This window comes from Mobula hypostoma, chromosome 2, assembly GCF_963921235.1.
Source record: "Mobula hypostoma chromosome 2, sMobHyp1.1, whole genome shotgun sequence".
Lineage (NCBI taxonomy): Eukaryota > Metazoa > Chordata > Chondrichthyes > Myliobatiformes > Myliobatidae > Mobula > Mobula hypostoma.
Genome location: NC_086098.1, coordinates 132,377,508 through 132,521,686, shown reverse-complemented (window position 1 = coordinate 132,521,686; position 144,179 = coordinate 132,377,508). Strand labels below are relative to the sequence as shown.

The 144,179-nt window shown below is 43.7% G+C and overlaps 1 protein-coding gene across 4 annotated transcripts; it reads left to right on the top strand.

Annotated features, from left to right (window-relative positions):
- The first annotated feature begins 52,562 nt into the window (after positions 1-52,562).
- On the top strand, positions 52,563-126,410 carry cdc42ep3 (CDC42 effector protein (Rho GTPase binding) 3). 4 transcript variants are annotated; one of them, XM_063072732.1, is made up of 4 exons: positions 118,503-119,035; positions 119,731-119,881; positions 123,485-123,576; positions 124,789-126,410. In XM_063072732.1, the coding sequence occupies exon 4, from the start codon at positions 125,104-125,106 to the stop codon at positions 125,881-125,883; it is 780 nt and encodes a 259-aa protein (XP_062928802.1). In that variant the 5' UTR covers positions 118,503-119,035; positions 119,731-119,881; positions 123,485-123,576; positions 124,789-125,103; the 3' UTR covers positions 125,884-126,410. The 4 variants fall into 4 exon arrangements, with proteins under 4 accessions (XP_062928811.1, XP_062928802.1, XP_062928793.1 ...); XM_063072741.1 differs by lacking the exons at positions 118,503-119,035; positions 119,731-119,881 and adding an exon at positions 52,563-53,023; XM_063072723.1 differs by lacking the exon at positions 119,731-119,881.
- The last annotated feature ends 17,769 nt before the right edge of the window (positions 126,411-144,179 follow it).

The following is a 144,179-nucleotide window of genomic DNA, read 5'->3' as shown; positions in this document are numbered from 1 at the left end:
AAATATGTCTTTTTCATTCTAAGCCCATTGTTATTTCTGAAGCAGGCAATCAAACACACAGTAACCTCGAAGACAGGCCTTCCGCTTGTAATACCAGCTCACTATTTCAATGCCTGGGAAAAGTCTAATTGCATTGTCATTGGCATTACCCCATCACAAACGGATCCATTGGATCAAAGGAGCAAACATTTCTGAGCAGCCATCAATGGTGCTCCACAAAATACATTATGTCTTTTGCGAAGCTCCACAACTTTGAAATGGTATGTTCACAAGATCTAGCTATCTTGCAGTGATTTCTGTTTTGGCACACAAGGAATGTGCAAAGGAATTTGCTTTTTAAAAATTCATTTGTGTGTTGCTGGCAAAGTCAGTGTTAAGTGCTCATCCCTGATTACTCTCAGTGGTGCTTGGTATTATGTTTTGTAACTTCAAAACATTAAACTAATTCAAAGGAAGACATGGGAGTCCGGGAATGTGGGTCTAACTTCATCTTTACTTTAAGAGAGGCATACACTCTAACATGGTAGTGTGATAACATATACAATTCACTAATTTATACACATAACCCAGAATGAATTATTGAAATGAACAAGAATGCTTAATCAAACAATAAATATACACAAAAACACAAGAATACTCAAATATTACTCAAATATTGAATACACAACAGTGGGCTATCTTCCTGAACTGATGCAGTTCTTCTCCTGAAGGAACTTCCTTGGGTAGGGTGTTCCCTTATTTAAATGATGAAGAAAAAGTGTATATTTCAAAGTACTGTATGCTAATGGGTTAGTATGTTAATCAGTTACATGGCTATAATTAGGCAGTGCAGGTTTGTTCAGCTGGAAGGGTCTGTTAATGTGCTGTATCTCTAAATACATAAATAAATAAAAGCTAGCATAGATTTCAACTTTTAGTTATTAACGCTGACTGAAGAGCCAGCTTCTGTGCTGAACAACTTTTTGAATTTAAGACCCAGGAGCAGTAGCTATAAAGGCAACCAGCTAATGGCACAATCTGCAGAATTATATAGGTTATGATGAATTCATTCTTACAGTAATTTTGAGTTCTTAAAAAGTACAATAAAATATGAAATGTTGGTATTTCCTTTAAAACTATGAGAGAAAAAGCTTTTTTTAATTCAAAGAAGATCTTGTTTCTCTTCTTTTTGAACATTGTAAAGCCATTTTATGTAGATTGCAAATATTTTCCCTTGGGATGCAAAATGCCTCCAATCTGATGGCATGAATATTTATTTCTCCTTCCAGTATAAAAATTCCACCCCTTCCTATAGTCTCCACTCTGACCTTTCACCTTTTCTCACTTGCCTATCTCTTCCCTTGGGTCCTCTCCTCCTTCCCTTTCTCCTATGGTCTGCTCTCCTCTCCTATCAGATTCCTTCTTCTTCAGCCTTGGACCTTTCCTACCCAGCTGGCTTCACCTATCACCTTCCAGCTAGTCTCTTTCTCCTCCCCTGCCTTTTATTCTGGTATCTTCCCCCTTCCTTCTCAGTTCTGAAGAAGAGTCTCAGCCCAAAATGTCGACTGTTCATTTCCACGGATGCTGACTGACCTGCTGAGTTCCTCCCGCACCTTGTGTGTGTTGCTTTGGATTTCCAGCATCTGCAGACTTTCTTGTGTTTATTATTTCTTATTTTAAGTTGTACTTTTCTTTACTGCAGATCCTTCTGTTGACCACAAGGTGAGGCACATAGATGTGGTGATCCAGAGGGCTATGACATTTATGTGCATCTGAATTAAAGAGACAGAATTAGATTAGGCATTAGGCTCCTCCCTGTGATCATTATGTACTATATTATCTGGAGAGAGTTACTCTCCCCTCCTGCCTTAAAGTAGTCTGCAGGGAATTCCTGTCAAAGCTTCCTCATCAGGAATGTATATTCTCTTGACAATGCATCTGATGGATCCCTTGTGTCCAACAAACAAGGCATGCCTCAGGAGAGGACAAAGAACTAGGTTAACAGACAAAAATGCACAAATGAGGTAAATTAATATGTCGATCTATGTTTAATGCATAGTATGTTGAGTGAACTTGGCCTTTTCTCCTTGGAGCGACAGAGGATGAGAGGTGACCTGATAGATGTGTATAAGATGATGAGAAGTATTGATCGTGTGGATAGCCAGAGGCCTTTTCCCAGGGCTGAAATGGCTAGTACGAGAGGGCACAGTTTTAAGGTGCTTGGAAGTAGGTACAGAGATGTCAAGGGTAAGTTTTTTACGTAGAGAGTGATAAGTGTGTGTAATGTGCTTCCGGCGACAGTGGTGGAGGCGGAAACGATAGGGTCTTTTAAGAGACTCCTGGATAGGTACATGGAGCTTAGAAAAACAGAGGGCTATGGGTAACCCTGAGTAATTTCTAAAGTAAGTACATTTTCGGCACAGTATTGTGGGCGGAAGGGCCTGTATTGTGCTGTAGGTTTTCTATGTTTCTGTGTTTCTTTGTTTTTAATGCTGCCCACATTCAGTGTATGCATTGCTGAGATCATTTACAGAACAAACTTCATGGTAATCACATCCGAGGAAATGTAAATAATCATGGGTCTACGTGCTTCACCATCCATTGGGAGAGGCTATTTATAAGAATTTATAAGATGTCCAATATTTGAATCTTATTCATTCTATGAAGTGCAAATGGAATATTAGAACATCTCTGTTGATGACTGAAAAGTGTAATCAACTAATCAGCTGAATTTGCTAATGAGTATGTATTTTATTGGAGTTAGGGTTGTAGGTATGAACTTAATAATGCACTGTGATACGTCTCTTTTATTTTATAACCGCCTCAACATCCTATGCGTTATGACATTTGTTAATATAGTAACTTCACTTGAAAAGTTTTCCTAAGTATCATATCAGTGTATCCAAACTATACACTCCTGCCAAGCTTTTATGCCTTGATCTTATTACCAAACTGAATTAAACCAAATTTCTGTTTACCGGCAAGTACTCAGTTTTAAGTCCCCCTATAGGTTTTTCTTCCACTACCTTTTTGCTGATGAGTCTGTCGGTGCTGGATGGGACCTATCTGATGAATGCAGAAGCAAGGCAGAGTCAGGTCTGGTTAGTTCATGGGTACAAGACACAAGAGACCCGCTGATGCTGGAATCTGGAGCAACAAACAATCTGTTGGAGAAACTAAGCAGATCAAACAGCACCTGTGAGGAAGAAGGAGTTGTCGATATTTCAGGTTGAAAACTTGGTAACCCAAAGTATCGTTCATCTTGCTGAACACCTGTCTCCAATGGCCATCCTGAACTTCTGGTTATAGAGTCATAAAGCACTGCACACAGAAACAGGCCCTATGGCCCATCTAGCCCATGCTAGCCTGGTCTTCTGCCTAGTCCTATCTACCTGCATGTAGACCATAGCCCTCCAACCACTCTTATCCATGTACCTGTTGTTGTGCAAACAAATTCACCAGAGAAAAGTACCAGTGGATATGAAGTAGGCTCTTTATTCAACAAAATGAGATACAGCAGGCATCAGATGGAGACCCTTTTGGAAGAAGAAGGTCTGCCTAAACTAACAGTACAAGGCATTTTATATGCTAAAGATCAAAGAAAAATAAATCCATATTTGCAATGCTTCCTTTGAACTACATGCAACAGTTTCAAATGCCTGGATCTTCCCATCATCACATTCAAAGTAAGAGTTAATTATTGTCGTATCCTTACAATGGAATGTTGATTGGGTTTGTGCATGTGTAGACAATTAGTTACATGCCTGTTTCCTGGTCTATCTGACCTGTATTTTATTGTTCTGAGCTGCATTTTAAATTTGATCTTCAACGCATATTCAAATCTGAAGGCTGGTCACTGAAGTCAATATTCGCTATATTTCTTAACTCCAAAAAGCCCTGACATACCTATCCAAACTTCTCTTACATGTTACATTTGACCTTTTATCTGCTGACAGCTCGTTCCACACTTGCATAATCCTCTGAGTGAAGAAGTTTCCCCTTCAGATTTCTATTAACTATTTCACCTTTAAACCCTAAACCTATGATCTCTAGATCCGGTCTTACCCAACCCGAAAGAGAAATGTCTGAAAGGATTCACTAGATCTATACCCCTCACAATTTTGTATACCTCTATAAGATCTCCCCTCATTCTCCTATGGTCCGGAGAATAAAGTCCAAATCTATTCAACCTTTCCCTATAAGTCAGGTCTATTTAAGTCCTGGCAATCCTTGTAAATTTTCTCTGTACTTTTTCAAGGTTATTGATAGCTTTCCTGTAGGTAGGTGAGTCGAACTGCACACATACTCCAGTTTTGGCCTCACCAACATCTTATAACACTTAAGTGTAAGATTCCAACTCCATGACTCTGAGACTCTAAGCAATCATTAATCCCATCCCTCAGAGTTTTCTCCAATAACTTCCCAACTGCTGATGTTAGGATCACACATCTTTAATTTGCAGGCTTTTCCCTGTTGACCTTTATTAGTCAGGGGACTGAGTTCAAGAGCCATGAGATAATGTTGCAGCTCTATAAAACTCTGGCTGGACCACACTTTGCCCAGTTCTGGTCACCTCATTATAGGAATGATGTGGAAGCTTTATCTATTGTATTTATTTATTGAGATACAGTGTGGAATAAGCCCTTTCAGCCCTTTGAGCTGCGCCACTCAGCAATCCCCAAATTTAATCCTAGCCTAATCACAGGACAATTTACAATGACCAATTAACCTACCAACTGATACAGCTTTGGACTGTGAGAGGAAACCAGAGCATCCGGAGGAAACCCACACAATCATGGGAAGAACATAAAATTCCTTATAGACAGCAGTGGGACTTGAACCTCAGGTCACTGGTAATGTAAAGCGTTGTGCTAACCAGCGCCTTTTCCTAGGACAGCAAACACTAATATGTGCTGGCATACTTCTAAGGTGATTCAAGGAAAGTATAGGAGGATGTCAGAGATGGGCTTTTTACACTGAGAGTGGTAAGTGCATGGACCGAACTGCCAGGGGTGGTGCTAGAGTCATTTATATTAGGGACATTTAAGAGATACTTAGAGAAGCACATGGATGAAAAATGAGGAGCTGTGTGAGAGAGAAGGGCTAGATTGACCTCAAAGAAAGTTAAAAGATTGGTACAACATTGTGGGCCAAAGGGTCTGTATTGTGAGGTACCATTCTATGTTCTATGCACTGCGGTCAAAATGTTCTAGAACACATCTCAAAATTCAAACTCCTCTGAGCCTTTAGTGTTAAAGTAATCCCATTTAATATTTGCAAAGTTAAAATCCTTTGTCTAAAAACTGTCTTTTGTACACCTCTGTGAAATTTTCCTACATACCTTCCTACCTCCTATTTATTGGTGGGATGTCCATAATGCATCCCCAGCAAAGTGACAACCCACTTTTTGTTCTTTATCTCTACCCATGTGGCCTCATTTGAAAAGCCTTCTAGGACATTGTTTACAGGTTGACAATCTTCCAAAGTGAAGAAGGTAACAACTACCTATATTTACATCACATATCCACTGCCTTCGATCCAATTCACGGCAAATAAAGTACCTTTGAAATGGCAGCGTTGTTGTAACATAGGTAATGTATCAGCCAATTTTCACTCTGCAAGTTCCCAGAAAATGCTATCATGGTTCAAGAACTTTGACTGTTTTCATGATGTTGATAAAGAGGTAGATATTAGCCAGAAGCCAAGGGAGAAGTTATGTGCTGGAAAACAAACTGCAGTGGAATCTCTCACATCCAGTGGGGTGGGAAACTAAGCATTTAGAAGGGAATGGTAGAGGTTTTCAGGAAGAAGTGACTTGCTTGGCTTTGGGAAAAAGGAAGAAGATGGGGCAAAGGCAGTTGCTGCATTGGGAACTGGCACAGATTCAATGCTGCTGCACACGAATGGCTTTATGACTGACTAAATCTGGTGAGTTTATTATCGTCTTTGTTTAAAGACGAGAGCACAAGTCCGCAGTGATCATGTGTTGGTCTTTGGAATCTTTGACATTTTTGGGTAGGTTTGGACCAGGACTGCTTCAGTACAGTTTATCCTTGTGACCTCAGGCTAAATACTGTAGTTGGTATTGTTGTCACTGAGAATATTGCACATCAGAATCGGAATCAGGTTTGTTATCACCGGCATGTGATGTGAAATTTGTTAGCTTAGCAGCAGCAGTTCAATGCCATACATAATCAAGCAGAAGAGAAAATAATAATAATAACAAATAAAAATTTAAAATAATAAGTAAGTCAATTATTGTATATGTATATTGAATAGATTTTAAAAACGTGCAAAAACAGAAATACCATTTATTAAAAACAAGTGAGATAGTGTCCAAAGATCCAATGTCCATTTAGGAATCGGATGGGTGATGGGACGAAGCTGTTCCTGAATCACTGGTGCTCCCATTCTTGGCAGCTTCCTTCTATCACAGAAAATTTTATATTTTCCTACTTCAGAATTGTCTTCAGTACAGCACTGTTTTATTTTTGTGATGTCTGCTTTGCTGCAGTTCCATAATTCACCACTATTTGACATTTCATCACAGCCCTTCTACATACTTTGTCTTTAGCCCGACAGTGCTACTTTACTTATACGCTAGTCCAGAGGCAAAATTCATTGGTTTCATAAAATAGTGTGGTGCATGAATGATTGCATTCTCATTTGCTTGCATTGTCAACACCAGAAAGGATAAGCTGTTACGGATTTTCTTGTGGAACCATATCTTCAGAATGGAAATAGATCACTCATTTTGTCACCCTGCTCAGTCTGCAAGCTATTGCTACTGATATGGGTTAGGGTGCTTCACAAAGGCCTAAGGTGATCTTCCCTGTGCCACAGTGATACAAAGGCCCATAGAGTTTCCCAGCATAGGTCCTTGCCTGAACTCTCTATACAGTTCCAGATCACGACCAGATAGACTAATTAGTTGCAGAAATTGGGGCAGCCTGTTTGCTTTAAGCAAACCATATAGTTGACTGAACAGCTAATTCAACAATTGGTCAATGTCCTCGGGAGATTGTTTGCTAGTGCTGTTGGTAAATGCGAGATCATCCACTTTGGAAGGAATAATAAAAGAGCGGATTATTATTTAAGTGGTGAAAGCATGCTATTGTTTAGAGGGACTTGGGAGTGCTTGTTCATGAATCGCAAAAAGTCGGCTTGCAGGTGCAACAGGTTATTAAGAAGGCAAACGGAATGTTGGCCTTCATTGCTAGAGGGATTGAATTCAAGAGCAGGGAGGTTATGCTGCAACTATACAGGGTACTGGTGAGGCCGCACCTGGAATACTGTGTGCAGTTCTGGTCTCCATACTTGAGGAAGGCTATACTGGCTTTGGAGGCAGTGCAGAGGAGGTTCACCAGTTTGATTCCAGGGATGAAGGGATTAACCCATGAGGAGAGATTGAGTCACCTGGGACTATACTCTCTGGAATTCAGAAGAATGAGAGGGGATCTTATAGAAACATACAAAATTTTGAAAGAGATAGATAAGATAGAAGTAGGAAAGTTGTTTCCATTAGTAGGTGAGACTAGAACTAGGGAACACTGCCTCAAGATTCAGGGGAGAAGATTTAGGATGGAGATGAGGAGAAACTGTTTTTCCCAGAGAGTGGTGAATCTGTGGAATTCTCTGCCCAGGGAAGCAGTTGAGGCTTCCTCACTAAATATATTTTAGATACAGTTAGATAGGTTTTACATAGTAAGGGAATTAAGGGTTACGGGGAAAAGGCAAGTAGATGGAGCTGAGTTTACTGACAGATCAGCCATGATCTTATTGAATGGTGGGGCAGGCTCGATGGGCCGGATGGCCTACTCCTGCTCCTATTTCTTATGTTAATAAAACAGAAAAAAAGGATAAATTCTGCCAATGAGCCAGAAAAGCAGAAAGTAGGAAAATCTGGCCAAGAGCTTTTGGCAGGACATTGCTTTTGAGAAGGTGGTGGTGAGCCCCCTTCTTGAACCACTGTAGTTCTTTTGCTGAAGTTTCTCCTACATTGTGATTAGGGAGGATCTAGTGCAGGATTCAAACAATGATCAAGGCCTACTGACACATTTGCAAATCAGGGTGATATGCAACTTGGAAAGAAACTTGCAAGTGATGGTGTGTGGTGGAGCTCATGGGTTTGGGAGGTCCTGTCAGAGTACTCTGAGCAAGTACTGTAACTGCAGTACATTTTATAAATAGTGCACTCTACCGCCATTGGGCATCAATTTATTGGCTACTATATATATTTATATGTATGGCTAGCCCAGGTAAGTTTCCAAACAATGGTGACCTCCAGGGTTGTGGTAGTGGGGAAAATTGGTAAGGTAGTGTTATTGGTTGGCAGGGTGGAGATACTGTATGCCTCTACCAAAGGAGGTGGAAGGTGCTCTTTCCCTCTGCTAGCCTGCAGATTACCCTTTAGCAAGGTGTAGCACCTGCTTGGCCCCCTGATCAGGGCCACGTGAAGCAATTGGAGCAGGTGGTGGATGGTTGCACGAAAAGGTGTTGCATATCACAAGTCCTGGTTATGTGATCACAGACACCAGGCAGACAATCCCTGAAGAGTACTGACAATGGCCGGGGTCACCCATCTGGTAAAGGCACTGCCCGGAAGAAGACAATGGCAAACCACTTCTGTAGAAACATTTGCCAGAACAATCATGGTCATGGAAAGACCATGATCATCCATGCCATATGACATGGCACATAATGAACGAATAAACTTCATTGAACGTAAATGGTTCTGGTTGAAGATAATCAGTAGCAAATTGGTAACTCATCACTTACCAGCCTGTGCCTGGATGCTGTCTCGGGCTTGCTTCATCTGCTGACGAGATGCAAATGGAATTGGATATGATACACAGATCGGCAAACATCTCCATTTCTGATCTAAAGATGGAAGGCAGGTCATTGATGATGCAACTGAGGATGGTTAGAACTGATGAATGTCTGCAGTGATGTTCTTGGGTTGGGGGGGGGGGTGGTGGTGACTGATGGCCAACAACCAAACTTTGAATGACCTCTGACTCTAACCATTGGAGTACTTTTCCCCCAACACCCACTGATCTCAGTGTTAACCAGGGCACCTTGCTGTCATAGTCAGCCAGATGATGTCCGGGGCTGTTATTCTCCCCTCCTCCGTAATCCGGCTCTTTGGTTCACATTTGCCCCACGGCTGCGATAAGGTGGTCCAAGTAAAACCCAAACAGGACGTCAGTGGGTAGGTTATCAGTGAGCATGTGCCACTTGTCAGCTCTGTGACCAACACCTTCTTATCACTTTATTGATGATTGAGATTATAATGGCTGGGCAATGCTGAGCTTTGTGTTAACAAGACATAGAAAGGCAAATGTTCACGTTGTCAGGTAGATTACTATGTTATTACTGCTTTGACAGCTCTTCCATGCATCTGGTGCTTCACTTTCACAGCGAGGATACAGTTGGTCCCATAGCCCTTGCAGCATGCAGTACTCTGCAATACCAAACATGAATCAATCAGCAGGGGTAAAGTGACCATCAACGTTTCAGGGTTCAAACCTTGTATCAGGATTGGTATAAGTGAAAGTTAATGGTTGATATTCATGGTATAAAAAAGGTTGAGAACCCCGGTACAGGGTATCGACCTGAATCATTGGCAATTCCTTTCTTGCCACAGATGCTGCTTAACCCACTGAGCTGCCTCTGCAGACTGTTGCTGCACCTCCCAGCATTTGCAGTCTTGTGTTCCCAGTATGAACAGCTGGCCATTTCCCTGAGTAAAAGGCAGACACAAAGTGACTGATTCTTAAATGTTATTGCAGCTGAAAGTGTTGGATATAAGACTGTTGGATGCAGGAACACCGGCTGAGAACGGAACTGGGGTGCCCAGGTTCCCTTGGTCAGTATTTCCTCAGCCATCGTGGAATGAGAAGTCTACTGCCTAACCATTTGCCCCATCCCCGCCCTTTCTTCCTGCTGTCAGAAATTCTGATGAATGACTCAGAAACACTCATTATCCATTCAAAGTTTTAATCTGACACGTCTCTTAATAGCTGCTTGCTGGCCTGAGAAACGGATATCTTACTCTGAACGGCACTTACGCACTAAATCACCTATAATAATAAAATAGTCTGTTTGTGTTAGACTGCAGAATTTATCACGGCCTTGGTACAATTCAGGGATGAGGTGAGAGGGACTGCCCTTGACAACAAGGCAGCATTTGATTGATTGTGACACCAAAGAACACTGGGGGAAATTAAGCCAATGGGCAATGAAAGCAAAAACTCTTAACTGGTGGAGGCATGCCTTGTTGTGATTGTTGGGTATCAATCATCTCTGCCCCAGGATCTTGCTGCAGGTATTTCTCAGAGCAGAGCATCTTCAGCCACTGCTGCATCGATCATCGTACTTCCACCATTCAACAGGTAGTGAGGACGTGTGCTGATGACTGTGTATTGCTAATTCCATTAACTTCCATTGAGCCACCAAAAAAGACGACTCATGCGAGCAGCTTCGACGTAAACCATCAAATACTCCCGTTTCAGTCTGCAGCAGCTGAGAACCACAACCACATCTGAGGCCTGTATACTTCGGAACATGGTTTTAAAGCAACTAAAATAAATCTATTGTACTTAAAATCAATAGAACTCGAATAGACTCTGGTTGCCGGTGCTGGTGTGCTTCCCCTTTAAAACGGCGGAACAGGGGTTGCCAAACTGGACTATTAGTTCACTCAAAGAAGCGTGGATTTCGGCTCCCAATACCGACCATCTTGCTGGCAAACTTTACAGTCTCTGGTAAATAAAATTGAAGATCTCAGAGCTAAGTTGCTGCACCAGAGGGACATGAAGACCACTTGCGCCTTTTGTTTCAGGGAATCTTGGTTAACCCTTTCCGTTCCAGTGCAGCATTTCAAATTGGTGCGTTCACACTGCTCCACCAAGATAGGGCTGCTGAGTCTTTCAAAAGTAGAGGAGGAAAAGCGTGCCTCATGATCAACTCCTCGTGGTGTACCGACATGATGGTGTTGTCCCAGTCCTGTTCACCTACCTGGAACACCTCATGATCAGGTGTCATCTACTTTACCTACCACAGGAGATTTCACCAATCATTTTGTTAGTGGTATACATTCCACATATGGCTAGTGAAAAACAAGCTCTAGACAAACTGAGCGATGTAATCAACGGGCATGAAGCAACACATCGTAATGCCTTCCCCATCATTTTGGGGGATTTTAACCAGGCCAGCTTGAAAAATTACATAAATAATTATTACTAACAAATCTGTTGTAGTACCAGAGGAAACAACACACTGGACCATTGTTACACCACCATCAAGAGCATTTACCGTACTAGCCCACACTTACACTTTGGAAAGTCTAATCACCTGGCTGTACTTCCACGCCCTGAGTATAGGCAGAGACTGAAGACTGCAGCACCAGTAGAGAGGACCAAGAAGGTATGGACAAGGGAGGCAGAGGAGTACTTACTTTGAGTCAGTGGACTGGACCGTATTCAGGGATTCATCTTTGTGACTGAATGAGTACGCCCACAACTGTCACTGACTTCATTGAAACCTGTGTGGATGAGTGCGTACCTACAAAAACTTACTGTACATACCCAAATCAAAAGCAGTGGATGAACCTGGAGATTTCGTCATCTGCTGAGGGCTAGATCTGTGGCATTTGTCTGGTGACCCAGGTCTGTACAGGAAAACCAGGTATGTCTTTCAAGAGCAAAGAGACAATTCCAAGCAAGGTTGGAGGTGACATCGGATGCACGTCAGCTCTGGCAGGGTTTGCAGGCCATTAAATCCTTTAAAGTGAAACCCAACATCATGAATGGCAGCGTTACTTCACTCCCAGATGAGAACAATGCCTTTCACGCTCACCTTGAAAGGGAGGATAAAACCATGGCTATGAGGATCCCCTCCCCACAGCACCCTGTGACCCTGTGATCTCTGTCTAGGCTGTCCATCAAGAGGGTGAACCCTTGCAAAGCGACAGACCCTGATGGAGTACCTGGTGGGCTCTGAAAACCTGTGCCAGCCCACTGGCGGGGGTGTTCAAAGACATTCTCAATCTCTCATTGCTACCGTTGGAAGTTCCTATCTGCTTCGAAAGGACAACAATTATACCAGTGCCCAAGAAGAGCAGGGTGAGCTGCCTCAATGACTATCGTCCAGTAGCACTCACATCTATGGTGATGAAGTGCTTTGAGAGGTTGGTTATGACTAGAAACAGCTTCCGCCTCAGCAAAGACCTAGACCTACTGCAATTTACCTATTGCCACAATGGTGATCGTGATCTCATTGGCTCTTTACGTGGCCTTGGTTCACCTGGACAATACAAATACCTATGTCAGGATGCTGTTTACTCAGCGTTTAACACAATCATTCTACAGTTCTGAACCTGGTCCTCTGTACCTCCCTCTGCAACTGGATTCTCGACATCCTAACCGGAAGATCACAATCTGTGTGGATTGGAAATAACACCTCTACCTCGCTGACAATCAACACCGGAACACCTCAGGGGTGTGTGCTTAGCTCATTGCTCTACTCTCTCTATACCCATGACTTATATACCCATATGACATATATACCCATAATGGTTTCTATTGCAGGTCAGTGGGACTAGGCAGAAAATGGTTCGGCACAGCCAAGAAGGGCCAAAAGGCCTGTTTCTGTGCTGTAGTTTCTATGGTTTCTATGGACTGTGTGGCTAGGCACAGCTCAAGTGCCATCCATAAATTTGCTGATGATGCAACCGTTGTTGGCAGAATCTCAGATGGTGATGCGAAGGCATGCAGGAGTGAGATATACCAAGTAGTTGAGTGGTGTCGCAGCAACAACCTTACACTCAGTGTCAGTAAGACCAAAGAACTGATTGTGGACTTCAGGAAGGGTAAGATGATGGAACACACACCAGTCCTCATAGAGAGATCAGAAATGGAAGGAGTGAGCAGTTTCATGTTCCTGGGTGTCAAGATCTCTGAGGATCTATCCTGGACCCAACAGATCAATGCAGCTACAAAGAAGCCACTGCAACGACTATCAGGAGCTTGAGGAAATCTGATATGTCACCAGAGACACTTGCAAACTTCTACAGATGTACCATGGAGACCATTCTAACTGCCTGCATCACTGTCTGGTTTGGGGGGGCGGGGGTGGTCTGGCACACAGGATTGAAGTAAGCTGCAGAAAGTTGTAAACTTAGTCAACTCCATCAGGGGCACTAGCTTCCATAGTATCCACATCTTCAAGGAGCAATGCCTCAAAAATGTGGCGTCCATCAGTAAGGACACTCATCAACCAGGCCATGCCTTGTTGCTACCATCAGAGAAGCCTGAGGGCACACACTCAACGATTCAAGAACAGCTTCTTCCCCTCTGCCGCCTGATTTCTGAATGGACATTGAACACATGAACACTACCTCACTACTTTTATTTCTGTTTTTGCACAGCTTATTTAATTTAACAATTTTATATTTATTTATTTACGGTAATTCATATTTAAAAAATTATTTTGTATTGCATTGTACTGCTGCTGAAAAGACAACAAATTTCATGATATATGCCAGCAGTATTAAAACTGATTCTGATTCTGATATATTACCTGTAGAAATATGCAGTCATATTGTGGAAATAATGATTTTTTGAAATATAGAGAAAGAAAATGAATGAATTACAGTAGGTATATATATGTTTATTAAATAGTTAAATTACAACTAGCATTTCAAAAACAGGAATAATAAAAAAAACATGAGGTCGTGTTCTTGGGTTCAGTGTCCATTTAGGAATCGGATGGCAGAGGGGAAGAAGCTGTTCCTGAATCACTGAGAGTGTGCCTTCAGGCTTCTGTACCTCCTACCTGATGGTAACAGTGAAAAGAGGGCATGTCCTCGGTGATGGGTGTCCTTAATGGAGGACACCGCTGCTCCTTGAAGATGTCTCGGGTACTACGGCGGCTACTACCCACGATGGAGCTGACTAAATTTACAACTTTCTGTGGCTTCCTTCCAACTTATGCAGTTGTGCCCCCCACCCCATAACAGATGGTGATGCAGCCTGTCAGAATCTTCACCATGGTACATTAGTACAAGTTTTTGAGTGTGCCAACTATAATGCCAAATTAAACTAAAAGCTATCTGCTTACATGTAAGCCGTATCCCTTCATCCCCTCCAGGTTCAGGCGCCTGTCGGAATGCCTTTTAAACACCACTATCAGGTCTACTGATCTCTAGGTACGGGTACATTGGACAATGAAGATAGTTGGTGAAAGGAATCAAAGAAGCCACTGCTGTGGAGACACAAATGACAGCAGATGCTGAAATCTGGAGCACAAACAAATTACTGTAATTGGTCAGGCAGCATGTGTGGGAGTAAAGAAATTGTTGAAGCTTTCAGTTGAAATCCTGCAACAGGTCTGAGAGTGGAGGGATGAGATGGCCAGACTAAAGGAGAAAAGATCTACTGTGAGGGTAGGGTAAAGTCAGGGAGGGGAGGGTAGTGGGTAGTGACAGATAAATGGCCCAGGGAGTTATGGATCTATTCATCCCTGCGGAAGAAGCAAGGGTGGTGGTTGGCAAAAATGATGAAGGATGATAAGCTGAAGGACATGACAAGGATAACATGTTACTACTAACCACTAGTCTGCTTGCAGAACTTCAAAATTTATTTATTTGGTGGCATGTTTCCTTTGAGAGAGTTTGTCCATTTGTTCACCAGATTTTTAGCACTTAATTGACTAACTGTTCTAATCTTGTTAATATTATCATTGATCTTTGATGCAAGCAATTATTGATAAATATATTAATGCAATAACATTTCAAAATGCGGGAAAGTATCATGATTGGTTGCTATGTAATCATTCATCATGTGACCAATTTTCCAGGAATACATCAAGTCACAGCTGGCAAGCTTATCCTGCATGAATTGACAGCGTCTGGTTTTCAAGGTCTCATTAAGAGAACTAAATGTTTCCCTCTGAATTTGTCTTGAATGTGATTTTCCACATTCCGGTACGCTAGATTAGCAATAGCCAAGTTACTGATAGAGAAATGTATCACATGTAGAGTACAACAATGTCATTCAGTTGAAGATTATTCCCTCGGAACTCTGTTGAAGGCTAAAATTGTTTTTTAAAGACCACATTTGTTTGGTTTATGAGTGCTCTGTTCATGAATCATTCTATTTTGGAAAGTACCTCTGTTACTTTACACTGTTATTTTGATTTTTCTCTCTCTAAGCCAAGAGAGGTTAGCAGAAAGAATTATTAATATTTATAGTACTTGTTCAGAAGTGATTCTTTTAAAAGTCATGCTAAGTCTGCCTACGCCAACATAAATGTTTCTTGGTTCATATTGCTGCATGTTTTCCGAGGAGTGGATGGAGGCTGAGGCTGTTGGTCAGTGGTGTGGAAAGAAGAGTATTAAGAACAAATTCCTGGTCATGGAAAGCAGTCACATAGATCCATGGTAGTTTCTGTGATCAAGTCTGACAGAGCAAAGATTGGCTTAATACGTGTGACCACTAGACAGCCTATCTTGCCTTGCAAATAGCCACACCACATAGCAACAAGACAACAAAGAGACTTCTCTTTTGCAGTGCTTATTCCCTTGTGGTATCTCATATCCTCTCCACTTCCCCCTTGCTCTTGACATCTGTACTCACTGGTGATGCGACCCAAATTCAACAAGCTTGGAGACTTTTTCCATAAGGGTATAATTTTGGAACATGCAGCTAGAATGATGAGGAGGAAAGGTAGTTTAACAAAGGAGTACACATTAATTTTAGTGACGAAGAGCACCCGGTCACTGCAATCCGTGTACACACACACACACACTGCCTTGTCATTCTGCTGTTGCTGCACTGAGCGTGGGCACTTCAATATCTTCCCCCAGTATATTCTACCAAGGGGTTCTACAGTGTTTGGCTTTATAATGCCTTTCCTGTCATAAATGGTAGAATATTCCATTTCTTTAGTAATGGGCATGTGTAAATGATGTGTATATATTGTTTGTATACTGTATTTAAGGTAGATTCTTCTGTTTATTTTGAATTTGAATGTAACTATATTGCGGGGGGTGCATCATATTCTGATTCATTAACTTTGTGGCTAATTAAAAATGGTACCATGTCCCACTCCCTAAAAAATGGGACAGATCGTTCTCAGAGAGAGAGATCGAATCTGCCAGAAGTTCACACTGGACAAGATAGTATGTAGCTATAATGGTGTTCTCTAGTAGGTATCTTTTTGTAAATATTGGCAGTTTTCTTTTTGTTATTTTTGCTCATTTTTGACTTACTTAATAAACATGCTTGCACTATAGTGATAAACGACTCCAGCCATTCTTTTCTTTGGTTATAGCCCACGTTTCATAGCAATTTTGAATCAAAAACATCTGAGAAGTAGAATGTAATGAATGATAATTATAAGATGGTACTGGTGTACTTACTGATACATTATTGTCACATTGTGATGATAATGTATCAATAATATTATTGGGTAAGGTATTAGGTTTGCTGACCACCAAGTTCTAAATTCAAATGAAGACCTAAAGCTCTATCTGATAGAGACAACTATGGGTACCCTCAATAAATGGAGGTTATACTGCAACTACTCAATCTTCAAAGACAAATTCACTTCCCTGTTTATCCTCCATGGCGTGTTTGGCTGCATTACCCACTATAAAATGCTGTTTAAAAGCGCAGTTCTGTCAGGGCGCTGGAGCAGGGGCCCAATTGCAGACCGAGTACTGTGCACACTGTGATATTTATTAAGTTACAAATCCAGAGGGGCAACAAAGTCGGCATCAAAGTTCAGGCGGAGATCAAAAAATCCAGAGAAATCCAAAAATCAGAATCAGGAAACAGGAAGAGTCAAAAACCAGAATAATCAAGATAAACAGGCATTGTCGATACTCAGAAGGACAGAGTTTAGATATGAATGCTGGAAAGGCTCAGGAAAACTCACTGGCAAGACAGGTGAAAACACAGGACTAAAATACCCTGGGCAATAAACAGAGAGGCAGATGATAGGTGGAGCACAATGAGACACAGGTGGCAGCAATACAGGTAACAATGGAAAACAGGTGAGGGCCAGAGTAATCGGTGATACGGGGGTTGGAGTAGAGCAAGGGTGGGGACTGGAGCACATGGGGGATGAAAACAAACAAGAGCATATGGCAATACAAAAACACAGAATGATGGCTAGGGAGAAACACACAAAAAGACAGAGTTCAACTGAAGGTACTGTCAAGTTCATTTATTTTCAGTAATACATGTTTAAATTCAAGCAACATTTTAAAATCACATTTAAAACTCACAGAGGTTTTCTGTCTTATAAAATTTTCCCAAATTGCAAACCATTTCTAAAATGCAAAGGATGTCCAAAACACAGGTGCAACTCCTAGACGCTAACAAGGCACAGCAACGAGTCTCAGATGAGCTAGTCATCTGTTGCAGAAATCAAAGGCAGACGATTGGGTTCTATTTCACCCCAACTTTCTGTCATTCTTCTTGATGTTCCTTAGCCATTCCTAAAAAGCCTGAACTGCTTTCTTGATTTATACAGCTTCTCTGTCACACTGGTGACTTCACACGTGATATTTTATCAGATTTTTTTTAGTACAAATTGCCTAAAAGCTTCTGGAGACAGTGCTGTCTGTTTTGAAACAAGCCAAATTAAATAACCCACAGCCTTGCACTACACCTCTTGAGCAATAAGCCCAGGTGCTGTGGAGCCAGCAAGTCTGTGGCTCTGTGGGCAGTGCCTCTGTCTGCAAAAACACTGTCTTTTTAACAACAAACTGATTAGCACTTTTCATTTATATTAAGACACGAAGACTGGCTCCCATTTACAACACAAATCTAAACTTGTGGGATGGTTAACTTTTAAAGAAACACTTTGATATTTAGAATTGTAGCTGTTATGTTTAGAAAGTTGAGCTTGGTCAAAAAAAAGAAAAGGCCTGCTGAACAGTGAATATCTATCATAATCACATCTTGCTAAGTTTCTAACCCATCCTGTTACAGATATCAGTTTCAGAATCATACTCCTCGGAGAAAACTATCACTCCAACAACCATTCCAGTAAGTTACCAGTGCTAGAAGAGCTCTTCTTGATCCGATGCTCAAAGAATTCCTTCAGTATTTCTCAATGTAGGGGTTTCTGTGTGAATTTCTGTTTAAAATATTCACTTCCTTCATCTCAGCTGCACACACTTCTGAAACCCCAAAGGACTATTACCATTATAACTTTTATAAACACGTGACGTATTAATCCATCTTCAATAATTTCTTTTCACATGCATTCTTTCCTTGATGTAAGTGTGGATCACAGTCTTTGTTGCCATTAGTTTATCAGGTCGCCTGGTAATGTCTTTCACTAAGCTGAAGATAGTTCATTTCGTTCCTAGGGGTGTTTGCAATGCTTTCAACTCAGGTTTTCTGAATGTGAGTATTATAAACAAGTGACTGATTGTACATTGCAATGTTCTTTTGTCTAAAGTTTAGTAATCTGACATTTTGGTTATAGAAAATTCCATCATCATTGATATGATTTCACAATACATAAAAAGTGAAACATTTATAAAGATAAGCTGCCTCTATATATGTAATGAGGTAAGGAATAGTTCAGTTCTCCCGTTCAGGATTCTGAATCATGCCCGGAAAAAGATGTCAGAACATAGGGGTTGGTTATGTTCCTCCCATGGGAGTGAACATAGCTTAGCATGTTGATGCCAACCATAACATCTGCATAAGTTTCTTTCCATTTAAGTGATTCTGGACTCTGTATAGTTGTCCAGGTCTTCTCCCTTTACTTTGTTAAGGATTGGAACTAACTGAGAACTTGACACATCTTCCTGTTGTGTATTTAATATTTCAGTAATATTTGAGTAATATTGTAAATATATTGTTTGATTAAGAATTCTTGTTTGTTTAAATAATTTATGGGTTATATGTAAAAGTACATGAATGGCATACATCACCATGTCACCACATCACATACGCACAGCTCACTAAAGTACAAAATTAAACTAAGGCATACATTCCTGGCTCTGTGTTTCCTTTCAATTAGTTTTATGTTTTGAAGTTACAAAACATAACAATGGCAATGAGAGAGTTTTAAATGAACCTGATACAACTACCTACCTGTTGATGTGCAGCGAAATGTACAAGTTAAAAAAAAGCAGAAAACAGATGAATTCATGGGTTGATGAACAGTGATAATCATAAATAAAAAATAAGCAGAAATGGCTGGCTACATCAGAAAGATAGACGTTTTCGATTGCACAAAATGTAACTGGCTAATGTATACTGAACAAATTGAGCAGTATTTTAAAGCAAATTGAATAGCTGATGAGAAACAAGTGCCAGTTTTGCTAAGTGTAATATCTGGAAGAGCATACAGTTTGATTAGAAGCTTGACTTCTCCAACCAAACCACCCGAAATGAGCTTGCTGATATTGTGAAAGTCCTGCAGAAACGTTTAGATCCAAAACAATTGTTGATTCCAGAATACTTTAGGTTTCATAGTGGAATAAAAAGGAATGGAAGTTTATTTCACCGTCCGTGGCTGAAATGAAGAAGTTGTCTTAGCATGATCAGTTTAATTATGGGCTTAATGATGCACTGAGAGATCATTTAGTTGCAGAACCTTACAGGAAAGCATTCAAAAATAGTTTTTTGCCTGAAGCACAACTCACATTTCAAACAGCAGTTGAAATAGTTATATTGATGGAAACAGCAGACAGAGATGCAATTGAGCTGCAGGCAGAAATGAAAGTGAACCTGAGCAAATTTGCAACATCTACACACCCACCTGTCTGGCAGAACAAATTGTGTTACTGTTGTGGCAGGGGCTCACATACACCAGATCAGCAGGCTTAAAGGCAAAGCTTACAACAAAGTAGGACACATACTAAGAGCATGTCAGGCGGGCAACAATAAATGAACCGCACAGGGAAGAGAAAAAAGATAAAAATTCAAGTTGCGGTTCCTAAAAGGGCACTAATCTGCATGTTTTTGATGAAAAATCTGATAATGATGAGAGTGATAAAGGACTGAGTAGTCTTAAGGTTTACAATATGAAAACTAACATGAAACAAGCCATAATGCTACAAGCATCTGTTGTTTCAGCCATTCCACAAAAGGAGTTTGAGTGGCACATCAAAGATACTGAACTGAAAATATACAACTGAGAGCTCATACTGGAGAAAAGATAATTCCTGTGGGAATGACATTCGTAACAAAGTGAAATACACCAATGAACAAGCCACAGGAATTCTGCAGATGCTGGAAATTCAAGCAACACACATCAAAGTTGCTGGTGAACGCAGCAGGCCAAGCAGCATCTATAGGAAGAGGCGCTGTCGACGTTTCAGGCCGAGACCCTTCGTCATGACGAAGGGTCTCGGCCTGAAACGTCGACTGCGCCTCTTCCTATAGATGCTGCTTGGCCTGCTGCGTTCGCCAGCAACTTTGATGTGTGTTGAATGAACAAGCCACATTGGGCTTGTATATGGTAAAAACAAGAGGGCCAACATTGTGAGGATGAGAGTGACTGAGACAACTGCAATTTGATTGGAGATCCATTCACTATTTGCATACCACATCCCTTGCAACAGAGTCAACTGACAGCGAATTAAAAAAGGAACTAGATGACACTGGAAAATTCAAACATACCAAGGGTAAAATAATGTTAAATGAAAATGCCACACCCAAGTTTTGCAAAGCCTGTCTGGTTCCTCATACCACCTGTGATAAAGTAGCCAGTGAGCTAGATGGCATGGAAGCTGAAGGAATTCAGCTGAAGATTGATTAGCGTACACGGGCAATGCCAGTGGTCCCAATATCCAAGAAGAGTGGGCCTGTCAACATAGGTAGTGATTTTAAGGTCACCATCAACCCATTTCTGAAATTAAATTAATATCCTCTGCCCAGGATAGAGAATACCTTTGCAAACCTTTCTGGAGTGAAACACTTCAGCAAAATGGACTTAGCTAAGGCCTACCTATAGATGGAGATGGAAGAAGATTCCAATGAGTTTCTCACCATAAACACGCACAAATGGCTTTATCACAGGCTTATAGTAGGTTTACATTTGGAGTTGCATCTGCACCTGCACACTGGCAGAGAGCTATGGACCAAGGCTGCCCAGGCATTCAGTGTTACCTGGATGAGATCATTGTTACCAGTGAGATTGTCAAGGAACATCTCCAAAACTTCAAGACAATGTTAAAAGGATTAGAAGATTATGGGCTCAGAGGACGATGGACAGTGTGAATACTTCAAACCATGCATCACCTACTGTGGTCATACTATTGATGCACAAGGATTACACAAGTATGCCGAGAAAATTCAAGCAGTGCTTGATACCCCAAGGCCAAAGATCATATCATAGTTGTGGTCCTTTTTTAGGATTTGTCAATTACTATAACAGGTTCCTGCCAAACACGGTAAATATACTTCACCCCTTGAACCCATTGCTACAGATTGGGAAGAAATGGCAATGGACAAAGCAATATGAGGTGGTTTTCCAAAAGGCAAAGGAAGTGGTGACATAGTTCACTGTACTCACTTATTATGATCCATATTATCCATTGAAGCTTGTTGAAGCTTGCCTGTGACCATCTTGCCTTATGGTTTAGATGCAATCGTGTCGTTACGAGTGATGGAAGTGAGTGTCCCATAGCCTTTGCTGCACATTTCCTTACCACTGCAGAGAAAAATTATGCATAGATTGATAGAGAGGACTTGAGTCTGGTTTGGGATGTTAAACGTTTCAACCCGTACTTGTATGGGAGAGAGTTTACCCTTTACTGATCACCAACCACTAGTGTCCATTTTCAATCCACAGAAGGGTGTTCCATTAACAGTAGCAGCACGAATGCAGAGATGGGCTCCGTTTCTTGGAGGACACAATTACAAGAATGAATTGAAGAGGGCATCTAATCATGGAAATGCTGATGGATGGCTCTGTTTACTCCTGGAAAAAAAAATCTGAAAAATTTACTAAAAGAGATACTCTTCTTTATGTATTCTCCCTAATGTAAACTGTAGGTCTCCTTATTACAGCAGAGATGATCCACAGGGAAACCAGAAAAGACCCCACACTGTCTCAGGCCTACAGTGCAATACAAAATGACTGGAGTGTGCGGCAGAAATCCCAGCTTCCATGTTTTTTACCAGCACCGAGATGAACCTGCTCTTGATGGAGGTTGCTTTACGTGGGGATTGACCGTTGTCATACAATCTCTAAAGTGTTGGAAGAGCTACATGCTGGTCTTCTAGGCGTGGTCAAAATGAAAGCATTGGCTCAAAGCTTTGTCTGGTGGCCTGGGATAGATTAACAGATTGAGCCCCTGGCACTGTTTGCGATGCCAATACATCCAGAAGATGCCAGGAGCAGCAGCTCTCCATCCCTAGGAGTGGACTGCATTACCCTGACAGAGGATTCATGCAGATTTTGCCAGACCATTCACAGGCATAAATTTCTTGTTAGTAGTGGATGCAGCTACAAAATGGCCAGAAGTGTTCCCAAATAGCCTCCACTACAGCCTTGCATACTGTTGATGGGTTGAGAAGCCTCTTCTCAAGGACTGGAGTTCTAGAACATTTAGTTAGTGACAATGAACCACAGTCTGTTGTGGAACAGTTTCAGTCATTCCCGAAAATGAATGGAATAAGATATCTGCACCCTACCACCCAGCTATAAATGGATTGAAGGAAAGGTTTGTCCAGAGTCCAAATAACACATTGAGAACAATGTTAAACAACTATATTATTATTGAATCTGAAGCTCACCAATTTCCTCCTTGCAGATGACAAGGCAGCATGTTGAGCCATTATACAAAAATGGAAGTCACCAAACTTCTATCCTTGCAGGCTTTGATGTTTCAACCAAAATGGCACTATTAAAATAATAATTCCAATGGCCAGGGTCCACTGGAAAACTGCAAAAAAAAATCTGTATCCCGTCTGGAGTGCCAGGTAGTGCCAATCCATTTGGAAACTGTATTCACCACTGCAACTCAATTAGCAACAGCTGGAAGGGTCTTAGCTATTGTTTCAGCTCGACTGTTAAAGAGTTAGGGGCTTAGTTTGGGTCTGCAAAAGGAAATGTGAAAGGAGATGCTTCACACATTTGATTGTGTCAGTTGAGTTACTCTAGTAGTGCATTGAGAAATATTCCTTCAAGTTGACTGAGTTTCTTCTAGCCATTGTTGATGAACATCAAGTCCTTCTAGAATATTCTTTGTTGCATCTATCATTCTATCATTCCTTCAAACTGGACTTCGTGTTTCTATCTTGAGATACACTACATAGATTGACTAATCAGGTTACTCCAAGAGTCATTTCCTTTATAAGTATTAAAAGTGGGTGATCTTCTGATGGCAGAATGCCTGAACAACTTTTCTCGTCATCAATATTTACTTTCCAAGCAGACCAAAGGATCACATCAGTACTATCAGGAGAGTGAGCGAGCACTGTCAAGACATGGCTGTACAGGCAGTTTTAGTCGAACATTTTCTAAAGTTATCATGAAAAATTGGGAAAGGCTGAATTGTTTTTTTCACCCATTGATGACAATTCAATCCAACTGAATACACAGCAATCATTGAAGGCTTGTCTACTTAGTGAGTGATGTTATCAGTGCAAGCCCAATTTAGCAATATCAATTGGTCTCCAATAGTAAGTTTTGTCAAAGGCTTGTTTACCCCATTTTCAACTTGTAGATAAAGTAAATATAATTGGATTCTTAATAATTCAGAACTAAGTATTTTTCTAAGGTAGTACTCACACCACAACACGAACTATTCATGACTATTTGATTAAGGGCAAATAAAAATTCTGGGTAGATACAATAGTCTCTAAAAAGCTTATTGCATGCATCAATTTCAGTTGACCAGGGAGGAAAACATTTCAGTTTTATCTTAGCTTCTGCTCCAGTTCATTTTTCTATCTTACCTTCTCATGGAAAAACCAGATCAAGGGTTTCAATGAACCACTTAAAATATAAACCAGTAATGCAGAAAATTGTCATGTTACCTTTGACATTTAACGATGGATTGGAATAGTGGCCATAGTTGGATAAATGGAAACATCTAAAATCCTTGTAGTAAGTACTTGTTGGCCATAAAGGGAAAGTACAATGGGATATCTGACTAATGTAGAATTCTTCATTAAAACATGTTTTTTTTTCCACAATGTTCTAGACTAACAGTTTCAATGTCATATTTCCATGAGTGGGACCATTCAAGACTTAACAGTGTCTATACTTCTCTTTAAGCGTAGAGAGATTTATGTCAAGGAATTTTTCTATTAATTTACCTTCAGAATCTGGGCTGGAATCCTGAAGAAGGGTCCCTGCCCAAGATATCAACTGTTTATTCATTTCCATAGATGCTGCCTGAGCTGCTGAGTTTGTCCAGCATTCTGAAAGTGTTGTTCTGGATTTCCAGCATCTGCAGAATCTCTTGTGCTTATGACTGGGTTGTAATCTCAGTTTTGTTAGGGTGCTGCTAATCATTTCTACAAGTGATTCTTTGCCTTCCCATGTACCTATGTTCATTTTGTCTGCAATGCAGTCAGAGTGAATGTTTAAGTGGACAAGAACGATCACTTTGCCTGAGGCAAGATTTAAGTGTATTGGTCCACATATGTCCAAGGGGTAAGGGTCATTCATTACTTTTAAATGGAATCACCATTAATAAAGGATCTAGTGCTTTCCTGACATATATGATGCATTAGCGTCTCTCGAGCTTCCAGCCGGGTGCAAGTGTCAATGTTAGCCAATGCCTTAATGACAAACTTTGCCATCTTCATCAGGGATGATGCGACGGCACATCAAGTCCAGAGGTATATATACTGAGCTCCTGCCGACCATCCCTCCTGATTGGTTTATCTTTAACCAATCAGGTTTCCGTTGTCCCTCCTTGCTTACAATCATATTCCAGTTCTTACTTAGAGTAAGACCTTCATCTTTGTTAAAATTCTTATTCTCTAGTCTCATTTCACTGGTTACCTTCACCAGGCAGTCCCAATACCCCTTTAACACGGCATAGTAGGTTTATGCTTTTAAAGTCAGCCCTGTAGCCATTGCATATGCAATGTTCTGCTACTATAGATTTCTCGGGGTAACCCAAACAGATACGCCTCCTGTGCTCCTTGATGCAGGTTCTCTGCATTCACAGGGAATCCTGTAAACACCAGCCGTCCTGAATCCCAGGGCATCTTTGACCTGCATAAACTGTGATCTGAGCTTTCTTATAGGTTCGTGAATTGTCTTAATCTGGTATTCCTTCAGGATCCTGGTTATCCTTCCAGAAACCATGGAAATATAGGGGGAACAGGTGGTAGCAAAGGGTTCCTCTTCGTTGTTAGGTTTCCTGGTTTTTCCGTCGGCCCCTTTAAGGGCCCGATTGATTCCCTTTGCCTTGTAGCAATTCTGTAGGAACATCAGTTTTGGAATCATCATTGCTCACAGAGATTCTTAATCTAGTGTTTTCTGAGTCACGAAGTTTAAGGTGTCTGAGTCAGATGAGACCTTTTCCATAGGAAATATGACCTCTGCTAAAAAGCAAACAAGTAAGACAATACTGAATAATATTAGTTATAAGAAATATTAAAAGTAAAATATTGCAAGAGCAACATTACTTCCTGGAGTTTGTGCCTTCCTTACTCTGAAAACATCAACACATTTTGGGTGTGTTATCCTTGAGCAGTGTATCTATGAGATCTTTCTCAAGTGAACAGTAATTTTTATGTTTCTTTTTAGATCTAAACAAATGTTTTATCTTTCCAATACATCTCTCACCCCTCCTTCCGTTGGGGTGTGGCATTTCTATGGTGCATCCATGCACTGGTCTAACATAAGGGTTCCACTTATTCTGCAGGAATAAAACTTGCTGGGTCAGCTTTGATGTTATCTATGGAGACAGTTTTCCTTAAAGTCTTGTTTCCCCTCCTAGTCTCGATTACCACAGCGCCATCATTGATAACCTGGGTAATGAGACAAGGAAGTTTCCATTTAGGGCGGAAACTAGGGTCAGTGTTATTTTTATGATATCTTGGATGCAACACCCTTTTTGTGGAGTTCAAATTTATTGGTCATGTTCTTTTGCTTTCTCTTAATTTCCCACAAATTCTCTCAATCCTTTGACGAAAGTTGTAACCAGTGCAGCGATGTTTGGCTTGAGCTTGTGATCAGTGGTGTATTTAGGTGGACATTATACATTAAGAAATAAGGTGTAACATTCTTGTGAACTCCTATTTTCACAATTGGCACTTTGTTTATAGACAATTATACTTCAAGGACAAGTGTAGACTACGTTGCCTCTAGAGTAGACCATTTTTGCCAGGCCTCTTTAATCTCTTGATTCTTTTGCTCCATCACATTACTCAATTGTGGGTGGAATGGAGTGTTACCCTCCACTTGTATGTCTTTTTGTTCACATATGGCTTGAAGGCCCTTACCAGCAAAGGAAGATCCTTGGTCAGCATGTGGGAATATGGAGTTTTGGAGTGCTGTGACAGTTGTGGCCACACTACAAGAACTCGTAGAGACTAACCTTACGTATCCCAAACAAAGATCAATATCCCATATCACATTATGTTTCTGATAAGGTGGGTTGCCTTGGGATGCTGAAAATGGGTTTATGTAATCAATTTACCACACCTGCACTGGTACAGTTGATTTTGGTTCTCTTATAGGAGGTGGTCTTGTGACTACTCCTTTATTATAGGCCAGACATCCTTTACACTTTTGCAGCAAGTTACTTAGAATCACTCAAATGTAAGACCACCAGTACAACATAGGTAATTTTGCATAAGTGTCCTGTCCATCACCATGACTGTGTCCGAATACTTGGTGTGCTTCTTGAAACAGTGCTTCCTGTTTGTGCGTAGGAAATATTTGCTTCTTATCCTTTTGTTAGGGCTGCATACCCAAACCTTACCTTCACCATCAGCTTCATATTTGTACTGTGTTGCAAATCCTTTGGAATTGGGTTTGGTCGTATCTAGGAGAATTCTTAAAGCATTATCCTGGTTATTTTTTATTTGCTGCTTAGTTACTATCAAAACCCGGGCCTCCCTTATTGTAGTAAGGTCCATCCCGACTGGTTCTGCTGTATTTAGTTGTTTTAAACATAATCCTAGGGTTTATTTATATCTCTTTGTGATCATTGAAATGGTAGCTGCTAGTGTTTAGGATGCAAGCCTAGCAAACTTTGCAAGCTTAGCTTAGATCTCCTGTCTTAGGACAGTGAATACTGGTTAAGAAAACACACAGAAATTTGGCTATAGTGCTTCCAACAAATGCTGCAAGGATTATTCGTATAAATCTTGCACAGATCTGGCCAGTGGCTTCTAGTTACACCCATTTCTTAAAAGTGACAGACAATGGCTCACAATATCAGTGGACCTGACTCCCACAAGGTTCTTGGAACTGTGCACAAGTATTTTGTGCAGTAGTCATTCAGACTCTACAAGGAATACCAAACATTTGAGTGTATGTTGACGTACAGTGCACAACTGATGCCCTGGTGATGAATTAACACATATTGAGACCATCACTAAAAAGTTGACAGTCAGCAGCAACGTTATTAACATTAAAGAATTTCAGCTCTGTTGTACAAAAGTAGGTTTCCTAAGCATGACAATCAGGGATGTGGTTTAGTTCCTGAATTTAGATAGAAAGTCACTTGAGTAAGATATTCAAAGACCCTAAAGGCTTTACAATCAACCCTTGGTCTATAGAATTATGCTAGACCTTTCACACCTAACTGTGCTCAGTTGTCAAAACCACGATACCACAGATGTGAACTGAAAAATGGAAAGCCTTTTGTTTTTACCACAGAAGATTATGAGGCACTAGAGAATTTGATGAATGTAGTTAAGCAAGCAGTAGACCTCTGGACAAGAAACCTAACAAAATCTCTTGTTCTACAAATTCATGTTTCTCTAAAAACCACTGTAGACATCTGCTATAATGAGGGAGAAGAAACACAGGCCCCCAGACACTATGCCACATGTAACTTCACCACAACAGAACATTTACTACCTTAGAAAGATGAATTACTATGTAATGCTATAGACTTATTGCATAAGACCACTGCAAGGAGATGAGCCAATTAATATATAAAGAGTTTTCAACTTTGAGAATGTGTGAGAATCTACGATGGCACTTGACAGCGACTCCTTCAAGCTCATCTGCAGGAACGCCTTAATTTCTACCTTTAATGTCTTTCTTTTTCCTTTTCAAGGTGGATGGGATTCTGTTGGAGACTCTGACCTAGAGTTACACACAGACTTTGGTTCTTTTCAGCAGTGGTTAGAGACCCTGGGGGTCACAGCCGTCTGTTTTTTGACATTCCAAGGACCCAGCCTAGAAGATGAGTGAGTCTTCAAGGTTCTGAGGCTTTGCAACTCTGGGGACGAGCTGATTCTAAGCCAGTGCTGCTGACGGAAGAGTCACAGGAGAAAATGAAACATCAAGAACATTAGATCGACTGCTGGGGGGCTCTGTACTCGGTGAATCGCACGTTCTCTCTCTTTCTCTCACTGGTGAGGGAGATTTTTTGCCAATTCTTGAGTTGGATTCTTGACACCATAGACTTTAACATCGTAAGTCAGCGAGTTGTTTTGCTTATGTCTCCCCTCTCACTGTGAAAGGGTAACATCTCTCTATGCCTTTATTTGGGACAGAGAGAGCCTGTGGTACGTTGAATTGTCAGCTGAATGATTAGGTTTTGTTGTACTGCAGATCGTAGTCTTTACTGGGGCCTTTACACGCTTGGTGGGCGGAGGGTGCTGATGAAGTAAGTGGGGGAGGGAGATGGTTGTTGCTTTACTGCTGCTTGTGTGTGGGAGGGGGAGTAGGGGAGGCTTTGGGTTTCTAAAGTTTCTACTGTTACTCATTCTTCGGGCACTCTTCTGTTTTCGTGGATGTCTGTAAAGAACAAGAATTTCAGGTTGAGTGTTGTATGCATTCTCTGATATTAAAGGGAACTATTAAACTATTGAAAAATGATAGCAAATCACAAACTAATGATATAACTAGATATCTCTAGAGATATAACTAGATATGGCAAATGGCCAACACTTTGACAAGATGACTTCTTAAAATGGGAGTACATTCCTTAGAATTCTTACATGTCATGGAGGATACAGAACCATCTTCTCCACCACCCAATGAAGCAGAAAATCCTTTAGAGTACTTTTTCAAAGATGGCATTATGATGGATTAGCAATAAGAATTCAGAAAGATGGATTCACTCAATTATAATCCCTGCTCCTGCTTATAAAAGGTTTTTTTTCTCAGGAACTGCATTTGAATCACAAGAGTTGCAAACGCATCCTTTAGAGAATCGCACTGCTGAATTGCATGTTGAATGATTATAAGTGATTTGTTGCAAATAGTAAAGAATATTTGGCCTATATCAAGACATGCCAGAAATAGGCCTATATAATCAATTTGCCACAGTTCCATTGCAGTTGGTTTTGTTTGTCTTATAGTAGGTGGCCTTGTGACTGTTCTTTTATTATAGGCCAGGCATTCTTTACTACTTGCAACAAATCATTCAACATGTAAGGCTATGAGTGTAACGTTGGTAATTTCACATGAGTTGCTTGTCCATCACAATGATTGCGTCTGAATCCTTTGTGGGCCTCATGAATCAGTGCTTCCCGTTTTTGGACAGACAAACAAGGCACTTTCTTTCATAGGTTTCCTTTGGCAGATTCATACTAGGCTCTTGACTGGTTAAAACTCTAGCTCAGAGGTTCCCACCCTGGTGCCACCCTGGTGCCCATGGACCCCTTGCTTAATGGCATTTTTCCATGGCATAAAAAAGGTTGCGAATCCTCGCTCTAGCTGAACCACTAACCAAAACCTTTCCAGTTGTTGCAAGTTTCCCTTCTGCAGTAACAAATAAAGTTCCTGGGTGAATTGGCACAACTTTAATTTTTTTAAGCAGTTTTCCAATGGACAATTCCTTTAGCCTTTAGAATTATTGTTCTTATAGTGTGCCTTTTATTGAAATGTTGAATTCTGCAAGGATGTAAGTATGGTGACTTCTGTTTTTTGTATAAAGGTTCCACTCCCAAGACTCCGTTAATTCCAGTGTCTGACCTTCACTTCTACTCCGCTTTGCTATACACTGCCTTGTACTCACTTCTTCACCTATTCCTCTGGTTCATCCTCAACCCTGGAAGAGTGAAGAGCAGGGACTGCCCTGATCATGTGATCCTTGCTCCTCTCCTTTTCCTAGTCCTGATCACTAATATTGTCTTCGGGTTTGCATGTTTCTCACCTCATCTTGGTGGCAGTCAGCCTGTTGCAAATAATTGGTCTAATAACACAATCCTACGGAAAGGTGAGTCGACAAACATTAATTTTCCGGCTGGGTAGCCTCCAACCTGATGGCATATATATCGATATCTCCTTCCAGTAAAAAAAAGCCCCCACCTCCCCTCTTTCTGTATTTCCCATTCTGGCCTCATACCACTTCTCACCTGCCCTTCAACACGCTCCCCCACCCGTGCTCCTCCTCCTTCCCTCTCTACTATGTTCCATTTTCCGCTCCTATCAGCTTCCTTTCTGTCTTGCCCTTTACCTTTCCCACCCACCTGGCTTCACGTATCACCTTCTATCTACCCTCCTTCCCCTCCCCACCCCCACCTTTTTTCTGGCATCTTCTCCCTTCCTCTCCAGTCCTGAAGAAGAATCTCAGCCAGAAACATCAACTGTTCATTCATTACCATAGATGCTGCCTGACCTGCTGAGTTCCTCCAGAATTTTGTGTGTGTTGTTTTGGATTTCCAGCATCTACAGAATTTCTTGTGCTTACTTACCAATTTGGACGTTGCATATTACTTTTTAACATGGCTAATTTTTTATATATATATACACACATATATGGTTCTTCAGGATTTTATATAATGTACTTTGTAAATTTGTTGTTCATTGCTAATGATGGCATTATTCTATCATGGTTTACACCTTTGCCTTTTAAAATACACAGACGGTATGGGTGGTATTAAACACCACCACAGTGGCGTAACAGCGCGACGCTATTACAGCTCGGGCTGTTGGAGGCCAGAGTTTACTTCTGATACCATCTGTAAGGTGTCTGCATATCTACCTGTGGAATGCATGGGTTTCCTCTGGGTGCTCTGGTTTCCTCCCATGGTCCAAAGATGTACCAGTTGGTAGGCTAATTGGTCAATGTAAATTGTCCTGTGACTAGGCTAGGATTGAATAGAGAAATGCTGGGGCTCTGTAACTCAAAGGGTTGCAAGGGCTTACTCAGCACTGTATCCCTAAATAAATCAACAAGTAAATAAATAAATAAAAAGCTAAGTTCTGGGGGCCCAGAATTAAAGGTACAGACAGAATCCTCAACAGGAGAACTTTACAACATTTTTGTAAGTGTTTCATTTTTTAGGTTCAATAGGTCCAATAGGTGCTTTTAATGTCAGAGAAATGTATACCATATACATCCTGAAATATTTTTCTTCACAAATTTCTATGAAAACAAAGTGCCCCAAAGAACGAATGACAGCTAAACGTTAGAACCCCAAAGCCCCCCCCCCCAGCTCCCTCGTCCAACGCACAAGCAGCAGCAAGGCAACAACCCCTCCCCCATCAGCAAAAAAGTATCAGCACCCCCCCACTGAACACTCGGTGCAAAGCATCAATAAAGACACAGACTTGCAGTACCCCAAAGACTACTCGTTCATCCAGAAATTTAATTGAACATACCACAGGCTCTCTCTCTCTCTCTCCCTAATAAGAGAAGAAGAGCTGACCCTGTTTCACAATGAGAGGGGAGACATAACAAGTAACTCACTGATTTATGATATCAGAAGTCTGTTGCAGCACTTTTATGAGCTCTGTGGCCAGAGAGTGGGCCCCAGGGCTCAGGTCTCCAGACACACAACCCCCGGCAGCTAACCTGCTGCTCCTGATGTTCCGTGTTCTCCCGTGACGCCTCAGTCAGGGGCACTGGCCTTGAATCAGCCCGTCTCCAGAGCCAAGAAAATCTGGCACCCTGAAGGCGCGCTAGTCTTCCAAGCCGCGTCCTTGGCATATTAAAAAGCAGGTGGTCGTGAGGCCCTGAGAGCGGGTTCCATTTCCGCAAAGAACAGAAGTCAGAGTCTAACTGCAGGTCAGGGTCTTCAAAAGAACCTTGAATAGGGAAAAAAAGAGATATCAAAGGTAGAAATAGAGCTGTTTCTGAAGATGGAAGCACAGGAGTGGCCGTTTAGTGCCACCTTGACTTTGCTGCGTCCTCTGAGTATATTATATATATATATTAATGTATGCATATATATTTTATGTATATTATTATATTGTGAAATCACTTAACTGATGGATATGATTTTCTACAATTAAAATGTGAGATTACTAATCCTTAGGCAAAAGGAGACACGTTTTCAGGAAACCTGGGTAAAGTCATGCACCGCATCACAAGCAATGTGAATACCCTTGTGAAAGAGATGAGCTGTCTTCAGCTTACTGAGAGTCACCAGCTGACCTGGTGATCTGATGGTGACGGAGACAGTGATTAAAACTGCATCAAAGAAATCGCAAGAACTGGCTGTGGGGAAGAAGGTGTGAAAGATGGACTAATATGGACGTAATATGGACATTGATGTGTCATTGTTGTATGTTTATGGAAAATTATAATGGTGATATATTTTTGAGATTTGAGAAATCGGTGCTGCTGAGATTATCGAGGTGAATATTCTAAAGATAAAATCACACAGAAACCCCTTTATTGGGAGGTATTCAATGAGTGCTTTGAGCATCAGAGCAAGGAGAGCCTTTTCTAGCATCGGTAACCTACTGGATTGATTGGAGGAGAAATAGTCTGTTCCAAAGAAGTGCCTTGGCAGGAGTCTTGGTCCCGAAGCTGGTGTCTGTAGGGGGAATCTGAGTTAAAAATGTTTGCTAAACTTGCTTTCTAAACACAGGCAGCTGCCACTTGAGAGACCACAAACAGATGTAAGTGAACTTCTGGCTAATATATGCACTTTGTTTAATTTCTGGTCATAAATGTCTTTAGTTCTTAAAATGCAAATGGCAAGCAGTAATCAGTTTGAAGTTAAAACAAGTATTGTCTATAGAACAGCTTTGCAAACAAACTCTGCATTTTGATGATGCTCTGCCTCACTACTCCCACTTAATTATTGCTCAAAAGTAGGGTATAAGATAATGTACTTGGGTTGTTTCAAAACAGAAAATCTGACTCTTACGTTGCTTAATTCAAGGAAGCCTGCAGAACAGGTGGATAATATCATTTAGTGTATCAATAATTGATGTGTTTTTAGTTGGAAAGGTTTTATATATTCAGAGAAATTAGCTTCACAGCATTTACAACATTAATAGTGGATAGCTCAGTATTATGTCTCCAAAAATGCTTTTATACTATTTGTGTTAGAAGGAGATCTGAGGAAATACATATGCTTGAGAAGTCAGTCAAGTGGGAGATAAAGGGTATAAATCTAGACAGCAGTTCAGGCTTATTAGGAATCATGTAAAGAACATCAAGAGGAAACACAGGTAAACTAGAATCCACTCCTCCACCTTTGCTTTCTGTGATGGATGACATTTTGTCTGCAATTTGTTGATATGCATTTTTAGTTTATAGGATTGTATCTGTGTTTTGGTAATCCTTTATTCTTGATGCTTTGTACTTTGTGCTTTGGCAATAGTTTGTGTTTTAGAGATGATTTGTAATTAGGAAATATTTAAGATAGATCTCCTCTGAGTTTTAAGTGTGTTTTAAGAGTGTTGTTTGAACTTCAATATGTATCACTAAAATAGCTGAACTGTATTTAAACTATGCTGTTAGCTGAAGTATCTTCTTGGTAGTGTGAGGGGACCCACTCCTTGAATAGTGTGTATTGGCAGCTAGACTTGTCTGGGAGAAAAACAGGGAAATGAGCTAGCTTTTGAAGATTGAGTAGTTACAGTGTAGTCTCCCTTTAGTGAGGGTATTCGTGGCTATCTATATCGGATAGTGCTTAAGGTCTTTGTTTAAGTTTAGAGCCTCATGATCAGCAATCCCAATGCATCACAGTTTATTCAGGATGATGCAGTTAGTGATCAATTGCCATCATCCATCAGGCTTTGCTGTGCTGAACATTGGTAAGATAAATTAAGAAGGTTCTTTTATCAAAACATCTTGTTTATAAAGCAAATCTACAGTTCCCTGTAAGGACTTCTTTCTCTATAGTCAGGAATATGCTGCTGATTCTGACATGGAACAGGATTTGATCCTAATTTAGTCGTTTCAATATCAACCGTACCACAGTGGTTAAGATGTTATTGTAGGTAGTAGTCATAATATTTGTACAAAATATGTTACAGTTTCACTCTAATTGTTTTATCCTGATGATAGTCTTGTTTCAGAATATGTATGCCTTGTTCATCCGGTGCAATTGTATTGGCTGTTGGTTTGATTATAGTACAAATTCAACAGTAAGCATCCAGTGTTCCTATTAGAAGTGCTAGTGTATTACACCCTGGGGCAAGCTGGTGTAAAAACTTATACTAAAACTGCTATTGTTTGTTTCATCCAATGTATCCATATGGGAAACTTTATAAACTGAGCACTCTACCTTATGTCCATGTATGTAATTCCATGTAATTTTAAGTTTCCATGTTGGCTTCCCCAGTTTATTGCCTTGAATAATATCAGATTTTAGCTTTAAACTGCGTGTACCTATACCAAAGTGACAGGGATGTACAGAGGAGTTTGGTCTGTATAATCTTCATCCTACTCCATGTTCTATCTCTTTATTATTCCAGGTCTCTGACTCAAAGAATAAAATATTCATCATGCTCAATTTGAGGAACAATGAGGGTATTATCCCATATTTCTGCTATACTATTAACACATTCGTAATATTGACGGGCATTTACTTGCATAACTGCTGGAAACCAGGATGTTGGCCATTTTATGCTATTTGCTGGAGTGCCATGGCATTTGTTGGTGTGCTCTGAGTGGGATTACTGCTAAATCATAATTCTTTCAGAAATAATACTTTTGGTATAATGTGACCACATCAGGTGCCAACTGTGATATATTAGGTTTGCTGACTGCAAAGTTCTAAACTCAAACAAAAACCTTAAGCCCTATCTGATATAGATAGCTAAGGGTACACTCACTAAAAGGAGGTTATACTGTAACTATCCAATCTTCAAAGACTAATTCACTTTCAAGTTTATCCTCCACAGGCGTGCTCAGCTGGCAATACCCACTATTTGAACAAGGGGGAGTTACTTCCAGCTAACAAAGCAGTCTAAACACCGTTCATTTATTTTCGGTGATATACGTTTGAGGGTGTGAGGACACCCAGCAGGACTAAAAAAAACAAGATCTGACAAAGGGCGGATGAGCTCCTTGTGAGCCAATGGCCATCTTCCGTGGAAGAGATTAAAACCTTATCACGTATCTACGAATCGTATGCTATGCACTTAGTTAGAAGAGGCACGATGAACTTGGGTGCTGCACCGTGTGCCTGGACCTGCCCAAGGCCTCTGCCTAAGGAAAGGCTGAGCTCGAAGAAGCAGCCGCGACTGGAGGCCGACACGGCCTCGGGCTCGAGTTCTGCGGGGGCAGCAGCGGGCAGTGCCAAGGCAGCCAGCGAGAACAAACTGGAGGAGAGGCTGTACTCAGTGCTGTCGCAAGATCGAAGAAGATGGAGGTGCATAGCCGCCAACCCTGGATTCAGGACGGCACCCACTGACTGACTGACTGATATACGTTTAAATTCTAACAGCATTCTTAAATCACATTTAAAGCTCACAGAGGATTTCTATCTTATAAAAGATTTCCAAATTACAAAGGATTTCCAAAGCATAGGTACAATTCCTATAAGCTAACAAGACACACCAATGAGCCGCAGATGAACCAGTCATTTGTTGCAGCAATCAAAGGCAGACGAATGAGTTCTATTTCTCTCTACCTTTCTGTCGTTCTGCATGATGTTCCTTAGTCATTCCTAAAATGCCGGAACTGCTGTCTTGATTTATACTGTTTCTCTGCCACATGGATGACTTCACATGTGATATTTTTTCAGATACCTTCTAACAACAAGTGGTCTAAAAGCTTCTGGAGACAGAGATCCCAGGTCCCCACAATAGTTGTTGTGAAGCTGACTCTATTAACAAAGTAACTACTGTATGTATATGCTAAGTCATAATATCAGTCTGGTCTGCAAGCTTCTTTGTTCTAAGTAACTTAGCCAGCCTTAGGGGGTTGGTTTGAAACAAGCCAAATTAAATAACCCATTGTCTTACACTGCTTCTCTTGAGCAATAAGCCCAGGGACTGTGGGGCCAGAAAGTATGTGGCACTATATAGACAGTGCACCTTTTTACAAAGCTGTCTTTTTATTTTTAAACTGATTGCAGCTTGCCCTTTACATTGAGAACTGAAGCCCGGCTCTGCTTATGACAAGGAGCTAAACCAAGACTATTACAAGCACGAGAAAATCTGCAGATGCTAGAAGTTCAAAGCAACACACGCAGAATGCTGGAGGAACTCAGCAGGCCAGGCAGCATCTATGGAGAAGAATAAACAGTCTACATTTCGGGCCGACACCCTTCATCAGGACTGGGAAGGAAGGAGGAAGAAGTCAGATTAAGAAGGTGGGGGGAAGGGAGGAAGAAGTAGAAGGTGGCAGGTGATAGATGAAACTGGGAGGGGGGGTGAACTAAAGAGCTGGAAAGTTGATTGGTGAAAGAGATAAAGGGCTGGAGAAGGGGAATCTGATACGAGAGGACAGACGACCATGGAAGAAAGGGAAGGGAGGAGAACCAGAAGGAGGTGATGGGCAGGTAAGAAGATAAGGAGAGAGAGGGAACAAGAATGGGGAATGGCAAAGGAGAAGGTGGGGGCAATCAAGGTAGCCTCCAACCTAATGGTATGAACACCAATTTCTTGAACTTCTGGTAATTGCACCCCCCACCTTCACCATTCCCCATTCCTGTTTCCCTCTCTCACCTTATCCATCACAACATGTACTGAGATACCATGACAAGCTTTATTTGCATGTTTTCCAAACAGACTGTTCCATACATAAGTACATCAGGTTGGTAAAAATAAAACAGAATACATAAATTGGTATTGCACTACAGAGGAAGTTAAAAAAAAGTGCAAGGGCCACAATGAGGTAAATTGGAAGAGCAAGAATTCATCTTTAACACATGAGTGGTCTGTTCAAGTGTTTGATAACAGCAAGATAGAAGCTGTCTTTGACTCTGGTAGTATGCACTATCAAGCTTTTGTATCTTATGCCCAACAGGAGAGGGGAGAAGCAAGAATGACCTGTGTGAGAAGGGTCTTTACTGTGTTAGCCTCTTTCCCAAGGCAGTGGGAAGTATGGACAGAGTCAATGGAGGGGAGGCCGGGTTTTTTGATGGACTGAACTGCATTCACAAATCTCTGCAATTTCTTGTGGAAATGCTGCTCCTGAACTAAAATTTTTAACTACTTGATTATTGATGAATCTTCACATCATCATTGTCATTATGTGCCGCGTCATATGATGTGGTCAATCATGGTCTTTGACCATGATTATTCTTGACAAATTCTTCTACAGAAGTGGTTTGCCATTGACTTCTTCTGGGCAGTGTCCTTACAAGATGGGTGAAACCATCCATTATCAATATTCTTCAGAGATTGTCTTCCAGGCATCCATGGTCACATATTCAGGACTTGTGATATGCACCAGCTGCTCATAAGATCATCCACCACATGCTCCGGTGGCTTTATGTGACCTTGATTGGGGGGGCTAAGCAGATGCTACACCTTGCACAAGGGTGACCTGCAGGCTAGCAGAGGGAAAGAGCACCTTACACCTCGTTTGCCAGAGACATATCTCCACCCCACCAACCACACTTCACAGCACCACATATTAGGAAAATAATATATTGATCTTGCTTTCTACTACTCAAAACAAATGAGGTTTTTGTTCAGTACCTCCCGTCAACAGATGAATTACTAAGAGAATAATGCATCGTTTTTCTAAAGCATCTTTCATAACCTCAATGGTCCGATATCACTTTGCAGCCAATGAAGCATTTTTGCCATGTGAACACTGTTGAAATGCAGGAAACATGGCTGCTATTTGCACAGAACAAGCTCTCACAAGATAAAATGGCCTGATAGTGTTTTTAATATAGAAACTGATGCTGTTTGGGGTGTATATTTTCACAAAAATGGAAGGGGAGAACTCCTCCCACAAACTGATGTTGTTTGGGGTGTTTTTTTTTCCACAAGGATGGAGGGGGAGAACTTCTCGCATACTATGAGGGCAGATGGAGCCTCAGCATTGAGGTGGGCTGACAGCTTTGATGTTGTGCTCAAAGCTTTGGAAGCCACAGCTGGATTTACATTGCATCACCTGCACTACATCTCACAGCTCCTCCATCTCCCTAGCTGGGGGCTGAAACTTCAGTCTTTAAGATGCTGCTCCTTTAAGAGCATGGAAGATTTTTCCATCCTCTACAATTTGCCCGACGTTCAGTTTCATGTCAGTCCTGGGCCTCTGGATTTTCAGCACCAGCTCAGGCGTGTGCTGACCTTGTGGGTCTGTAGTCTGGCAAGGACATTTATTTCAATGAAACAAAGCCTTATTTTGCTCTGTGCAAGTGGAATCCTTCCAGTAGTCTGTGGGTTAGTTATAAAAGCAGCTTTTCTTAAGCAGTGCTTGCTCAGTCTTGTTCTGCCCACCGGCATCAGTAGAAGACTCACTCCTCCTTGAGTTGCCCTGCTTTAATTTTCCCTTCAAAGAAACACACCCCACCCACAATTTTGAATGTTCAATAATCATATTCATTTTTCTTCAGCCATAACATACCTTTGGGGCTGCAACTGGAATACAAACAGGGCCATTGAAGCTGCAAACTCAGTTTGGACACGTAGGTTCAGATTTTGTGACTTGATCAAGCCCTCCCTTTCTCTTCAAATTCTTATCCCTTTAATCAGAAGAAATGAATATGTTTAAATAGAGATCTGGTGCCATCCTGAAGGGCTGGCTACACTGTATGTCAGTCTTGCGTCTCAGTTCCTGATTCCAGAGAGTCGCCATGAACCACTCAAACATATATAGTACATGATAAACAATTAGACCATTTGGCCCAACATCTCCTGTCAGCACAAGAGGAACTACAGAGATTAATCACACCCCCAGCTCCTGCTCCTTAATAGTCTTTTAAGCTAAGGCACTTTAGTTGTTCATCTAGGTATTTTTTTAACGTGACGAAGAATCTGCCTCCACTCTCCCTGTTTCAGGACTTCCACATTTGCTTTTTCTTCTCTCCAGTTCTTCTACCCATGACCATGAACCTCTGTTCCCAAATCTTGGCCTTTTGACTATGGAATTTAACATCCGACAGATTGCAGATAATGGAATAATCTCATTTTGGCAACTTCTATTCCAAAAGAAACAAATCCGTCCAGTCTGTATCTACTCAGGTCAAATTATTTTCATTTTAAGTGATGCTCCTGGATATCTTCTGTGCACAGTCTTGAATGTCACCATATACTTCCAATAATGTGGTTATTAGATCTGTATTCTGGCTCTGGCACAACTACCATTTTAAAGTGGTTCACAATAATTTTCCAGCTCATATGCTCTGTCTCTCAGTAAGTCAAGGCAAGTATCCCAAATGCCTTCTTATTCTCTTTATCTACCTGTCCTGAAGCCTTTGTTTATCTACAATTCTCAGTATTGGGCTTTCCTTCACTTTGCAAACCTTCCCAAACGCATTACTTCACTTTTCTCTGAAGCAAACTCCCTTTTCAAAGTTTACATTCACATAACCAGTGTGTAACTAACTTCCTGCCACCTGCAGCCTTCTTCCTCTCTATTATCCACACTCTTACTTTGTTTCACCTTAAAGTTTTTAAACACTAGATTACACTATTGGGTACACTGTGCATGCTACAGGGTTTCTTTGCTTTCTAGTTGCCTGTAAGGAGGTGAATCTCAAAGTTGTATATAGTATGCATTTTTTAATTATAAACAAACATAAAACTTCGAACTAACAATTCCTCATTGATCCAGGATCCATACACTGGCAATCCAGATATAAAAGTAAGAGTCATGATTAGTAAGTTGACAGATGAAATGACAATCACTGGTGTTGTCCAGAGTGAGGAGGGTAATCCTTAGTTTGATGAGTTGGTAAGAAAAATGGCAGATGGAATGTAATGTTGAAAAGTACAAGGTGTTACATTTTGGTGGGAGTAATCTCCCCTCCCCCTCCAGCTTTCAAATCCCTTACTCACTCTTCCTTCAGTTAGTAGTCCTGACGAAGGGTCTCGACCTGAAACGTCGACTGCGCCTCTTCCTATAGATGCTGCTTGGCCTGCTGCGTTCACCAGCAACTTTGATGTATGTTGCTTGAATTTCCAGCATCTGCAGAATTCCTGTTGTATGCTAGGATACACACAGGTTTATCTGATTGACACACATAAAATGCTGGAGGAACTCAACAGGTCGGGCAGCATCTAAAGAAGAAAGTTCTCCTACATAGAAGTTGCCTGATTTGTTGAGTTACTTCAGCATGTTTGTATGTGCTGATCCAGATTTTCAGCATCTGCAGTATCTCTTGTGTCTATCTCAGCTTTATTTTTTTCACAATGAGATCTTTTATGCAGACTTTCTCTCTCTCTCATCACTGTCTTATATAATTTATACTCTATATGCTGTTGGTACCCATGTGTTTCTGCTGCTGCTGCAGGCAAATTTTTCATAGCACCTATACCTGATCGTACTCATGCATGTGACAACAAGCTCGTCACACCTCAGCCATCAGGCTCTTGAACCAAAAAGGATAACTCCACTTGCCCCATCATTGAAATGTTCCCACAACCAGTGGACTCACATTCAAAGACTCTTCATCTCGTATTCTCAATGCTTATTCCTTATGTATTATTATCATTGTTATTCATTCCTTTTGGTATTTGCACAGTTTGTTGTCTTCTGCATTCTGGATGAATACCCTAGTTGAGCGGTCTTTCATTGATTCTGTTATGGTTATTATTCTATAGATTTATTGAGTACGTCCAGAAGAAATGAATCTCAGGGTTGTATATGGTGACATCCATGTACTTTGATAATAAATTTACTTTGAACTTTGGAACTTTGAACTTTTTGACTCGACTTGACTATGAATAGTAGAAACACAAGAAATAATGAGGAACACGATGGCATAGGTCCACGTGTCTGAAGATCCATGAAGGAAGCAGCATGGTTAGATGAGGTGGTTAGGAAGGGCTGGGGACCCGACTTCATTAGCTGGGACACAGAATATAAGAGCAGAGAGGCTATGGTACAACTATATGTGAATAGTGTACTATAGGCAATGCAGGTCATTACAAGGAAGGACGTGATTGCATGTGGGGCTTTAGAGAAGATTCATGGGGTTGTTACCTGGGATGGAGAATTTCAGTTATGAGGCAAACTTAATGGGTTGGGTTTGTTCCATTGAAGTGGAAACATCTAAGAGGTGACCTGATTGAAGTATTCGCCTTTACAGGAGGCACAAATAAGGTAGATCAGCCCTTCTCAACCTTTTTACTCTGTATGAACCCTTAAAATAATTTTCAGGTCTCAGGAAACCCCTGAATAAAAATTATTATATCTACAGCTCATGGTATGTTACTGTAATCAGTAAGTTGTAGATATACTAATTCAACAATAATTGTCAATGCTCTTTTGAGTAGAGAATGAATTTTTAGCCAACCTTTCTTGAAAAAAATAGGTAGTTCAGCTTATTTTACCTTTCATGAAATTAATCTCTTTCTTTCCCTTTCATAAATTTTAAAACATAGAAACATAGAAACATAGAAACATAGAAAATAGGTGCAAGCCAGTCGGCCCTTCGAGCCTGCACCGCCATTTATTATGATCATGGCAGATCATCCAACTCAGAACCCCGCCCCAGCCTTCCCTCCCTACCCCCTGACCCCTGTAGCCACAAGGGCCATATCTAACTCCCTCTTAAATATAGCCAATGAACTGGCCTCAACTGTTTCCTGTGGCAGAGAATTCCACAGATTCACCACTCTCTGTGTGAAGAAGTTTTTCCTAATCTCGGTCCTAAAAGGCATCCCCTTTATCCTCAAACTGTGACCCCTCATTCTGGACTTCCCCAACATCGGGAACAATCTTCCTGCATCTAGCCTGTCCAATCCCTTTAGGATTTTATACGTTTCAATCAGATCCCCCCTCAATCTTCTAAATTCCAACGAGTATAAGCCTAGTTCATCCAGTCTTTCATCATATGAAAGTCTTGCCATCCCAGAAATCAATCTGGTGAACCTTCTTTGTACTCCCTCTATGGCAAGGATGTCTTTCTTCAGATTAGGGGACCAAAACTGCACACAATACTCCAGGTGTGGTCTCACCAAGGCCTTGTACAACCGCAGTAGTACCTCCCTGCTCCTGTACTTGAATCCTCTTGCTATAAATGCCAGCATACCATTTGCCTTTTTCACCGCCTGCTGTACCTGCATGTCCACTTTCAATGACTGGTGTATAATGACACCCAGGTCTCGTTGCACTTCCCCTTTTCCTAATCGGCCACCGTTCAGATAATAATCTGTTTTCCTATTTTTGCCACCAAAGTGGATAACTTCACATTTATCCACATTAAATTGCATCTGCCATGAATTTGCCCACTCACCCAACCTATCCAAGTCACTCTGCATCCTCTTAGCATCCTCCTCACAGCTAACACTGCCACCCAGCTTCGTGTCATCCGCAAACTTGGAGATGCTGCATTTAATTCCCTCATCAAAGTCATTAATATATATTGTAAACAACTGGGGTCCCAGCACTGAGCCTTGCGGTACCCCACTAGTCACTGCCTGCCATTCTGAAAAGGTCTCGTTTATTCCCATTCTTTGCTTCCTGTCTGCTAACCAATTCTCCATCCACATCAATACCTTACCCCCAATACCGTGTGCTTTAAGTTTGCACACTAATCTCCTGTGTGGGACCTTGTCAAAAGCCTTTTGAAAATCCAAATATACCATATCCACTGGTTCTCCCCTATCCACTCTACTAGTTACATCCTCAAAAAATTCTATGAGATTCATCAGACATGATTTTCCTTTCACAAATCCATGCTGACTTTGTCCGATGATTTCACCGCTTTCCAAATGTGCTGTTATCACATCTTTGATAACTGACTCCAGCAGTTTCCCCACCACCGACATTAGGCTAACAGGTCTATAATTCCCCGGTTTCTCTCTCCCCCCTTTTTTAAAAAGTGGGGTTACATTAGCCACCCTCCAATCCTCAGGAACTAGTCCAGAATCTAACGAGTTTTGAAAAATTATCACTAATGCATCCACTATTTCTTGGGCTACTTCCTTAAGCACTCTAGGATGCAGACCATCTGGCCCTGGGGATTTATCTGCCTTCAATCCCTTCAATTTACCTAACACCACTTCCCTACTAACATGTATTTCGCTCAGTTCCTCCATCTCACTGGACCCTCTGTCCCCTACTATTTCTGGAAGATTATTTATGTCCTCCTCCGTGAAGACAGAACCAAAGTAATTATTCAATTGGTCTGCCATGTCCTTGCTCCCCATAATCAATTCACCTGTTTCTGTCTGTAGGGGACCTACATTTGTCTTTACCAGTCTTTTCCTTTTTACATATCTATAAAAGCTTTTACAGTCATTTTTTATGTTCCCTGCCAGTTTTCTCTCATAATCTTTTTCCCCCCCTCCTAATTAAGCCCTTTGTCCTCCTCTGCTGAACTCTGAATTTCTCCCAGTCCTCAGGTGAGACACTTTCTCTGGCTAATTTGTATGCTTCTTCTTTGGAATTGATACTATCCCTAATTTCTCTTGTCAGCCACGGGTGCACTACCTTCCTTGATTTATTCTTTTGCCAAACTGGGATGAACAATTGTTGTAGTTCATCCGTGCAACCTTTAAATGCTTGCCATTGCATATCCACCGTCAATCCTTTAAGTGTCATTTGCCAGTCTATCTTAGCTACTTCACGTCTCATACCTTCAAAGTTACCCCTCTTTAAGTTCAGAACCTTTGTTTCTGAATTAACTATGTCACTCTCCATCTTAATGAAGAATTCCACCATATTATGGTCACTCTTACCCAAGGGGCCTCTCACGACAAGATTGCTAATTAACCCTTCCTCATTGCTCAAAACCCAGTCCAGAATAGCCTGCTCTCTAGTTGGTTCCTCGACATGTTGGTTCAAAAAACCATCCCGCATACATTCCAAGAAATCCTCTTCCTCAGCACCTTTATCAATTTGGTTCACCCAATCTACATGTAGATTGAAGTCACCCATTATAACTGCTGTTCCTTTATTGCACACATTTCTAATTTCCTGTTTAATACCATCTCCGACCTCACTACTACTGTTAGGTGGCCTGTACACAACTCCCACCAGCGTCTACTGCCCCTTAGTGTTACGCAGCTCTACCCATATTGATTCCACATCTTCCCGGCTTATGTCCTTCCTTTCTATTGCGTTAATCTCTTCTTTAACCAGCAACGCCACCCCACCTCCCCTTCCTTCATGTCTATCCCTCCTGAATGTTGAATATCCCTGAACGTTGAGCTCCCATCCTTGGTCACCCTGGAGCCATGTCTCTGTGATCCCAACTATATCATAATCATTAATAACAATCTGCACTTTCAATTCATCCACCTTATTACGAATGCTCCTTGCATTGACACATAAAGCCTTCAGAAGCTCTTTTACAACTCTCTTAGCCCTTATACAATTATGTTGAAAAGCGGCCCTTTTTAATGCTTGCCCTGGATTTGTCGGCCTGCCACTTTTACTTTTCTCCTTTGTACTTTTTGCTTCTACCCTCACTTTACACCCCTCTGTCTCTCTGCACTGGTTCCCATCCCCCTGTTGTGAACTAACCTCCTCACGCCTAGCCTCTTTAATTTGATTCCCACCCCCCAACATTCTAGTTTAAAGTCACCTTCGTAGCCCCCGCTAATCTCCCTGCCAGGATATTGGTCCCCCTAGGATTCAAGTGTAACCCATCCTTTTTGTACAGGTCACGCCTGCGCCAAAAGAGGTCCCAATGATCCAAAAACTTGAATCCCAAAAAACTCATAAGGCAAACATAATAAATTTCTGTTAAATAACTGGCTTAAGCCAAAATGGGATTTAATTTTTCTAAAGGTAGGCTTGGTAGATTTAATTTAAATAAAGGTTGTAAATTGATTTTAATTAATGCTATTTGCAACATGAAACTTTATTGTCAACGTTGAATAACAAAGTTACTAAAAACATAAGCCAAAGCAATATGAATAAAAATATAGACTAAGACACAATTTTATACAAGACTTTGAAAAAACACTTTCTTACTAATGGACACGATCAGGCTCAAATATAGACCCAGCATGTGAAACCTGTGCATGTTTTTTGCTGCACAAATACTCAATTCTGGGTAGAACATGAGATAAGCACACACAGATTTCACCTTCAACTGAAATGAGACAATTTCTATCCTTTCTCTTGATGCTTGTTAAACAAAGAAAAGTTTGATCACACGTGTAAGAAGTTGAAACCTACAGAAAAGTGTTCATTGCTTTCCTATGAATGGTAGGATACTCTTCTCTCACAGAAATCCAGAACTTGTCCAGTGCAGGTCAGTAAATCTTGTCTTGAATGCATGATCAGAGTGCAGCTCACAAAGTTCTTCCTCATCTCTCAAAGTCAAGTTCTCAGAATGAGCAGAAGATTCAGAGAAAGGGTCTCTCATCCAGTCATACACTGGTGTTGAAAGAGAGGAAAAATTCTGTTCAATTTTGTTGTGCAGTTCTTCCAGATGGTTTTCAATAAGACCCAAGATTTTCTGATATCCTTCCTTACTCTCAAGCCCAAGCAGCAGTGGACTCATTTCAAGATTCCCTTTTGCAACATGATTTTTCCAAAGATTCAATTTCCTTTTAAATCCAAGAATCTTGTCACTTAAAGTCAAAACATTTCTCCAGGGCCTTGCAGAGACTTGTTCAACTGGTTCATATGATGAAAAATATCTGCTAAGTTGGCTAGTTTCCACAACCATCCTTGGCTTCAAAGCACTCAGCAAAATCTGGCCTACTATTTTCTTGGAAGTACTTTTCCAATTCACCTTTCAGCTCAAACACCCTGTTGAGAACTCTTTCTCTGCTAAGCCACTGGATTTCTATATGTAACAGGAGACTGGTGTGATCTTTGTCCAGGTTTTCACACAGTTTTTAAAACATATTCGAGTTAACCATTTTTGTAGCATCATCCAGAACTTTCTTTCATTTCATCTCCAAGAGTTTTTGTATCAGCAGCTCTTTGCGAAGAAAGCAATGTGTTGTGACAACTTCAGGATTTTCTTTTTTAACAAGAGAAACAAAACTCTCATGGAGCCAAGCATCGATGGGGCACCATCAATACAGATGCCAACACAGATCCTCCAGGCAGACCTTTTGTTTCCTGATAGGAAGACAAAACATTAAATATATCTTGATATTTGCTTGCTTCCGGCAGCTCTTCACAACAGGAAAAAGGTTTCTTGGATTTCACCATCATGTTACAATTATTGGTGAAATCTGTTAACTCATCAATCTGGATAGAAAAGCTGTTGTTTTTCAGCTAATCACACAAAACCTCGTCAGCATCGTGTGCCTTGTTATCAGTACGTCGACTTATCGTTGTCATGGTCTGGTCTGTGAAGTCCGTATTCCAGTTCACGGTCCGGTCCATAGTTCCTTATTCCAGGGTTTCTGGTTTTCCCCAGTTTCTGTTGTAGGCACATGATTCTTGTTTTGGGGCTGAGACATAAATACCTCTGCAAATCAGGGATTCCCTGCTGGACTGTCCTGTTACCCTTCCTGTCTTTTCCCCCCTCGCCTGACTCTCTGCCTGGATACCTCATCTGCACCATGGTCTAGTTCAATCACCAATGCAGAGATGAAACTGTCTGTTGTTCTTTGGCATTTGTCTCTTCTTGTCCTCGCCTCCGTGGGGTAAATCAGGCCGTTCTGCCATTGCCCTGCAGGGGGATCTGTCTTGTCCTCGCCTCCGTGGGGTAAGTAAGGCTGTTCTGCCATTGCCCTGCGGGGGGACCTGTCTTGTCTTGTCTTGTCTTTGCCTCTGTTGGGTAAGTCCGGCCATTCTGCCATTACCCGACAGATGGTCCTGTCCCACCTTGGAGTGGAGATGAAGTTGAGTCCCAGCTTGTCTAAGTATAAGTCCCGGCTCTATGTCTATGTACTGTCCTGTCTTATGTTGGTGTTGTGTTAAAGATGAGCCCTGGCTTTTTGAAGGATAAGTCCCAGCTCCATGTTGATGTATAGTTCCCAGTCTGTATCTGAGCTCCAGCCTCCACATTTCAAGACCAAAGACCCTAGCCGGCTGCCTCAAGACCCCAAGCCTATCTGTAAGCCTCAAGCCTCAAAACCCCAAGCCTGTCTCCAAGCCTCAAGCCTCAAGACCCCAAGCCTGTCTCCAAGCCTCAAGCCTAAGACCCCAAGCCTGTCTCCAAGCCTCAAGCCTAAGACCCCAAGTCTGTCTCCAAGCCTCAAGCCTCAAGACCCCAAGCCTGTCTCCAAGCCTCAAGCCTAAGACCCCAAGCCTGTCTCCAAGCCTCAAGCCTAAGACCCCAAGTCTGTCTCCAAGCCTCAAGCCTCAAGACCCCAGCCTCCAGTCCTGAAATCATGTCATGTCCTTGCCTTGTTCTGGGGCCCGAGCCTGAGGCAAGACCCAGGCTCTGGGTCCTTGTCCAGTCTCTGGCTCGGGGTTCAAGCACAGGCTCCTAGTTCATAGTTCCTTGTCCGGTTGCCCTGTTTCTTGTCCATGTCCTAGCCCAGGTCCTGCATCCTTGTCCTGTACCTAGTACTTCACTGTCTGTGTCTTGCACTTGGGTCCGTTCCCAATGCCCCTATTGTGACAATCATACTGTTCAAGAGTGAAACCTTTTCAATTTCTCATACAGCATCTTGTCCTAGCATTTTTCCCACTATAATTTTACATGCTGGCACTATTAGGTTCTCACCAACTGTGTGACTTTTTCTTTTATAGGTAATAAGTTCTGCTATGAAATAACTTGCTTCCTGAATACTTTTACTGACTGTGACTTTATTAACAAAAGCTTTACCCTGTTTATTTTGAGATTCCAATAGCCGTTTAAAATAATCAGCACTTTTCCGTGTCATATAGCTGTGATTTGTAGTTAAGCGTCTTTTCAAATTTGGTGGAACAATTGCTGCGTTTGTAAGCTGTTTGCCACAGACTAAGCACAATGGAATAAGACAACTTGGACCACCAGTCCATGTAAAACCCATTGATAGTAGCTTTCATTGTACAGGTGGACTTGTTTTGTGTCTGTTGTTGGACTAGTGCAGTGAAATGACTCAGAAGATGGTAATTCTTCATCATTACCCTTATCAGAATTGTCCGTAGGGCGAGGCCTAGAATCCTCCTCTTCCATCTCACACCTCCTCCTCAAAAATCGTCACAATGGACCATCTTTAGAATGAAAATTTCCCTCCAATTTTCTACTACACCAGTGGAGTTTGTTTACTCCCAAAAGTCATTCAGCGGTGCTTAATGGGAAATTGGGGAAGATAATTTGGTAACCATATAAACACAGTTGTACTCCACACTGCCATACTGGGCTGAGAGATCTTTAATGAGGTTGATACCAGAGCTGCTCAGTCACGGCCTGCCACTGTGAGTGCCATCATTGCGCATCGTGTGACTTTCAAAAAAACAATGTTTATTTCATGGAACCACTGTTGAGAAACCTGGGGTAGATAGGGAAAAGCAGGTGGCAGGGTAGGGATAAGTCTCTACCAAAGGAGGTGTAAGGTGCTCCTTCCCTCTGCTAGATGCAGGTCAAGGTGTAGTACCAGCTTAACCCCTCATCAGGGTTACGTGAAACCACGAGAGAAGGCGGCAGATGGTTGTATGAGCAGCTGGTACATATCACAACTCCTGGTTATGCGACCATGACACCAGGCAGACAATTTCTGAAGAGTATTGATAATGGTTGGGGTCACCTGTCTTGTAAGCACACTATTCAACAGGAGCCAATGGTGAAACAATCCAGTAGAAAAATTTATCAAGAACAATCATGCTCATGGAAAGACCATAATCACCCACATCATACGACATGACACATAACAAACAAACGATAGATGTGTACTTGGTGGCTACTGTGTACACTGTCAGGCTAACAGGCCTGTTTCTATGCTGTAAGAATCTATAGTCATGACAAATACCACAAACATCCAGGAAACTAGCACGGACCCCCGTGGAACCCCACCACATTACAGCAACATATACATGGAAGCATTTTGCTCAGGAAAATTGCTGGAAACACTCAGCAGATTGAGCAGCAGCGTTTAATTTTATTTTACCTATCTGTCTGTGTGTCTGTCTATTTATTTTTATTTGGAGAAAGAAAAGCAGAGTTAATGTTCTGAGCTGAAGACACCCCATCAGAACACTTCGTGTCACTGGGCGGGCTTTGGGTCCAACTTACCGACTGCCTTGGATCCTGTGGTTGTTTCACTTCCAGATCACTGTAAATCGGCGATCTGGTGGATTTTCATGAAAACAGTAAAATCATATTTCATCAAAGTAACAGAAAAAAATTGTAGCAAATAGACTCAGTGATCACTTTATTAGGTACACCTGTACACCTGCTCGTAAATGCAAATATCCAATCAACAAATCATGTTGCAGCAATACCATGCATAAAAGCACGCAGACAAGGTCAAGAGGTTCTGTTGCTGTTCAGACCAAAGATCTGAATGAGGAAGTGACTTTGATCATGGAATGATTGTTGGTGTCTGAGTGTGGCTTGAGTATCTCAGAAAATGGGGTTTTCACACATGACAGTGTCACACACCACACACACACACAGAGAATTGTGTGAAAAGCAAAAACATCCAGTGAGTGGTAGTTCTGTGGTTAATGAGAGAGGTCAGAGGAAAATGGCCAGACTGGTTCAAGCTGACAGGAAGGCGACAGTAACTCAAATAAGCACCAGTTACAACAGTGGTGTGCAGAAGAGTACCTCTGAATGCACGACGCATCGAACCTTGAAGCGCAAACAACAGGAATTCTGCAGATGCTGGAAATTCAAGCAACACACATCAAAGTTGCTGGTGAACGCAGCAGGCCAGGCAGCATCTCTAGGAAGAGGTACAGTTGACGTTTCAGGCCGAGACCGTTCGTCAGGACTAACTGAAGGAAGAGTGAGTAAGAGATTTGAAAGTGAGAGGGGGAGGGGGAGATCCAAAATGACAGGAGAAGACAGGAGGGGGAGGGATAGAGCCGAGAGCTGGACAGGTGATAGGCAAAAGGGGATACGAGAGGATCATGGGACAGGAGGTCCGGGAAGAAAGACAAGGGGGGGGGAACCCAGAGGATGGGCAAGGGGTATAGTCAGAGGGACAGAGGGAGAAAAAGGAGAGTGAGAGAAAAAATGTGTGTATAAAAATAAGTAACAGATGGGGTACGAGGGGGAGGTGGGGCATTAGCGGAAGTTAGAGAAGTCAATGTTCATGCCATCAGGTTGGAGGCTACCCAGACGGAATAAGGTGTTTTTCCTCCAACCTGAGTGTGGCTTCATCTTTACAGTAGAGGAGGCCGTGGATAGACATGTCAGAATGGGAATGGGATGTGGAATTAAAATGTGTGGCCACTGGCAGATCCTACTTTCTCTGGCAGACAGACCATAGGTGTTCAGCAAAGTGGTCTCCCAGTCTGCGTCGGGTCTCGCCAATATATAAAATTCCACATCCCATTCCCATTCTGACATGTCTATCCACAGCCTCCTCTACTGTAAAGATGAAGCCACACTCAGGTTGGAGGAACAACACCTTATATTCCGTCTGGGTAGCCTCCAACCTGATGGCATGAACATCGACTTCTCTAACTTCCGCTAATGCCCCACCTCCCCCTCGTACCCCATCTGTTACTTATTTTTATACACACATTCTTTCTCTCACTCTCCTTTTTCTCCCTCTGTCCCTCTGAATATACCCCTTGCCCATCCTCTGGTTTCCTCCCCCCCCACCCCATCTTTCTTCCCGGACCTCCTGTTCCATGATCCTCTCGTATCCCTTTTGCCAATCACCTGTCCAGCTCTTGGCTCCATCCCTCACCCTCCTGTCTTCTCCTATCATTTTGGATCTCCCCCTCCCCCTCCAGCTTTCAAATCCCTTACTCACTCTCCCTTCAGTTAGTCCTGACGAAGGGTCTCGGCCTGAAACGTCGACTGTGCCTCTTCCTAGAGATGCTGCCTGGCCTGCTGCGTTCACCAGGAACCTTGAAGTGGATGGGCTACAGCAGCAGAAGATCGTGAACAGACACTCAGTGGCCACTTTAGCAAGTACAGGAGGCACCTAATGAAGTGGCCACTGAACGTATTTCATTCAGCAAAGCACATGGTGGTGGAGCAACAATCCAAGAAGAGTTATAGGTGGGCAAGCAATCATCAGTGTGGCACTAACATTCGACATCAAAGCCTGGCTTGAAAAGTCTAACACAAACCTTCTGGCCTCCACATGTTGTCTGACTCTAACAGCCTAATGCAAACATGGTACAAGTAGCCTGACTCTAACAACTTAACTAAAACAGGTTGTCTGCCATGGCCTGGCTCGAACAAAATGACTCCAACAGCCTGAACTCAACATCCTGATGCAATTAGATTTGCCTGCAGAAGGTTCCACGTTGCCAACACATACTAACTGCAACTGCACAACGCGAATCGCCTGTCACAAAATGATCCAAAGGTTGTGCACAAGTGATCTAACTCCACCAGCCTGGCCTCAACATTACTGAAATAAACATTTATTTCATGTCTGAGAGTGGCAACTCTCTGCAAAAAATCTCCCTTCATTAATTCCTGCACTCCAAGAGATACCTCTCTGGCTGCAGGACATTTGCGCATCCTCCATCATTTTGAAAGCCCTTTTTGAAATCCCCACTTTTTGTCTGCCTCATCTGTGCTGACTTCTCTATCCTGATTCCAACTCCTACTTTCTAAATGCTTGCCAAGAAAATAACAGAGCGCTAAAAGAAATACACCCTATCCTCGTTATATACGTCTTCAGACTATGCCGATTCACAGTTATGCGAGGAACCTATTTCTACCAAGGTCTCGTTATATGCGTCCAAAATTCACAGTTATGTGAGGAACACTGCCTTCCCGCCAATACAAGTCATGTGCGCGTGCCTCAAAATCTCTCTCCCGCCACTCTCGCATTGGTTTTGGCAAGGTATGGATGCGCGATCTTAAACTTTTGTTGGTTTTACCTACAGTGCAGTGATTTTGTGCTTGAAATATTTAATTATGCCTCCTAAGCATCCGATGTCATGTCCTGGGCCATCAGCCGAGCGGCAGAGAACCGCTTTAACACTTGAAAAAAAGTTGGAAATTATAAACAGCACGGCATCTACTGCCAGGAACAGAATCTTGCCTTTAAAGTTCTTCTGTTGTTTGACAATGTGCCAGCCCATCCTAAATATTTGGACAGCATTCATCCTAACATAACAGTGCGTTTCCTGCCGCCTAACACAACATCGCTGATTCAACCACTCGACCGGTGTAATCCACATTCAAGGCGTATGTATTTTTTTTAACGGCGAACTATCTCTCATATGCTGCAAGCAACAGACGATTTTGAAAATCCCGGGCGTTTACCAATAGTGAGGGAATGGTGGAAGTTGAAACACAAATGGCAATGGACATGGACCCAAGTTTAGAAAAGAGTCAGCATTTCAGTCATTCCCTGCCGTCAACCCCTCTTCCCTACAAGCAAATTTATGCTGATAAACAAAATGCTGCTAAGCAAACAACCGTCACCACTTTATGCAAATCGCTGTAATCTTTCTGCTGCCGACAGTTCTAAGAGTCCTGTGAGTCTTCTTCCACCCCTTGCTGTGCTTAATATGATCCTGACGACCACAACCATCCACCTTATCTATGTAAAGCTGCCCGACAGCACAACAACCACTCATCTCCCGAAGCGAACACACCTACCACTGTTGGTGAGTACTGTACATCCAAAGGATGTTAACTTTCTATGATTTATTACATCGAATATTACCTTAAATTGATTAAATATAATACAAATGTTGTCTTGTAGTTCTGCTTTTGTGTCGTATTGGTATAAAAATGTGAATAAGTTACAGATAAAACATATTTAGGAAGCCCTCTGGAACGCATCCCTATTTTTTCCATTTAAATAATTATTCACATTATGCGATTTCACATTATGCGTCACTTCGAGGAACGTATCCCTCGCATATAACGAGGATAGGGTGTACATCAGACCTGATGAAGAATCTCGGCCCTAAACATCAACCATTTATTCGTCTCCACAGATGCTGCCTGACCTGCTGAGTTCCTCCAGCATTTTGTGTGTGTTGCTCTGGATTTCCACCATTTGCAGACTTCCTTGTGTTTATGATTTGCTGCTCCTCTGCGAAGTCTCTTTGAGGGATGCCTACCCTGAAAAAGTTTAAATCTTCTCTTCGATAGGAGTTCAGTGAAAACCTCTCTCTCTCTGCTCCTCCTCTGTTATTTCTGCCGCCCTCAAATCTGAAGAAGGGTCTTGGCCCAAAATATTGACTGTTTATTCATTTTCATAGATGCTGTTCCTCCAGCAGTCTCTTCTGTTCTGTAGTCAAGGTCGTTTGACATTAGAGTGATAAGTCACACAACATGGAAACAGCCCTTTTGACCAACTGCTCCATGCTCTTGAGTGGCGGGGTGGGGATACTGTATGTGCTTTAGAAATATGACACATTATTTTCTTATTAATTCATCTGTTGACGGGAGGTAGTAAACAAAGACCTCATTTGTTTTGAGTAGTAGAAAGCAAGATCGATTTATTATTTTTCTAAAATGTGATGCTGTGAAGCGTGGTTGGTGGGGGTGGAGATATGGTATGTCTCTACCAAAGGAGGTGTAAGGTGCTCCTTCCCTCCACTAGCCTGCAGGTCACCCTTGGGCAGATGTATTATCTGCTTAGCTCCCCAATCTGGGTCACGTGAAGCTTCAGGAGCAGGTGGTAGATGGTCTTATCAGAAGCTGGTGTATATCACAAGTCCTGGTTATGTGACCACTGACGCCAGGCAGACAACCTTTGAAGAGTTGATAAAGACTGGATTCACCCATCTTGTAAAGACACCACCCAGAAGAAGGCAATGGCAAACCACTTCTTCGAAAAATGTTTCAAAAACAATCATGGTCATGGAAAAACCATGATTGCCCATGTCATACTGACCAAATTCCCATCTAAGCTGGTCCCATATCTCTCTAAACCTTTCTAATCCTGCCCAGGTACTTTTTAAATGTTGCTAATGCACCTGCCTCAACCATATCTTCTGGAAGCTTGTTTCATGTACTGTCCATCCTCTCAGTGAAAAATTTCCTTTAGGTCTCCCCTCTCTCACTTTAAACCTAATGTAGTGCTCAGCACAGCTTTTTACAGTACAGGTGACCCAGGTTCAATTCCCGCCACTGCCTGTAAGTTCTCCCTGAGACCGTGTGGGTTTCCTCCAGGTGCTCCAGTTTCCTCCCACAGTCCAAAGACGTACCAGTTGATAGGTTAATTGGTCACTGTAAATTGTCCCTTGATTGGGCTAGGATTAAATCAGAGGTTGCTGGGCGGCGCAGCTCGAAGGGCTGGAAGGGTCTGTTAACTCAATAAACAAATAAATAAATTATGCCTTCTAGTTCTTGATTCCGCAGCCCTGAGAAAAAGGCTGTGTGCATTCTCTCCATCTATGTCCCTCATGATTCTGGTACACACTATAATGTCACCCCTCGTTCTCCTGTGCCAGCCTACTCACTCCACTCAGTAACTCGTCCCAGCAATATCCTCATACTTTTTTCAGCTTAATGGCATTTTCCTGTAGCATTAAGTACTGCTTATCTGAGAAAAATACTGTTTTAACTGAATGAAAAACAGGCATTTACAAAATTATCAGATTTGGTCAATTTGAGTCTCCTATGAGTCAACTCAGCCCTTCAGTGTCTGACCTTTACACAGCCTTCACATCCTTAAAGCATTTGACCAAAGAATTGTATGTTTTGGGAGATATTTGGGAGGCTTAATTTACGAAATGTCTGGTGGGGGGTGGGGGGGGGAATGGGGGCTGTCATATGCTCCATTATTTCATTCGTTGTTGAAAATCTGGACTGTGTGATGAACCCCAGACTATTAGGAATTTCCAGAGGGAACCCAGCCAGAGGACATTGGACAACTTATAATGTAAACACAACCCTGCCTACCCACCCCACCCTTTCCCAATTTCTCTTTCAAGAACTTATTCACTCTAGTAGCCCTGAAATAAATCAGGCAAGTTTAATCACCAAACAGAAATTGTAACTATCTTCTATTTCATCAGCCAAAAAGGCAGCAGGCGAGAGAAAAATAGAATCTGCACCGTGGTCTCTAAACAACGCTCGACACAATGAAAAGAGCCATTTGTCTGACTGCGCTACTGAGGCTGATGTTTTAAACAAAACGTCTGTCATGGAAATCCTTTGTAAGTCCTCCACACCCAGCAAAGGAGGTTGCTGTCCACAAACCATAGACATTGCCAGCAATAGGGTCAGCCAGTCTTTGCATGCAATCAGGCGTTATCATGGCAGCGGCTATTGGCACAGCTCCTTTAGAGAGTACGCTTGTGCAGGAGTTAATTTATTCAAAACAAGAAAAAGATGAACACATCCTTAAAGAAGAGATTTTCTTTGATGTGACATGGAGAAGAATAAAGCTCTATTCTTAGGAAATAAAGCAGTGAGGCATTTGCTATAAATTTGGCCAGGGTACAGCCAGTGAAGAAGAGCTGTGAATGTTCTTTAGACTGTAAGGAATGCAATGTTATCTCCCAGATAGCACTGTTCCTTTTGATATAAATTAGTAAGTTGTTATTTAGTAATATGTTTATTATTGTTACATGAGGATGCAGTGAAAAGCTTTGTTTTTTTTTATATTCAAAACATAAGTTCATTGAGGTAGAAAAGAAAAAGCAAAACAGAATGCAGGATATACTGTTACAGTTCCAGGGAAAGCGTAGTGCAAGGAGACAAATAATTTGCAAGGCCCACGATGAGATAGACTGAGAAATGATGTTCATCCAGGCAATAGAGCAGCAAGTGCCGGTGATCACCGATCGGGGCTCAGTTCCCACTGCTGTCTGCAAGGAGTTTGTACGTTCTCCCTGTGACCACGTGGGTTTGCTTTGGGTGATCCTGTTTCCTCCCACATTCCAGAGATGTAGGGGTTAGGTTTTGTAAGTTGTGGGCATGCTATGCTGGCCCCCAGCACACCCTCGGACTGCGTTGGTCGTTGACACAATCAACGAAGTTCACTGTAAGTTTTGATGTGCATGTGACAAATAAAGCTAATCTTTATCTTTGCTACTAAGGCGAAGATGCTTAGGAAGCTGGAAGGTCTGAAGGTAAAAAAAAACCCGGACCAGACTAGATTCTGGAATGGTTGCAGAGGGCAGGCAAATTGTAAATGTCGCCCCACTCTAAAGAAGGCAAGGAGGGGAAAAGACAGGAGTTTATAAGCCATCTAGCCTGATTTCAGTAGCTGGGAGGAAGTTAGAGTCCATTATTAAGGATGAGGTTTCAGGGTATATGGAGGTGCATGATAAAGTTGGCTAAAGTCAACATGGTTTCCTTGAGGGGAAATCTTGCCTGAAAAATCCATTGGAATTCTGTGAGGAAGCAACAACCAGGATAGACAAAGGATATTATTTACTTGGATTTTCCAAAGGCCTTTGACAAGAGTCCACACATGAGAAAGCAAAACAAGATAGGAACGCATGGTATTATAGTAAAGATATTGGCATGTATAGAAGATTGGCTGGCTGCCAGAAGGCAAATAGTGAGAATAAAGGGGGATTTTCTGGGTGGCTGCCAGTGACTAGTGGTGTTCTTTAGGGGTCCGCTATTTTTCACGTTATATGTTAATGATCTAGCTGACAGAATTGATGGCTTTGTGGCCAAGTTTGTGGATGATTCAAAGTGTAGGGGCAGATGGTGCTGAGGAAGCAGGGAGTCTGCAAAAGGACTTGGATGGATTAAAAGAATGAGCAAAGAAGTGGCAGATGGAATGTAGTGTAGGAAAGTGTGAGGTTATGCATTTTTGGTAGAACGAATAAAGGCATAGGCTATTTTGTAAATGGTAAGCAAATTCACAAGTTAGAGGTGCAAAGGGATTTGCAGGTTGAGTCAGTGGTAACGAAGACAAATGCAATGCTAGCATTCATTTCAAGAGAACTAGAATATAAAAGCAACGATATAAAGCTGAGGCTTTATAGAGCATTGGTCAAACCACATTTAGAGTGTTGCAAACAGTTTTGGACCCCATACCTAGGAAAGGATGTGCTGGCATTAGAAAAGGTCCAGAGAGCGTGTACAAGAATGACCCCATGAATGAAAGGGTTAATGTATGAGGAATGTTTGATGGCTCTAGGCCTGTACTTGCTGCAGTTTAGAAGAATGGAGGGGGATCTCATTGATACCTACCAAATACCAAAAGGGCTAACTAGAATGAACATGGAGAGGATGTTTCCAATTGTGGGAGAGTCTAGGATCATAGGGTACAGCCTCAGAATAAAAAGACGTCCCATTAGAGGAGGAATTTCTTTAGCCAGACGGTGCTAAATCTGTGGAATTCATTGCCATGGACTGTTCTGGAAGCCAAGTCATTGGGTATATTTAAAGTAGGAGTTGAAAGATTATTGATTAGTAAGGGCATCAAAGGTCACAGGAGGAAGCAGGAGAATGGGATGGGGAGGCAAAATAAATCAGCCATGAACGAACGGCAGACCAGACCAGATGGCTTAATTCTGCTCCAATGTTTTATGGTCTTATGGTCTTATCTTTATTACAGAAGAAGAGGTCCGTTCAAGAGTCTTACAATACTCAAGGAATATAACTATCCCTGAACTTGATAGTGGGTGTTCTCACATTTTTGTATAATTCTTAACATTAGAAAGAGGGAAAGGAGGGAACGACTGTGGGGGGGGGGGGGCGGGTAGTGGCCCTTGATTATGTCGGTGCTTTTTTAAGGCAGTGGGAAGTGTAGACTGAGGTAAAAGAGAGGAGGCTGGCTTTCTGATAGACCAAGCTATGTTTGCAAATCTCTGCAATATGTTGCAGTCATTTTTCATATAATAGATCATTTGTAAAATTAGAAAGCAGTTGGGTAGCTAGGAATAGGCTGATTGACGATATCTGCTGATTCACCAACGATGCAATTTAACAGACAGAAGTACAATGTGAGGCATTTTTGGAAAAAAAAGTAACAACAGAGAAATTCTTCCACTCAGCACAATGCTTTTAAGTTCAGCAGAAATGGATGGTGTCTGAAACTCAGCATACATCACAGAACTCTCAGAGGATCTCAATGGTCCTGCTTGTGTGGTACAGGGGCCACAGATATGCTCAGTGGCATCAAAGGACGTGCAATGCACATCTTGACTTCACTTGAGCAAAACTGTTGATTTCTCCGGGCAGCAGTGGCCCATTCACACAAAAGCAGGCTTCAATTAAAGAGTCAAGGACTGCCTCATGTCAGCTAATGGGACCAACATTACTTGGTCGGCTCTCAGCAGACTCTGAGCCAAGGATCTACTTGCAGTTAGGGTCTCTGCAGCATCTCTCACACCCATCCTTGTCCTCTGCTGCTGATGTACCTGACTGTGTAGCTGACCAGTCTCCTCACTCTGACCCTGATTCTCTGTCCCAGTCAACACCTAGATGGAAATTGCTTCTGCTCATCAGTAAACAAATTAAACTGCTGTCCTTCTCTGGTAATAGGATGTCCCGACCCCAGAAGCCCAGCTCCCTTCCCCTGGCTCTGCTCTGACCTAACTCACCCAGCTCCACTGATCTTCACCTCACCATTGGTACTTGATCTGAAGCCTTACAGGTAGGGGAAGAGGTCTTCTGTGTGTGTTTAGGAATATAAGTAACATTCCACTGTATGATGGAAAATTTGACTGCTGGGAGGCCTGGCAGTAATTGGTAAAAGTTCCCCATGCTAGATCACATTAATCAGGCTTCGAATTCAAAGTTCCAAGTAAGTTTATTATCATCGTATATATATACGTCACCATATTCTACTCTATTCTACCATATTCTACTCTAGGGGCATGTGATACTGTAATGTAGAGGGTGATATTGTAATGGGGACGGTGATATTCTAGTGTGGAGGATGAAATGATTGTGTAGGGGGTGACACTATAGTTCAGTGGTGATATTGTTGTGTGGGGGTGAGACTGTTGTGCAGGGGGTTTAGACAGTAGTGTAGGGGTGTTGACACTGTAGAGTGAGGTTGATACTGTGTGTAGGGGGTGAGACAGTAGTGTAGGGGTGTTGACACAGCAGTGTAGTGGGGTGACACTGTAGGAGTGGGGTTGATACTGTAGTGTAGAGGATGAGACAGTAGTGTAGGGGTGTTGACACAGCAGTGTAGTGGGGTGATGCTGTAGGAGTGGGGTTGATACTGTGTGTAGGGGGTGAGACAGTAATGTAGGGGTGTTGACACAGCAGTGTAGTGGGGTGACACTGTAGGAGTGGGGTTGATACTGTAGTGTAGGGGATGAGACAGTAGTGTAGGGGTGTTGACACAGCAGTGTAGTGGGGTGACACTGTAGGAGTGGGGTTGATACTGTAGTGTAGAGGATGAGACAGTAGTGTAGGGGTGTTGACACAGCAGTGTAGTGGGGTGACACTGTAGGAGTGGGGTTGATACTGTAGTGTAGAGGATGAGACAGTAGTGTAGGGGTGTTGACACAGCAGTGTAGTGGGGTGACACTGTAGGAGTGGGGTTGATACTGTGTGTAGGGGGTGAGACAGTAGTGTAGGGGTGTTGACACAGCAGTGTAGTGGGGTGACACTGTAGGAGTGGGGTTGATACTGTAGTGTAGGGGATGAGACAGTAGTGTAGGGGTGTTGACACAGCAGTGTAGTGGGGTGACACTGTAGGAGTGGGGTTGATACTGTAGTGTAGAGGATGAGACAGTAGTGTAGGGGTGTTGACACAGCAGTGTAGTGGGGTGATGCTGTAGGAGTGGGGTTGATACTGTGTGTAGGGGGTGAGACAGTAGTGTAGGGGTGTTGACACAGCAGTGTAGTGGGGTGACACTGTAGGAGTGGGGTTGATACTGTAGTGTAGAGGATGAGACAGTAGTGTAGGGGTGTTGACACAGCAGTGTAGTGGGGTGATGCTGTAGGAGTGGGGTTGATACTGTAGTGTAGAGGATGAGACAGTAGTGTAGGGGTGTTGACGCAGCAGTGTAGTGGGGTGATGCTGTAGGAGTGGGGTTGATACTGTAGTGTAGAGGATGAGACAGTAGTGTAGGGGTGTTGACACAGCAGTGTAGTGGGGTGATGCTGTAGGAGTGGGGTTGATACTGTGTGTAGGGGGTGAGACAGTAGTGTAGGGGTGTTGACACAGCAGTGTAGTGGGGTGACACTGTAGGAGTGGGGTTGATACTGTAGTGTAGAGGATGAGAGAGTAGTGTAGGGGTGTTGACACAGCAGTGTAGTGGGGTGACGCTGTAGGAGTGGGGTTGATACTGTGTGTAGGGGGTGAGACAGTAATGTAGGGGTGTTGACACAGCAGTGTAGTGGGGTGACACTGTAGGAGTGGGGTTGATACTGTAGTGTAGGGGGTGAGACAGTAGTGTAGGGATGTTGACACAGCAGTGTAGTGGGGTGATGCTGTAGGAGTGGGGTTGATACTGTGTGTAGGGGATGAGACAGTAGTGTAGGGGTGTTGACACAGCAGTGTAGTGGGGTGACACTGTAGGAGTGGGGTTGATACTGTGTGTAGGGGGTGAGACAGTAGTATAGGGGTGTTGACACAGCAGTGTAGTGGGGTGATGCTGTAGGAGTGGGGTTGATACTGTGTAGGGGGTGAGACAGTAGTGTAGGGGTGTTGACACAGCAGTGTAGTGGGGTGACACTGTAGGAGTGGGGTTGATACTGTAGTGTAGAGGATGAGACAGTAGTGTAGGGGTGTTGACACAGCAGTGTAGTGGGGTGACACTGTAGGAGTGGGGTTGATACTGTAGTGTAGAGGATGAGACAGTAGTGTAGGGGTGTTGACACAGCAGTGTAGTGGGGTGACACTGTAGGAGTGGGGTTGATACTGTGTGTAGGGGGTGAGACAGTAGTGTAGGGGTGTTGACACAGCAGTGTAGTGGGGTGACACTGTAGGAGTGGGGTTGATACTGTAGTGTAGAGGATGAGACAGTAGTGTAGGGGTGTTGACACAGCAGTGTAGTGGGGTGATGCTGTAGAAGTGGGGTTGATACTGTGTGTAGGGGGTGAGACAGTAGTGTAGGGGTGTTGACACAGCAGTGTAGTGGGGTGACACTGTAGGAGTGGGGTTGATACTGTAGTGTAGAGGATGAGACAGTAGTGTAGGGGTGTTGACACAGCAGTGTAGTGGGGTGATGCTGTAGGAGTGGGGTTGATACTGTAGTGTAGAGGATGAGACAGTAGTGTAGAGGATGAGACAGTAGTGTAGGGGTGTTGACGCAGCAGTGTAGTGGGGTGATGCTGTAGGAGTGGGGTTGATACTGTAGTGTAGAGGATGAGACAGTAGTGTAGGGGTGTTGACACAGCAGTGTAGTGGGGTGACGCTGTAGGAGTGGGGTTGATACTGTGTGTAGGGGGTGAGACAGTAATGTAGGGGTGTTGACACAGCAGTGTAGTGGGGTGACACTGTAGGAGTGGGGTTGATACTGTAGTGTAGGGGGTGAGACAGTAGTGTAGGGATGTTGACACAGCAGTGTAGTGGGGTGATGCTGTAGGAGTGGGGTTGATACTGTGTGTAGGGGATGAGACAGTAGTGTAGGGGTGTTGACACAGCAGTGTAGTGGGGTGACACTGTAGGAGTGGGGTTGATACTGTGTGTAGGGGGTGAGACAGTAGTATAGGGGTGTTGACACAGCAGTGTAGTGGGGTGATGCTGTAGGAGTGGGGTTGATACTGTGTAGGGGGTGAGACAGTAGTGTAGGGGTGTTGACACAGCAGTGTAGTGAGGTGATGCTGTAGGAGTGGGGTTGATACTGTAGTGTAGGGGGTGAGACAGTAGTGTAGGGGTGTTGACACAGCAGTGTAGTGGGGTGACATTTTATGAGTGGGGTTGATACTGTAGTGTAGGGGGTGAGACAGTAGTGTAGGGGTGTTGACACAGCAGTGTAGTGGGGTGACACTGTAGGAGTGGGGTTGATACTGTAGTGTAGGGGGTGAGACAGTAGTGTAGGGATGTTGACACAGCAGTGTAGTGGGGTGACACTGTAGGAGTGGGGTTGATACTGTAGTGTAGGGGGTGAGACAGTAGTGTAGGGGTGTTGACACAGCAGTGTAGTGGGGTGACACTGTAGGAGTGGGGTTGATACTGTGTGTAGGGGATGAGACAGTAGTGTAGGAGTGTTGACACCAGTGTAGTGGGGTGATGCTGTAGGAGTGGGGTTGATACTGTAGTGTAGAGGATGAGACAGTAGTGTAGGGGTGTTGACACAGCAGTGTAGTGGGGTGACACTGTAGGAGTGGGGTTGATACTGTAGTGTAGAGGGTGAGACAGTAGTGTAGGGGTGTTGACACAGCAGTGTAGTGGGGTGATGCTGTAGGAGTGGGGTTGATACTGTGTAGGGGGTGAGACAGTAGTGTAGGGGTGTTGACACAGCAGTGTAGTGAGGTGATGCTGTAGGAGTGGGGTTGATACTGTAGTGTAGGGGGTGAGACAGTAGTGTAGGGGTGTTGACACAGCAGTGTAGTGGGGTGACATTTTATGAGTGGGGTTGATACTGTAGTGTAGGGGGTGAGACAGTAGTGTAGGGGTGTTGACACAGCAGTGTAGTGGGGTGACACTGTAGGAGTGGGGTTGATACTGTAGTGTAGGGGGTGAGACAGTAGTGTAGGGATGTTGACACAGCAGTGTAGTGGGGTGATGCTGTAGGAGTGGGGTTGATACTGTAGTGTAGGGGGTGAGACAGTAGTGTAGGGGTGTTGACACAGCAGTGTAGTGGGGTGACACTGTAGGAGTGGGGTTGATACTGTGTGTAGGGGATGAGACAGTAGTGTAGGAGTGTTGACACCAGTGTAGTGGGGTGATGCTGTAGGAGTGGGGTTGATACTGTAGTGTAGAGGATGAGACAGTAGTGTAGGGGTGTTGACACAGCAGTGTAGTGGGGTGACACTGTAGGAGTGGGGTTGATACTGTAGTGTAGGGGGTGAGACAGTAGTGTAGGGATGTTGACACAGCAGTGTAGTGGGGTGATGCTGTAGGAGTGGGGTTGATACTGTGTGTAGGGGATGAGACAGTAGTGTAGGGGTGTTGACACAGCAGTGTAGTGGTGTGACACTGTAGGAGTGGGGTTGATACTGTGTGTAGGGGGTGAGACAGTAGTATAGGGGTGTTGACACAGCAGTGTAGTGGGGTGACACTGTAGGAGTGGGGTTGATACTGTGTGTAGGGGGTGAGACAGTAGTATAGGGGTGTTGACACAGCAGTGTAGTGGGGTGATGCTGTAGGAGTGAGGTTGATACTGTAGTGTAGGGGGTGAGACAGTAGTGTAGGGGTGTTGACACAGCAGTGTAGTTGGGTGATGCTGTAGGAGTGGGGTTGATACTGTGTGTAGGGGGTGAGACAGTAGTGTATGTGGTGACACTGTGGACTGGGGGGTGAGATGGACGTGTAGGGGGTGACACTGTAATTTATGGGGGTAGAGGCAGTTGTGTAGAGGGCTACACTGTATCATACAGGGTGACACTGTATTGTAGAGGGGTGACAATGTGGTGTAGAGGGTGACAGCATAGTGAAGTGGGTGACACTGCAAGTTGAGGGGGGTGACTCTGTAGATTCGGGAAAGGGTTACAATGTAGTGTGGGGGTGTTGTTACTGTAGCGTAGGGGGTGACTGTAGTGTGGGGGTGATTGTGCAGGGTCTGATGGTGACTCTGTAGTGTCGGGAGAGGTTACACTGTAGTGTGGGGGGTGTTACTGTAGTGTAGGGGGAGACTGTGCAGGGCAGGGTGGTGACTCTAATGTTGGGGACGGGTTACACTGTAGAGTGAGGGTGCTGTTACTGTAGTGTAGGGGGTGACTGTGCAGGGTGGGTGGTGACTGTAGTGTTAGGGAGAGGTTACACTATTATTGGGTTGTTGTTACTGTAGTGTTACTGTAGTGTAGGAGGTGACTGTGCAGGGTGGGGTGGTGACTCTAGTGTCGGGAGAGGTTACACTGTAGTGTGGGGGGTGTTACTGTAGTGTAGTGGGAGACTGTGCAGGGCAGGGTGGTGACTCTAATGTTGGGGACGGGTTACACTGTAGAGTGAGGGTGTTGTTACTGTAGTGTAGGGGGTGACTGTGCAGGGTAGGGTGGTGACTGTAGTGTTAGGGAGAGTTTACACTATTATTGGGTTGTTGTTACTGTAGTGTAGGAGGTGACTGTTCAGGGTGGGTGGTGACTGTAGTGTTAGGGAGAGGTTACACTATTATTGGGTTGTTGTTACTGTAGTGTTACTGTAGTGTAGGGGGTGACTGTTCAGGGTGGGTGGTGACTGTAGTGTTAGGGAGAGGTTACACTATTATTGGGTTGTTGTTACTGTAGTGTAGGAGGTGACTGTGCAGGGTGGGGTGGTGACTCTAGTGTCGGGAGGGGTTACACTGTAGTGTGGGCGGTGTTACTGTAGTGTAGGGAGAGACTCTGCAGGGCAGGGTGGTGACTCTAATGTTGGGGACGGGTTACACTGTAGAGTGAGGGTGTTGTTACTGTAGTGTAGGGGGTGACTGTTCAGGGTGGGTGGTGACTGTAGTGTTAGGGAGAGGTTACACTATTATTGGGTTGTTGTTACTGTAGTGTTACTGTAGTGTAGGGGGTGACTGTTCAGGGTGGGTGGTGACTGTAGTGTTAGGGAGAGGTTACACTATTATTGGGTTGTTGTTACTGTAGTGTAGGAGGTGACTGTGCAGGGTGGGTGGTGACTGTAGTGTTAGGGAGAGGTTACACTATTATTGGGTTGTTACTGTAGTGTAGGAGGTGACTGTGCAGGGTGGGGTGGTGACTCTAATGTTGGGGACGGGTTACACTGTAGAGTGAGGGTGTTGTTACTGTAGTGTAGGAGGTGACTGTGCAGGGTGGGTGGTGACTGTAGTGTTAGGGAGAGGTTACACTATTATTGGGTTGTTGTTACTGTAGTGTAGGAGGTGACTGTGCAGGGTGGGGTGGTGACTCTAATGTTGGGGACGGGTTACACTGTAGAGTGAGGGTGTTGTTACTGTAGTGTAGGAGGTGACTGTGCAGGGTGGGGTGGTGACTGTAGTGTTAGGGAGAGGTTACACTATTATTGGGTTGTTGTTACTGTAGTGTTACTGTAGTGTAGGGGGTGACTGTGCAGGGTGGGTGGTGACTGTAGTGTTAGGGAGAGGTTACACTATTATTGGGTTGTTGTTACTGTAGTGTTACTGTAGTGTAGGGGGTGACTGTGCAGGGTGGGGTGGTGACTGTAGTGTTAGGGAGAGGTTACACTATTATTGGGTTGTTGTTACTGTAGTGTAGGAGGTGACTGTGCAGGGTGGGGTGGTGACTCTAATGTTGGGGACGGGTTACACTGTAGAGTGAGGGTGCTGTTACTGTAGTGTAGGGGGTGACTGTTCAGGGTGGGTGGTGACTGTAGTGTTAGGGAGAGGTTACACTATTATTGGGTTGTTGTTACTGTAGTGTTACTGTAGTGTAGGAGGTGACTGTGCAGGGTGGGGTGGTGACGCTAGTGTCGGGAGAGGTTACACTGTAGTGTGGGGGGTGTTACTGTAGTGTAGTGGGAGACTGTGCAGGGCAGGGTGGTGACTCTAATGTTGGGGACGGGTTACACTGTAGAGTGAGGGTGTTGTTACTGTAGTGTAGGGGGTGACTGTTCAGGGTGGGTGGTGACTGTAGTGTTAGGGAGAGGTTACACTATTATTGGGTTGTTGTTACTGTAGTGTTACTGTAGTGTAGGGGGTGACTGTTCAGGGTGGGTGGTGACTGTAGTGTTAGGGAGAGGTTACACTATTATTGGGTTGTTGTTACTGTAGTGTAGGAGGTGACTGTGCAGGGTGGGTGGTGACTGTAGTGTTAGGGAGAGGTTACACTATTATTGGGTTGTTGTTACTGTAGTGTAGGAGGTGACTGTGCAGGGTGGGGTGGTGACTCTAATGTTGGGGACGGGTTACACTGTAGAGTGAGGGTGTTGTTACTGTAGTGTAGGAGGTGACTGTGCAGGGTGGGGTGGTGACTGTAGTGTTAGGGAGAGGTTACACGATTATTGGGTTGTTGTTACTGTAGTGTTACTGTAGTGTAAGGGGTGACTGTTCAGGGTGGGTGGTGACTGTAGTGTTAGGGAGAGGTTACACTATGATTGGGTTGTTGTTACTGTAGTGTTACTGTAGTGTAGGGGGTGACTGTGCAGGGTGGGGTGGTGACTGTAGTGTTAGGGAGAGGTTACACTATTATTGGGTTGTTACTGTAGTGTAGGAGGTGACTGTGCAGGGTGGGGTGGTGACTCTAATGTTGGGGACGGGTTACACTGTAGAGTGAGGGTGTTGTTACTGTAGTGTAGGAGGTGACTGTGCAGGGTGGGTGGTGACTGTAGTGTTAGGGAGAGGTTACACTATTATTGGGTTGTTGTTACTGTAGTGTAGGAGGTGATTGTGCAGGGTGGGGTGGTGACTCTAATGTTGGGGACGGGTTACACTGTAGAGTGAGGGTGTTGTTACTGTAGTGTAGGAGGTGACTGTGCAGGGTGGGGTGGTGACTGTAGTGTTAGGGAGAGGTTACACTATTATTGGGTTGTTGTTACTGTAGTGTTACTGTAGTGTAGGGGGTGACTGTGCAGGGTGGGTGGTGACTGTAGTGTTAGGGAGAGGTTACACTATTATTGGGTTGTTGTTACTGTAGTGTTACTGTAGTGTAGGGGGTGACTGTGCAGGGTGGGGTGGTGACTGTAGTGTTAGGGAGAGGTTACACTATTATTGGGTTGTTGTTACTGTAGTGTAGGAGGTGACTGTGCAGGGTGGGGTGGTGACTCTAATGTTGGGGACGGGTTACACTGTAGAGTGAGGGTGCTGTTACTGTAGTGTAGGGGGTGACTGTTCAGGGTGGGTGGTGACTGTAGTGTTAGGGAGAGGTTACACTATTATTGGGTTGTTGTTACTGTAGTGTTACTGTAGTGTAGGAGGTGACTGTGCAGGGTGGGGTGGTGACTCTAGTGTCGGGAGAGGTTACACTGTAGTGTGGGGGGTGTTACTGTAGTGTAGTGGGAGACTGTGCAGGGCAGGGTGGTGACTCTAATGTTGGGGACGGGTTACACTGTAGAGTGAGGGTGTTGTTACTGTAGTGTAGGGGGTGACTGTTCAGGGTGGGTGGTGACTGTAGTGTTAGGGAGAGGTTACACTATTATTGGGTTGTTGTTACTGTAGTGTAGGAGGTGACTGTGCAGGGTGGGGTGGTGACTCTAGTGTCGGGAGGGGTTACACTGTAGTGTGGGCGGTGTTACTGTAGTGTAGGGAGAGACTCTGCAGGGCAGGGTGGTGACTCTAATGTTGGGGACGGGTTACAATGTAGAGTGAGGGTGTTGTTACTGTAGTGTAGGGGGTGACTGTTCAGGGTGGGTGGTGACTGTAGTGTTAGGGAGAGGTTACACTATTATTGGGTTGTTGTTACTGTAGTGTTACTGTAGTGTAGGGGGTGACTGTTCAGGGTGGGTGGTGACTGTAGTGTTAGGGAGAGGTTACACTATTATTGGGTTGTTGTTACTGTAGTGTAGGAGGTGACTGTGCAGGGTGGGTGGTGACTGTAGTGTTAGGGAGAGGTTACACTATTATTGGGTTGTTGTTACTGTAGTGTAGGAGGTGACTGTGCAGGGTGGGGTGGTGACTCTAATGTTGGGGACGGGTTACACTGTAGAGTGAGGGTGTTGTTACTGTAGTGTAGGAGGTGACTGTGCAGGGTGGGGTGGTGACTGTAGTGTTAGGGAGAGGTTACACTATTATTGGGTTGTTGTTACTGTAGTGTTACTGTAGTGTAGGGGGTGACTGTTCAGGGTGGGTGGTGACTGTAGTGTTAGGGAGAGGTTACACTATTATTGGGTTGTTGTTACTGTAGTGTTACTGTAGTGTAGGGGGTGACTGTGCAGGGTGGGTGGTGACTGTAGTGTTAGGGAGAGGTTACACTATTATTGGGTTGTTGTTACTGTAGTGTTACTGTAGTGTAGGGGGTGACTGTGCAGGGTGGGGTGGTGACTGTAGTGTTAGGGAGAGGTTACACTATTATTGGGTTGTTGTTACTGTAGTGTAGGAGGTGACTGTGCAGGGTGGGGTGGTGACTCTAGTGTTAGGGAGAGGTTACACTATTATTGGGTTGTTGTTACTGTAGTGTAGGAGGTGGCTGTGCAGGGTGGGGTGGTGACTCTAATGTTGGGGACGGGTTACACTGTAGAGTGAGGGTGTTGTTACTGTAGTGTAGGAGGTGACTGTGCAGGGTGGGGTGGTGACTGTAGTGTTAGGGAGAGGTTACACTATTATTGGGTTGTTGTTACTGTAGTGTTACTGTAGTGTAGCGGGTGACTGTGCAGGGCAGGGTGGTGACTCTAATGTTGGGGACGGGTTACACTGTAGTGTAGGAGGTGACTGTGCAGGGTGGGTGGTGACTCTAGTGTCAGGAGGGGTTACACTGTAGTGTGGGGGGTGTTACTGTAGTGTAGGAGGTGACTGTGCAGGGTGGGGTGGTGACTCTAATGTTGGGGACGGGTTACACTGTAGAGTGAGGGTGTTGTTACTGTAGTGTAGGGGGTGACTGTGCAGGGTGTGGTGGTGACTCTAATGTTGGGGACGGGTTACACTGTAGAGTGAGGGTGTTGTTACTGTAGTGTAGGAGGTGACTGTGCAGGGTGGGTGGTGACGGTAGTGTCGGGAGGGGTTACACTGTAGAGTGAGGGTGTTGTTACTGTAGTGTAGGAGGTGACTGTGCAGGGTGGGTGGTGACTCTAGTGTCGGGAGGGGTTACACTGTAGAGTGAGGGTGTTGTTACTGTAGTGTAGGGGGTGACTGTGCAGGGTGGGGTGGTGACTCTAATGTTGGGGACGGGTTACACTGTAGAGTGAGGGTGTTGTTACTGTAGTGTAGGAGGTGACTGTGCAGGGTGGGTGGTGACTGTAGTGTTAGGGAGAGGTTACACTATTATTGGGTTGTTGTTACTGTAGTGTAGGAGGTGATTGTGCAGGGTGGGGTGGTGACTCTAATGTTGGGGACGGGTTACACTGTAGAGTGAGGGTGTTGTTACTGTAGTGTAGGAGGTGACTGTGCAGGGTGGGGTGGTGACTGTAGTGTTAGGGAGAGGTTACACTATTATTGGGTTGTTGTTACTGTAGTGTTACTGTAGTGTAGGGGGTGACTGTGCAGGGTGGTTGGTGACTGTAGTGTTAGGGAGAGGTTACACTATTATTGGGTTGTTGTTACTGTAGTGTTACTGTAGTGTAGGGGGTGACTGTGCAGGGTGGGGTGGTGACTGTAGTGTTAGGGAGAGGTTACACTATTATTGGGTTGTTGTTACTGTAGTGTAGGAGGTGACTGTGCAGGGTGGGGTGGTGACTCTAATGTTGGGGACGGGTTACACTGTAGAGTGAGGGTGCTGTTACTGTAGTGTAGGGGGTGACTGTTCAGGGTGGGTGGTGACTGTAGTGTTAGGGAGAGGTTACACTATTATTGGGTTGTTGTTACTGTAGTGTTACTGTAGTGTAGGAGGTGACTGTGCAGGGTGGGGTGGTGACTCTAGTGTCGGGAGAGGTTACACTGTAGTGTGGGGGGTGTTACTGTAGTGTAGTGGGAGACTGTGCAGGGCAGGGTGGTGACTCTAATGTTGGGGACGGGTTACACTGTAGAGTGAGGGTGTTGTTACTGTAGTGTAGGGGGTGACTGTTCAGGGTGGGTGGTGACTGTAGTGTTAGGGAGAGGTTACACTATTATTGGGTTGTTGTTACTGTAGTGTAGGAGGTGACTGTGCAGGGTGGGGTGGTGACTCTAGTGTCGGGAGGGGTTACACTGTAGTGTCGGCGGTGTTACTGTAGTGTAGGGAGAGACTCTGCAGGGCAGGGTGGTGACTCTAATGTTGGGGACGGGTTACAATGTAGAGTGAGGGTGTTGTTACTGTACTGTAGGGGGTGACTGTTCAGGGTGGGTGGTGACTGTAGTGTTAGGGAGAGGTTACACTATTATTGGGTTGTTGTTACTGTAGTGTTACTGTAGTGTAAGGGGTGACTGTTCAGGGTGGGTGGTGACTGTAGTGTTAGGGAGAGGTTACACTATTATTGGGTTGTTGTTACTGTAGTGTAGGAGGTGACTGTGCAGGGTGGGTGGTGACTGTAGTGTTAGGGAGAGGTTACACTATTATTGGGTTGTTGTTACTGTAGTGTAGGAGGTGACTGTGCAGGGTGGGGTGGTGACTCTAATGTTGGGGACGGGTTACACTGTAGAGTGAGGGTGTTGTTACTGTAGTGTAGGAGGTGACTGTGCAGGGTGGGGTGGTGACTGTAGTGTTAGGGAGAGGTTACACTATTATTGGGTTGTTGTTACTGTAGTGTTACTGTAGTGTAGGGGGTGACTGTTCAGGGTGGGTGGTGACTGTAGTGTTAGGGAGAGGTTACACTATTATTGGGTTGTTGTTACTGTAGTGTTACTGTAGTGTAGGGGGTGACTGTGCAGGGTGGGTGGTGACTGTAGTGTTAGGGAGAGGTTACACTATTATTGGGTTGTTGTTACTGTAGTGTTACTGTAGTGTAGGGGGTGACTGTGCAGGGTGGGGTGGTGACTGTAGTGTTAGGGAGAGGTTACACTATTATTGGGTTGTTGTTACTGTAGTGTAGGAGGTGACTGTGCAGGGTGGGGTGGTGACTCTAGTGTTAGGGAGAGGTTACACTATTATTGGGTTGTTGTTACTGTAGTGTAGGAGGTGGCTGTGCAGGGTGGGGTGGTGACTCTAATGTTGGGGACGGGTTACACTGTAGAGTGAGGGTGTTGTTACTGTAGTGTAGGAGGTGACTGTGCAGGGTGGGGTGGTGACTGTAGTGTTAGGGAGAGGTTACACTATTATTGGGTTGTTGTTACTGTAGTGTTACTGTAGTGTAGGGGGTGACTGTGCAGGGCAGGGTGGTGACTCTAATGTTGGGGACGGGTTACACTGTAGTGTAGGAGGTGACTGTGCAGGGTGGGTGGTGACTCTAGTGTCAGGAGGGGTTACACTGTAGTGTGGGGGGTGTTACTGTAGTGTAGGAGGTGACTGTGCAGGGTGGGGTGGTGACTCTAATGTTGGGGACGGGTTACACTGTAGAGTGAGGGTGTTGTTACTGTAGTGTAGGGGGTGACTGTGCAGGGTGTGGTGGTGACTCTAATGTTGGGGACGGGTTACACTGTAGAGTGAGGGTGTTGTTACTGTAGTGTAGGAGGTGACTGTGCAGGGTGGGTGGTGACGGTAGTGTCGGGAGGGGTTACACTGTAGAGTGAGGGTGTTGTTACTGTAGTGTAGGAGGTGACTGTGCAGGGTGGGTGGTGACTCTAGTGTCGGGAGGGGTTACACTGTAGAGTGAGGGTGTTGTTACTGTAGTGTAGGGGGTGACTGTGCAGGGTGGGGTGGTGACTCTAATGTTGGGGACGGGTTACACTGTAGAGTGAGGGTGTTGTTACTGTAGTGTAGGGGGTGACTGTGCAGGGTGGGGTGGTGACTCTAATGTTGGGGACGGGTTACACTGTAGAGTGAGGGTGTTGTTACTGTAGTGTAGGGGGTGACTGTTCAGGGTGGGGTGGTGACTCTAGTGTTGGGGACGGGTTACACTGTAGAGTGAGGGTGTTGTTACTGTAGTGTAGGGGGTGACTGTGCAGGGTGGGTGGTGACTGTAGTGTTAGGGAGAGGTTACACTATTATTGGGTTGTTGTTACTGTAGTGTAGGGGGTGACTGTGCAGGGTGGGGTGGTGACTCTAGTGTCGGGAGGGGTTACACTGTAGAGTGAGGGTGTTGTTACTGTAGTGTAGGGGGTGACTGTGCAGGGTGGGGTGGTGACTGTAGTGTCGGGAGGGGTTACACTGTAGAGTGAGGGTGTTGTTACTGTAGTGTAGGGGGTGACTGTGCAGGGTGGGTGGTGACTCTAGTGTTAGGGAGAGACTATTATTGGGTTGTTGTTACTGTAGTGTAGGGGGTGACTGTACAGGGTGGGGTGGTGACTCTAGTGTTGGGGACGGGTTACACTGTAGAGTGAGGGTGTTGTTACTGTAGTGTAGGGGGTGACTGTGCAGGGTGGGGTGGTGACTGTAGTGTCGGGAGAGGTTACACTGTAGAGTGAGGGTGTTGTTACTGTAGTGTAGGAGGTGACTGTGCAGGGTGGGGTGGTGACTCTAATGTTGGGGACGGGTTACACTGTAGAGTGAGGGTGTTGTTATTGTAGTGTAGGGGGTGACTGTGCAGGGTGGGGTGGTGACTGTAGTGTCGGGAGGGGTTACACTGTAGAGTGAGGGTGTTGTTACTGTAGTGTAAGGGGTGACTGTGCAGGGTGGGTGGTGACTCTAGTGTTAGGGAGAGTTTACACTATTATTGGGTTGTTGTTACTGTAGTGTAGGAGGTGACTGTGCAGGGTGGGGTGGTGACTGTAGTGTTAGGGAGAGGTTACACTATTATTGGGTTGTTGTTACTGTAGTGTTACTGTAGTGTAGGGGGTGACTGTGCAGGGCAGGGTGGTGACTCTAATGTTGGGGACGGGTTACACTGTAGTGTGGGGGGTGTTACCGTAGTGTAGGAGGTGACTGTGCAGGGTGGGTGGTGACTCTAGTGTCCGGAGGGGTTACACTGTAGTGTGGGGGGTGTTACTGTAGTGTAGGAGGTGACTGTGCAGGGTGGGGTGGTGACTCTAATGTTGGGGACGGGTTACACTGTAGAGTGAGGGTGTTGTTACTGTAGTGTAGGGGGTGACTGTGCAGGGTGGGGTGGTGACTCTAATGTTGGGGACGGGTTACACTGTAGAGTGAGGGTGTTGTTACTGTAGTGTAGGAGGTGACTGTGCAGGGTGGGTGGTGACGGTAGTGTCGGGAGGGGTTACACTGTAGAGTGAGGGTGTTGTTACTGTAGTGTAGGAGGTGACTGTGCAGGGTGGGTGGTGACTCTAGTGTCGGGAGGGGTTACACTGTAGAGTGAGGGTGTTGTTACTGTAGTGTAGGAGGTGACTGTGCAGGGTGGGGTGGTGACTCTAATGTTGGGGAGGGGTTACACTGTAGAGTGAGGGTGTTGTTACTGTAGTGTAGGGGGTGACTGTGCAGGGTGGGTGGTGACTGTAGTGTCGGGAGGGGTTACACTGTAGAGTGAGGGTGTTGTTACTGTAGTGTAGGGGGTGACTGTGCAGGGTAGGGTGGTGACTGTAGTGTCGGGAGGGGTTACACTGTAGTGAGGGTGTTGTTACTGTAGTGTAGGGGGTGACTGTGCAGGGTGGGGTGGTGACTCTAGTGTCGGGAGGGGTTACACTGTAGAGTGAGGGTGTTGTTACTGTAGTGTAGGGGGTGACTGTGCAGGGTGGGGTGGTGACTCTAATGTTGGGGACGGGTTACACTGTAGAGTGAGGGTGTTGTTACTGTAGTGTAGGGGGTGACTGTGCAGGGTGGGGTGGTGACTCTAATGTTGGGGACGGGTTACACTGTAGAGTGAGGGTGTTGTTACTGTAGTGTAGGGGGTGACTGTGCAGGGTGGGGTGGTGACTCTAGTGTTGGGGACGGGTTACACTGTAGAGTGAGGGTGTTGTTACTGTAGTGTAGGGGGTGACTGTGCAGGGTGGGTGGTGACTGTAGTGTTAGGGAGAGGTTACACTATTATTGGGTTGTTGTTACTGTAGTGTAGGGGGTGACTGTGCAGGGTGGGGTGGTGACTGTAGTGTCGGGAGAGGTTACACTGTAGAGTGAGGGTGTTGTTACTGTAGTGTAGGAGGTGACTGTGCAGGGTGGGGTGGTGACTCTAATGTTGGGGACGGGTTACACTGTAGAGTGAGGGTGTTGTTATTGTAGTGTAGGGGGTGACTGTGCAGGGTGGGGTGGTGACTGTAGTATCGGGAGGGGTTACACTGTAGAGTGAGGGTGTTGTTACTGTAGTGTAGGGGGTGACTGTGCAGGGTGGGTGGTGACTCTAGTTTTAGGGAGAGTTTACACTATTATTGGGTTGTTGTTACTGTAGTGTAGGAGGTGACTGTGCAGGGTGGGGTGGTGACTGTAGTGTTAGGGAGAGGTTACACTATTATTGGGTTGTTGTTACTGTAGTGTAGGAGGTGACTGTGCAGGGTGGGGTGGTGACTCTAATGTTGGGGACGGGTTACACTGTAGAGTGAGGGTGTTGTTACTGTAGTGTAGGGGGTGACTGTTCAGGGTGGGTGGTGACTGTAGTGTTAGGGAGAGGTTACACTGTAGAGTGAGGGTGTTGTTACTGTAGTGTAGGGGGTGACTGTGCAGGGTGGGGTGGTGACTCTAGTGTCGGGAGGGGTTACTCTGTAGAGTGAGGGTGTTGTTACTGTAGTGTAGGAGGTGACTGTAGTGTAGGAGGTGACTGTGCAGGGTGGGTGGTGACTCTAATGTTGGGACGGGTTACACTGTAGAGTGAGGGTGTTGTTACTGTAGTGTAGGGGGTGACTGTGCAGGGTGGGTGGTGACTCTAATGTTGGGGACGGGTTACACTGTAGAGTGAGGGTGTTGTTACTGTAGTGTAGGGGGTGACTGTGCAGGGTGGGGTGGTGACTCTAGTGTCGGGAGGGGTTACACTGTAGTGTGAGGGTGTTGTTACTGTAGTGTAGGGGGTGACTGTGCAGGGTGGGGTGGTGACTAGTGTTAGGGAGGGGTTACACTGTAGAGTGAGGGTGTTGTTACTGTAGTGTAGGGGGTGACTGTGCAGGGTGGGTGCTGACTCTAGTGTCGGGAGGGGTTACACTGTAGAGTGAGGGTGTTGTTACTGTAGTGTAGGGGGTGACCGTGCAGGGTGGGTGGTGACTCTAGTGTCGGGACGTGTTACACTGTAGAGTGAGGGTGTTGTTACTGTAGTGTAGGGGGTGACTGTGCAGGGTGGGTGGTGACTGTAGTGTTAGGGAGAGGTTACACTATTATTGGGTTGTTGTTACTGTAGTGTAGGAGGTGACTGTGCAGAGTGGGGTGGTGACTCTAGTGTCGGGAGGGGTTACACTGTAGTGTGGGGGGTGTTACTGTAGTGTAGGAGGTGACTGTGCAGGGTGGGTGGTGACTCTAATGTTGGGAGGGGTTACACTGTAGAGTGAGGGTGTTGTTACTGTAGTGTAGGGGGTGACTGTGCAGGGTGGGTGGTGACTCTAATGTTGGGGACGGGTTACACTGTAGTGTGGGGGGTGTAACTGTAGTGTAGGAGGTGACTGTGCAGGGTGGGGCTGTGACTCTAGTGTCGGGAGGGGTTACACTGTAGAGTGAGGGTGTTGTTACTGTAGTGTTACTGTAGTGTAGGGGGTGACTGTGCAGGGTGGGGTGGTGACTCTAGTGTCGGGAGGGGTTACACTATTATTGGGTTGTTGTTACTGTAGTGTAGGGGGTGACTGTGCAGGGTGGGGTGGTGACTCTAGTGTTGGGGACGGGTTACACTGTAGAGTGAGGGTGTTGTTACTGTAGTGTAGGAGGTGACTGTGCAGGGTGGGGTGGCGACTGTAGTGTTAGGGAGAGGTTACACTATTATTGGGTTGTTGTTACTGTAGTGTAGTAGGTGACTGTGCAGGGTGGGGTGGTGACTCTCGTGTCGGGAGGGGTTACACTGTAGAGTGAGGGTGTTGTTACTCTAGTGTAGGGGGTGACTGTGCAGGGTGGGTGGTGACTCTAGTGTCGGGAGGGGTTACACTGTAGTGTGAGGGTGTTGTTACTGTAGTGTAGGGGGTGACTGTGCAGGGTGGGTGGTGACTCTAGTGTCGGGAGGGGTTACACTGTAGTCTGAGGGTGTTGTTACTGTAGTGTAGGGGGTGACTGTGCAGGGTGGGTGGTGACTCTAGTGTCGGGAGGGGTTACACTGTAGTGTGGGGGGTGTTACTGTAGTGTAGGGGGGTGACTGTGCAGGGTGGGGTGGTGACTCTAGTGTCGGGAGGGGTTACACTGTAGTGTGAGGGTGTTGTTACTGTAGTGTAGGAGGTGACTGTGCAGGGTGGGTGGTGACTGTAGTGTCGGGAGGGGTTACACTGTAGAGTGAGGGTGTTGTTACTGTAGTGTAGGAGGTGACTGTGCAGGGTGGGGTGGTGACTCTAGTGTCGGGAGGTAGTGTAGGGGGGTGACTGTGCAGGGTGGGGTGGTGACTCTAGTGTCGGGAGGGGTTACACTGTAGTGTGAGGGTGTTGTTACTGTAGTGTAGGAGGTGACTGTGCAGGGTGGGTGGTGACTGTAGTGTCGGGAGGGGTTACACTGTAGAGTGAGGGTGTTGTTACTGTAGTGTAGGAGGTGACTGTGCAGGGTGGGGTGGTGACTCTAGTGTCGGGAGTGGTTACACTGTAGTGTGAGGGTGTTGTTACTGTAGTGTAGGGGGTGACTGTGCAGGGTGGGTGGTGACTCTAGTGTCGGGAGGGGTTATACTGTAGTGTGAGGGTGTTGTTACTGTAGTGTAGGGGGTGACTGTGCAGGGTGGGTGGTGACTCTAGTGTCGGGAGGGGTTACACTGTAGTGTGAGGGTGTTGTTACTGTAGTGTAGGGGGTGACTGTGCAGGGTGGGTGGTGACTCTAGTGTCGGGAGGGGTTACACTGTAGTGTGGGGTGGGTTGACCTGGTTGTGCCGATGTTCAGCACCGTAGACATCAGTTCGCACAAAGCTATTACATCACCAGTATCCCGGGTTCCATTCCACCGCAGCCCTGTAAGCCGTTAGTACGTTGTCCCTGTGACCACATGATTTTCCTCTGCTTCCTGTAGTTTCCTCCCACATTCTGAAGATATTTGGGTGAATAGCTTAATTGGTCAAATGGGTGAAAGTGACTGGTGTGGGCTCATTGGGTCGGAAGGACCTGTTACCATGCTGCATCTCTGTATAAAAGAAACTACATGAAGCACTCCACAACCAGTGTCTTAGAGTCATCAAGCGATAAGGTCATAGAGCAAGGAAAGTGATCCTTCGGCTCAAATTGTTCTGATTAACCACGACGCTCAATCTCAGTCCTATTTCTCCTTGGATGGCTCATATCCTTCTAAATCTTTCCTATCCATTTACCTGCCCAGGTATCTTGGAAATAATGTGATGAACCACTCAACCACTTCCCCTGGCAACTTATTCCATGCACCCCACTTATTCCATTCCTGGTCTTTTAAATGAAGCTACAAGTATTCTTCAAATCCTCCCCCATCTTTCATTCTTCAGTCCTGACGAAGGGTTCCAGCCTGAAACGTCGACTCATCGTTTCTGACTGATGCTGCCCAACCTGCTGAGTTCATCCAGCGTACTGAAAGTGTTGCTTTGAGCACAACATTTGCAAATTATTTTGTGTTTATAACTTATTCCATTTACTGAACGACCAACGAGTAAAAATGTTCCCCTCAGGCTGCTATTAAATCTTTTCCCTCTTACTTTAAAACTGTGCCCTCTAGTTCTGGATTCCCCAGCCCTGGGAAAATCTGTGTGGATTTACTCTGTCTAGGGCCGTCATGACTCTCCACACCTCCTACACTCCAATGAAATAAATCCCAACCTGCTCCACCACTCTCTATAAATCAGCCCTTCAAGTCCCAGCAACAACCTTATAAATCTCCTCAGAACTCTTTCCGCTTAATGATATTTCTCCTATAGCGGGGTGACCAAAACTGAACATAATATTCCAAATGAGGCCCCATCAATCTCACTTCACTGATTTACTTCAGTTCATGTCAGTGGAATGAAACATATCCACTCTACCTTGGAAACGACCACTTAGCCTGACAGAAGCAGTTAATTCTCTACAATAATCAAAAAGGTACAAATTTCTAAGGTTGCTCAAACAGGGAGGCAAGTGTGTGTGTGTGTGTGTGTGTGTGTGTGTGTGTGTGTGTGTGTGTGTGTGTGTGTCCGTACCACTCTCTTGTGAGTCACTAAAGCAGGCTGCTAAAATATTTTATATAATCTATAGAGGCATAGAGTACAAAAGCAAGGCAATGCTAACTTTATTAATCACTGGCTAGGGTCTTCATGTGGGTATCATATTTTAGAAAGTTTAATAAGGCTTTAGAGATGGTGCAGGGGAGATTTATTAGAATGAGGTCTGCCTTGAGGGATTTCAACTGCTGAAGGAGATGGGTTTGTACTGCAGGAGAGAGAAAAGGAAATTATGAAGTCATTCAAAATCAGGAAAGATTGTAACAGATTAAGAAGAAGCCGTTTCCACTGACAAAGTACTTTTGTAAACAGAGAACACAGTTTTAAAGTAACTGCAGTGAATTGAAGTTACTTTGGGAAAGAGAATGGGACCAGGACTTCGAAGGATAGTACCTTCAAAGGCCGAGCACAAATCTGTTTGAGTAAATGGCCTCCTTTTGATGTGTGTCCTGTGACTGAATTTTCCATAGCTCTGGATAGTGTAGTCTTTGCAGTGTTTATACTTCCTTCGACTTTTCAATTGTAGTTAGTTTCCACCTCAATATCATATTTGACACCAAGTTTCTTTTCCCGTGTACACTTCATCACAAAGATGGCCTATTTGCACATCTGGAGCATAACTCACATCTGCTACTAATTAGCCCATTTGCTCTTTAAACCCTCATTTATCTCCCACTCTTCAAAAACTGTGCTAAATCACGTTGCCCCATCCCTGCTGAGCTATAGTAGCTCTTGATTCACTAAAATATTCTCATTCTCTTGTTGGTGGCTCTTTATGACCCTGACTGTCCCAATTAATGCACCAAACTCCAGCTGTATAATTTCCAGCTCTCCCACTTTCTCCCAGTTTCCATCCTTTCTACCTGTCCCAGTCTGTACTGCTGAACTCCATTCTGTGCAAGCTCTCCCTTTCCATGTGCCCCATCCGTTGCAGTATGGCTTCATCTTTTTCAAGGGCTGGGGAATCAAGAACTGGAGGGCAAAGGTTTAAAGTAAGAAGGTGTGGCGGCTCGCCCACGAGGCAAGCGAACCGGCTTCAGCAGTCGCGGGCGAGTCCGCAGCCAGCGGCAACCGACAGGACTCTGAGTGCGGGGCAGACCTCGGCCTGGAAGCCGACGTCACTTCCGCCCTGCAAAGAGCAGGGATGCTGGGAGCGGGCACTTAAGCGTGTGCGGATTTAAACAGTAAGCAGTTCAACCAGACCCTGCTCGACTCAGTGTGTTGCTTTCACTCGTTGCGTATCAGCGCGACTACAAAGGAAAGGATTTAATAGCAGCCTGAAGGGGAGCATTTTTACCAGTTGGTTGTTCAGTAAAAGGGGTAAGCTGCCAGGGGAAGTGGTTGAGTGAGGTTCATCATCATCATCATTCCTTTCAGTGATAGGGTGAACATGGGGTGGAAACGAGAAGAGGTCAGGTAAGAGTTTTTTTGTGTGAGGGAGGGGGTTGGGGATTTGGGATTTGATGATCCAGCTGCCATTTACTGTGCGTGTGGTGAGTTAGTTTTTTTGTGCGAGGGAGTGGGTAGGAGGCTTGGGGTTTGTGAATTCTGTTCCTTTTTCTTTTTTGTGTGGGGTGGGGGTGGTTGATATCTTTTCTTTCAACAATACCCATGCTTTTTCTGTGTTTCATGGCTTTCTGGAGAAGACAAATATCAGAGTTGTATTGTACTTGCATACTTTGACAATAAAATGAACCTTTGATCGGATGAACATCACTGTACCATTCTGATTATAGATATTAGAATGCAATCCAAGGTTGCAAAATTAAATGCTGGAGTTTCTGTACAGAATGGAAATGCTTTACATAAGAAGCTGAGACTCACTGTCAGACAAATAGTTGTGGTCAAAATAGTATGTACATTCAAGGTTGAAGAAGGCAGGACAAGAGACTGGAATCTTCTCATGGAGACAATAAGTAGATGATCCTGAACTACTATTCCCTTTAGGAAAATGGAAAACATGTTTTTTTTGTTTTTTATGTTTCCCACATTATTTTCTAGGCTTTTCCTTAGTAAGATCACGGGGGCAGCTATCACCTTCACGGTCTGGACACTCAGCTGGTTCAGGGGGATCATTACCGAAGCAATGGTTGTACACCTGCAAGGGTCTGAAGATGTAACAGGACTTATGTATAAAGAGGAACTAGTGGATGGACTAGGTTCGAAGTCCAGATGAGGTATAACATCAAAAGTTATTGGACAAAGTAAAAGCTTACAGAACAGTACAATGCAGAAACAGGCATCTCTGTGTCATAAGACCACAAGACATAGGAGCAGAATTAGGTCTTTTAGCCCATCGAGACCGCTCCATCATTTCATCATGGTTGATCCATTTTCCCTCTCAGCCCCAATCTCCTGCCTTCTCCCCATATCCCCTCGTGCCCTGACTAATCAAGAATTTATCAGCCTCTGCCTTAAGTATACCAAATGACTTGCCCTCCACAGCCATTGAGTTCCACAGATTTACCACTCTCTAGCTAAAGAAATTCTTCCTCATCTCTATTCTGAAAGGACACCCCTCTATTCTGAGGCTGTGCCTTCTGGTCTTAGATTCCTCCACCAGAGGAATCATCCTCTCCACATTCACTCCATCGAGGCCTTTGAACGTTCAATAGATTTCAATGAGGTCACCCCCTCATTTTTCTGAATTCCAGTGAGTACAGGCCCGGAGCCATCAAACACTTTTCGTGCGGCAAGCCTTTCAATCCTGGAATCATTTTCGTAAACCTCCTTTGAACTGTCTCCAAAGTCATGCCGTACACAATGCCAATATAAACTAGTCACATCTGCCTCCATGTGGTCTGTATCCCTCCATCCCCTGCCTATTCATTGCCTGTCTAAATGTTTCTTAAAATGTTGCCTTCATATCGGTTTGCATCACCTCCTTTGGCAAGATATCCCTGGCACCTACCAGTCTCCTGTACACTTCCTTTACACTTTCCACCTCTCATTTTAAATTTATGCCCTCTCGGTTTGTCATTTTCACACTGGGAAAAAGCCTCTGACTACCCACCCTGCCTACGCCTTTCATAATTTTATATACTTCTGCCAGGTTGCTCCTCAGCCTTCTGTAGTCTAAAAAAAAGATCCAAAATTTGTCCAACCTCTCTTTATAGCTACTACTCTCTAATGATGTAGGAGGTAACGTACTGGTGTGGAAAGAAGATAGGCTGCTTAACAGAAATCAAACATAAATAGGTTGTATGTTGGCTGGCAAATTGTAACAAGTGTTGCGCCACAGAGATTAGTGCTGGCATCGTCACTTTTTACAACGTATGTAAGAGTCTCTGAAGAAGGCACCAAAATGCACTATTTTCCATCAAGATGGCACCAATCTGCGGTTTTCATCAAGGTCGCAGCATAGACTTCGTTATGCGTTTCAGGTTTTTTTATTATGTTTGTCAGGATGGTTTAGTATTGGTCCTTGTCATAAAAAAGATTGGGAACTCCTGGTTTAGGATTGAAGAACAGGGATGTGGGGGAATCGGAGGACAAGGCAGAGTCCAAGCCTCCACTCATTCAAAGGCCAGCAGAGTAAATGTGGTCGGATGACAGGCCAACAGAATGGGGCAGACATTTAGAGTCCTATTGTAGGCAAGAAAGGAGCTCAAAGCCTGAAGTTCGGTGTTCTATTCATCATCATCTCCGAGTCCAAAGATCAAAGCCTAATGGTCAATTGGACATCCAGATTGAAACCCAAAGATCGAGCAGAGGTCCAGATCAAAGCTCAAAAGTTAATTAGACGTCCAGTAGTCAAGGACCAATGGCCAGAGTGCCGAGTCTGCGAATGTCGGCGAGTCTACTGGAGAAGCTGGGGCCCAGTGTCTGTGAATCTATGAGTGTGCTGGAGGCCGAAGAAGAGAGCCTGTTCTGGGGTTAGAGGACTGACTGGGTATGTGTGTGAGTGAGTGGGAGGGAGAAAGGAATGGGGCTTGTCTCGCCATTGGTACTATTTTGCTTGTTATGTTCTGCTTTGTTGTGTTCTGCCAAGCGTTGTGCACATGCTGTGTTGGCACTGGAACGTGTGGCCCAGCATATCCTCGGTTGTTCATGCAAATTTCATATTTCACATTATGTATCGATGTACATGTAATAAATAAATCTAAATCTGAAATCTGAATCTGAATCAGCTCATGGTACAAAGAAAGGTAAGGAAGAGGAGAAAAGGAGAACAAAGACTGAAAATTTTGCCACATTTCTGGCTAATGAAGGTAAAATATGAAATGCTCCATTTTAACAGGAAAAGAATATTTTTTAAATAGTGAGAAATAGTAAAGTTCTGAGATTCAAAGGAATCTGTGTTTCCAAGCGCATATTTCACAGAAGGCTCACATTCAGGGAGAGCAAGTAGTTGGGAAAGCCAGCAGAATATTATCGTTTACTGCTAGAGAATTGAACACAGAAATAGAGAGATCATGCTTCAGTTATAAAGAACATGGGTACAACAATAATTGTAGAACTGTGTAAAGCACAGTACTGGTCTCCTAAATTAAGGACGGATATGAATAAGCCAGAAGCACTTCAGAGAAGGTTTGCTAATTTGAGATTTGGAATGAGTGGCTTGTCTTCTGAAGAAAAATTGTACAGGTGAGGCTTGCTTAGAAGAGCGGGAGTGAATCAACTGAAACATATAAGGTCTCATAGAGTCATGACAGTCTGGAGACAATATGTTCTCCAATGGGAGAATATACTTTTGTATAATTGGGATTAATGTTTTAAAATAAGTCACCTCTTTTAAACAATGAAGTGGGATTAAATATTTTCTCTCAGAGTCATGTGTTTGCAATTCCCTTTGACAGAAGCAGAGTCTTTCAATATTTATTTTACTTTACTTTATTGTCGCCAAACAATTGATACTAGAGCGTACAATCATCACAGTGATATTTGATTCTGTGCTTCACGCTCCCTGGAGTACAAATCGATAGTAAATAGTAAAAATTTCAATTAAATTATAAATCATAAATAGAAAATAGAAAAGGGAAAGTAAGGTAGTGCAAAAAAACCGAGAGGCAGGTCTGGATATTTGGAGGGTAGGGCCCAGATCCGGGTCAGCATCCGTTCAGCAGTCTTATCACAGTTGGAAAGAAGCTGTTCCCAAGTCTGGCCGTACGAGTCTTCAAGCTCCTGAGCCTTCTCCTGGAGGGAAGAGGGATGAACAGTGTGTTGGCTGGGTGGGTCGTGTCTTTGATTATCCTGGCAGCACTGCTCCGACAGCGTGCGGTGTAAAGTGAGTCCAAGGATGGAAGATTGGTTTGTGTGATGTGCTGGGCTGTGTTCACGATCTTCTGCAGCTTCTTTCGGTCTTGGACAGGACAACTTCCATACCAGGTTGTGATGCACCCTAGAAGAATGCTTTCTACAGAGCATCTATAAAAATTAGTGAGGGTTTTAGGGGACAGGCCAAATTTCTTTAGCTTTCTCAGGAAGTAAAGGCGCTTGTGGGCCTTCTTGGCAGTGGATTCTGCTTGGCTGGACCAAGTCAGGTCATTTGTGATATTGACCCAGAGGAACTTAAAGTTTTTGACCTAATATTTGACAAAATATTTGAAGGTTAAATTTGTGATAAGCAAGTGTAGGCAGGGATACAGAGAAGAGGTTATAGTCATTTCAGCAGCGACTACCAAATGGCGAAATAAGCTCAAGAACCAGCTGGCCCACTCGATGCTCATGGAATTGCCAATGGGAAAGAAATTTCCTCATTAGACTACTGTCCAAAGTGATAAAGGTTACCCACCACCATTCACATCTACCAGCACAACATAACACCCCACCTCCTAGTTCCACAACAGCTCAGTCAAAAAGCTTAAAGAACACCTGAAACAAGATCTTGGGAAGGAGAGACATGTTGGAATGGAATTCCAGAGGCTAGAGCTTTTGTAACTGAGTACTCGGCAGCAATAATACCTTTTCAATTCTTTTGTCATCACCAGCAGGGCCAATGTTTATATCTTTGAGAAGATGATGGTGATACAGCTTTTTGAACTACTGCAATCCTTCTGGTGAAGCTGCTCCCAGAATGCTGTTAGGCAGGAGGTCAGGGATACAGGTTCAACAAAAATCAAACAAAAAATGTCAAGTCAGGAGGGTGTGTGATGTGGGGGTGGGGTGTAGCTCTGTGTGTGTGTGTCTGTGTGTGGGGAGGGGGGTGTTTTCGTACACTTTATGACAGAGATCATGGAGCTGTTGGAGTAGTCTAAGCAGTGGATTTTGTTAATGTTAACTTTCAGCCACGATGTGGTGATGATGGAGGGAATTGACGCTTAGGCTGGTGTGTAAGATGCCAATCAAGTTGGCTATTTTGCCCTGAATGACCTCAGGTTTCTTGAGTGTTGTTGCAGTTACACTTGCAGTTCAATGGAGAATGTCCTCGTTCTAGACTTACAACTTGGGTTTCTGATTAATTAGCAGTGGCAGTGACACTGAGGGACAAGAGCAGGTGCTGGAGTCACAGTTGTTTAGCTCAGAGACGGCCCACCATGCCAGTGCTGACCTTTGTCCCATTTACTTGAATTAGGGCCATATTCTTCTAATCCTTGCCTAATTAGGTGTCTGTCTAAATGCCTCTTCTATATAGCAACTGTATCTGATTCTATTGTGTAATAATCTTACTCCATGTGTCCCTCTTAAAAAGTCCTTCTTCGCACCTTAAATAGGTATCTTCTTTTTATTGGTACCCCTACGATGGGAAAATGATTTTGGCAAACTATCCTACCTATGCCTCTCATAATATATTAGATCAGCCCTAAGCCTCCTTCACTACAGGGAAACCAGGCCCAGCCTATTCAACCTTTCTCCATAATACAAGAAAATGCTGAACGAATCTCCTCTGCACTCTCCCCAGCACAATCACTTCCTTCCTACAGTGTTGGGCCCGCCTGGATAAATTATCCTGGTTAAAGCAATTAAGTCCTGGATGATTAAGATACTGAAACTGGAAGAGTGTTGATACCTTGGTATGTTGTGGAGGTGGGGTGGGGGGGGGGAAGATTGCAAAAGGAAGATGGGGCAGGAAAGGAAGAATTTGAAAAGAAGGTTGAGAATTTCAAAATCTGATCATAAAAAAGAGATCGTCTTGAAAAGAGTATCACACTGCTTAATACACAGCTGCAGAAAAGATGAGAATGATATAATAAATGTTCCAGACATTTTCCCTGACCTTTCATATGGAAAGACACACTAGAATGTTAAATATTTCTTGTGACAATTTAAATCAAAAAGATGGGCATGGGCTCATTCATGGATTTCCTCCCATCCTCCACTGCATTTAGCCCATCTGCTTCACATTTGATTTTGTTTGCTCACTGACAGAGAATGAGTAGACCAACATTGTGTGCAATTCTTCATAGTTCAACCTGACCACAAATACCTCTGGAATCGGAATCCATCACCATAAATTGCCTGCTTTAATGACAGCCATATGTTACAGTACAGTGAGACATACCTCACCTATACCCAGATAAACAGTGGTAGGAATGGGCTGCTTGAATAGAAATTGCCTGATTCCTGTTGCAATATGTCGTCAGCTTATTAGTATTTTGTTAAATTGTTCTGAGGTCTTATGATGATTTGCATTAAAATGTACCTTTTCCACTTTTGCATGCAGCTTCTTCCCTTACTTGTCCCATTGCCTGCACTCACATCCACTGTCATTTAATCTTGCTTGTCTTTCCACTCAATCATAACCATACCGTTTGTTCTTAAAACTCGGAGTTAGAATCAGGCTCGTTATTATTGACATATGTAGTGAAATTTGTTATCTTGTGGCAGCACTACAGTTCAAGACGAACAAATTACTTTAAGTTACAATAAATAAATAGTGCAAACAGGGAATAATGAGGTCATGGTCATGGACCATTTAGAAACCTGATTGCAGAGGGGCTGTTCCTAAAACATTGAGTGTAAGTCTGAATGCTCTCCACTGTACATCTATAGAAATTGGCCAGAGACTTTGATAGCATACCAAATATTCTCAAACTCTAAATATACTGTAGCATAGCTACTGGCTTGCCTTCTCCAATGATTGCATCAATGTGTTGGGCCCAGGATGGAGCCGCTGATATGTTAACATCCAGGATCTTGAAGTTGCTCATCCTTTCCACTGCTGACCCCTCAATGAAACCTGCTGTGTGTTTTCCTAACTTCCCCTTCCTCAAACAATTGCTCGGTCTTACTGATGTTGACTGCAAGTTTGTTGTTAAGACACCACTCAACCTGATCTATATTTAGCTGATCTACCTCACTCCTGTACATGTCCTCATTGCCATCTGAGATTACATCAGTGACAGTGGTGTCAATGGTGAATTTGTAGATGGCATTTGAGCAATGTGTTGTGCTTGTTCTGTGTAAAGTCTTTGATCTGAAACTTGTCTGTTTATCTCTCTGCTGAGTATTTCTGGTATCTTGGAGTTTAATACAGACAAGTGTGAGCTATTGCACTTTGGAAGGACAAACCAAGGTAGAACGTACCAGGTAAATGGTAGGGCACTGAGGAGTGCTGTAGAACAGAGGGATCTGGGAATACAGATACAAAATTCCCTAAAGGTGGCGTCACAGGTAGATAGGGTGGTAAAGAAAGCTTTTGGTGCACTGGCCGTTATAAATCAAAGTATTGAGTATAAAAGTTGGAATGTTATGACGAGGTGTAGAAGGCATTGGTGAGGTCGACTTTGGAGTATTATGTGCAGTTTTGGTCACCAAATTACAGGAAGGATATTAATAAGGTTGAAAGAGTGCAGAGAAGGTTTACAAGGATGTTACCGGGACTTGAGAAACTGAGTTACAGAGAAAGGTTGAATAGGTTAGGACTTTATTCCCTGGAGCGTAGAAGAATGAGGGGAGATTTGATAGAGCTATATAAAATTATGATGGGAGTGTGGAATGAAGTGGTAAATGCGGGCTCATTTTTAACATTTAAAAAAAGCTTGGACGGGTACATGGATGAGAGGTGAATGGAAGGATATGGACCAGGTGCAGGTCAGTGGGACTAGGCAGAAAAATGGTTTGGCACAGCCAAGAAGGGCCAAAAGGCCTATTTCTGTGCTGTAATGTTCTATGGTTCTATGGTTCTATTTTTGTTTTTGATTTCTGGGTGGCAGTAGCGCAATCCAGAATTCTCTCCATCCCACTGAATTGTATTGATTATGTCAATCCAATTTCAGAATAACTATTATTATCTTTAAATTATGACATGCATTCCCATGGAGAGATTACAAACAGGCTTCATACATTTAATGGTTTTTGAACTGCAGTTGATTGAGTAATTGTAGCAGCTATGCTACGCTATTAAACTCCCCACATGTTAACTTGAAAAGGTGTTTGAGGGCTGAATGTTAGCCAACATACCAAAGAACTGCCAACACTCCAAGTGATTTCATGGGATCTTTAACAGCCCCCTTCAAAGGAAGAACTAACCCCATGTTCTTCACTGTCTAATAGGACAATAATATGTCACTTTGAACACTATTAACCTCCTTAAACACATTAACCTGCCTTGAAGACAAGCACCCTTTGCTCACTGTCTACGGGTCAAATCTTTAAACTCTCTCCCCAACACTGCATGGGAGGTTCCTGCAAGTTGAAGAAAGCAGATCACCACCAACCTCTCAAAGTCAATGAAGTATAGCCAATGAATGCCAGCTTGTCTGTGTGCCTTCCTTCCCAAGAATGAACTTCTGTTCAGGAAATCAATTCATCAGCCAGATAATGCCTCAAAGTTATTGGAGTAGAATTATGCCTCAGCTGTACTCTGTAATATTTGTGCAGTTTATTCCTCTATGAGATTGCCTCTATTGACTTCAAAGGAACCACATTTTGGAAGTGTAGTCCAATGTGCATATCCTATGACATGATTCACAAGGGCAAATTTCGGGTCACCTGAAACAGGGTATGTCCAACAGCACAGAACAACTATAGCTGAGGTGCCAGAGGGATGAGATTTGATTTTACAACTTAATCTTAATCTAACAGACAAGAAATTAATGGAATTTTACCAAAGGATGTGACTCTTATGATCACAGTTAGAATAATACCGCATTACAAATCTTTTAATAATTCAAGGATACATTTTGAACTTCATTTCCATACTCTGTGAGCTACATACCTCACTCCTCCATCTTTAATCCTTCATGCCATGCCAAGCTCAGATTCCTATTCAACCCTGAGATAGTCCAAATTTAGTATCCTTTATCTATCAAGATCTTCTCCGTCTACCTCCTCAACATTGAACTCAAATTTATGATATCTACTTTAGCTCAATAATCTTTTGCAATATCTGCATTCCATCATATTAGTTAAGAATGTAATATTGTACATTATAGTTTACATTTATCTGTCTTCTTATTTTTGTCTATAATAGGTCCACTCATTTGAACGCGGAAGTCCTATATTTACTGAATGGTTCTCAAAGTTCTAAGTAAATTTATTATCAAAGCACATGTAAGTCAGCATATACAAATTAATGGAATTTTACCAAAGGTTGTGACTCTTATGATCACAGTTAGAATAATACCACATTACAAATCTTTTAATAATTCAAGGATACATTTTGAACTTCATTTCCATACTCTGTGAGCTACATACCTCACTCCTCCATCTTTAATTTAATTTAGATTTGTTTTCTTGTGGGCATACTCGGTAAATCCAAGAAGCATAATAGAATTAATGAAAGACCGCACCCAACAGGTTGGACAAACAACCAATGTGCAAAAGACAGCAAATGGTAAATGCAAAAGAAGGATAAGGAAATAATAATAATAAATAAACAAACAATAAATATTGAGAAAATGAAATGAAGACTCACTGAAAATGTGTCCATAAGTTGAGAAAACAGTTCAGTGATGGGGTTGGTGAGGTTGAGTGACGTTACTCCCTTTGGTTCAAGAGCTTGATGGCAGCAGAGGGAAAAGAGCAAGGCCTGGGTGCTGGGTATTGCTGATGGTGGATGCTGCTTTCCTGTGGGAGCGCTCCGCGTAGATGTGCTCGATGGTGGGGAGGGCTTTATCCCATGATGGACTGGGCTGTATCTATTACTTTTTGCAGGGTTTTCCATTCAAGAGCATTGGTGTTTCCATACCAGGCCATGATGCAACCAGGCAATATACTCTCCACCGCACATCTATAGAAGTCTGTCAAAGTTTTAGATGTCACTTTGAATGTTTGCAAACTTCTAAGGAAGTGGAAACACTGCTGCGCTTTCCTCATAATTTTGTGGGTTCACCCTCCTGAATGATGGTCTCAGAGACTGAAAACACAGGTTCACCGGAGGCCGTGGGAGTTGGTGAATGTTCCTCCATGGCTTGATGGTCAAAGCAAGCATAGAAGGTATTGAGGTCATCTGAGAGTGAAGCCTTGTTGTCATCTGTGTTGCTTGATTTCACCTTGAAAGAGGTGTATGTCTTTGAAGCACTTTGTAGGAGTCAGTGCCAACTGTGCTCTGACATTAGACTTCCCGTAGATCTTAGGGACAGATTATCGACTTCCTGCCATATCTTAGCAGTTATGTTAAGAAATCCGCCGTTAAACTTGTGCCATATTAGAGCTAGGGCACATTTTCAGTAACTCCATTCATTTCAATGGAGAGGAACAGCTAAGTTACTCAGAATCTTACATTTTTGGAATTAATTCAATTAAGTAGATTTAATTATTAACTGAAATATATCTAAATTATCTTCTATGGTTTTAAGATTTATTTAATTATTTTACAAGTTCTTATTTTTTAATAACATTCCAGTTTTTAAAGCATGATTCATTTTTAAGATCAAGAATTTTTTTTTTTGTAAAGTTTGAGAATTACAAGTATTTGGTCAAGGCACTTCTGGAGGCCTTACTAGCTAGGTACAGCCTGAAGCCCCCGCCTGCTTCAGGACCTTGCTGATCAGTGCTGGTTACCAAGCCCAAGATACCGAGTTTCAGTCTCCAGGCCCATGAGAACTCAGACCAACATTGCATTTTGAAACTGAAGGATAAGCAAGTGCAGCAGTTCGTTATCAATGAGGTAGATCTGGCCACGATCTTCTACCCAAGTGAACTGGAGAGATCAAACTCTGGAGTTATTACTTCTTCATATCTGTCAAAGCAAGGATTTGCAAAGAGCTGTAAATATAGCGTAGTCCACATGCAGATCAACTTCCCCTCTATTGACACCATCTACACTTCCCGCTGCCAATAAAATCAAGGACCCTCTCACCCCCAGTCAAACTCTCTTCTCTCCCCACCCGTTGGGCAGAAGATACAAAAGCTTAAAAGCATGTACCACCAGGCTGAAGGACAGATTCTATCCCACTGTTATCAGGCTCCTAGATAGACTGTTCTGCTAAAACAAGTCATGTGATGAACCAATAAAAGATGAATCCTTGTTCTCTTGTTGTGATCCTTGCACTTCATGTGCCTACCTGAACTGCACTTTCTCCGTAACTGCAGCAATTTCTTTTTACATCCTCAATGTACCAGTGTGAGGTATGTTCTGTCTGAAAGACACACAGAACAAAAGAGCCTCACTGTATCTTAGTAGATGTGACGATAATTGTTTGGGGCTTAAGTATTCTCAACTGGGCACAGAACAGTTTGAGAAAACAGGATTTATTGCTAACATTGAGAATGTCACAAAACTTTTCTTAATTTTATTCTGCAACATTGTAGTTAAAGAGTAATAAGGGAAACCACTCCATAGTTGGAGATATATTTGATGATAGGAGTTACAGTAGTTAGCGAATAATTATCCCAGTAGCTGCTGATCAGAGTGGGTCAGAAAACCAGTCGAGAGAACTGAGGACACCTATTGAAGACTGAACAGTTCTTGGTTGCAACAACAATCCCTCAAAAAATAAAGCAGACTGCTTCTCTAAATGCAGCAATAAAACATCCTGACCTTTAAGGGTCAAGTAACATCTGTGCCATTCGATGAAGATCTTGTCTAAACACCTCTCCTTGACACTTAAAGACATCATCATTGCTGAGTGCTGGTAGTCACCCTTCACCAGAAACCTAACAAGACTAGCAGCAAGCACTGTGGTGACAAGGGAAGCTACAGGTCAAGACTTCTTTTATTCAGTCACTCAGGTCCTGACTTCCCATTCTGTTGAGAAACATCTCCTACAGGAATCAACTTTCAAAGGACAAAAAACTGAGACTGGAACAAATTAAATGAAATAGAATATTTCACATTGATTTCATAAGGATAGCTAATTTCCCATTTGAAGTAGAAGGTAACCCAGGTTTGTTGCCTACCTTATTCTTCCTTGCTTTAACTTGGACCCGGACAGATCACATGCGCAGTATTATCCTCTGCCTTGAAAGGTTCCTACACTTATCAAATGCAAAATTCCTTCCAGAATTCAAGTCAAGTCAAGTCACTTTTTAGTGTCATTACGACCGTAACTGCTGGCAGAGTACAGAGTAAAAATGAGACAACGTTTTTCAGGACCATGGTGCTACATGAAACAATACAAAAACTACACTAGACTACAGACCTATCCAGGACTGCATAAAGTGCACAAAACAGTGCAGGCATTACAATAAATAATAAACAAGACAATAGGCACAGTAGAGGACAGTAGACTGGTGTCAGTGCAGGCACTACAATAAATAATAATAAATAATAAACAAGACAATAGGCACAGTAGAGGGCAGTAGGTTGGTGTCAGTCCAGGCTCTGGGTATTGAGGAGTCTGATGGCGTGGGGGAAGAAACTGTTACATAGTCTGGTTGTGAGAGCCCGAATGCTTCGGTGCCTTTTTCCAGATTGCAGGAGGGAGAAGAGTTTGTATGAGGGGTGCATGGGGTCCTTCATAATGCTGTTTGCTTTGCGGATTCAGCGTGTGGTGTAAATGTCTGTAATGGTGGGAAGAGAGACCCTGATGATCTTCTCAGCTGACCTCACTATCCGCTGCAGTGTTTTCCGATCTGAGATGGTGCAATTTCTGAAACAGGTAGTGATTCAGCTGCTCAGGATGCTCTCAATACAACCTCTGTAGAATGTGGTGAGGATGGGGGGTGGGAGATGGACTTTTCTCAGCCTTCGCAGAAAGTAGAGACGCTGCTGGGCTTTCTTTGCTATGGAGCTGGTGTTGAGGGACCAGGTGAGATTCTCCGCCAGATGAACACCATGAAATTTAGTGCCCTTTACGATCTCAACAGAGGAGTCATCAATGTTCAGCAGAGAGTGGTCGCTCCGTGTCCCCCTGAAGTCAACAACCATCTCTTTTGTTTTGTTCACATTCAGAGACAGGTTGTTGGCTCTGCACCAGTCCGTTAGCCGCTGCACCTCCTCTCTGTATGCTGACTCATCAGTCTTGCTGATGAGACCCACCACGGTCGTGTCATCGGTGAACTTGATGAAGTGGTTCGAGCTGTGTGTTGCAGCACAGTCGTGGGTCAGCAGAGTGAACAGCAGTGGACTGAGCACACAGCCCTGGGGGGCCCTGTCCTCAGTGTGATGGTGTTGGAGATGCTGCTTCCGATCCGGACTGACTGAGGTCTCCCAGTCAGGAAGTCTAGGATCCAGTTGCAGAGGGAGGTATTTAGGCCCAGTAGGCTCAGCTTTCCAATCAGTTTCTGAGGAATGATTGTGTTGAGTGCTGAATTGAAGTCTATGAACAGCACGTTCCAGGTACAACGCCAATTTATTACTTTGAACCAAAATTATAGCCTTATTTTGTTTTTAAGCAATGCGATGGGGTATTTTGTGTTGTGAGGTATTTGTATTCTCATCAAACATCCTCAGTATCCAGCAAAACTTTTCATAAGTGTAGATGAGACTATTGAGAAATGTCCTTTCTTTTTTGTGGTGGAAACTAATATTAAAGAGCGATGATTTATATTTTCAGGTCAGGGACCGGAGATGTGAACAGCTGATGAGAGAAAGAGGCCAAGTTTATTAGTTTGATTTGATTCATTTCCGCCCCTGTTGTGATGTTATCTCAAAATCTTTCTGTTTGCAAACTCTGTCTAGTCTGAAGAAAAGTATTCACTTTTTCAGTGGACGGTACACCACTCTTTGAGTGATTGTTCTTGTGCTGAAAGTGAGTGTCTGACTAAAATTACAAAGACTATTTACTTTCATAGAGTACGTTTAATCCAGGGGAGTATTACAACATGTTTCATTTGAGTGCATCAAAATTAAAATTAAAATTAAAACAAAAAAAGGCCGGAAACATTGAACTGCTGGAATGTTTCCAACATTTTTGCTTGTTAGTTCAGATTTCCAGCATCTGCAAGTTCACCGCTTTTCAAAACTTAATATGGAAGGGGCACGGGACTTTCAGTATAGAGTTGACAAAGGTGTTATGGGTCTGAGGCCATTGTAACCCTGGCTATGGTCTCTGTAAACTAATCATAAATAGCAGGCTGCTGATTTAAGTGTGAAGCCATATCACAGGGCACCCAGATCTTGTTAAATAAGATATTTCTACATTGGCTAAGCCTGATTTGTGAATGGGTTCCGATGCCCTTTCCTCTACATCTCCTTTTATGGGCGTAACACACAAAATACTGGAGGAACTCAGCAGATCAGGCAGCATCTGTGTTAGGCCGTCCAGTGACAGAGTGGTGACTTTAAACGTCTATTCAATACTCATTTAGACAATGTTTTACCCGTTATACAAGATCCATGACTACCAAACCAGAGGGATAGGCCTCCTTTGGAATGAACACATTGAAGACTGCCAAGGCAACTGTCTTGCCTTCCAGATACTCCCTCTTCCATTACTGATCACTCCCATGGCAATGGGCTCACTGAAGAAAGGCATCTTCACTCTGATCTCCAATCATACATGCTTCCTCCCACCTTCACAATTATGTGCTCCGTTCCAATCCTAACATCAACTAGCAGACTACCCAGGGCACCACTACCCAACACCATCTGCCCAGCCCAGTGCCTCAGACTTTGCCAGCCCTCCTGGGTAATTTTGCCCTCCCCCTAACAAGCATCTACAGATGCACAGACTGGTTGCATCAGGGCCTGGTACGGCAGTTCCTATGTACAGGAATATAAGAGGCCACAGATATTGACTCGGTCCATCACAGGGACAGGCTTCCCCACCACAGGCAGCATCTACAGGAGGCATCATCATCGTCATTACGTGCCGTGCCATATAACGTTGGCGATCATGGTCTTGGCAAATGTTTTTGCAGAAGTTGTTTGCCATTATCAATGTTATTTAGAGATTGTCTGTCCAATGTCAGTGGTCACATAACCAGGACTTGTGATATGCACCAGTTGCTCATACGGCCATCCACCACCTGTTCCCATGGCTTCATATGACCCAGGGCGGGGGTGGGCGGTGATCTTCAGGCTAGCGTAAGGAAGGAGGGTCTTTACACCTCCTTTGGTAGAGACCTATCTCCACCCAAAAACCCACCTACTGGAGGAACTCCCCTCAAGAAAGTGGCATCTATCATCAAAGAACCCCACCAGTCAGGTCTCTTCTCGCTGCTACCATCAGGCAGATGGTACAGAATCCTGAGGTCCCACACCTCCAGGGCCAGGAACAGCTAATTGCAATTGGAATTGGAATTAGTTTATTGCTCTCATATGTACTGAGACACAGCGAAAAACTTAGTATTGCAGCCCATCCATTCAGATCATTTCAAAAGATAAATACATTGAGATAGTAGAAGGGGAAGATAGGAGAAAGCAGTAACAGAATATCGTGTTACAGTTACAGGTAATGTGCGGTAGAGGTAGAAAATAAGGTTCAAGGGTTATGACAAGGTAGACTCTAAGGTCAAGAGTTCCTTTTTAATGTACAACATTTCTGTTCAAGAGGTACGAGATGTACTTCAAGAAAAAGGATCTAGTGCTTTCCTGGCGTATATGACAAGTAAACTCTTCTTGGACTTCCATCCATAAACCCGTAAGGAAGCTGAAATCACAGGTGATGCAGGTCAAAGATGACCTGGGACTCAGGACGGCTGGCATTTACATGATTCACATGGAGAAATCGGCAGTAGCAGAACACTGCATTCACGATGGCCATAGGATTAACTTCGATGACACAAAAATACTGAGTCACGCCAATGGCCTGATGAAGGAAGCCAGTGAAATAAAACTTGAGGAAGAGAATTTAGCAAAGATGGAGGTCTCGCTCTAGCTGGAATTTGATTATGAACAAGATGGGAGAGCAGAAACCTGATTAGATGAGGACCAACCAGTCAGGAAGGATGGACGATGGGGATGTAACTACCACCAAACTAGACATGGCCAGGCATCATCCCTGATGAAGATGGCAGAGTTTGTCATCGAAACACTGGTTAAAATTGATCCCAGTACCCATCTGGAAGCCTGAGAAGAGTTTATTCATGTACTTCTTTCTTTAATGTACAATGTTTCTGTTCAAAGAGAGGTACATCATCAGGATAGAAGGTGTTCCTGAGCTGGCTGTTGCATTTCATACAACCATCAGATTCTTGAATCGACTTGCGTATACTAATCTTATCACAGCAACAGAACATTATGGACCATCTCTCACACTACCATTGACCTCCCTCTGGTTGTGTGTTTCCACTAATGTCTTTTTGCAGCCTTTTCCTTCATTGCCTTGCATAAAAGTTCAAAATTCAAAGTAAATGTTATTATCAGAGCACATATATGCCACCACATATGAAATTCATTTTCCTGTGGGAATACTCAGCAAACCTACTGAATAGTAACTATAGCAGGACCAATGAATGATTAGGTAGAGCATAGAAGAAAACAAACTGTGCAAATGCAAATATGAATAAGTAGTAATATAATAGCAAATATAAACAAGAACATGAAATAACAAGATAAAGATTCCTTAAAGTGAGATCATTGGTTGTTGGAACATCTCAATGTCTGGCAAGTAAGTGCAGCTATCCCCTTTTGCTCAAGAGCCTGATGATTGATGGGTAGTACCTGTTCTTCAGCCTGGCGGTGTGAGTCCTGAGCCTCTTGTACCTCTATCTGATGGCAGCAGTGAGAAGGGAACATGGCCTTGGTTGTAAGGACCTCTGATGATGGATGCTGCTTTCCTACAGCAGTGTTTCATGTCGATGTGCTCAGTGGTTGGGCGGGCATTATCCGTGAATCCACTACTTTTAGTAGGATTTTCTGTTCAAAGGCATTGGTGTTTCTATGCAGCCATCAATACATTCTCCATTACACACCTGTAGAAGTCTGTCAAAGTTTCTGATGTCATGACGAATCTCCACAGACTCCTAAAAAAGTTGAGGCACTGTAGTGCTACTTCTCAATTGCATTTTTATGCTGGTATATGTTCTTATGTAGTTTCAATCTATGTTTCTGTGATGCTGCAGCTAGTAAGTTTTACATAGAACATAGAACATAGAAAGCCTACAGCACAATACAGGCCCTTCGGCCCCAAGGCTGTGTCGAACATGTCTTTACCTGAGAAATTACCTGGGGTTACCCATAGCCCTCTATTTTTCTAAGCTCCATGTACCTATCCAACAGTCTCTTTAGAGACCCTATTGTATCCGCCTCCACCACCGTCACCGGCTGCCCATTCCACGTACTCACCACTCTCCGTGTAAAAAACTTACCCCTGACATCTCCTCTGTACTTACTTCCAAGCACCTTAAAACTGTGCCCTCTTGTGCCAGCCATTTCAGCCCTAGGAAAAAGCCTCTGACTATCCAATCAATGCCTCTCATCATCTTATACACCTCTATCAGGTCACCTCTCATCCTCCATCACTCCAAGGAGAAAAGGCCAATTTCACTCAACCTGTTCTCGTAAGGCATACTCCCCAATCCAGGCAACATCCTTGCAAATCTCCTCTGCACCCTTACTATAGTTTCCACATCCTTCCTGTAGTGAGGTAACCAGAACTGAGCACAGTACTCCAAGTGGGGTCTGACCAGGGTCCGATATATGGCTGTAACATTACCTCTCGGCTCTTGAACTCAATCCCACAGTTGATGAAGGCCAATGCACCGTATGCCTTCTTACCAACTCAGTCAACCTGTGCAACAGCTTTGAGTGTCCTATGGACTTGGACCCCAAGACCCCTGTGATCCTCCACACTGCCAAGAGTCTTACCATTAATACTATATTCTGCCATCGTATTTGACCTACCAAAATGAACCACTTCACACTTATCTGGGTTGAACTCCATCTGCAACTTCTCATGTTGGGCCTGTGCCTCATTGAACTTGTGCACATGACAATAAATGACTTGAACTTCAATAACTCAGCCCTGCTTGGTGCTCTCTCTGACTTCACTTAGTCGACCACTGGAATTCCAGTCACTGCCCCTCACCCTGAGGTATAGTGTTGATACTTTTGCTAGGGTTAGCAAGCCTCAGCCGTGGCTTTGACATCCCTCATAACATTGCCCTCTGATTCAGTCCTTAGCCAGTGGTGTGGAACCACAGGCAGAAGCGTTGTGGGTGCACATGGACTGAAAACAAGCCTTGCGGGCTTCCCACAACCCATGCATAGCCCCGGGATCCTCTCGGCCTGAGTGTGTCCCCGGCTCTTTGTGCATTCCCTGCCTGGCCTGCAAGGTGATCAAAGCTGGTAAATAAATAGACAACCAACAAACATGATGCTGGAAGAACTTAATGGGTCAGGCAGCATCTGTGGACGGAAATGGACAGTCGAAGAATCTGCAGTCTCTTGTGTCTCCATTTCTGGAGAAAGACCTGTGTGCTGGGTATACTGTTTGGCTCCAGGCTCCCAGCACACCTGCCTAATAACAATATCACCCACCCACCAGCTCTTCCTCAAACCTCCCCCCCCCCCAACCCTTTTCTACTGGCTCTCTCCCCTCTTGCTTTCCAGTGCTAAAGAAGAGTCTTGGCCTAAAATGCTGATTGCCCATTTTCCACTATAGATTCTGCCTGACCGTTTGCGTTGCTCTAGTATTTTCTGCGTTGATTCACCAACAGTATTGAAGCATCAAGGAAATTAAATGACCAAAAGCAATAAGCAACTTAGCAGACCCTGGAGCCCAGCCACACATGGACATAGAAAGCTAGGGGGCCGAGGGTCACCACACCAATAGGAAGTCAACGGAGCAGAATATCAGAGACACTTGATGCTTATGTTTGAGGATTCAATTCTTCCCCAGAGATTTGGAGAACATAAAGGTAGATGGGCTTGGGCAGATTCTGTTCCCAGAGCTCAGGGGTTTTGCAGATGAAGGTATATTTAGCTGATAGCACATCTGTGAGGCAGCCCAGAATGTTTACTTATTTCCTTTGTTAAAAGTACCATCTAACTACAAGTGGTTGTTATTGCATGGTTCAGCTGAGGGAGATGTGCTCCTGGGGCTGTTCACAGCTGCCACCTGCAGAAATACCAATGCTGCCAGGTCTCAGGAGGAGGAAGGAGAGGTGAGTGGTGTAGACTGTGAAGGCTATGCCTCGGTAGGGCCAACGGCTTCAGGAAAGGAGAGATGTAAAACTGCAAACACCCTTCACTGTGGTGTCCGCTGCCAAGCCGACACTCCCAACCTCCAGAGACTGCCTGGGAACTAAATGAGTTAACAGCTCAGCATAAAACATCTAAAGTATCCATTGATCCTAGCATCCACAGACCCAGCACTGAACGTTAGTGAGACCAAAGACCTGATGCTGGGCTACAGAAAGGGTAGAATGAGGGAAAACAAACCAGTCCCCATAAAGGGAGCAGAAGTGAAAAGAGTGAGCAACTTCAAGTTACTGGGTGTCAATATCTCTGAGGACCTAACCTGGTTGCAACATATTGATGCAGCAATAAAGAAGACAAAACAGCAGTTATATTTCATTAGGAGCTTGAGGAGATTTGGTTTATCACCTTAAACACTCAAAAACTTCTACAATCATACCGTGGAGAGCATTGTCACTGGCTGCATCACCGTCTGGTATGGGGGCCGCGGGGTGGGGGGGGCTGCTGTACAGGATTGAAGTGAGTTGCAGAAAGTTGTAAAATTAGTCACCTCCACCATGGGTACTCAGCTCCGTAGTATCCAAGACATCTTCAAAGAGCAGAGCCTTAGGAAGGTGGTGTCCATCATTAAGGACCCCCATCACCCAGGACATGCCCTCTTTTCATTGTTCCCATCAGGAAGGAGGTACTGAAGCCTGAAGGCACACACTCAACGATTCAGGAACTGCCATCCAATTTCTAAATGGGCATTGGACCCATGAACACTACTTTACTTATTTTAAGAAGTTATTTCTGTTTTTGCACTACTAATTTGAACTTAACTATTTAATACACACATATATTTACATGCATCCGTTAGTCTCATGAGACCATGGATTTGCGCCCTGGAAGGTTTCCAGGGCGCAGGCCTGGGCAAGGTTGTATGGAAGACTGGCAGTTGCCCATGCTACAAGTCTCCCCTCTCCACGCCACTGATGTTGTCCAAGGGAAGGGCACTAGGGCCAATACAGCTTGGCACCGGTGTCATCACAGAGCAATGTGTGGTTAAGTGCCTTGCTCAAGGACACACACTCTGCCTCAGCTGGGGCTCGAACTAGCGACCTTCAGATCAACTAGACCGACGCCTTAACCACTTAGCCACGCGCCAAGACACACACACATATACTTGCTGTAATTCCATTTTTTCTATATTTATCATATATTGCATTGGACCCCTGCCGCAAAGATAATAAATTCCAATCAAAGCTGATTTTGATTCTGATGGCTCCCCATCATCGGTAGGATCTACAGGAGGTATAGTGCAATCACTCCAGTTGAGTAGGTTGTTCTCCTAAGGGGGTTTTATTGGTGGGTCTTCAGGAGGCTGTAGAGGCTGAACTGGGATCCATATATTCTGAGGGGCTTCCACATCTCAAATTCCTGCCACCTTCACCTTTGCTGATCAACATGGGATCTTAGGGTGGATTCCCTTCATGGAAAATGCCTGCGTGTGACTTGTTTGACATAGGGAGGCTGATGCACATGTAGACACCACACCATTTTTGACAGACTGAGGTCAAGGGTCAATGTCCAGTGCCATGGAATGCAGACGACTGGGGGCACTTCACTGCTGCAGCCTTCCTCCATCTTCACTGCCACTGTGATATGTCATCATTTCCCGCCAGGTCCACCGCTGAGTTCTTGTTTGGATCGCTCTTTGTTTGGAACTAATATACTCTCTCCTCTGGTTGCAAAGTTGAAATGTTGGTGGGACTTGGGCAACACTGTTTTTATGTCTGTATGATTGATGTCACCAGCGACAATGTAGAAACCATCAGGTTGAGTGCTTTGGAGGTTGCAGACAGCTTCATAGATCTCCTGCAGTACTTCCCCACCACTAGCCTGGAGTGTGAGGGGGTGCAATGTAAACAGCAGCAATCACAACAGCCGTGAACACCCTCGGTAAGTAGAAAGCTCTGTACTTCACAATTAAAGTTAACATGTTTTATCAATCTTCTTCAACATTTCTTTGCAACAGACCACTCTCCCTGTAGGCTTCAAGGCAGTCATTATCATTCCAGTGTCCAAGAGAACAACTGTGACTTTAAAGTGGGCTGTTACTACCAAGGCATTCACACACTAATTCTTATTGATGTTGACACACAGACTTCCTCCATGGTTCTTACCGAAGGTTGCAACATTTCTGTCCACCTGAAAGGAGATTAGGCCTTGTAGCTGGATGGCCGAGTCTGGAGCCATATTTCTGTCCGGTTGAGTGGGCAGCAGACCCTCACCTCTCACTGGCTCAGACACAGTTACAGATAATCCGTCTTATTTTCCAGCAACTGGACATTAGTGAGTAGAATCGTAGGGAGCGCGGGCCTGCAGGTATCTGCTTTAAGTTTCACTCGAATACATGGAGCCTTGTCGCAGCATCAGGAGCCACACAGGAAATGCTCACTTCTGTTCCCATCAGGAAGAAGGCAAAGGAGCCTTAGGACTCATGCCACCAGGTTTAGGAACAGTTATTACCCTTCAACCATCAGGCTCCTGAACCAAAGGCAATAACTTCACTTGCCCCATTACTGAAATGTTCCCACAATATATGGACTCACTTTCAAGGACTCTTCATCTCATGTTCTCAATATTTATTGCTTATTTATTTATCATTATTATTTCTTTCTGTTTGTATTTGCGCAGTTTGTTGTCTTTTGCACACTGGTTGAATGCCCAAGTTGGCATGGTCTTTCATTAATTCTATTACGGTTGTTATTCTATTATGGACTGATTGAGTATGCCCACAAAAAAACAAATTTCAGGGCTGTACTTAGTGGTATACATGTGCTCTGATACTAGACTTACTTTGACTACTGCTTATCTAAAGCTACATGCCTGTTGTCCCGCTGCAATTAAGCTCTTCATTGCACGTGTGCAGATACGTTTGCGCATGTGACAATAAACTCAACTTTGAATTTGATGCTTTTCAGGAAAGGAAATCCGTCCTTCACAGGATCAGACTTGGACATGACTCCAGACCCACACAGATGTGATTAAGAGCTCTTATAAATTAAAGTGCAAATCGTTCAGCTGTAGCTGTCTATTGTTAGCTGCCTCGTCATCACCTTCTAAGAATTATTCGAGATGGGCAATAATTGACTGCCTGGCCAGTGAAGCTCCCATCCCCAAACAAATGAAAATCATTGATCAATGCAAACCCTTCTGAAGAAATTCGTTTGTCTGTTGCCCTGACTGAGCCGTCACTAATGGCACTTAGAAATGCCAGCAGAACAGTCAGCGATACTGCTGACAGAGTGCGATCAATCCGACTATATTTGGCTGTGTTCACTGTACCAGGTGGCTTGTTGCTGAGTACAGCAATAAAGAGGTCCTATAACTGTTGTACCATGTGTTTAAATCCCATGAGCTCCTCAGCAATACCTTCAGACCTCCTCAGTGTGCATGCTGGAATGTTAGGCATTTTGCCTGTGACATTCTGTATTAATGTGATAGATGAGCTTTCAGTCTTTTATCTCTTCCCTTTCCATGCACCAGTGCAAAGAGCAAATCCCAGTCATCTTTAGTTGATCCTCATTTTATTGAAATCAACACATGTCAAGCCTGCAGAATATTAACCATTCTCAGATTGAAGCCTCTCTGGTATTTCGCTGAAAACTCGCTGCATGTTTTCATGTTTGAATTTTGTTTTGTGTTTACGTGGGGATCTGGTGCTTTACGCACTGTTCCTCCACTGATGGAAAGCCTAACTGTCTATACCCAGTGAGAATGGGTGGCGTGGTAGCATAGTGGTTAGCACAACCCTTTACGGAACCAGTGACCAGGGTTCAACTCCCACCGTTGCCTGTAAGAAGTTTGTACGTTCTCCCCGTGACCGTGTGGGTTTCCTCCAAAGACGTACTAGTTGGTAGGTTAGTTGGTCATTGTAAATTGTCCCATAATTAGTCTAGAGTTAAATCGGGGGTTGCTGGGCAGCACAGCTTGAAGAGGCAGAAGGGCCTATTCTGTGTCGTATCACTTTGAATAAAATTTTTTTGAAAATATATATGCGATTAGGGGGAGCAGGGCAGTAGCTCTAGACAGCTAACCCTAATCTAGTCCTCACTTAATGCCCCTCAGCATCACTAGACAACAACAACGTCCCTGAATAGCAAAATCAACCCGTTCTTCTCTTAGCTCTAATTGAACATTTAGTCATACAAAATGTCAGGATTATAATTCTAAGTGATCCTTAAGGGATGAAAGAGAGGTGGGATCGTCATAGGAAGGGGTTAAAGGGCTAAGGAGAAATTTGGAAACATGGATGAGAAATTTAAAACCAGCATGTTGACTAACTTAAAGTCACTGTAGATCAGCAAGGAAAGGGTGATGGGTGAAGGAGCTTTTATGCGAGTTGGGAGACGAAGCTGAATTTTGGAGGCCCTCATTCTTAGAGAGATCAGGACAAGAAATACCGGCCAGATGCATGGGGAGTAATCAAGTCTAGAAATAACAAAAGGATTGACAAGGATATGGAAAATCTGGATACAATCAATGCAGTCATTTTTCTGCTGATCTGTCTTTTTTAACATTGTTATTAATATCCAATTAACTTAGCTGATATGGAATACAATAGCAAAATTTAAGAGGCAGATACACAAACAGTCAGGGAACCGAGGGATATAGATCATGTGCAGGCAGAAGTGCTGTGGTCAACTCAGAGACTGTGGCCCAAAAGGCCTGTTCCTGTGCTGTACTCTTCTATTTCCAACTAACTCTTTAAACAGAGCTTTTCAGATCTTAGCAACTCACTTTACAAATATTGGTGTCAGTATGTGCATTCTGGTTACCTGTACTTCAACCATCAGAACCAAGGCTTCTCAATTACTTCGGGACCTTGACTCCTTGTGGTTCCTTTTCTGATCTTCCCACTCCCCAGTTGCTGTAAGGAGAGTGGAAGGATAAGGACCTCTGAAATTCTGTCTGCTGGGGGGGGGGGCGGGTTGTGGAGTTAAGATCATTGGAGGCAGTTAGACAGATTTTTTGAAAGATTGCGAAATTGAGGGCTATGTGGGATGGACACAGAAGAGGAGTTCTATGGGACAAGTCTAAGTCAAAGTTGAGTTTATTATCATATGATCAAGTACATGTATACACAGGTGCAATGAAAAATTTATGTCCATCACAGGCACATGACATCATATAAGCAGCATTCATAAAAAAATGAATTAAACATTAGCCTCATACTATTTTTACCAGCAAGAACACAATTAGAACTAAACAAATCATGAAGTCCATTTTTGACCATAGTGATCAAAGAGGTCATAGTTTTACTAAACTGTGGTGATTAGGGTTGTGCGGTTGGTTCAAGAACCGAATGCCTGAAGGGAAGTAACTGTTCTTGAACCTGCTGGTGTGGGACTTCAGGCTTCTGTACCTCCTGCCCGATGGTAGCTGCAAAATCATGGCGTAACCCAGATGCTGGGCATCATTGATGATAGATGGTGCCTTTATGAGGCAGTCCCTCATGTAGATATTACCGATAGTGTGGAGGGATATGCCTGTGATATATTGTACTGAGTCCACAACTCTCTGTACTTGTTACATTCCAGTGCCGTCAAATTGCCATAATTATATTGATTATAATGAGGCTGTCTACAAGAAGGGTCAGAGCCGTCTCTATTTCCTGAGGAGACTGAGGTCCTTTAACATCTGTCGGACGATGCTGAGGATGTTCTACGAGTCTGTGGTGGCATGTTTGCTGTTGTGTGCTGAGGCAGCAGGCTGAGAGTAGCAGACACCAACAGAATCAACAAACTCATTGGTAAGGCCAGTGATGTTTTGGGGATGGAACTGGACTCTCTGACGGTGGTGTCTGAAAAGAGGATGCTGTCCAAGTTGCATGCCATCTTGGACAATGTCTCCCACCCACTACATAATGTACTGCTTGGGCACAGGAGTACATTCAGCCAGAGACTCATTCCACCGAGATGTAACACAGAGCGTCATAGGAAGTCATTCCTGCCTGTGGCCATCAAACTTTACAACTCCTCCCTTGGAGGGTCAGACACCCTGAGCCGATAGACTGGTCCTGGACATTTCCTGGCATAATTTACATATTACTATTTAATTATTTATGGTGTTATTACTACTTCATTATTTATGGTGTAACTGTAACGAAACCCAACTTCCCTCGGGATCAATAAAGTATGACTATGACTATGACTGTATTAATGTCAGGACAGGTTCGAGGTCTGTTTCTTTTATGTTCTTATATACTAAGCATTATTTTTCAGCCTCTCCAATATCACTGAAGTGCCATCTAGTCAACCCTCCCTGCACTTTCTCTCAGGCCTTGACAAAATTCCTTGGGTATGCTGATTAAAATTGGCCGCGGTGTTACTGGTTCTAACTCCCACTACAGAAAAAATTTCTTGCTTTTCTATTCTATAGAGCCAAAGCTTCGACTAGCCTTTTCAACAATCCAAGTAACTTGCCCTGCTACGTTCATAAATTTATCAATGATATAAAACTGCACCTTTGAATTTCTGAAACCTCTCTACATCCTTCCTACCAATTTTCTTCAGCATTAAAGTTCATATGAGCACACTTTACAGCAATCTCTCTCTTCCTTAGTTCCCATTATCTGCATTTCAGTATTTTGTATTTAAACTTGAAAAATACAGAGATTTTTTTACCATTTTATTGATACATATCAGATTAAGAGGCATCCAATTCTCACTTTGTGCACGCACAAACCAGCCAAACAAACACTGGAAAACATACAGTACATGTCAAGAATGAGAGAGAGAGAGAGAGAGAGAGAGAGAGAGAGAGAGAGAGAGAAAAGAAATTTGATTTAGCATTGACTGATCATCAATTGAAGTGATAATTCTGTTTTCCTTTCCACAGGTGCTGCCTGGTCCAATTACCAAATCTGTATCCGCATAGATTCCATGGACATCAATCTCCTTGCTCATCTTATCAGTCTGGTTAAACTTGGCACAGACCCCAGCTTGATATGGGAGTTTCAGTCAATGTATCAACACCAGACAGGGTGATATGGTTCCAGCAGGAGGTTTTAAGTGGATGGCATTAGCAAGCCCAGCACGCATTTTAGGGGGTTAACAAATGTCATCTACGGAGGAAGAAAACAGGTTTTAAACTGCACTGTCAAACCAGGCAGGGAGAATTGTAGATTGAGACATTTAGTGTGGGTATTCCAGAAGATTTGGGAATAGCATGGATAAGAGCACTTCCACCAAAGACAGAATAAAAAGAGGAGATGTAGTGGGTGCCAATCTATCAAAGCTCAGGATATGACTGTTTTATTCATTGTATTACTCAGAATTTCAATGGGTTAATTAGAAGATAATATTTTGTTTGATCTTTTTGTCACAACACTGATTACTAATGAATCCTTCAGATGATGCTGATTAAATTAATGAATCATTCTTATCAAAACAACATTGTGGCTCTGAAGGATAGACAGTAGCTTGCTGAGGCACTGTTCATTGACAGCCCCAATTAAGAAAGAGGAGTTCCAGGCATTCACTGAAGTCACGTTAGAGTTATGCTGTTGCCATTAGTGGTGGCAGCAAATGAGTTGTCCTTCTTGATGAAAAGACCCCAGGCAGTCCAAGTTGGCAGCATTATCTCAAGCTCCGTCATACTGAGCGCTGGTGCCCCCCAGGACTGTGTGCTCATCCCACTGCCGTTCACGCTGCTGACTCACGACTGCACTGCCAGATCCAGCTCAGACTGCATCATCGAGTACAGTGGTTGGCCTCATCAGCAACAATGCCATGTCGGCATGCAGAGAGGAGGTAGTGAGGCTTGTCAAGTGGTGAGAGGCCAACAACTTGAGTCTCAACATGGACAAGACCAAAAGCGATGATTGTGGACTTCAGAAAGGTGCAGGTTAACCATTCTCCATTGCTCATTAATGCCTCTCTGTGGAGAGAGTGAAGAGCACAAGGGTCCTTGGTGTTCACTCAATGGAGAATCTAAGGTAGACCCACAACACCTCCTCATCAGCCAGGAAGACACTGCAGTATCAACACTTTCTGAGCAGATTGAGGTGTGCAATGCTCCCCACCCCTACTCTAACAACTTTCTACAGAAGCACCATTGAGAGTGCCCTGACTGCCTGCATCATTGTGTGGTATGGAACCTGCAAGGTATTGGACGACAAGACCCAAAAGAGGACACCGAGTGGATCACTGGGATCTCCCTCCCACCTATTTGTAACTTCTATGAGGAGCATTGTATACGAAGGGCCCGAAATATTGTTGTGGATCCATATCATCCATTCCACAATCTCTCTGACCCTCTACCTTCAGGAGGGAGGTACAGAAGCATCAGGACTAGAACTACCAGACTGGGTAGCAGCTTCTTCCCTCAGGCTGTGAGACTAATGCACACTCTGCTTCCACCGAGGTCTTGTCACAAGGACAGTGAGCTGTTAACTGTTTACCTGTGCTGCACACTTCACATGCACTCTGAACTATATTTTATTAACTTATTTACGGTAATATTTTGTTTTGTGTGCTCTGCATAATTTATGTTTTGTGGGTGCACTGTGGTCCAGAGGAATGTTGTTTTGTTTGGTTGCATATCTGTACAGTCAGAAAGTAATAAATTTGAACTTGGGAAGCTATAATTGGAACTGGGCCATCAGTAGTGGTATTGGGAAATAAACTCTGTTCATAGAGTCATAGAACACTATGAGTAAAGAATTCCCTTTCTGTTTTACTCAACCATTTTACCATTCACCCTTAACCTATTACCTCTAGTTCTAGTCTCACCCAACCTCAGTGGAAAAAGACTGCTTACCTATAACCTATTTTTATAATTCATAATTTTGTCTACATCTTTCAAAACTCTCCATATTCTTCTACGTTCTTTCCCTATAACAGAGGTCCTCAAGTCCTTGCAAAATCCTTATATGTTTTCTCTGCACTCTTTCAAACTTATAGGCATCTTTCCTGTAGGCAGGTGACCAAAACAGCACGCAATACTCCAAATTAGGCCTCGCCAATGTCCTATACAACTTCAACATAACATCCCAACTCCTGTACTCAGTACTTTGATTTATGAATGCCGATGTGCCAAAAGCTTTCTTTCTGATCTGACGTACCTGTGACACCGTGTTCAAGGAATTTATGGATCTGTATTCCCAGATCCCTCTGTTCTACTGCACTCCTCGGTGCCCTACCACTTGCCATGTAAGACGCTGCCGTAGTTTGTCCTATTGAAGTCCAGCACCTCACACCTGGCTGCATTGAACTCCATCCGCCATTTTTCAACCCATTTTTTCATTTGGTCCAGATCCCCCTGAAAACTTTGGTAGTCTTCTTTGTTGTCCACTATATCCACAATCTTAGTGTTATCTGCAAATTTAGTGATCCAGTTTACCACATTATCATCCAAATCATTGATATAGATGACAGACAACAATGGACCCAGCACCAATCCCTGTTGAACACTACTAGTCACAGGCCTCCTGTCAAAGAAGCAACCACCTACTAACTTTCTCTGGCTTCTCCTGTGAAGCCAGTGTCTAATCCAATTACTCCATCTGCCTCATCTTTTTTTTTCCCGTCCTGCTGAAGTGCCTCAGCCTGAAATGTCGACTGTACTCTTTTCCATAGATGCTGCCAGACCTGCTGAGTTCCTCCAGCATTTTGTATGCATTACTTTAGACATGTCTAATCTAATTTACTGACTTATCTTGAATGCCAAGCAACTGAACCTTCTTGACCAACCTCCCATGTGGGACTTTGTCAAAGGCCTTCCTAAAATCCATGTAGACAACATCCACTGCCTTGCCTTTATCAACTTCCCTGGCAAAAGCCTCGAAAAACTCTATAAGATTGGTTGGACATGACCTACCATGCCCAAAGCCATGTTGACTATCTCTAACAACACACATAAAAATTGCTGATGGATACAGCAGGCCAGGCAGCATCTATAGGAAGAGGTACAGTCGACGTTTCGGGCCGAGACCCTTCGTCAGGACTAACTGAAAGAAGACATAGTAAGAGATTTGAAAGTGGGAGGGGGAGGTGGAGATCCGAAATGATAGGAGAAGACAGGAGGGGGAGGGATGGAGCTAAGAGCTGGAACGTTGATTGGCAAAAGGGATATGAGAGGATCATGGAATGGGAGGCCTAGGAAGAAAGAAAGGGGGAGGGACTCCAGCAATTTTTATGTGTGTTGCTTGAAATTCCAGCATCTGCAGATTTCCTCATGTTTGACTATCTCTAATCAGTCCCTGTCTATCCAAATATATATCTGGTCCCTTAGAATACCTTCCAGTAACTTACCCACGACTGATGTCAAGCTTACCGGCCTATAATTTCTTGGCTTATTTTGAAGCCTTTCTTAAACAACTGAACAACATTAGCTATCCTCCAATCCTCCAGCACCTCATCTGTAACTAAGGACATTATACTATCTCTGCTAGGGCCCATGCATTTTCTACACTAGCCTCCCACAGGGTCCAAAGGAACACCTTGTCGCGTCCTGGAGATTTATCCACGCTAATTTTCCTCAAGTCAGCTAACACCTCCTCCTCTGTAATCAGTTTATAGTCCATGACCTCGCTGCTGCTTTGCCTCATTTCTGTGCAGGTCTCCTGAGTAAGTACAGATGAAAAAAATCCATTTAAGTTCTCCCCCATCTCTTTCAGCTCCAGGCATAATTAACCATTCTGAGCATTTAGGGGCCAATATTGTCCTTTGCTATCCTTTTGCTCTTAATATACTGCATCTGTGAAAGCCCTTAGGACTCTCCTTCATCTTGCTGCTCGAGCAACCTTGTGCCTCCTTTTAGCCCTCCTGATTTCCTTCTTGTGTTCTCTTGTATTTCTTATACTCCTCAAGTACCTCATTTGCTCCTTCCTGCTTATACCAGCAACAGACCATCTTCTTCTTAACCAGTGCCTCAATATCTTTCAAAAACCAAGGTTCCCTAAACCTGTTATCCTGGCTTTTTACGGTCACTAGATGCAGAGTGTTTCCCTATACAAACCTCTGTCACTTGCCCTGTCTCATTCCCTAATAGAGGATCTAGTATTGCACTCTCTCTAGCTGGGACCTCTACAGTATGTACTGATTAAGGAAACTTTCCTGAACACATTTCACAAACTCTGGCCATTCCAGCCCTTTTACAGCATGGGAGTCCCAGTCAATATATGGAAAGTTAAAACCACCTACTATCACAACCTTATGTTTCTCAACAGTCTGCGATCTCTCTAAAAAATTGTTCCTCTAAATCCGGGGGCTGTTGGGTGGTCAATAATATAATCCCATTAACATGGTTACCCCTTTTTTATTCCTCATTTCCACCCTTGTAACCTCAGTAGACAAGCTTTCCAGTCTAACCTGTCTGAGCACTGCTGCTACGTTTTCCATGACTAGTAACGCCACCCTTCCCTTTTTAATCTGTTCTGCTCTATCACGTCTAAAACAACAGAACCCTGGAACACTAAGCTGCCAACCTTGCCCCTCCTGTAACCAATCACTAATGGCTACGATGTCATAATTCCATATGTTGATCCAAGTCCTAAGCTCTTCGGACTTTCCTACGATACCTCTTGCTTTGAAATATACACAACTCAGAACACTGGTCCCACCATGCTGAAACTTTCAATTTCCTGCCTTTCTACATAGGCTTTACAACCTCTTTCCCACAACCACTGTACTATCTGCTCTGGTGCTCCAGTTCCCATCCACCTGCATCTTTAATCTAAACTAATCCACCCCCACCACCACCCCCCATCCCTGTGCAGCATAGCAAACTACCCCACAAGGATATTAGTCCCCCTCAAGTTGCGGTGCAAGTTGTCCCACTTGTACATGTCCCACCTTCCCTGGAAGACAGCCCAGTGATCCAAACACCTGAAGCCCTCCCTCCTGCACCATCTCCTTAGCCATGGTGTTAAACTGTATGATCTTCCTTCATTTTTTTGGCACGTGACATGGGTAGAAATCCTGAGGTCACAACCCTGGAGGACCTGTTCCTTAACATTGCACCTAACTCCCCGAACTCACTTTGCAGGACCTCAGCACCTATCCTATCCATGTCATTGGTACCCTCATGGACCATGACTTCTGACTGTCCACCCTCCCCTTAAGGATTCTGTGGGCTTGATCAGAGATATCCTTGACCCTGCACCTGGGAGGCAAGATACTATCTGGCAGTCTCGTTCTCATCCACAGAACCTCCTGTAAGTTCCCCTAAACAGTAAATCCCCAATCATTACACCTCCCTACTTCCCTTCTGAGCTGCAGAGCCAGACTCAGTGCCCAAGACCTGTCTGCTGTGGTTTTCCTTTGCTGTTCATCCTCCATGACAGTATCCAAAATGGATCCCTCTTGTTGAGGGGAATGGCTATAGAGGTACTCTGTTCTGGCTGCCTATTCTCCTTTCCCCCTTCTGACAGTCATCCAGTTACCTATGTCCTGCAGATTGGGTATCTACCTCCCTGAATATCCTTCGATCAACTCCTCAGCCTCCCAAATGATCTGGAGTTCATGTAATTACAGCTTCAATTCCTTAATGTGGTCTGAACGAAGCTGCAGCACTTCTTCACACTGGAGGTCTCCCTGCTGTCCCACATCCTGCAGGAGGAGTATTCCACCACCTTGCATGGCATCCCTACTGCTCTAGCTATGAAAAAAAGAAAAATTAAATGAAAAAAACCTACCTACAGCCTTCAACTCTCCTTTCTGAAGCCTCAATAAGCCAAAGCCTGAATTCCCCACTCTGGCGCTGGCCCACTCACACAATGGCCATTCCTACAATGGACGCTCCACTTAAACTTAACCTCTTTTAATTGGCCCTTGCCAAATGCCATTGCCAGTCCAATGACTCCTTGGGAACTATGGTTCACAGAAAGCCCCAACTGTCCTCGTTCATTTCTTTGATACTCTCTCTCCTGCTATGTAATGCATCGTCTCCTCAGGAACTGAAGTGTTCCTGATCAACTTCACCCGAGTAAAGCTATTCTTGCATGAAGAAAGTTCTTGCGCATTGATTCAACTTTACCAGAAGCAATCTGGAATGAAACTGAATGACTAAACCATTCATGCCTTGAATCAGTTTGTTTTTTTCTGTTTCAAGGTAACTATTGCCATTACTTGTAGAAGAGCAGAGAGTTCACCTTATGTTTCAAACAAGAATCTTGCCTAAGCAGATGCCATATGATCATGTTGGTGGAATGTAGCTGTGGTTATTACATGTCCCCATACAATCACTCAGTGTCCTTCAGCACCGTATGTGGAGACCTCAGAGATTGCTTGACAGTAAGCACAAGTTGTTATGCTATGAATAGGAATGACCCCTCTGTGGCATAGCAAAGAGTCATATCAAACTTGACCTGGGTTTGATATATACCTTCCAGCCACATTTTGGGAGTTTCTTTGGATCCTTTGGGAAGATGCTTTTAATTCTGTTTTCTAGGACAAGTTTTTAAACACCTCCCTGCAATTATGCAGGGTTCTGGACTGCTTTAGAGTTGCTACAATCATGCCAGTTCCCAAGAAAGATAGGATCACTGGACTTAATGATTACAGGCCACTCACCCTGACTTCAGTGGTTATGAAAACCTTTGAACATCTGATGTTGGCCTACCATAAATCCATTACTGATCCTCCTCTTGATCTGCTACAATTGGCTTATCGAGCAAATCACTCAGCTGGGGATGCAGTTAACTTGTGGCTTCATTATGTTCTTCAACATCTGGACTCCAACTCCACCAACATCCATGTGAGAATCTTGTTTGTGGATTTTAGCTCCATTTTCAACATTATTGTTCCAGATTAACTCCACAGCAAGATAACCCACCCAGCTGTACCCTTGGTATCTGTCAGTGGATTATGAACTTTCTGACAGGAAGGAAGCAGCATGTAAGGTGGGGCTCCTACTTGTCTGATCCAATGTCTATAATCACATGCTCCCCGCAAGGTTGTGTTCTTTCACCCCTTGCATTCTCACTTTTACACAAATGACTGTACCTCCAAAGACAAAATCGTTAAAATCTTAAAAGTAGAAAATCTTGTAGCATGGTGTACTTGTAACAGCTTGGAGCCTGACACTCTCAGGAGAGTGGAAATAAGGGTGGACTTTTGTCGACAACCCCCTACCTGCCCATCCCCGCGCGCCCCCCTCCAGAAACTAATGGTCAGGTTGTGTGTGTAGTTGAGGTATTCAAATTCCTGGGGACTACCATTACCAATACATTAAAGTGGGAGTGCGGTACACTCATCACTAGAAAAGCCCAGCAGAAATTATTCTTCTTACAACAGCTTAGGAAACTTAACATCCCAGGGTGTATCCTGATGGATTTTTACTCAGCCATCATTGGGAGTGTTGCAACCACCTCTATCACTGTTTGGTTTCCCTCTCCAGGTCCAGGTTGCAGTGAGTGGTCCACTCAGTGGAGAAGATCGTTGACTGTCAGCCGCTGACATTAAAAGACCCGTTCATCGCCAGCACGAAGAAAAGAGCTTAAAAAAATTATTGCTGATTGCACCACCCTAGCAGTCACCTACTCACCAGATTTCCAGCAGGGAGATGCTACAACTCCATCACCACCTGGACAACACATCATCTCCGAAGCTTCTTTCCCGTAGCTTTTGAGCTTCTCAACAAAACTCACTTAGGTGTAATACCCGAACTCTCCCTGCATGACATCTATTAAATAGTCCTTCCTGCTCTCCTTGTCCTGTTGATAATCATTGAGTCTATTATATGTTCACATGGTATTCTGTACAGAAGAAGATGGTGCCAGCGAACGCAACTAGGGGTGACATCTTCCAGATGGTTCACAAAACTACATTTATTTAAGTTTGATTATTGATGTTTGCACATGTGACCGTTCTGCTTATTATCAATTGCTCATGGTTCTTTGCACTGTTGTCTTGTAAATTGTTGATTGCTATTATGTTGTCTGTGGTGGTATTGTCCTGAGTTTTATGATTGTCGCTGAACCACAATCAATTCTGGTATGTTTCACATTCTGGCAATAAAGTGATTCTGAAGTATATTAACTGCAAACAATAAAAGGCAACAAGGCATTGCTGAAATGTTTGATGAAAGGTCATTGACCTGAAATATTAACTCCGTGCCTGACCTGCTACTTAAGAATTCTTTGCTTTTATTTATGATTTCAAGCATCTGCAGTTTATTGCTTTTCAAAGATCTTGAATTTTCCAACTGCATAAATTAGTATTAAATGACATAAAAATCTTAATCCTTTCCTTTGCAGCTATATCTCCCACATGTCTTTGAGATGTGTAATTCCAGCCGGGGTTTCTTTCTTAGTATCTTTCCTTCCAGCAAATCCCACTAAATAGATTATAAACTTTTAAATTGTAAGAAGTGTAAGGTTTTCATTGTTATTGGAACTAAGGGAATACATTTCTGTGTTCTTAATAGAGAGCCAGACTTGAAGGGAGTTAAGACCAGAAATGCAGCATTAGGTTCTGGAGTGTTTATCCCTGACCTGTGTCCGACTTGAAAAGTTGCTCCCTTCTGGGAGCAAGGAATTGTTGAAAATCTCTTCATACCACATGCTATCACATCATAGGCTTGACAGGCAGACCACTTGTAATGTTGCCTCATAGCCAATTGATCTGAGGCACCCGAGACTACCCCAGGCAATGCACAGGAGGTGGCCACTTAAAAAAAAAGTATAGTTATGGTCTTGAACAGACTAATGATCTGTCGTGAATGTCACTGTGGTTTTGATGTTGAATCATCTTGCACCACTGAGTTATGACACTTTTGAGAACTAGTTACCATTATTTTCATACACTCAGGCATAGAAATAATCAATGCAGTTGGCAACATCAAAGTCCAGAAAGAAGAGAACTGAAAAGCAAGATATATTAACATGCATCTGTGGCTGGAGGTCACTATCTACTTCATAAACTCCAAGGCACTTTATTCTACTTCCATTTGTTTATTTCTTTGATCTGGGGATTCAGCAGTTTCTTCCTAAAATTTATTTATTTATTGAGATACAGAATGGAGTAGGCCTTTCTGGCCTTTTGAGCTGCACTGCCCAGCAGTCCCCGATTTAATCCTAGCAAGTTACAGTAACAATTAACCAATCAGCCAGTACATCCTTTGAACTGTGGGAGGAAACCCACGCTGTCAAGGGAAGAACGTCCAAACTCCTTACAGGCAGTGGTGGGAATTGAACCCGGATCGCCTGACCTGTAAAGCATTGTGCTAACCTCTATGCTACCGTGCCACCATAACATAATTGCCATAGTGAAATACGAAATCTGAATATTAAGAAGTGGTGTCCACAGCATCATATGTAGATATTCAAAAATATGTATTGCAAACTGCCCCAAGAAAATAAGCACAAGAGATTCTGCAGATGTTGGGAATCTTGAGCCACGCGCACAAAATGTTGGAGGAACTTAGCAGATCAGGTAGCGTCTATGGATGGAAATAAGCAGTTGGTGTTTTGGGCTGAAACCTTTTATCAGGACTGGAAAGGAAGGGGGCGGAAACCAGAATAAGAAGGTGGGGAGAGGGGAAGGAGTACAAGCTGGCCGGTGTTGGCGGAGATCAGGTTAGTGGAAAGGAGTGCCAATAAGGGATGAGGTAAGAAGCCTGGAAGGGGATAGGTGGAAGAAATGAAGGGCTGAAGAAGAAGAAATTTAATAGGGATGGACAGTTGACTACAATTTAGGGCCCTAACTGTCCTTCCAGATGAGGCTGCACATCACCTGCGCGTCTGTTGGGGTCACCTGTGGTATCTGGTGCTCCCAATGTAGCCTCCCCCTACGTCAGTGGAACCTGATGAAGACTGGGGAACCAGTTTCTACCCATTTCAATTCAACATCCCTTTCCCATTCTGACATGGTTCTCTATGTCTACTGCTATAACGAGTAAACAGCTGACGTTTCGAGCCGAGACCCTTGACCAGTCCTGACGAAGGGTCACAACCCAAAATATCGACTGTTTAATCTTTTCCACAGATGCTGCCTGGCCTGCTGGGTTCCTCCAGCATTTTGTCTGTGTTGCTCTTCTATCACCTGACAGCTTGTACTTAATCTCCTACCCCACCTTCTTATTCTGGTTTTTGCCCCCTTCCTTTCCATTCCTAATGAAGGGTCTCCTCCTGAAATGCTAACTGTTTATTCCCCTCCATAGATAGTGCCTGAGATGCTGAGTCCCTCCAGCACTTTTTTTGTGTGTGGTCCCTCAAGAGAATCCTCATTTTGTATTGGACCATAAGGACAATACACATGAAATGTCTTCTCAGTCAATAAAACACTTGAACCTTGGCAGAATCACAAAATGTGGAAAGCAGATTTCTCTGTGGTGTCAGAGGAGAGGTAAAAATAAGATTGCAAACACAGGGATTAACAGAACTGTTCAAAGGTATACAAGTTCATAAGGATTTGGTATTTGCTCTGCTAGGCTACCTACTGTATGTTATAAGGGAGTACACTTTGAAGGTACTTCATTGGCTGGGAAGCTATTTGGAACCTCCTTGTCAAGAGAAATGTTGATCTTACTTAGGGATTGTTTTGGATAAATCATAGGTAATAAAGGATCTAAGCGAATGGCTGAGCAGAAAGACTCCAGTGGTTGGGGCCAATTTCAGGAATTTCACCCTGTTAGCATATTGATCAAATTAGACCATTGAAATCATCAAAAATACTGAAAAGGGCATTTGGAATTATAGATTTCCCTGGACTGGTGAGAGAAGAGGTCTGACAAATGGAAGGTTTCTTTTTACTGTGGTATTTTGAACGAGTGAACAAAAACACTTGGTGGCTGCTTTCACTCTCCTATCAGAAGGTCCTGAGGAACATTACTGTTGTTGCTCTGATGTGGGACACAGAGATGTCAAATTGGACACAGCAAGCTCCCACAAACAATAAGGTGATAATGGCTAAAAACAATGTATTTTGCTATCAAGGAATTGTTGTTGCTGAGTTCCTCTCTGCACCTTATGGTGCAGTCAGGTGGCGGCCTTGCCGTTTCTTTTGCACTTGCCTGCTTTTTGCAAGGCTGAGCTGTTAGCTTGATGCTCAACCCATCTCGGATGGAAAGTATGTAAGGAACTGGTCAGAATTGAACCTGAAACCACTCACCCTGAAGTCCAATGAGGATGGCTCTACTGGTAAGGAAATAACTGCCCTGGCATTCTTCCACCTACCTCCTAGCACACAGGATCACACATGGAATACAGGAGGATCTCTCTCAGTGCAGCTTTCCATGACTGTTGGGAATTACTCATTGCTGTAACATAGGGAAATGTGGCAATTTCATGCTCAGTCTTGTGGGGTCTGAGTAAAATAGCTGCTCACTGAACTCGAGATTTAAAAAAACACGTCAGAGGAGCAGGTGGCGCAGAGGCTGTTGGATGCGTTGATGTGAGGTGTTGGGGAGGGACAAAGTGGCAAACATTTGATCATGAACCAATATCAATGCAGAGAAAATGACTGTGACTGTGTATAATTGGTTGGCTTTAAGCACCGGGCCAGATTGAAAAGGTCAGGGTGTTGTGACCGGAGGTGTGGGACGGGCTGCTCCATGACATTTACCTGGGTCGGCTCTGCACTGAACTGAGGCAGCGGTCTGCTCCGGCTACAGTGATGCCTGGCTTCGTGCCTGTGGGCTGCCTTTGGTAAAACTTCAGTTCTGTCTGCTACTTGCTTCCCCTTATTGTTAGCATGATTTGTTTTCCCCTGTCTGGGTGTTTGACAGCTTTCCTTTTTAATGGTTTCTTTTGGGTTTCTTTGTTTTGTGGCTGCCTGTAAGGAGACAAATTTCAAGGCTGTATATATTGATAACATTAACTTTGAACTTTGTATAGGATTTGTTATCCCTTCAGCATTCAACTCAGTCCACTTTTTACTATTCAGAATTCACATTTTGTATAATAAAAATTCCCGGCGAATAATAGACTAACATAAGAAAGCAGAAAATGACCAAAGTGGACCATTAGGCCCATCTAAACTCAACCTATCTTCTGACAAAAGGTCATGGACCTGAAATGTTACTAAAACTGTTTCTCTCTGCAGAGTTGCGGCCGCTCTGCTCAATTGTCCCAACTGTTTCCGATCTTATTTCAACCGATTCTCCCTGCTCAGCATCCACATTCACGTGCCTGCCCTACCCTGCCTGACACTGGTATGTAACTTTACTCTGGTGTAAAGTTCCCATCAATTTTTTCAGTTCAGTTTTCATTGGACCATAGTCCCCACTCACACCTATGAACCTCTGCCACAATTTGAAATACTGTATCATTTCAGATTTACAGAATCCAAGTGGCAATTCGCATGGCTTCGTTTCCAAATATCGTTAAATACTTTACAATTGGTTCTAACAAGTGGATTGAAACCCAATCACCTTCATTAATAGAATAAAAATAAATAAACTCGATTACAAACTGGTTTTGGTCCTTAAATTGACATGCATACTCTAAAAGCAAGAGGTCATCAGATGCAACATATAAAAATGTAATTAATATATATTGGTCTTTTTTAAAGCCCTGCCTATTAAACACCCTCCACCTCCCTTTTTCCTGTGTGAGAACATGTTCATTGGCTAGGCTGAACTATAATGACCGTTGCCACCGTTCCTGAACCTCTAGCAAGGTTGTTTTAAGAAGACTCTTCTGGAAACTTTTGTGGCATTCCAGCTGCGTTAACATGACTTTATCTGTCTGTATTCCTGCCAAGCAGTTTCTCTGCCATTAGCCCAGTGTATTAACACTCAACAAATATATTCTAGGCTATATAAACACTAGAAAACCCGTAATCCTAAATTGTTTCCAAAATACGGACTGGATTATTAACCTACAAGTATCCTAGATATTCAGATGACTTTTTTTGGAGTCTACTCTCTAGTTTATACTGTTTAGCCTCTAAATTAAGTCTTAAAGACTGTTTGGAGAGGGTCGATTTCATTTGCCGAGGTTACTTTAGAATAATTGAAGCCAGTAACCGCTCCAATTATGTAAATCCGGATCTCCGGGATTTGGATTTTACTCCCTTCCAGCTCTGGTTCCCAACCCACTGTACCGCACAGCCTTTGATATGTCTTGTTTTAAACCCAAGCGAACCAAACTGCCCGTAGCATCAGCCGCTTTTATTGCGTGTTTATAACAGTTTCGTTTCTTGCTGTAGAAGCTGAAGCGGGCAGGCACGTTTCGGCCCTCTAAAGCTTGAATCCTCCGCTTCGTGTGCAAGCGGAGTGCGGCTCTCCCTCAGTTCTGCTCCCAGCTGCTCGGTGTGAAAGGAGGGACGCCGAGTACCGGGCAGCCTCGACCCAGTGCGTGTGGATGTGAGTGACAGACGGACACAGGTGGACACCACCGCCCGACCTGTTGGTGGCTGCAACAACTGGCCAGCTGCCACAGATATTGCCTCTTTAACTCCGTGCTCTCGCTGTCAGCGCACAGATAACTTCAGAAGGGAAGGTGCCGACTGCAAGAAGTTTTTCCGGAGGGATTTACTTCGAAAGAGGAAACCACCTATCTTACTCCTTCAAGCGGCACGATAGTGAGAGAGATATGGCAACGATCCGCTAAGACTGGAGAGACCTGTAAGCTTTTTTAAAAAAAATATTTCCTCTCCAGCTCCTCCTCGGTCTTTCATCTTGAACCGGCCGTGTAGTTTCTTTCCCCGTTCCAGCTTAATTAGAAGTCTATGCGAATAGTGGCAAGATAAAACCTTAGCTCGCTCCTCTCCAAAAGGTCATCTCCCCGAACCTAACTGGGAAATGTTCAAGTACCATTTCACGAGATCGTTGTTTTTCTTTTGGTTCGACCGAATTAATTAGACAGTAATAATAATTATGGGATGGATAAGCACAGACAAAAAAGTTTTGCTTTTAACTATTTAAAACGTTAATTTAACTACTGCGGTGGGAGAGATCGGAAGAATCAACTTCCTTTAACCAGAAAGACTGGGCAATTGAGAAAGGAATGCAGAATCTTTAATACAATGTTGGAAAAAGAGTTGGTAGTACAGAAGCATTTCACTCATCACGTCCATGCTGAGCGCTTAGCACATCTACTGTGGTCCTATTTCCCTACATTGGGATCGTCTCCTTCTATGTCTTGCCTGAAATTAATGCCGATGAAACCCTCGGCAGCTCGAGTAATACCTGTTCTTCCACGGAAGTCTCTGACTACTGTAACGTCTGGGACTTTCATGTAACACCAAATCTCCTGAGGCCGAAATGCCGTTACCACAAGAATAATGTGAAGTAAAAATATTTTTATAATTTTAATGTAGAGTTCTCCTTCTGTACTTCTGCCAATCTGCGTGGCTGTTGAAAAAGGGATGGGGTTGAAGTGCTATGAGCTGGCATGCATTCAATGGGCCGAATGGATTCTGATATAACGACTAACTCCAAATCAACACATACAAAATGCTGAGGAACAAAGTAAGTCGGGCAGTATCCATGGAAATGAATAAATAGTTGACGTTTAGAGCTGAAAATCTTCTTCGGGGAAGGTCCCAGAATAAAAAGTTAGGAGGGGGAGAGGAAGCACTATAGCTAGAAGATGATAGGTGAAGCCAGGTTGTTGTCAGTAACGGGCTGGAGAGGAAAGAACCCGATAGGAGAGGAGGGTGGACCATAGGAGAAAGAGAAGGAGGAGGGGATAGGGGTGGGGGTAATGATAGGCAGATGAGGGGAGGAGGAGGGAACATTTTTTTCACTAAAGAAGAAATTGATATTCATACTGTCAGGTTGGAGGCTACCCATGTGGAATAAAAGGTGTTGCTCCTCCCTTGTGGCTATGGGGATCAGGGGGTATGGCAGGAAGGCTGGTGCAGGGTTCTGAGTTGGATGATCAGCCATGATCATACTGAATGGCGGTGCAGGCTCGAAAGGCCGAATGGCCTACTCCTGCACCTATTTTCTATGTTTCTATCTTGGCACAAGAGGAGGTCATGGACTGACATGTTGGAACAGGAATCAGAATTCAAATGTTTGGCCACTGGGAAGTTCCACTTTTTGTGGCTAGAGTAAAGGTGCTCAACGAAGTAATAGCCCAATTTATGAGTAAATCCAAATGTAGAGGAGGCCTCATCAGGAGCTTTGGGTGCAATAGACAACCCTAGTAGATTCATAGGTGAAGTGTTGCCTCACCTAGAGGGATTGTTTGGAGTCTTGAATGGAGATGATGAATGGGCAGTTGTAGCACTTGGCTAACCCCAAACACCTGGCCATTCAAGAAACACCTGGACCTAAAACTAGAAAACAGAACATTTGTGGGGGAAAAGGATATATTGGTTAGATAGAATGTAATTTGAAAATGGATTATTCATGGTCAGAAAACCCAGGGTTATTTTACTTATTGACAGTCCAGTTTTGGATGTTTGAAAGGCCTCGTGTTTCCCCTCACAGTTTCATGATTTGCTAATTTTAAAATGGGCTATCTTGTTTGTTTGGTGGTAAATTTAAAGTACCTTTCAAACTAGTGCTTCTCCTTAACTGAGTTCTAAAATGTCCTTTTTCCCCCATACCAGTTAAATTATTGGAGATGGGCATTATGTTCAGCCTGGACAATTTGGAGCAGAGTCTGTGTTACTTAGACTATAGATTTTAAAGAAGCTGTAAAATGTTTTTGGCCAAAAATTCACTGGGAAGGGTAAAAGGAACAAGATGTTTAAAAGGTTGTGAAAGTTCTTGTACTCCACTATCTTGATGTCAGCTGCCATCACCTAAAGCCTTCTGCCTTTCCGCTTGTTGACTGTGACTATCGTTTTATATCGTACACCACAGGAATGTGATCTTCACTATTCAGTCACTTTAATGTAACTCTATTGCTGTGATGTTCTGCTCTTCAGACATGAACTTCCAGGAATCTTCATTTGACAAACTATGTTTAATACCAGACCGATCTTAGTAAAGAAGCAAAGCACAATAAGCTAGAGGAACTTATCAGGTCAAGAAGCATCAACAGATGGAAATGGATAATCAATGCTGACTGTCCTTTCCCTCTGCAAATGCTTCATCTGCTGAATTCCTCCACAGTTTGTGCAGATGCAGTCTCTTGTGTCTCAGTCTTAGTAAAGGAAATGGGATGGGAGGAATTGTTGCCCGGATAAGATTGTCATTTGGCTACTACTGCTTGGGTGGCAAGTTGGAGATGTGTCTCTACCAAAGGAGGTGTAGTCTGCAGGTCACCCTTGGCAATGTGTAGCACCTGATTAGCCCCCCCCCTCCCTGATCAGTGTCACAAACAGCCATGGGAGTAGCTGGCGCATGACATAAGTCCTGGTTGTGTGACTGCCACCCCTAGGCAGACAATCTCTGAAGAGTATTGATAATGGCTGGGGATCACCCATCTTGTAAAGACAGTGCCCAGAAGAAGGCAATGGCAAACCACTTCCGTAGAAAAATATGCCAAGAACAATCATAGTCACAGAGGCATGATCACCCATGTCCTACAACATGGCACACAATGATGACTACTGCTGCTCAATAGTTGCATAGCATCTTAATGACCTTTCCAATGGTAACAAAATAGTCCTTGCAGAGGGCTTTGAGTGCTCCTAAAGGTTAGATCACCTTTTGCTGTACACTCGCTAAGGGTCAGAAGATATGTTTCAAATATCTTGGGAGATCATGCCAACAATATGCCAATGGTTTTTCTGGAATTTGTCAGAGAACTGTACCTTCTTTTAGATATTTTATGGTAATCACCATGAGGCAAGCAGTCCTTGGTATCTTGTTAAGGGAGCCTGTGTTGGTTATTAAGGATATGTGAAGTCTAGCAGAGCAGCACCTTGGCCGTAGATGAATGGGAGGGGTGGGGTATAGTGGTAGTCTTCTACCAGCCATTCCGATCATGGTGGACCTTCCCCACCAGTGCTGCACCCAGGAATCTGTGCAACTTCTCAATCTGTCCCTGAGTCATGCTGAAGCCTCACTATATGTCAGCCATTGTACTTTAGTCTTCATGGAAAGTGAATGCAGGGATGCAAAGTATCAGGTCTAATCAATACTCAAGTCTTCAATCTACTTTAATCCCACAAGACAAAATTCAAATTATGACAGTCAATAATCAGGGTTTAAGCTGTGTGCTGACTAGATTTCCAAGTGCCATTTTGTTGCAATTAAAAGCAAGACCAGCTGTGATACATCTTGAATTGTGAACCCATCCCAGTGGGCATCCAAGTCTCCATTCTGTTACTTTATGACTTGCTGCCACCTTGCACCAGAATGTAAGAAGTCCTAGAGTAAACAAGCAATTTGTCATTTTTTCCCCTAAAAATTGAAACCAATGTTGCAACTTTGAATAGAGCCTAGCAGTTTGAAAAGCTGGGTTAGCGGTTCATTCTCGCTCTCAAGCACTCTTACACTCCAGTAGCGTACACTAAGAGATGAAATTTAAATAAAGCAGCCATCATAATCCAGAACCCCACTTACCCCAGTCATCCCCTCTTCAGTAACCAACCACTCCCCCCTTCCCCAACTCCAGTCAGGCAGAAGATTCAAAATCTCAAAATTATGTTGTACCAAACTCAAGTAGGTCTTCTATCTCACTGTTATTAGACCTCTTAACCTCTTAGGCTAAGAGCTGAACTCCTATCTCCCAATTTATATTGTTCTGGCCTTTATACTTCAGTTCTCTACCTGCGCTGAACTTCAACTGTAACAGAATCCAATTTATTATCACTGATTTGACATTGACTATATTTGACATGAAATTGGTTGTGGCACTGATACAGTGCAAAGGCAAAAATAGTGTAGAAGAACTATAATCTGCAGTCTGGTTTTCTTTTGTATTACCACTTTGAGCAATTGGGTGATCTGTCGGGATGGCAGGCAAACAAAACTGTATCCTGGTAGACATGACAATAGTAAATCAATTCCAATTCCAGATAGATATTACATATGGCTTCTGTGGCAAAACCTAGGCTCACAGAGGACAGTTGTCACAGATGTCAGGCCAGGCCGGGGATGAATTCCGAGATGTTTCTGGTCTCTTGGCTGTCATAACTTTTTAACAATGGCTTTACGGGTTTCTTTCAGGTTGTGAGTGCTCCCGGCTAAGCTTTACTCCTCCAGGAGTCCTCTGTGGAGAGATGTGACTTGTGCCATTAATCATTGCTACTGCTGCAGGGGTGAGTCATTCAGACATTGTCTCCTTCACCATGCAGCCATCCAGTAGCAGTGGGAGGGGCAGGGGTTAAAAGGGAAGCTGAGGCAAAGAAGGAGCAAAAGTGTAGGCTAAGTCAGGGAATGGTTTTCCCAATGCAGTGGGCTGGGTCGGGAGGGCAGCCTGATGTGTACAAAGCCATGAAGTGTTTCCAGTGGCAGAGAGCTTGGTAAGCAGAGGACATGGATTTCAGAAAATTGGCAAAATAACTGGGCATTTGATGGGAAATATTACTGCTGGGGCTCAAGTACTCTGCCTGAAAAGGCCTGCGGAAACTGATTCAATCGAAACAGCTAAAGTTGAGTTTATTGTCATATGAACAAGTACGTGCATGCACTGGGCAATGAAAAACTGACCTGCAGCAACATCACAGGCACGTAGCATCAGATAAGCAGGATTCACAATAGCGCATAAATTATACACAGTTTTTACAAGAAAGAACACATTTAGAACAAAAAGAATCAAATTCCATTATACTGCAATTTGGCCCTAGTGCTGCTCCACCAAGGTAGTGACTAGGGTTGTGCAGACTGGTTCCAGCACAGAATAGCTGAAATTGGTGTTGTGGGACTTCAGGCTTCTGAACCTCCTGCCTGATGGGTAGCTGCAAGAAGATTCAAGATTCAACGTACGTTTATTATTGAGGAATGTATAAATTGTACAAGCTTGAGATTTGTTTGCTTACAGGCAGCACAAAGCAAGAAAACTGAAAAATGCTATTTAAAAAAAAATGAAGACCATAACCACTGTGCTAAGAAAGAGGGGAAAGAAAACACAAACACACACATCATGCAAACAATAGGAGCATTCTGAACCAAAATGAGTCCTTTGTTCCGCTCCCTGCAGCAGCTGGAGTAGGCCCAAGCCTCAATCTCAGATGGCATGGCCTTGATGGTGGGGAGCTTTATAAATGGGATACCAGTTTGTAGAGTTGAGAGAAAGTGGAATTTTCAAAGAGCCAGCATGGGTGAGCCAAGCGGCCTTGTGTGCTGTGCTACATTGCTTCCCCAGAATGTCGCAGCAGCCACTCCACTCATGGCAACAACTCAGCAAGGTTAGAAAGCTTTTGAGGCAAAAATGATCCACCTGTCTAAATAAATTAAATGAATAGTGAAGCTTTCACAGATAACACCCAGGGGCTTGGATACTAATATTCTGACTCAATTCCTTCCAACAGATCACTTCGTGTTTACAGAGGGAGGTTCCCCAGCTCCTTCTCAAGTCCTGTGTGCGACAAGGATATCGCTTCCTTCAAGTTCGCTGTCCCATGCTTTCTCTGCAGGCCAAGGAGGAGGGAAGAAGGGAAGACTCTTGCTAGAAGCTGAGCATTTCATGAACAGACAATATGGACAATTCCTTTCAAATAATAATTTGGAAGGAATAAAAGAGAGACGGGCCTTGAATATTCTTGTTTTTGCCTGGAAGGTTTTTTAATCTGTGTCTGCTGCAACAGTTGAATGTTTCTGGACGTTTTTCCGACACGGCCTGAGGAATGCCTGCCAAGACACCGATCTATCTGAAAACAACCAGCAACAAGAGAGGCAAGAAGTTTAAGCTAAGGGATATTTTGTCCCCCGACATGATTAGTCCCCCACTTGGAGACTTCCGACACACCATTCACATTGGCAAAGGAGGGGAGCATGATGTGTTTGGAGACATTTCCTTCCTTCAAGGCAAGTATGATCTCTTGCCCGGAAATCAGGGCAAGTCAAAGTTCGGCCAGTATGGCGGCCACAGTGAATTTTTCCGAGCAAACAGCACACCAAACCCTACTTTTCCTGATGCATCCTCACCAGTGCTGAAGAATGCCATCTCGCTCCCCAGCATTGGGGGCTCCCAAGCCCTCAACCTACCTCTGCTACCCTCCGTGACCTTCGTACCAAAGCAAGATTTCTCAGCCCCTCCCAAGCCACCACGTCTCCACTCGGACACTGAGCAGGAGGTGCCAGACGATAGCGGGCAATGGGAAAATGGGTACAATTGCATGGAAGGAACTGCGGTGAGAAAGAACACAGCAGTCTCGCAGAACGGTGAACTGCACATCAGTAACACATGTAAATTTATTGGGAAAACTGTGGACCGTAAAACCATGGAAGAGGATTCCGCTCTCAGTCCCAGGCAAAATGGAGTGAGCAAAACAACCAATTCTTCAGAAGACTCCCTCCTCAACCTCACCAGCTCCTTCCTTTCACTTCAGCTGGATCTGGGGCCTTCCATATTGGATGATGTCCTCAACGTCATGGACAAAAAGCCCCAGCTGGAGTTCAAGTAATGTGTATGCACTCAACAAACTTAACAGCAGTGAGGTTGGACCTCTTTAACACCATGCTAGGATCTACGAATCCATTGGTCTGCAGGCTGAACTGGAAGCAGATACTTGGTCTGTTCTTGGGAATGTTTGATGAATCGCCCTCTGGGATTTCTTCTTAATAATGCTGGTGTTGGTAATCGTGCAATTCTAACTCGCTGAGGAGCACCAAGGACCACCATGGTGCCAAATAGCTCTGTGGTGCAGCAGTTTCAGATGAACATTGACAATGGCTGTGTTGCATTTCGGAACCAGAGCAAAGCATTCTTGTGCAATTAAGTATGTGATCATAGATTGATGTTATCCTTTCCTCAGTCAGATGACTATACAAAACGATGATTTTCTTAGTTGTAGTGGAAGTTTGTGAGAATCATTTTGTTTCTGGTTATCTATTGTTTAGGTACGTAAAACATTTTTTTGGCAAAATATATTGCTTAAATATACATGTTGCTTGAAATGAGTGCAGCATCTGCCACAATAAAGAGATCAGTACAGGATTGGTGTGTGGTAGAAATTACTTTTCCTAGAGACCACAGATGCTGGAATCTAGATGCGGTGTTTTGACCTGAAGCGTCAACAATCCCCGTCCTCCCATGGATGCTGCTCAACCCGCTGTTTCTCCAGTAAAAGCTTGTTACTTTTTAGCCATGTTCTGTTCCATGGACAGTGAATGCCTCCCACTAATTGCATGAAGCAATCCAGTCAGTTTTTAATCCCAGACCAAGGTGTGCTAATGCTCACCTGATGGTTACTACTCCATGTTTGCTGTCAAATCGGTTAATGAGCACAGCTCCTTCAGTCAGTTCCCCTGGGACTGTTTTACTGTTTAATCAGATAGTAGCTGATCTGTACCTGAACTCTTTTTACCTGCTGTGATTTGTATAAGCTTGCCCAGCAAAACTCTTAATAATTTATCTTGGAAAAAATCCACAGCGTTCTGATTAGAGGAAGCAGTTGTCATGGAAATTATTTATTTATTGAGATACAGCACGGAATAGGCCATTTGTGCCAACACCCCACCCCCCCACCACCACCCCGATTTAAGCCTAACAAAATCACAGGGCAATACACAAAGATCAATTAACTTATTAACCAGTATGTCTCCAGACAGTGTGAGGAAACTGGAGGAATCCTATGCAGTCATGGGAGGACCTTGCAAACTCCTTGCAGGCAGTGGCGGGAATCGAACCCTGGTCACCTTCACCGTAAAGTGCTGTGCTACCATGCTGCCCAAGCTGTGAAAGAGTCGGAGCTGAATTTGGCCTTCCTGGCTTGTACAGCTCGGGAACACTTTCTCTGTAGGTGATGACGCCGTTTGATGAAAAACGTTTCTGAGGCCGTGGCGCTGTGATTTGAATGAATTGGATGGAAATAATTTCTGGGTGGTGAGTGAAATTGATCCCTATCTCAATAGGCTGACAGAAAACTGGAGGCTGACTGTAAGTTTGAGGCTGTCTTTGCATCATGTTCCAATTGGCTCAGACAGTGCGTACATCAAGCTGATCGTTTGCTATTAGTCCAATGTTTACAATGAGACTGCAGATGCTAGAATCTGGAGCAATAACCCATCTACAGGAGGGTTATTGATGGGCCAGGCAGCATCTATGGAGGGGGACGGACAGCCAGAGTTTCGGGTCAAGGTCCTTTGTTAAATTCAGTCAAAAGATTTCAAGCCAAAAAATCAATGGTCCGTTTCCCTCCACAGCTGCTGTCTGACCAGTGAGTTCCTCCGATTTTTGTTTCACCCTAGTCCTTGTTAACTGTTGACTACTTTCAACACTGTTACATTTTTCATTTGAGCTTCCACCTCCTCCAGTCAAATGATGATTGGAACGACTTTCCCATTGTCACATGTACTGAGTTATAGTTTTTTAAAAAAAACAGGTGCAGGCAGGTGGGGCTAGGCAGGAGATGAGGCTAGCATGGACTAGATGGGCTGAAGAGAATGTTTCTGTGCTGTATTATTCTATGACTTTATGATTCCAAACCATATGTGAATGAAGGTATAGAAAAAGAAAACAACGTTGCAGCTGTATAGGACCCTGGTCAGACCCCACTTGGAGTACTGTGCTCAGTTCTGGTCGCCTCACTACAGGAGGATGTGGAAACCATAGAAAGGGTGCAGAGGGGAAAGTTACAAGGATGTTGCCTGGATTGGGGATCATGCCTTATGAGAATGGATTGAGTGAACTCTGCCTTTTTTCCTTGGAGCAATGGAGGATGAGAGGTGACCTGATAGAGGTGTATAAGATGATGAGAGGCATTGATCATGTGGCTTTTTCCCAGGGCTGAAATGGCTAGCATGAGAGGACACAGTTTGAGGGTGCTTGGAAGTAGGTACAGAAGAAATGTCAGGGGTAATTTTTTTTTTTACGCAGAGAGTGGTGAGTGTGTGGAATGGGCTACCGGCGACGGTGGTGGAGGTGGATACGATAGGGTCTTTTAAGAGACTCCTGGGCAGGTACATGGAGCTTAGAAAAATAGAGGGCTATGGGTAATCCTAAGTAATTTCTAAGGTAAGGACATGTTCAGCACGGCTTTGTGGGCCGAAGGGCCTGTATTCTGCTGTAGGTTTTCTATGTTTCTAATAACAGACTGCATTGTTGAGTGTAATGGTTTTCAAGAAAGTGTAGTGCAGGTGGAGAATAAGATGAAAAGGCCAGGACAAGGTAGATTAGGAGATGAAGATCTCATCTTTTATGCAAAAGAGGCCCATTCAATAGCCTTATAACAGAATAGAGGTAGAAGCTGTCCTCAAGCCTGGTGGTATGTGTTCTGAGGCTTAGTATCTTCTACCCTTCACGAAGGGGGTGAGAAGAGAGAATGAGTGGAGTGGGAGGGGTCAATGATCATGTTGATGTGAGACTGTGGGTGCTGGAATCTGGAACAACTGGGCAGGTCGAGCAGTATCTCTCAGAAGAAAGGAGTTAATAAATCTACTAATGCAGGATTTTGAAGCAAAGCGTTGATAATTCTTCCCCTCCTACAGATGCTGCTTGGCCCATCAGGATGCTCCTGCGGGTTGTTTGTTGCTGTTCGGTTACGTCGGCTGCTTTCCTGAGGCAGCGGGAGGTATCAGAGTCCACGGAGGGGAGGCTGGTTTCCGTGATACATCCGACCAGGTTGCTTGCTGTGGTGCAGCAGTTAACATTGGCAAGATTCACCTCAGAATAGCAGTTTCCCCCTCCTATGTGGGGAGGTGGTCATGGTGAACATTTCTTGAATCCTGGTACTTCTGTTAATTCAGTAAATAATGGAAGATGTCATGGGCCTTTGAGTGTAGGAAACCTCCTTCACTTCAAAACCAAACTTAAAAACCTATTTTTCAAATCAGAGCTCGAGTTTGAAAATGGGAAATTATTATTACAACTGTATAGGGTACTGATGCAGTACCACTTGGAATATAGTACATAGCTTGGAGGTATCCTAAAATAGATTCATAGGGTTAATTGTTGGGACAAGAGGATTGTCTAAAGTAATTAGATCTGTTCCTTAGATTTTAGAAGAATGAGGGAAGATCTTACTGAAACATATTAGTTCCTGAAGGGTCATACAGACTGGAGGCTCAGATATTTCTACTAGTGGGGACACGAAGGGGGATAATCCCTTAAAACTGATGTGTGTAGGAACTTCTCAGAGGGTGGTGAGTCTCTGGAGTTCTCTACCCTGGAAATTTGTGGAAGCTGGGTCACCAGGGGCTTTGAAAGAGAAAGGTCAGTGAATTAAGTGCTCTAGGGAAATGGCACCGATGAAGCTTGTGACAGCTCAGCTGTGATGATGCTGCAAAATGAGGCAGGCTTGAGGAGCTGAATGGCCTACTTAAGCTCTAATGTTAAAATGTAGGAAGCAATCAGTAAACCGGACAGCAGCTACGGAGGGAGAAACATAACTTTTCACATTCTGGTAATTATTTCTGAATTCCAGCATCTGTAGTTAATTTGATTTTCAACAAAAACAGGCAGACTAGTTGATCATATTTGTTCTTACTGTGTCAATCTTAAAAATAAAAGCAGATAGTTCGGTTCGTTTATCTTTGAGATAACTGCTGGATCATTCACTCCGGATCTGCACATTGTCAGCTCTCCGAACGCAAACGTGCAGAAAGCTGCTACTGTTCTGCTTAATAAGAGGTTTGGTGAAGGTAGAGGCAGTGCACTCTACTAGCCAGTGGCTTCTCTGCAGTTACATCGACTGCCCAAGTGAAAGAAAGAGGACGGATAAGCAAAGGAAATCTGCGAGAAGAGATCTGGAATGTGGTGAAGTTCACTCTGTTTGAGGTCATCTGTTTAGCTCCCAGTCTCTGGTGGCAGTGGTATTCATCCCGTTTAACATTCCTACCATGTTTGTCAGCGACCACTTAATTTGTAAAAGAATTTTCTTTGCCCAGGTCACATGAAATTTATTCTTACGTAAAATGTTCTAGAAATAACAAAATTCTTATTACAAAGTTATAAAACTAGTTCTTTTGGAACCTGAAATGAGCTGATGAATGTTTGATTACATCGGTACACTGCAGTCAGTTAGTGCTGGCAAGCCCCTTGTGTAAACAAACTTTTTATCTAAAGCTGTATGACTAATGAAGTTAGATGAGATTAGTTCCTCTGAAGCGAGCATTTTGAGAGGCAAATTCCAATTAGACTGCATCATAGTCAGAATGAAGTGGCTCAGAATCTAAATCCCTGCTTGTAGTGATTATGATCACTGGCTGCTCTTTCAAAAAGCAGAACTCAATTACTTTCTACATCAGCCATGTAATGCAAAACCTACGTCCAATATAAAGCCATGTATGTCTCCCACTACATTCTGCAACCACTCGAGTTCAACTACCTACTGGAACCACTTCCAGGCTTCCATAAAATACCGTTGTTCCAAGGTGCCATGTTCAATAGCCAAACCTTTTGTAAGTATGTTAGAAGCAAGAGGGTTGCTATGGAAAAACTAGGTCCCTTCAGGGACCGAAAGGGAAATTATGTGTGAAGCCAGGGGTTATGAGTAGGACCTGTTAACAAATATTGTTCCTTGGTGTTCATCAGGGTGTGGAGGATGGAGGTATTTTGGAACACACCTGTCAAGAAGGATGAAGTGTTAAAGATATTAACACATATTAATGTGGATGAATTACTAGGGCCTTATGGGATCTATCTATGAATGCTATGGGATGCAAGGGAAGAGATTGCTGAGGCTCTATCAGGGACTTTTGCATCTTTATTAGCCACAAGTGAGGTACTGAAACACCAGTGTTGTTCTCATTCAAAAAAGGCAGGAGGAACAGGCCAGTAAGCTGTAGTACAGGCCGGTGAGACTTGCATGGATTGTAGGGAAACTACTGGAAAAATTCCAAAGGACAGGATTCATATTGGAAAGGCAGGAGCTGAATGGGAAGAATCAACATGGTTTTGTGCAGAGGAAATCATATATATAAAATACATAAATAAAGTGCCTAGGACAGTACAATATTTGTCAATGTGTAATGGAGAACAAGTTTGTATATCTGGTGGGACCAAAGGATATTGGGAATGGCGAGGGTGGAGTGCCATGGGAGGGGTGTAGGACGGTTGGCAGAGAAGGGGTGCCAGGTGTGGGTGCAGACACACCCAGCCCTGACACACCAGGCAAGGACACTTGATTCAAAACAATTGGTTTATTGATCATTACAGAATGTCGCTTTAGTGCTTCCTGCTCCCTCCCCTCTCCCTTCCCCTTTTCCCAGCCATGATTCCCCTGTCCCTGTCCCCTTCCCACTCTCGGTCCACAAGAGAGGCCCATATCAGATTCGGGTTTATCTTCACTCACAAGCCATGAAATTTGCTTATTTGTGTGTGTGTGTATAGATACACATATAAAAGTGTGTGTGTGTATGAATATGTGTACAAATTTTAAAAAACCATGTGAGAATGTAGGTAAAATGATTAACAAGTTTGCTGATGGAGTTGTTTGATAGAAAGCTGTGAAAGGGTGCTAAAACACTTAGATCAGTTTGAGAGTTGGGCAGAGTGGAGGAGCTGAAGTTTAATCAAGATAATTGTGAGGTGATGCATTTCAGGACTTGAAATACAAGCAGTAAAATAAAGGTAGGGGCCTCAGGAGTGTTGATGTACAGAAGGGCCCTTGGGTGTGTCCCTGTTGACCCAGATGGATAAAGTAGTGAAGAAAGCTTTTGGCATGTTTTCCTTCAGAGCTTGAGTCACAGAATATAGGAGTTTAAATGTTATGTACAAAACATTGGTCAGGCTGAATTTGGAGTAATGTGTACAGTTCTGGGCACAATGCTGGATGGATGCAGTAACATTAGAAAAAGTGCAGAAGAAATCTACTGGGATGTTGCTTGGAATGTAGTTATAAAGAGAGATTGGATAGTCTGGGCTTATTCTCACTAATCATAGGAGAATGGGGGGTGTCCTAATTAAAGTTTATAAAATGAGAGGCAAGGATAGGATAGACAGTCAGCATTTCCTATTGAGGAACAGACTACAAGTAGAGAATAGAGACTTCAGGTGAAACGAGAGAAATTTTTCACTAAAGAAGTGATTGCAACATGTTTAAGGGTTTGGACATGAGTAGGAGGGAATAGATTTGATAAGGGCCTAAGGGGGACAAATGTGATTAGCATAGATAGACATTACTGTCAGCATGGATGAGTTGAAACGAAGAGCCTGATTCTGCACAATTCTGACTCTTCAACTATTAGAAGATTGTTTGATATAACCAGGGGTGTTTAAAAGGGCTGTAGAAAGAATAGATGATCATAAGCTGTTCCCAGAAATGGGAATGAAGGATCATTGATGTGCTCGGCACAGGATTTTGAGGCTGAGACTCGAGGCAAAGGGGACTAAATGAGAATAGCCTAACCCCATGAGGTTAGGATTCCAACTCTGCTGGAGGGTAAATATCTTGTGATAACGGTTGGGCCGAATGATCTTTTTCCATAGAGGTCACGCCCCATGGAAACAGTTGATTGAGGTAATGGTGTGGCCTCCACTTTGAGGACCAGTTTGCCTTTGTGTGAAACGAACTGTATTCAGACTGCTGTCTTTGAATAGAAGGGAAAAATCAGAAGCTTGTAAAACAGGTTTAACAGCTTCCAATTTCACTAGAGGAAATGCAGATCAGTCTGAGCAACAACAAAGGCCCAATGGTACATTGAAGGTCTGCATTACTGAGCCCATGCAATGAATGAATGACAGATAATAACTCAAGGTCCAATAAGTGCCTCAACTCCTAGGTAATCGGTATTTCTACATGCTCTGCATGTAGAACTGTTTCCAAACCTTACCCCTGAAGGTCAGGCTCTAGATCTTATTCCCTTGTCTTAGACATTTCCACCTGGTTTCTTTCCTTTGATCTTATCTAATTTTAGTAGCTTAAGTTCAGACAAAATGGGTTCTAAACTACATGAACTATAACCCTAGGCCATGTTTAGCTCCTAGAGACAAAGACCCATTCTGAAAAATTGCACAATTCACCTTTCAAGGTTCATATACCATTCATTCGATCGTTTGTTATGTTGCCATGTCGTATGACGTGGGTGATCATGGTCTTTCCATGACCATGATTATTCTTGGCAAATTTTTCTACAGAACTGGTTTGCTATTGCCGCGTTGTGGTCAGTGTCTTTACAAAACAGGTGACCCCAGCCATAATCAATACTCCAGAGACTGTCTGCCTGGCATCGGTGGTTGTGATATGTACCAGCTGCTCATATGACTGTCCACAACCAGCTCCCATGGTTTCACATGATCCTGACTGGGGGCTAAGCAAGTGCTACACCTTGCCTAAGGGTGACCTTCAGGCTAACAGAGCCTTACACCACCTTTGGTAGAGACGTAAGGTAAGAATCTTGGATGTCAAGGGTACTTATCCACAAAAAATGAAAACTGCCTTTATTCAGATTGTTTTGAATCATCCTGAATTATACACTTGAGTCTTGCACTCTGTCCATGTTAGGTTAAGGACTTCCAGCACCCAATGGAAGAACTCTGGAAAACTCCTTACTGAGATGTAATCCAATGAAAATCAAGTTGAAGAGCGACTCTTTCTATTTACCACCTCAGATATCATGCAGCATCACAATGGCGTCAATGATGTCCAACAGGTCAACTGAATTGTGACAAGGTGTTTGATGATACATTTGGTGTTTAATCTGATGTTCCTTGCTGTAATTTATAAAAGCAACAGCTGCTCACCTGAACAAGGCCGGGCTTTCCAGCAGTCTACTGTATGTTGTATTAGCAGAGAATGCGTGAAATGGATGCGCTGTGGTCCTGGAGCAGGTCGGTGGAAGTAGGCAGCTTCAGTGGTTTTGGCATGGACTAGATGAGCTAAAAGGCCTGTTTCTGTGCTGTACTTCTCTGTGATTCTATGAAATAATTGGTGAAGCAGAGCCTTTGGAGAGTTACATGTTTGATACAAGGTTCAGCAGATGCTGGAGCCTGGAGAAACAAACAAGATGCCAGAGTGCCAGAGGAACTCAGCAGGTCAGGCAGATTCTCTGGAGAGTCATTGTTTTGGGTCAAGACTTTCCACCTGGATTCTTGGATCTGGACTCACAGTGCTGACCGTCCATTTTCCTCCACTGATGCTGCCTGACCTACTGAGTTCCACCAGCGTTTTGAGAGTAAGTGTTGCATCTGGGAGCTCTCAGTGAACTTCTGGGAATTTATAAGTATTACTGGCTTTTAAAGGACTTTGGAGAAAACCAGGATTCAATTGTTGTACCAGCCTAATGTTGAAGGCTGTATGTGTACCAGCTGGCTCCTGTGTCTGAATGCCTGGAACATCTGAAGGCCCACTTCAGGGCAGTATTTGCAGGCAAGGCAGGCTTATACAGCACCTTTAATCAGGGTCAGTTTCATGAAAACTTGGATTTCAAACGTTCAATCGGATCAGAATATAGGATTGTGCTGGGAAACCTGCTTTAGTAATTCATCAGCAGAATACGTGAATGTTGGGAATCTTAAGAACGAAACTGAACTTGGTGGATACACTTGGCAGCTCAGATTGGATCTGGATGAGCAAACCAGATAACACTTCAACTTGCTGACCTTTCATCAGAATTGTTCTGAAGTTCAGTTTTGCACTCTTCCCCTCTCCACATATTTTCTTTGTTTCGGCATCGAACATTCCATGAAAGCTGGATACAATATCCGGAGAACTAACACAGTCACACCCTCACACAAAGTGAGTACATTGTAAACAGGCACGGTAAGAATGTCTACCAGTCTGATTAAGACATGGGTAAAAAGTTTGGATATGAATTCCCAGTTCTCCTATCCTTTAGTAATCATACATTAACTTCAATATCTTGTCATCCTAGCAAGCCAGACACTGTACAGATGTTGAGTCTGCCACACTCATTGACTGGAGTCCTTCCAGACCCTTGCATTTGCTGGTCCTGAGCACTTGTACATCTATGGATTGTTGAGTGCAGCCCTGATATATTTGTTCCCCCTCGTGTCTGGAATAACAAGTATCTTTGACCACTCAAGGTTTCTGCAGGGTTACTTAGACCATAAGGTTTGAATTCTGCGCAGCACCATCGATTTACCAGCTTGTGCAATTCTAATTCCACCCAGAGAATGAAAACCACCCTTTTATTGGGCAAACTACAGTATGTATGTTCTAAACAAGTGAGAATCTGCAGATGCTGGAAATCTGAGCATATTCTGCTGTGTTACTAATTTAATTACAAATATTAATAACACCGGTTTCAAGAAGTTATGCAGTTGTACAACATGAAAATCAGGCTCGTCAATCCAACTTGTTCGTGCCCACCAAGCTATCTAACTGGACCGGCTAGCATCCAGCCCCTGCTAAACCTTTGCTATTTTTGAACCTGTCTAACTGTCTTTTAAATGTTGTAATTGTGCCTATCTCCACTGTCTCCTCTGGCAGTTCATTTCATATTTCCAACACCCTCTCTGAGTGAAAAGGCTGCCCCTCAGCTGCCTTTTAAATACTTCCACTCTCATTTTAAATCTACACTTAGTTGCCACTTTATTAGGTATACCTGCTCATTAATACAAACGTCTAGTCTAATCATGCGACAGCAACTCGATGTGTAAAAGCATGCAGGCAAGGTAAAGAGTTTCAGTTGTTGTTCGGACTAAACATCAGAATGGGGAAGAAGTGCCATCTAAGTGACTGAGGCTGTGGAGTTATTGTTGGTGCCAGATGGGGTGGTTTGAGCACCTCAGGAAAATGCTGATCTCCTGAGATTTTCCTGCGCCACAGTCACTGGAGTTTATGGTGAACGGTGCGAAAACAGAAAACGGTCCTGAGGGTGAAAATGGTTTGTTAATGAAGGAGGTCAGAGGAGGATGGCCAGACTGGCTCAAGCTGACAGGAAGGCAGCAGTAACTCAAATAACCACGCGTTATGTCAGTGGTGCACAGAAGAGCATCTCTGACTGCACAGCACGTCGAACCTTGAAGTGGATGGGCTACAGCAGTGGGAGACCATGAACATACACTCGGTGGGTACTTTACTGGCACAAGAAGTACCTAATAAAGCGGTGTATGTGCTGTAGTTTTGGACTTGGGGAAGACTGTGGCTATTCATGTTATCTATGTGCCTCATGATTTTATAAGCCACATTTTTTTTTAATGTGCCACACTCTGCCAGAGTCTCAGCAACCACTTTTTCAAGTGGTTGTCTTGGAGGAGAGATTCTGTGAGTGGTCCCACACGTCCTTCTCACAGCGCAGTTTTTTTTTACGAGGCCGAGCTGCGAGCTCGACACTCAACCCGGCACGGTTGGAAAGCGTGCCCGGGAGCAGCCCGACTGGATTCAAACTCGGAAACCTTCAGTCCGGAGTCCGGCGCTGATGTCACTGCACCACCAGCCAGTCTATAAACCACTGAGGTCAGTATTAAAGAGTACTTCAGTAATTAATAACATCAGTAGATGTTGTATTTTCTGAATGAGGTCCTGGAAACTATTTGTGAGGCAGTGAGAGTAGTTTTGTTCTGGACCTAATGATTCCCATAGGGCAGCTAACTAACTTTTATCAGTTGCACATGAAGTCAGCAGATCATTGGTTCAAGATTCAATCCTAGGCTGACACATCAGTCTTGAGGCTGCTGAGACAGAAATAGCAACTTTTGAATGAGATGTCTTAGAGTCTTAGGAGCAGAATTAGGCCATTCAGCCATTCAAACGTGGCTGATTTATTATTCTTCTCAAGCCCATTCTCCTGCCTTCTCCCCATAACATTTCATGCCCTTACTAATTCACACCACTGTCTGGAGTGAGTTTGTACTTTCTCCCCATGACTGTGGGGGTTTTCTCCGGGCATGCCAGTTTCCTCCCACAGTCCAAAGATGTACTGGTTGGTAGGCTAATTGGTCATTGTAAATTGTCCCGCGATTGGGCTAGGATTAAATCGGGGTTGCAGGGTGGCGTGGCTCGAAGGGCTGGAAGGGCCTGCCTCGCACTGTGTCTCAAGAGATAAATAAATAATTGAAAACTTATCAACCTCTGCTACAAATACACCCAATGACTTGGCCTCCACTGCCGTCTGTGGCGACGAATTTCATAGATTTACCATCCTCTGGTTACAGAAATTCCTCCTCATCTCTGTTCTAAATGGCTGCCCTTCTATTCTGGGATACTGACATTTGGTCCTACACTCCTCCGCTATAGGAAACATACAGTTATGTTTTGTAACTCCAAAACACAAAATCTAATTAAAAGGAAAAGAAGGAAGCTGAGAATGTGAGTCTACATTGGTTTTTACTTTAAGTGAGGCATGCACTTATGACCTGGGGGGTGAAGGTGCAAGCCATTTATGTACTTCATACGTGTAACCATAATGGATTACTTCAAAAAGAATGCTTAATTAAAGAGGTGTTTACAATGCAACACCCTCAAAATGCTGGAGGAACTCAGCAGGTCAGGCAGCATCTATGGAAATGAGTAAACAGTCAACATTTCAGGCCAAGACCCTTCTTCAGGACTGGAAAGGAAGGAGGAAGATGTCAGCATAAAAAGCTAGGGGGGAGGAGAAGGAGGCTACTAGAAGATAAATGAAGACAGGTGGGTGGGAAAGATCAAGGGGTGGGGAGGAAGGAATCTGATAGGAGAGGACAGTGGACAGGAGAAAAGAAAGTGGAAGAGGACCCAGGAGGCGTTGTTAGGCAGGTGAGAAGAGGTAAAGGGCCAAAGTGGTGAATAGAAGAAGAGGGGAGGGGGAGTGATTTATTTAGTTTTACCAGAAGAAGAAATCAATATTCATGCCATCAGGTTGGAAGCTACCCAGTCGGAATACAAGGTGTTGCTCCCCCACCCTGAGGAGGGATGTTGTTGTGGATAAGTCTACAGTTGTGGCTCCCAAATTACAACACAGTACTAAACAAAATAGTATTTTATTGACCAAAAGTTGTAAAAGATGATGTGTAAACACAAGACTTTCTCCTACTTTTTATAGCTGTCTAAATAAGCACAAAGTAGGCCTTTGGCAGCAGTAAGTGCCCAGGTTTCATAGAGCCCGCGCTGCCTTGACATGTGTTACTTGATGGAAGTTAGAAACACAGCATTTTTATTTCCTCCCAGTGTGGTCTCTACTTGGCAACTGACTACTGCGTCATGAGCCTCATTGTGTGGGGAATCCCACTACTCAATGACAGGGAATTTACACTGAGTAAGTCTTCTGGATTGCAGCTATCGTCTAACCACTAATGACTAATCTGTCTGTGGAATTTTAATAAACGGACTGCATGCAGTCTGCTAGCGGTCCAGTTTGGATATTTTAATTGATATGCTCTCCCCAAGCAACTGGAGTGGGTGAGTAGTTTTGGTGGGGAGTGGGATGTCTTATTTCAATAAAATGAGAAAGTTCAGTGTGATCCATTAGACATCCTGAAGGGATCCGAGTTCAACACAATGCCAGATTAGTATTAGTCACTGAATGTAAAGCAGTAAGTAAAAGAATCCAACAGGAAATTTATGAGAAACTTCTATGCCAGAAAATAATGTGCTAATAACTCCCATAAGGAATGGTAACTTGAACAGCATATATTTTTTTAGAGAGTAGCTGAAGGTAGCTCTTTGGTGGGTTGCAATCCTGGTGAGATGTTGTTCGTGGATGAGGCAGCGTGAGGTTTAAAAAGAGCTCGGGGACCTTTCAGAATTCTCTGGTGAGCTGCAATCCCATTGATGTCTTGGGCACTAGGCAGAGACCAATAAAAGGAATCAAGATGTAAGTGGAGCAGACAGTGTTTGAGTGGCCAAATTTTGGCTCAACAGGCTTAGGCAAGAACAGGCACAGGCCAGAACTTATGCTTGATACATCAGAGTTAGAACAAATGTAGGTAGTATTGGATTAAGGCAGTGGAATGTTCCTTTTGTGAGGTGTGGTATGGCAGGGTAATGATGACTACTTCTGCAGGAAGTGCACCCAACTTCAGCACCTGACTGACAAGGTCAAGGAACTCAGTCAAAGTATATTTATTATCAAAGTAGGTATGTTTCATACAGTCTTGAGATTCATCTTCTTACAGGCAGCTACAAAACAAAGGTACACAATAGAACCCACTAAAACAGAAGGAAACCGTCAGACACCCAACATGTAGGGAAAAGACCTGCAAACAATAAAAGTAAGCAAAAAGCATTCAGAACTGAAGTTCACAAAAGTGAGTTTGCACTGTCTTACTTGCACGTTGCAGGCCACAGCCGAGATGAGTAAACCTCGCGGAGTAACAAGTTGAAGTTCAGCGCGGAGACAACTAAAGCTTATCTTTAAGAAGGGATGGAGGCAGAAGAAAGGAAATTATAGCTCAGTTACTCTGACTTCAGTTGTTGGGAACATATTGGAATCCATTATTAAGGATGAGATTTTGGGGTCTTTGGAGGCACATGATAAAGTAGGCCAAAATCAGTATGGTTTCCTTGAGGGAACATCTTGCCTGAAAAATCTATCGGAATTCTTTGAGGAAATAACAGGCAGAATGGACAAAGGAAAATCAGTGGATGTTGTTTACTTGGATTTTCAAAAGGCTGTTGACAAAGTGCCACAAATGAGGCTGCTTAACAAGATAAGAGACCATGGTATCACAGGAAAGGTACTAGCATGGATAGAATTATAAACAAGAGAAAATCTGCAGATGCTGGAAATCTAAGAAACATGCAAAATGCTGGAGGAACTCAGCAGGCCAGGGTCTGCTGCCAAAAGGTCTCGGCCCAAAACGTTGACTTTACTTTTTGCCCATTGGTGCTGCCTGGCCTGCTGAGTTCCTCCAGCATTTTGTGCAAGTTTCCAGCATGGATAGAAGTTTGGCTGACTGGCAGGAGGCAAAGAAGGGGAATAAAGGGGGCCTATTCTAGTTGAATGCCAGTGACTAGTGGCATCCCACATGGTGGTAATAGGGCCGCTTCTTGGCACAATATGTGTCAATAATTTGGATGATGGAACTGATGGCTTTGTGGCCAACTTTGCAAATGACACAAAGACAGGTGGAGCGGCAAGAAGTATTAAGGAGGCAGGGAGTCTGCAGAAGGACTTAGACAGATTAGGTGAATGGGCAGGGAAGTGGAAGATGGAATATAGCACAGGGAAGTACACTTTGATTGAAGAAATAAAGGTCTAGACTATTTTCTAAAGAAAATTCAAAAATCAGAGGCACAAATGGAACCGAGAGTCCTTACGCAGGATTTCCTAAAGGTTAATTTGCAGGTTGAGTTGGTGGTAAGGAAAGCAAATGTAGTATTAGCATTCATTTCAAGAAGGCCAGAATATAAGAACAAGGATATGATGCTGAGGCTTGATTAGGCATTGGTCAGACTGTGCTTAGAGTATTGTGAGCAGTTTTGGGCCCTTTATCTAAGGAAAGACTTGATGGCATTGGAGAGGGTCAACAGGAAGTTCACAGGAATGATTCCGGGAATGAAAGCTTTAATATATGAGGAGTGTTTGATAGCACTGGGCTGTGCTCACTGGAGTTCAGAAGAATGAGAGGGATCTCACTGAAACCTATTGTATATTGAAAGACTTCGCTGGAGTAGATGCGGAGGGAATGTTTCCTATAGTGCATGAGTCTGGCACCAGAGAGCACAGCTTTAGAATAAAGGGGTTAGTATATTTATAGCAGAGGTTGATAGGTTCTTGATTAGTAAGGGCGTCTAAGGTTACAAGAAGGCAGAAGAATGGGGTTGAGAGGGATAATAAATCAGCCACAATGGAATGCCAGAGCAGACTCAATAGGCCAAATGGCCTAAATTTTCTTGTATGTCTTACAGTCTTATGGTTTGAATATGTTCCTTGCTGGGAATGGAAAGAGGTCCACATTTATTGGGGTTTATAAGGCGAGGCTCATTTAGCATGAATGCTGGCAGGGACTAATTAGGCTGGGTCAAAGAGTGACACAGCATGGGAAATGATCCAACAGCCCCCTGAGTCTGGGCCTGTAGTCAGATATCTCTCTGCACTCATCACATGCCAATGCCTTTTATTCTCTGCACATTCCCATCAACTCTTTCCCCGATTCTACACTTACCTGTACACTCGGGCCAATTTACTTTGGCCAATCAATCTTACGGACCACATGTGTTTGGGATGTAAGAGGAAACTGGAACACCCAAAGGAACTGTGGTCAGAAACAGGGATAATTATACAATGTTCAGCATCATCCGTGGCTCCTCAGGTAACGAAGCAGTCCACAACTGCAAGACCTGGACAATATCCAAACCTGCGCTGATAAATGGCAAGAAGTATTCATGCCTCACAAGTGCCAGGCAATGAAAATATACAAGAGGAAATCTAGCTCTCACCTTTGACATTCAATGGCATTGTCATCATTGAATCCATCACCATCAATATCCTGGGAGTTACCGATGACTAGAACTGAAATAGAGCAGCCCTATACACAATATGGAATAGGTACCCATTCCGGAAAGGAGTGATTATTCCACATATATTTCTACTCCGCTATACACTCCAGGATGTAGTTGAAGCAGAAAGTCTGGGTAAATCAAACAAAAGTTGTGTGCAGGAGAGATTACTGAAGTCTCCAGAATAAAGAACGAGACAGGAAGTTTAGAAAGACTTGAGAATTTAACTACAGACAACATGGAGACAAACTTGACCAGAGCAAGAAAGAGCCACCAAGCAAGCAATAGGGAAAGGGAAGATAGATTATGAAAGCAAACTAGCACAAATGATAAAATCAGATAGTAAAAGTTTTTATGATCATATAAAACAGAAAAGAATATTAAAAAGAGTGTAGGTCCCTTAGAAGGTGAGGAGGGGAATTAATATTGGGTAATGTGGAAATGGATACTTGAACAACTATTTTGTATCCGTTTTCATGGTGGAGGACACTTCTAATATACTAAACTAAAGAGAGATGTTATGGATGTGATGGGAGGGGAGAACCTTGATATCATTATCACTAAAGATGTAATGATGAGCAAACTAGTGGGTCTAAAAATAGACAAGTTGCATTAAGGGACAGGCTAGTATGTGGCATGCATGCTAATAAAAAGGGGATTGGCAAACTCAAAGGCACGAAGGCCAGAATTGAACTGGATGAATCAACAACACCAAGATTCCTTAAAGCGCATCCAGTGCCTTACACACTAGGTCCTAACGTGGATGCTGAATTTCAGAGCTTGGAGGCATCTGGAATTCTCTCCAATGTTGAGTGGAGCAATTGAGCCATGCCAATTGTCCCAATGATCAAGAAAGGGAAGGTCAGAGCTGCTTGCATATGTGGGGATTTCAAGGTGAGCGTCAACCTGGCGCTGCGTAGATAGAAGACATTTTTGCATCGTTGACAGGTGGGAAGAGGTTTTCAAAGATTGACTTGTCACAAGCCTATCTGCAAATGGAGATTGAGGAGTCAAGCAGGAAGTTCCTCACAATCAACACTCACAAGGGACTGTTCCAGTATAATCATCTCGTCTTTGGCATTGCATCAGCCCCAGCAACTTGGCAAAGAGCAAAGGACCAAGTGCTCCAAGATATCCCAGGAACACAATGTTACCTTGATGACATCATTGTGACTGACAAAAATGAAGAAGAACCCCTCCAGAACCTTGGTAAGGTGCTTACCAGGCTAAGTGAGTATGGTCTGGGTGCAAAGAGAGAAAAATGTGAGCTCTTCACGAATGAAATCTCATATTGTGGACATCTCATTGACAAGCATAGCTTGCATAAATCACAAGAGCAGATTGAAGCAATGCTGCAGGCACCCAAACCAGAAAATGTGTCACAAGCCTTGTTAAACTACTACCACTGGTTTCTCCCAAACGTTGCTACAGGGCTGCATTCATTGAACGCACTGTTACAGACAGGAGCAAAGTGGGAATGGTCAGAAAGAGGTGAAAGAGCATTCAAGGAAACAAAGAGACTAATAACATCAGATGAACTGCTCACCCATCTCTGCCCATCAGACTGGTGTGTGATGTGTCCCCTTATGGAATTGGAGCTATTTTGTCACACATTATGAAAGGTGGATCTGAACGCTTGATGTGTTTGCTTCAAGATCACTGACGGCGCAGAATGCAACTTTGCACAGATCGATCGAGAGTCCTTTTGTCTAGTATAGGGAATTAGAAAATTCCACCACTACCTCTACGGACAAAAGTTTACGCTAGTGACAAATCACCAGCCCCTCGTGTCCATTTTCAATCCCAGCAAGGGAATTCCAGTGATGACTGCTACCCGTTTATAATGTTGGGGACTATTCCTAGGAGCCCACTCTTATTTAGATTATGAGAACACTCAGTCCTCTTTTATTGTCATTTAAAAATGCATACATGCATTAAGAAATGATACAATGTTCCTCCAGAGTGATATCACAGAAAACAGGACAAACCAAAGACTAACACTGACAGAACCACATAATTATAACATATAGTTACAGCTGTGCTAAACATTACCATAATTTGATAAAGAACAGACCATGGGCACGGTAAAAAAAAGTCTCAAGTCCCAATCGACTCCCGAGTCCCTGATAGCAGGTGGCAAAAAGGAGAAACTCCCTGCCATAAACCTCCAGGCACCGTCAACTTGCCAATGCCTTGGAAGCAGCCAACCACAGCCGACACCGAGTCCATCCATCCGAAAACTTCGAGCCTCCGATACAGCCTCCCGAGCGCCATCCTCTGCTGAGCACCTTTGACCTAGCCCTGGCCGCTGAAACAAGCAAAGCCGAGGATTCGGGGCCTTCTGCTCCAGAGATTCCGGACCACACAGTTGCAGCAGCAGCGAAGTGGGCATTTCAGAAGTTTCTCCAGATGTTCCTCTGTCCTCTCACATCTGTCTC

Coding starts and splice junctions, on each gene's coding strand:
- cdc42ep3 (XM_063072741.1), top strand. CDS start 125,104: ATGCCTGCCAAGACACCGATCTATCTGAAAACAACCAGCAACAAGAGA.